This window comes from Dermacentor andersoni, chromosome 3, assembly GCF_023375885.2.
Source record: "Dermacentor andersoni chromosome 3, qqDerAnde1_hic_scaffold, whole genome shotgun sequence".
Taxonomy (NCBI): domain Eukaryota; kingdom Metazoa; phylum Arthropoda; class Arachnida; order Ixodida; family Ixodidae; genus Dermacentor; species Dermacentor andersoni.
The window spans coordinates 152681272-152825450 of NC_092816.1; the positions used below are offsets into that span (position 1 = coordinate 152681272).

Here is a 144179-nt window from a genome sequence, read left to right on the forward strand (position 1 = left end):
TTTGTTGTCACGTGGTGATTAGTTTTTTACAATTCATTTCGGTGCGTTTTTATGCTTTGTATTTTAGATGATATGTTTGCAATCGACATCGGTCTATACACGTGTCAGCTATCCTTTGAACGATTCGGATGCATTTTGTTCGCCCGTTTTATTTGTTTTTCATGTAAGCGTATCTTCATTTGGTTGATAGGCACATGTATATTAACTGTACTGACACCATCCAATGTATTCTGATGAAGGCCGGACCCCGGCCGAAACGGCAATAAACCGCTGCATACGCGCGTGAATATTTACCCGGATCCAGAACTGCTTTTTTTCTGGTATTTATATATATATATATATATATATATATATATATATATATATATATATAGGTGGAGTTAGGGTACAAGATATGCTGGAAAAGGTGGTCAAAAGATTTCAGAAGGAGTACGCAGTAGGACACATTTTCTGACTTTGCGGCTTATCGTGTCGCGCAATATTTTTAACACGAAATTGTATTTATTAAGGCGGGTTACGCCGAAAAGCTGTATCACGTACGTAAGTCATGCAATCATCATCACGCTAATTTCCACGCATCCTCGGGATATGACGCTACCTTGCCGTTTTGTGAAATGCTAGGAGCATAAATGGCGAAGGTCACAAAATTCCACCAGCTGGCGCAGCCGCCCACGCACCATATCACGGACGGGCGTTCCGGATAGCGGTCGGCGCGCGCCTTCTGGTTTGGACTTACGCCCACCATGCGATGATGCGACTACGTGTGACTCCCTCATTAACAGCAGTGTTTGCGTAGCGCACGGAAGTAGGAAAGGAAGGACAGAAAGGACTAAAGAGCGCTAACGTCCAACTGAACTTTATGATAGTTATGAACGTTAGGAACCTCGACCAACTCGCCCAAGCCTTTAGCCAAATTCCTTTATTAACTCTCGCAATGTTATATCGACACATTACACAACACTATATCACAAACAGCACGGTATACTCATCACTCCCACCATATTTCTAAGAACAGAGGCCACACTCCTTCGACAATTCCAAACACGTTTCACAACCTCCGTTTCCCCCACGTCCTATACCCCACACATTACACGGAAACCTTTGCAGGGTGCAGTGCCTCGCCGACGACATTTTACGTCACAGTGGAGTGTTCCGCCCCCATCTTTTCTTACTTCCCACCAGCACCATAGAGCAGTGGGAGGTGACCCTTCGCGGTGCTCGTAACTCCTCAGGCACGGCGCAAAATCATCCACCGGGCCAAGGCCATTGGCAATGTCGTCATAGACGCTCTAGAGTAAGGGTTCCGCTCTATATGCACTTCTCCAATGTTTCATGAAAGTTTAATGTCATTTTCATCAAAGTTTTTGTGATCTTCGTGAGGGTGCTGTGGGGCGACCGACGGCGCGGACGTTTGGCGCGCGTCACCTCCACGCCCCCCCCCCCCCCCCCCCCCGCCATTTTTCACTATATATCAGATGTCACACAGCCCCGACAGCCCCACACAAGCACGTTTCCCCACCTCAGTTTCCCCCACCTCCTCTACGCTACGCGGTACACGGACACTTTTCCGGATGCGGAGCCTCGCCGACGATGTTTCACGTCGCAGTGGAGCGTTCCATGCCGTCTTCCCTTCCTACCCACCCTCCTCATAGAGCAGTGGTAAACCTATTGGCAACAACATCATGGAGCTCACCATATATGTGAAGCTGCTTGATGATTCTGAGCCACAAAAATTTGTGACTTGACCTAAAGAAGTAGCCCTCGACTACGTGTAGTCATGTGAGTGACGCTAAAGGGAAACACTACACCAGTTTCCACCGATGAATTAGTACTCCAAATTTTACTTATAGTGACGCCGGTTCGGCAGTGGGTCTTCCGTGACGGTGAAGGCCGACGTGCGAAGGCCTGGACGATATCAAGTGTAAATGCAGCGCAAGATCTGCGGGAGTCGGGAATGTGCTCTGAAAGATAGTGATCAGTGGTTATAATAAAAGGTTGGTTTGCGTAAATTTCTTTCGAATAGACCAACCGATATACAGAGTGTTTCAGCGAACACTTTCAGAAATCTTAAAAGTTGCTTGTGGTAGATATCCCAATTCTAGCTCATCAGCTGGTCTATTCAAAGCGGCGGACAATGCTTGCACAAAACATTGAGATGCAAATAGAATAATTATTAAAAATTCACTAATTAGATTTTTTAACTAATTAGATTATGGGCCATATTGCAATTCACAAATTCTAGCCGTGGAGCTCGCACGGCGGATTCACCGGGAGCGAATTTTTGAGATGACATCAGTTTCGATATATAAATTCCCGAACTGTGCGGAGAAATGCATTGGCGTTCCAGTGTATTTGTTAACAAAACGGTGTTTCATGCACTGAAGCACACAAGTAACTGGAACGCCAATGCAGTTCTCCGCAAAGTTCGCGAATTTAGATCTCGAAACTGGTGTCATCCTGAGAATTCGCTCCACTGCTAGAAATTGTAAATTGCAATATGGGTCATAAGATAATTAGCTATGAAGTTAATTAGTGCATCCCTGTTAATTAGTCGATGTCGAATTTCAATGTTTTGTGCAACTAGTGTCCGCCGGTTCGAGTAAACCAGCTTATAAACCAGAGTTGAGCTATCTGCCACAGGCAACCTTTAAAAAAATTTCAAAGTGTTCGCTGAAACACCCTGTATATTACACACTAATTCGCGTTTATTTTGTTTTTCTTGCGTCAAGGTGTAGCGGCTGCAATTTGGAATTCAGCTACTAGTTAGTATTTAGAAAGCCGACACTGTGATGCTGCGTGGGCGTCGTGTCTAGGATGTTTATATTGAATTTAATTACTATTTATTGATTGCAAATTAAGATTCACCTGGCGTATACCCAACTAAAATGTGCAACATATTCCAGGGCAGTAATCCGTAATTGTTTCTCATTTCGCATTGTACCGCCCACGTTGGAGGCCTACAAGAGGTTCGTACGGCTGCGGCAGCGAAAGCTGATGGCGTTCTCTGGCAAAGTGACCGGCGGGAAAGCCCCTAAGCAGCCACCGAGCACAACGTCAGTGATGAATCATCATAAGAACCGCGTACATACACAAGCTCAGTACTCCCGAATAGTTGGGACAAGTCGCGTAAAAAACTAGATGCCTTCGATGCATCACGTAATGAGATTGGCATATATATGCGAAGAATTTCTGAACACAAAACCTTCTTAGCTGCCTTTACGTTTATTTGACGTATCTTGAATTTGGGTATTGTGTAACCACTTCCAGAAAGAAAAACAGTCGGTTGGGTAACTTCTATTTGTAGTCTGAACATGCAAATTGCAATAAATACTTCGTCATGCCGAGAACATGTCGCAATAATCAGCAACTGAGGCTATAATCAGCAATTAGTATAACTATCCTAAACCGGGGTGAGATTCCAGAGCCTGTGTCACTCTCACCCCAACACGACCACTTTGGTTTAAACCCTTAGGGGGCATGCACTGCATGATACATGAGCGTTTTGGCATTTCGACCATATCAAAATGCGGCCACCGTGGTTGTGATTAGTCGCGCGCCCTCGAGCTTAGCAGCGCATGGCCCCAGCCACTACGCCACTATGGCGGGTCTAGGCAGAGTTGCACTATTTCTATATGCTCAACATATACGCTTGCTAAATGGCACTGTGGACGAGCAGCTTTTCCTACAAAACATTACTACAAGGTATTATTTGCTAGGCTATGTAAAGTGGCGCTGATGTCATCGCAGGTAGGCAAAATTAACGAAACCACTGAATGCGAAACCCGTGATCGCAGATAAAGACGTTTTATTTTTTCACTCCTCTTGATATCTTGACCTGAGCAATAAGACGACCGTAAATAGTACTTCCACGAGAAAAAGAAGGAATAAAGACAAAATATTTGCTCGAAGTGTGTGGAGTAAAGTTTGTGCGTGAGGTGGCAGAAAGCTGTGAGGCCTTCTATTGATTACAAAGCCTTGAATCCTTCTTCTTCCTGGTGCTTTCTTTCACAACATTGCTTGCCTTCTGTTTGCAGGACTGAGACATTCGCACCATGATGCAGTACCGAAGAATTATGGCTACAGCGTCATGTTTGTGCTCATCACAAGAAAATGTGATTTGCTGGTCAACAACGTGGTCAACTGTGTTCCAGAAGACGTCAGGGTCAGCAGCATTCTTAGAGAAGCAATCATCGGCTTCCTTTAGGAGGCTCAACAATTTTTAATTCAGGTGGTGAACCCTCCTCTTGGCTTGGTATTTGTGAATGCCGCTTCTGGCGTATCGCTTGGTGATACCGCTAGGCAGCCTTAGGGCATAGGGCACGAGAACATTTTCTGCAGTTTGCGACTATAAGGTACCCCGTCACGTAGTAAAACACAAAGTCCGCTTCTTCTGTCGTCTCACTTTCAGCGGGTAGCACATCTTCGCATTCCTACGCCCCTGTATCGATCATCCCGCCCAGTTATGCATGAATGACTTCAAGTGGTTTTTGAGGGACATCCTTCTGTCGGCTACCGGTCTGTCGGCTAAAAATATTCTTGAAAGAACCAAAATCCAGGATTAGAGCTTCTTCTTTTGCCTCATAGTTTCCGTACCTTTATGGCTTCAGGAGCGCTTATATGCTTAACGTTCTGTACGGCTGCAGGTACGTGGCATGTCAGGATCATCATTCTCTCGCCCAACCTTTCGGAATTGGCCGCAAAAGCTTTCCAACTGGTCTTGTTTAAATTTGGCTGTTAGGATGTATCAGAAGTTGCATTCACTTAGTAAGTTGTAGTCAAGTGCAAAAGACAGTGTGACTTCAGTGACAGTCCTTCCAGCCGTCTGCGGCGTTAGAAACATGTAGGGACTTATAAGGCCGTCTAAAAGCTCTTGCCCCCATTGATTCAGCCACTTCAATCCTTATTGCAGAATTTTAATATCTCTGCCGCCATCTTTTACCCCTTTTGCTGGGTTCCGGTGACTTAGGCAATCAAACAGGTCCTTAGCTCTTACTGTGAACTCAATGGTGCCGGCACAGTTACGTTCGCTTTTGACAACTCGCTCCCTGTAGTATATAATCCCAGCTGCCATAGAAGCACTAAAAATTTGCGTTGAATACTTCACCCGCATCTTGTCCATGTTTGAAGGGTGTAAATTGTGGGGCGTTATCCGAGGCCAGGTTTTGAGTTCTCCTTGATTTAATTCATCTACTTTGAACACTGAAACATAGTCTGGCCATTTACCTTCCTTTCCATTCACATTCAGACATTTCTGACGGAGTAGCCTGTCCCTTATAAATTTAAACAGATGGGGCACATCCGAAGACATGTGCACCTTCCTCTACGCGATGACTGGGTGCTCAAATAAGTTTTTTCTGCTGTCCACGTCACCACTAACGCCTAGCAGCCTCCACATTGCGCGATACGTACTGACTCCGTCACACAGTACGCCGTCAAAAGTAGCTCCGGCGCCTTCAATCAGCTCAATAGCCTGCAAAAGGTGTTGACATAACACCGGGCCTCGGGCGGAATTCTTAGAAGCAAATACTACGACAGGCTGCACATAACTCTCCGTGAAAGGGCAAGACATGAAGACCAGTGCATTATCTGCCAAATCGGAAAAGGGTTTTTTTGGAGTTCCGTCATAAACTAAGCCGTCATAGCTTAATGTCTGGGAGTTCCTGCGCTTGCACTGGTGGACTTGCATTTCGTCGAGCAACAGCATTCCATGCTTTCAAAGGGTGGAGTTTTCCTTTAATTTTTGCTTCAAGGCTGCAAACAACTTCTTATCGAAACCGCAGTTCATGCCAACCGAAGGTATTATTACAGGCATGTTGGGAATATAGAAAGGCTGTATTTACAATATATACACAAGCAGAGTCAGTGTAGTTAAAAATGGCTGACGAGCAACAACACGCAGCAGCCAGCGTTTCGCGATGCTCTTCGTTCCTCTTCTTTTATGCTTCCGTAACAATATGTGTCGTCGAATGGTCTTGACGGATGGGAGAGGAAGCCCGTCACTCTCTCTGAGGAACCTGTACCCAAATGGTGTCGTAGTGTGGAGAAGCAAACGAAAAAGCGAATTGTCAGTGTACTTCGTTTCTTCAATTTCGGTCCTGATGCTAACAAGCATTCTAGAATTAGCATTAACAGCTAACACATAGGCGAATTATCGACGGTCGAGCTCGCTTGCGTTTCCACTCCTGCAGAGTTTTTGCATGGCGTTGTGTCGAGATGCCTGGTGGGGCAGCCTTCACTAACGTTGCAATTAGAGCATTCTGTACACTTGTGCTCAACGAAAGAAAAGCCTTTTTCTGCAGAAGCAACAGTTGGGTCTTCGTATAGAGGAGTAGATGATGGTCGCCTCATCTCATCATGTTGGGGCGCTCTATAAGCCTCATCATTCGTGCTGACTTCTCCTGCTGTACGTAGTTTCTTTCTTGGCCTTGTCGGTGAAGGTGATTTCCTGGTCATGGGTGGCTTCCGCTTCTTTGCGTATGCTGGTGGGAAAATGCAAGCTATGGCGTCATCTGCCAACACGGTTCGCTGTGGAACGTCAAGCAAAATGTTGCCACCAAACTCGGCGAAATATTTTTTCTCAATCATGATTTCCTTCGTAAAGTGCTTGCTTCAAGCGGCATCTTTTTGGCTCAGCATACGGTCTTTGCGAGGAATGGCTTCTGCGTAGTCGAGAATTGCTTCGGATCGGAAGGAGCATTAAATAATATTATCTTTTCTTTGCAGCTTGCGTAGCCACCTGTTGCAGTGTTCACTAAAGCAAATGCGGCCCATCGCTGCAGTTTACCGATCACGCCTGCGCTGCCCCAGCGCAGGCGTAAAATCGCAACCAGCTTGCTTAAAGAGCTACCACGATGCCGCTGGAGACGACGCAAGAAACAGTACATGCCATGCGAACGCCGTGTGTGACACAAACGAGACGTGCGATTTCATCTGATTGCTACCACCTCAAAATGAGATGTTTCGTGTATGTTTTTGTTTCTTCCGGCGAAATTTCACCGCTAGGCCGGGCTGACGCCGCGATCAGCGGCCCGGTACGCAGGAGCGTAGCTGGTACTTTATCTGTGGTCGCTCGTGCCGTGTGCATCGCCCATGCTGTGTCCCCGCCAATGTATCTTCCACCGTGCCTCCGTCCTGAATAACGATTTACATAAAAATGGAATTAAAAATAACTGTAAGAATATCGCAGATTTTGAGGTCATCTTTATGGCCACACTGCGGTCTTGTTAACTACGTTGGCGATTGGACGTTGTTCTACTCAACGATGAAAAAAAGTGACTGTTTTAAGCAAGTTCTTTTCTTAAAACTTGTTACACTGACCACGACGCCACCTCACCTTGACGCGATACTCGCTAAACGAACGAAAATAAAGATGACGCACGCAAGATTATCTGAATCAAATATATTCGAATAGTAACTTGTTGAACCACATCGAATAAAAAGAATGTGAGCATAAGTCTTTTGGCAAACTGCTGCGAATAAATAGTTTTTCTAAAGCTGTACATAGTAAATAAATATGTCCAGCTCACTTAGAAAGGGCAATTCCTTGAGCGTTCAAGTCTGTCCAACTATGTTGTTCGAATTCCACAACATATGCATTGCTATGTCATAAAGAAATGAAGTTGTGTGCATCACAGAAGAAAACGTTAGAACCTATTGATAACATCCCCACTGTGTGTTTTTCATTATCACAAAAATATATTAACATTATAAATATAAAATGTATATTTCATGATATTTGCGCATTGTTAATAACCTGCTCGATAACAACTAGGTTCTTGTCTATTTCCCCGTAGTGACTAAGCGCAATTATTTCAAGAGAGAACAGGCAAAGGAAAAAATATATGCTGGTCCGCAACTATAAAAGAATGCTGCTGTAGAGGTAAGCGTTTTACGAGCCAAAGAAATCACTAAAGCTCGCTATGCTTCAGCGCCAAGGGAGTCACTGAAACATTGAATAATGTCGCGCGTTTAGCTGTATGGCGTCTATTAAGGTGTTTCACTAAATCGACGTTTCACAATGGTTCTAGAATAGGGGTTGCATCTGCACATTTATTTAATAATATATCTATGTAAGTGCAAGATCAGAGTTTACGGGTGCATCACCCTAAAAAAGCAGTAAGCAACCGAAACAATCTATGTTAGTTTGTTTCCGGAAGGCATGGAGGAAACGGCCATGGCTACTTCAGTTCAAATAACTTTTCCAGAATAAATGCTCGCCTGCCATATTTTTGAACTTCCGAGACTTCAGAGTCCTACCTCGCATTTGTGTTGATTAGGTTACTCTATGTCCAGATTTCGACGTTCTGTTTTTTAAGGCTTTTGAACCAAAGTAATGAAGCTTAAATCAACGAGAAAAGCTTACCTAATCTGCAGATGACGAATATGGTTTGTTGTTTACTAAGTTTCACGGATGGCTTAGCAACAGAAGCTTGATTTGGGCGAGTTGGTTTTGCATACTTGAAGAAAAGAGCGCTACGAAGACACGGACTAAAAGAGGGACATGTACGACGGACAAGACGCTTAGCAAGGGCTTAGCAACGTCAATGTAGAATATTGCAGCGTGAGTGGACAATCGACGAAACCGTGCTGTGAATAATGAAATGCCACATCCCCATAACATAAAAATGTTAAAGGTTCAATTGTTTCAGGCTTTAATTTGTTATAACAACATCCCACTGAACTTTATTGCCTAATATTGTGTACTAAAGGAAACTGTTAAAAAAAAAGTCAGAATTGCCGTCTAGCTTCTCTATTAGCAGGTCAGAAGCTGAGAATGAAAATATGGAAGTCCATGTTGAATAGAAGCTTTTCGTTGCTTATGCGAGTGCCACTTCTGAAACACTAGATTGTATTATTAATGTTATTATTTGGTGTCGTTACGACAGTTTACATATCATGCTGCGAAAGCGTACCCTAGTTTCAGGTCAAAGGTATGATGAGTTACACGTTTACAATTACGTCGTTAAAGTTATGATGAGTGTTTTGGAATCGGCTTGCTTATTTCAAAAGCAGCTATATTTTCACACAGGTATAGACAGCATGTTCAACAGTCATGGCTGCAGAATTTCGCAGCCTCTCATAGCAGGAAAAATAAACTTTCATTCTGCGTGAAGGCAAAGGGATACGAAACGCCGCAGCTCGTGAAAATAGGTCATGCCCTTGGGTTCTTCATATTTTTTCTGTTGCATAAATGGGACTGCCTGAACGCATGCAGGTTCCTAAACAACTGTAAAACCATACGAGCGCATAAGAGAGCCGCAAATGTTAGTCGTCCTTGTATTTTTTATTTTATGCAGCATCAGGGTACATCACAAATGTGACTAACTGATTGTATTTATTCTTTATATAAATTTTAGCTATTCGCGTGCCATGCAAGTAACGTGAATTTACGCCCCAGTGAATTTTACGGCAGGTAGAATTCGCACAAAGGAATAAGCTTCGAATAACGAACACCTTTTTCAGGAAGCGTAGCAACAGAAAGTGGACCTGGAAAGCCCTAACGGTGAAACAAGAAATGAAATTGACTTCATACTTTCTGCTGATCCCAGCATAGTACAGGATATAGAAGTGATAGGTAGGGTAAAGTGCAGTGATCATAGGTTAGTGAGGGCTAGGATTCGCTTCAATTTGAAGAGAGAAAGAGCTAAATTGGTCAAGAAGAAACAGAACAACCTAGAAGCAGGCAAATTCAGGCTGGTAGTTGCAAACAAATATGCAGCCTTACAACAGAGAGATGATGATGACATAAAGCTAATGAATGAAATCGTAACTAGGTTCGCTTCAGAGGCAGCAATTGAAGTGTGAGGCAAGGCGCCAAGGTAAACAATAGGGAATCTCTCCCAGGTAACAATGCAGCTAATAAAGAAACGACAAAAAATTAGTGTCCAACTCAAGAGATAGGCTAGACTTCGCGGATCTGGCAAAACTGATCAACAAGGCGAAAATAAGGGATATTTGAAACTATAACGTGAGAAAGACTGAAGAAGCCCTAAAAATGGACGTAGCCTGAAATCAATAAGAAAGAAACTTGGCATAGGACAAACCAAGATGTATGCACTGAAAGATAAGCAGGGTTTTTTCAAGATATAGTAAAAGCAGCCGAAGAATTCTGTACAGACCTGTACAGTACCCAGATGAGTCAGGATACCTCAATTAGAAACATTAATGAACAGGATACAGGAACTGCTCCTATAACTAGCGATGAGGTCAGAAGGGCGTTGCAAGACATGAAACGCGGAAGAGCGGCAGGAGGAGATGGAATAACAGTCGATTTAATCAAAAATGCAGCAGAGATAATGATTGAAAAACCGGCGGCTGTTTATACGAAGTGTCTAGCGACTGCAAGGGTCCCGGAAAACTGGGAGAATGTAAATATTATACTAATTCACAAAAAGGGAGACGGTAAATAATTGGAGGACGCATAAGCTTCGCCTTCAAGAGTGGAACGCGATAGCGTTATCGCACACCGTTCGCACCGCCCACTCATTCGCTCGGCTTGCTCTTGAGTCACACAAAGACGAAACCTGCACCTGAGCAAGCGGAACGAACTAAAGAAGTCTGTGTCTCGGAGGGAGAAACGATCTACGCGCGTCAAACGTCGTGACCGGCACGAACAGCCGGGCCGTGACGCGCCATGAAGGCGGACGCGATCATGGGGCTGACGCCTCGATGGGATCGTCCTCTATCTCGCTTGGGAGCATCACGCAGATGCATGACTCCTCGCCAGCAGCACGGCACACATCGCAGGGCAGGCTTTCCCACCAGATGCGCTACGGCGCCGCGATCACGTTAGAGGCGACCGCATCGGACGCTGCACCTAGGAATCGCGCTGTGAGCAGAAAGAGAAGCCGCGTCGCGCGGGCGAGTGATGCGCCACCTGTCGGGGCAGCGCCGTACTTTGTGAGGAGGGGGTCTTCTGTATTTGCCGCAAGAGGGCTCTGCGTGCACGCCAAGCGCAGAAGAAATCTAGCGGACGTGTACTTCGGTACGCGTTTAACTGCGTCTTCTGCAATTTACATGCTCATAATTACCGATATACACCACGGTAGAACTTTCTACGGCACGTTTCTAAGGAAACACCAAATTCACTAGAGGCGCTGTTGTCCCGCTTTGAAGCATCGAACTCGTGACTGAGTCATTCTGCTTTTGGACGCCGTACAGTACGGACGCAGAATTGAGGGCTCCTCGAGAGCTGCGAAAGCGGCCGACGTTGGCCGTGGTACCCCGTGCTCTGCGTTGCCCAAAGATTACCGTGTCATCTTGACTTCGTTACCAACAGGTGAAGGACAAAGGCGCGCAGTTGTATTGCACTGCGACGTCACTGGAAGGCCTTATAGAATCGACGACTTCCGGAAGCCCTTGAAGGATGCTGGAGTAATTAAGCAAGTAGGTGAAATTGGTGCATACCAAATGTCGCACGTGTAGCTGCTGAACATGAAGAGAGATGAGGCAAAGCAGACGCTGCTAGACGCCGGACCGCTACTGGTGAAGAAGCGGCCATGCCTCGTCATTGATCCAGCGCGGCAAAAACTCAGGATTAAGCTACATTGGGTCGCGTTCGACGTCACCTCTGAGACCGTTCGACGAGCCTTCCGAGAGTATGGCGAGATAAAGTAAGTCATCAGTGATCGGTGGAAGGCCGAAGACTTTGAGGGCGCCGAGTCAACGACTCGTCTAGTGCGTCTTTTGCTGGTCGATGGTGTCACACCAGACCGCATCCCGCATCAGATGCGTCTTGGTAGCGGCACTGCGCTAGTGGGTGTGCCTGGACGTGCCCCGTTATGCCTTCGTTCTCACAATACTGGACACATCCTACGTGAATGCCGAGTGCCCAGGTGCGCTGCTTGGCGAGCGTTCGGACACGAGCAGGCTAATTGTACTCGCTCGTACGCCAGAGTTGCAAGCGTAGGCGGTGAAGCAGACCGGAGCGAGATGCTCATGGACGAAGAGGAAGCGGAAAGCGTGGCTGGGATGGTGGCGTCTATCAGCGACACGGCCGCAGTGGAGGCGCCCACCAGCTCTGCAGGTTCGCATAAGAACAAGGCGGCAGACGCTCGGGCAGGAGACGCCACTGTGAAAGACGCTTCAACAGGAAAGTGCGAAGAAGGTTCAGCAGAGCGCCCTTCTGAGACCCACTTTTATTGCGAAAGCAATACTGCTCGCACTTTCGGCCCATCGGTGGTCGTGGCGCCTCCTTACACAGCTGCGCGTCACGTGACCATGTGACGTCACGCCAGACCGAGAGACGGGGCCCCAGCTCGCGGCATCGATGGTGGAGGCGAAGCCTTGCGCGCCGCTGCTGCGGCGCTACCGAGATAGGGCGCTCGCTAGGAGGATAAATGGGCCTACAGCTCGGCTCCTCGCAGTGGTCGGCGCGCTGCCTTGCGCTATGTCGGATGATGTATAGCCATAAGTTTAACAAAGGGAAACCATGTCCACACCATCAGCCGAACCAAGGCGAAGCCAAGGGTATTGCTTTCGCAATCTTCCAGGCTTAACCAAGCTAAGCCTTCAGCCAATTTTTTAGGAAAGCAGCTGCCACTAAGTGCGTCCGGAAGTGGTGAGAAAACAGCTGAACTCAAGACCGCAGTAAACGAGGCCGTTGCGACGCTCGAAGAGAGTGATTCGACGGACGAGGCTGCAATGGACGCCAAGTCAACACCTACGAAGCGCCGACTCAACAAAGCAAGCACGGCTTCTCAAGAGACCCGGCTACGAGCAACGGAGAGGCGTGGGACCGAGCCTGGAACCAAAAATTGGAGGCTTATCAAGGTTAAGCCCAGTGAATGCGAAGCATGTTGCGTTGTCGTCAAGCCGCATATTGAGCGCGCCGCTTGGCTAGGCGTTCTTCGCGTTCTTCATCGGTTTCCGTAGCACGCTGCAGCCTTCGTTTTGCATTCCTATTATTAACGTCCTTAGCGTTTGGAGGCATGTTGACCGTATACACGCCCGGCGCAGTGACGCTGGCGCGGTTGCGGGCACAGAGACTGACGCGACGGCGGGCGCGCGCCGCTTCATCCGTCGCGTGACGTCACATATCACGTGATGCAGCGATGGTGGCACCGCCACCGCGTCGCGCGCGACGGCGCGAACCGAAGCGTGGAGGCCTCCGCCGGGCGACGTCCGACGGCACGATATGAGGCCCCATCTGCAGCCGGTGTGACGTCATCACGTGACGTCATGTCACGTGACCTACTTGAAGGTCACTTGAAGGTCAATGGTGGCCACCGCCGGGAGGCGACTGACGGCGCGATATGAGGTCCCATCTGCAGCCTGTGTGACGTCATCACGTGACGTCATGTCACGTGACCCCTCTTCAGGGTCAATGGTGGCCACCGCCGGGCGTCGCGCGAAGGCCCGAAACCTACGTTAATATGCTTCGCATAAAAAGCCTCGTGTGGCCACCAGCCATCAGCGGTCAGCGTCGCTTACACGCGGCGGCGGCAAGTCGACGCCCTGAGCGTCGACTGGACTGTGTGATGCTACAAGGCAAGGTCTATGAGGGGAGCGCCGTAGGCTCTGTCTGGTGTCACTTGCCAAAATGGAGTCCTTAGAGAGGTCGATAAATATTGCAACACTTAACGTCCGAGGGCTTAGTGCCAAGAGGCGGCAAAACCAACTTTACCGCCTCGTTACGGAGCACGATTTCGATATTGCAGCCATTCAGGAGAACAAACCAGAGAGAGAGGATCAGACAGAGCGTATGGTGCGTCCTTTCGCGAGACGCTATAACGTGTGTGTTGCGCATGCGGTGGGAAGGTCTTCGGGGTGAATTTTTTTAATTCGGCAGTCTTCGTGCTGTAGTGCAGTCGGTGACTACCTGTGAGTTAGGCCGTTTCATTGTATGTGACTTTTCCCTGTTAACAGAAAATTGGCGAGTAATGTGTCTTTATGCACCTACTCAGGCTCAAGAGCGAAAGCTTTTTTTGAAGAAATTCAGACGTACTTGAAATGCGAGCGTAGACTAATCCTGGCGGGAGATTTCAATTGTGTCTGTGCGGAACCTGACAAAACCAGTGGGAAACACAATGATGCAAGTACTGCTGTTTTTAAAGATTTCATTGCAGAATTTCATCTAGAAGGCGTGGGTGAATGTCTTTGCGGCGGAAAAGCGGTCACCTTTACCCACTTTCAGGGTGCGAGCCATGCTAGACTTGACAGAGTGTACGTGTCGGCTGAACTAATTCAGTCGTGTCGAGATTATCGAGTCGCACCTGTTGCGTTTAGTGATCATTGTTTGGTTTCTTTCCCTGTTCGAAAGGAAAAATCAAATAAAGAAATTTCCTGGGATCTCTGGAAATTTAATGCAAGCTTGCTGAAAGACGACGAGTTTTGTGAGCAGTTTCTCAAGGCTATAGATAAAACAACAACTCAAAACTTAGATAGTTGGGGACATAAATGGGAAGTTTGTAAGCAAACAAATAAATTGAAAGCACTTGAAAGGGCCAATGTTTTAAGTCACGTGAAAAAAGAACTAGAGTCCCGTCTTAGATGGAATCTGAAGCAAGTATTGGAAGCGGAAAGTATACAACCCAGCTATTTTTTAGAAGACATAAAAAGCATAAAGCAAAAACTTGAGCTGATAGACCAAGAGCGTTACAATGGAGCATTGATTCGAGCCAGAGCTGAAAAATGGTGCACAGGAGAAATGCACAGAATGTAACGTTGAGTGTAGTGACAACACTACAGTCGTCACATCATGTCTCAAATGGGTAGACGTAAATTAAAATAAAAGCGCAAAATGTAGGTAGGTCAAGTTTATCTCACGCCACGATGACAAGTACGTCACAAACCTTGTAGTACAACACGGTACAGGTAGCAAACCATGTGAGAACATCGAAACATCAGCAGCACACAAGTTGTTTTCACCACGGCACATAAAACTTGCAGTTACATTTACGTGACCATGCAAGAAAGTATGACTTTGACAGGTATGTCCGTTCCCTTGTCAGTGTTATGAGTCACTGACTAGAAGCATTTATTTATCGACAGCAATTGTAGTGCGATGCGAAACAGCAGGTGAACCATAATTGTAGAAAGGTGAGTGCGCTTGCCAGCTGTGATGAAACGTAAGTTACATACAACATGAATAATTGGCTCTACAATCTCACAGCACCCAGAACGTGTCACACCTGAAACTTATTCTTGCAACGACTCATTTGGAACGAAGACTAGAGGAAACCAATCACCGGCGTGGTGTAATGATGATGGCCGTTTTCATTTGTGAAACTATGCAACTTAAAGAGTGACTAGATTGGTGCTCTGAAAAAAGACCAAAATGTACTTGTTGCACCTTAGCCCCACTCTGCCGAAATGAAAATATCAAAGTGCAAGAACTATACGGTAACGCTTAATAATGAGGGCAGTAAGCTACAACACATATTGAAGCAACATAAATATCATAGTACAAAAACCATACACAGAAATCGACAACTATCTGTAATGATTCCAGTGTGAATGACTAGGCGCCTTTGAAGTTTGTAAAGAAAGAAAGCACGCTAACGTTGCAGCTGCATAAGCATAAATAGAAAGAGGCAAATACTACAAAACAAATATGAGTGCGCGCATTATGCCTTCGTCCAAAAAATCCTCATTTATTACTCATGCAAATAAGCTTGAACACTAGAGCTTAAACAATAAATAAATAACATAAACGGAACTCATGAAACACAATAAATGAATAAAATGATATTGAAAAAGAAAAAAGAAACGAAAAATTAATTTCTTTCTTGTTGCAGGTGCGCAGCGATGTCTTGGGCTATGGCGCGCACCTGCTCCAGGATCCCCTCCTGATCTGCTGCTGTCCTCTCTGCCGCGACAACGAGGCGGGTGGTAGATGCTTCGATCCTCCGCAGAACCTGGAATGAATAATCGTGGTGGAACTGTTCGCATGAGTTGCCGATTACTCGCCAGCAGCTCATGACTGGAAGTTGCTGTTGTCAAGAATTGCAACGTGCAGAACGATTCCCTCTATGTTGAAGAGCCAGTGGCCTGATGACATCCTTTGGCAGTGTCAAGCGTCATGTACAAGCTATGCCGTCTTCGTTTGGACAGACAAAGACCTGCTGGAACTACTCTTCCGTCATCTACTCGAATGCATGTCTCATCATCAAACAGCCCTTTACAGGGCTAACCAACCTTTTGCCCGTCGGCTGGTCGTTGGCAAGATACGATACCGAGCCCCCAATACAACGCATATTTCTTGTTTACATCGCAAGTTGGTTTGTTTTTCAGATTCATGATTTACTTATGATAACAGAGCGTAAAGAACATTTATGTCCTTCATGTAAAATTACAACAAAGGATCCACCAACCTGCAGCATCTCGTCGCCCTGTGCCACGCTGCGGGCGCCCTGCGACGACATGGTTTTGAGGGTATCCACCCGTCGCGGTCGCTGTCGACGTGGTGGCCTAACAGGGCGTTGCAACACGAAAAGCATACAGCATTTTCTACAATTGTACTGCATTTTGTGGTATGCATAAAAGTGGCTATGTCCATGTTATGGCTTATTGGGCTAGTACAATAAAATACGAGAGAGCGAGAAAGAAACGTTTATTATACGAAACAGTGTCCCGAGCGAGGACAGGTATCACCCTAAGGTGGGAAGGCTCCTTAGTCCAGGAACCCTCTGGCTTCGACTGCCCTCTTGGCCCTGGCGACGAGTTGTCGTTGGTCGTCCAGGTCCCAGAGGGTTAGCTTGGCCTCCCACGTTTCGAATAGGTCGTTTGCTTCTATTGCTCGTTTTGCGTGCGTCTCTGGTTGCATTTCGCTGCCTTCCTGCTACGGGCATTCCAGGAGTAAGTGTGCCAGAGTGTCGGGTACGTTGCAGAGTGGGCAGAGGTAGCCGTAGAGCGTCGGGTAGAGGCGATGCATTATCACTCTGTGTGTACGTATTACTTTGCAGGCGTCTGAGGATCCGGCTTTCTTCTCTGTCGAGTTAGGGTGCGGTGGAGGGTGCACTCGACGCTCGAGCCTGTAATTTTGCAATATGGCCGAATAGTTGGTGGGCACGGCCTCCGCCTCTTCTGTCGCGGGTCCGAGAGCGCGTGGGGAGAGGAGAGCCAGGCTGACATGCTCGCGGGTAGCGGCGTGGGCCGCTGCCCGCGCCGTCGGTGGTCCTGGTAATACGAGGCCGCTTGGACCGGCTGTAGCATGGCGGGGCACGCGGTGCGAAGCGGGGTGGGAGGTGGGGCAGGTTGCCTCAAAGCTTGCGCATACGACATACGGGAGCTGTCAGTTCTTAGCGGTCGAGCTTCTGTGTTGAAGGGTGGCTCTCTTAGCGCTTGCTGGACTTCGTCACGGAGAACGCTGGACAAGGAGTTGAGCGTCGGCTGTGAGGGTACCGACAGCTTCTGGAGTTCTTCGCGGATTACGGAACGAATGAGCTCTCGAAAGAAATCGACGTGGCCCCCGAGAGCTCCGAAGAAGTCCGTAGGTGAGGCAGCGTTCACTTGGCGTTCGTATGATGGTGCCCGCTGCCGAAGCGTCTGTTACATGGTGACGGCCTCAGAAAGAAATTCTGACACAGTCTTGGGAGGACTGCGCACGAGACCGCCGAACAGCTGCTCTTTCACTCCGCGCATCAGGTACCGCACCTTTTCTTCCGACATGCTGCGGTTGGCTCGTCGAAAGAGACGCGTCATGTCCTCGACATACATTGCGACACCTTCGTTCGGCATTTGTATACGGGACTGGCACGAGAGCTTATTTTTTTTACAGCTTGAGGATCAATAACTTACCAGGTGCAGCGGCCACCCTTTCTGTAAGTGACGCACCACGCGGTGGATTCTCTGCCGCTGTAAACACATTAAAAGTTTACGAACTGCACACACGTTTGGCGATAATTAAAACACTCATTCTTCTTCACGCCCGCAGCCTCGTCCGTCCCTTCCACGATTACTTCCGATTCCACTTCCATTGCGGTAGTGGGGACGTCAACCTGCTGGAAAGTGTCATAGGCGTGTCCCTTCACTACGTGGCTGAATTCGTTACAATGCCTATGTTACAAGTTTTCCTACTACACATTTGCGGAAATATTCTGTACTTATTGAGTGCTTAATGATCCCATGTATTACCATCCTCGCGCACTTCCCTGAAGGCATTTTCTGTCTGTGATGATCAATTAATCCGCCTTCTCGCGAAAGCGCAGGCAACTGAGATTCTATTTCATTAACCTACCTGTTTTTCCATTCTCTCCTACGCTATTTTCCTGTTCACCAACAGTGTCGCGTTCCGCTAAAAGTACCACTTACAGATAATGGCAGACTCTAAGCCGGCACCGTTCAGGAACTCATGATATTACGGCGGCACTGCGCTTACCTCTTGGTAGGGGAGGTCGGTGACGCCGTGTAAACGGAGCGTCCCGATAAACTGGAGGACTGGGCCACGGAAGCCGGGTAGCCCCCCCCCCCCCCCCCCCCTCCCTGCTGTGCTTCTGAAAATGCACGCCAATGTAAAAGGAGAAATGGCACTGACCATTCGACGGTCACTCACCTTTGCTCTTGGGCGATTGCGGCAGCGTCGTGGCGGGCCTCACACAGTTGTTTTCTCCACTACTCCTGCCATGCTTCTGTCGATTTCACGACAGGACCTTCTCTCTTGAGTGTGTCGGTCAGCTGCTGCCACAGCCGTCGGCGGTTGCCAACAGTGAAGCGCGGCCCCCGCTCGCTGGACCTTAAAGCCAGCTGGGGATGCTGCTCTATGAAAGCGACCTCCGTCTCCCCCTGTCTCACCGAAACACGCGGTCCCTTAACGTGTGCTACCACGTTTTGTGCCATGCTTCCCGCACGCAAGTGCTCGACTGAAGTAAGCGCTTGAAAATTCGCGCCGTTTGCTTGAAACGAGGTGGTGGCTAGCGAAACCACTAAACGTTTAACAATACTGTGACACCACCTAGCACCATTTGAAGACATTAACCGCAATATTTTGTTTCAGTCGTGCCGCATTCCAAATTGAATCTTTGAAAGGCAACACCAGCACATTTTCCTACTCAGTCATAATAGTAAAATAATTCTCAAAATGTTGGAAACGCGTCTCAATTTATTATATGGTCCCCAAGCAGACGTCAAAAGCGTGACGCAGGCTTCCACTTCGCTCATTGGCTGTTAGCTTCCTCTCATTCTCGCGAACACTGCGGACCGCCTATTTCGTGGCGTACAGAACGGACCACCTCCGTCCTATTTGGAACGCGTACAAGATCGCACCCTAAATTGAACAGGCCTCAGGCGTTGACACTAAGACTTGCAAGTCGGGACACACACTAGCCTCGCACTCTTTCACCCGGTCTATCCCGTAATTCAAAACGTCGAACACTTGCGCGCTTTGCTGAGACTTTGTCAATTTAAAATACATGCTCTAGCGGAGCCCCGCGTTACAGGACGACGAAGAGGTTACGTGGTCTAAGTGGGAGGCAGTTTATTTTTCATCTTGGATTACATATTTATATTACTTCTTGTGTTGGTTATTTATTAACAATTTCTTTTATTTATTCAATCATATTACCACCCGATTCGTGGCCTATCCCCCTTAGTGGGTTTGTGCCATTGATTGAGGCTTCATCATCATCATCACCACGCAGTCCCGATTTTGAAGCCCGACTGTGGCCAGTCGAACGGGACCGCTCCATGGCGGATAGGCTAGGCTTTTCTGTCCTGACGTGGCCGCCACCCGCTACACGCATGTGCACGTTCCTATGGACCTCAATAAATGTTTCCGTTCCATTCCATTCTTTTAAGCGGAAGCTTTACCTCGGGCCCAACTCTGATGCGGCGTATTCAAATAAAAGTAAAATGCAAAAACGCATTTCTTTGATGACCCCTGGACAGATTTTGATAAAATTTGTTGGATTTGAGAGAAAACGTTATATTCTAGTGACTGTTCGAAGCGAAATTGAGATTTAGGGCCCGAAGTTTGTAAAAAATTTAAACCCACGAAGTTTATAAATTAACAGCTATTCATCAAGAACCGATATCTCGGTTTTGTAAACGGCATCCATTAGATCATTCAAAGTGGACAAATTCGATTTGTCATTTCATATCTTACGTAAATTTGCTACGTTGTGTACAATGGTTCTGCGAAAGCTGCATTTCCGTATTACTGAAGTTTTTCAGGCTAATGTGCAACATATCAATTTTGTCCGCGTTGAATGTACTATCAAATGCGATTCACAGAATTGTGATACAATTTTTTCTTCCTGAGCTATAGAGTAGTAAACTTCGTAGTTTGCTTTCTGAAGATGTTTGATTTTTGCCATTTTTTTAATAATTGACGAAATAAGTAAAAAATTCGAAACTAACAGTCACTAGATCTTAACTTTTTATTTGAAATGCAGAAAACCTCGTCCAATTTCGTGCTGTGATTACCGAGAAACAAGAATTATACTTTTACAAGTATTTAGATAGGAGTACCCAAGCTAAAGCTTCCTCTTAATGTATTCTTCCTGTTCCCTTCCTCATTGCTACTTACCTAACAGAACTTAGTTCTGGTTTGACATTCCTGCCTTTGATTTTTGCGCTTTTCTCTTTGTCTTCGCCACTGTGCTACACTTACAAAAACTAAACACTACATACGACATAGGGTTTTCTTTGTGTACCAATCATTGCAGGGAGACACGGCTATCTTCATTCCTGCTTTGAACCGAATGACTTTGCCCAACAAAACGAACTTGAGCAGCGAAATGAATTATTTATTTCTACTTCAATTTCATCAGCGTGTATTTCAATATTTTCTTTACTCAGTTCCAACCTGAAGAATGCCTACAAGCTTCGGCACGGAAGTCCTTCCACAGGTCCATGAAGGAAGACGTCTTCTCCAGCTCAATAATTCTCGCTTCCATTCGTCGAAGTAATTCGGGTGTGAAGTACTCTTTCCAGCCACCAACCTTCGCGCTTCTGACGTAGGCGAACTGACTTTTGTTGCCAGCGTAGCCCTCCTTGCAAGTGACCTTCCCTCGCAACGGATTCAGTCTCAGCTCAGGGTGCCAATCGCTGCCGAGGTCAACCACCACTACGTTCCTCATATGGGCCGGCGTCGAGCTCTGAAGCAGCTTCTTCAGCAGCCCTTCGTCTTGTTCTAGGGCCCGTCCATAGCATTCACCCATGAAATACGCCAGCCTGAGTACGACGTCTCGAGTGTTTTTCTTGAGTGCCTCGTAGGTAAGGAATAGTAAGTTCGGCTGATTGCGCATCGCGTATCCCGCCGCAACATGCTCGAAGTAGTCGCCGTACCCAAAGTTTCCGCTGAGAAAAGCGTCTACAAATTCTTCGAAGGTGCCGTCCTGAAAATCATAGTAGCTTATTCTGGTCGCCATATTGTAGAACGACACGCACACGTCCCAAGGGTTGCGAGCCAAGTAAACGTACTTGCCTTCATCGTTGACACGTTCCATGGACAAGGGCAAATGCGTTGAAAATGATCTTAGTGGGTAGGGCGACTCCCAGTTTTTGATGTTCATATAGTCGATGAAACGCCAGCCGTCGCAGAATTCCCGGTAGTCATTCATTGGCTCGCCTCGCCTTAAAATCAGCTGGGTGATGTACTGAATCCAGTTGGTTCCACTCTTGGGGAACGTGCATTGCACGATATCTCCTTCTTTAGCGCGGAACTTCAAGTTTTCTCTGAAGGTATCGGGGTCTACATCGATGCACCTTGGCACACCGTCTATCATCTGAAAAGCTGGTGTTCGACGTTGCGTTGTCCTGATAGACATCTGGAAAACAGAGCATAATATATTTGCAGATGACAGGATGCAGCTTTTGATTCGCTGAAGTTATAGAGATAGTTAGTTGTAGAGGTTGAGAATTGCGTTATACTATGAGAATAATTTGCACCTTTTGGGGCCTACGTTGCCCTAGAACTATAGTCTTGATCATTATGCGTGCATTCATGTTTATTTAACTTTGCGGTCTGACTACTTTAGGATCAGCAACGGTATGTCAGTATCGGCGTAACATAGAGCGTCCCTGACAGAAAAATATGAAATAAAGGCAGTGCACGCACGATTGATAACAATATTTTTTGGAACTAGACAATCCCCAATGTCCACATAGAAAACGTAGTGTCGTGCGAACATTCAGTACATTCGTATACCTCTGATACCAGAAAAAAAAATTTCGTCATAATCGACCTCACGATGACTGTCAGCTTTATTATGATTAACATTTAAGCACTGCAGCGACACACTGCGTTGATTAAAATACCAGTATTTCGAATATGTGGAGGGCGGAGATAGTATGCTAGGAATGCTTATCTCATAACGCGCACGTACCTCAGAGACCCTCACAGACCGAATAATGTACAGCGGCAGACACTAAATACAAAGCATCAGTAAACGTGGCATCCCAACCGCAACCAGTTCTGTCTCACTGACACTGTAAATTTGCGGTTCAGCCTATGTGATTTCGATCAAACTACTACGCCACTGTATAAGTGTCTATTAGGCCGCCGCTCTTAGGCGCCATTTCCGGCGGCGAGCGTCGGCGTCGGCGTAACCGAGCGAACGAGTACAGCGAAAGATGAAAACGAACGCGGAGCGCAGCGGGGGGACGAAAGATGCGAGGATAAAATCCGAAAGGAGAGTGCAGCACAATCAGGAGGCGGAAAGCCGAGGGAGGGGGGGGGGGTTATGGCAAAAAGGGCGATGAGGAAAGTGTACTACCCGCACGATCAGGCATGCAGCAAGCGACGAAACGAAGCCACGGGGTTGCTTCTGACCCCGCGCGCATGCGCAACGTCGCTTGCGGTGCTGCTACCGCCGTAGCTGCCGCTTTGAGAGAATGCGCTCCACACGAGCGATGCGTTCCTCTGTACACGCGTTCTTTATGAACAATGAGCGATGCAACCGGTAGAAATGCTTCGTCTCCCACTGATGCTGAACGAGCTGCCCGAGCAGAGGCTCAGCACCACTGCGGAGAGCGCCTTGTCATTCAGGATCAAATTCTTTGCTATAATTTTTCGCGAATTCAAAGCACCTAAACAGCAAAAAATTTGAGTTAGGGAGTAGCGTAATCGTAGGTCAATTTTTTTTCAGTCCCAAAAGTTGTTCTTCAACCGAAGCGTCTGGCGAAGGCGCTGCAGCAAGGGACACGAGTAGGGGAGAAGGAAAGAGTGTGGCGACCGTGCTGTAGCAATGGAGACGGATAGGGAGATTGTGAAAGAGTGTGCCCACGGTGCGTGTACCATGACCTGCGTTTCTGTTGTAATAACGTCACGCGTACCTGAGGAGGCGCTGCGGCTGCAGCAGTGGTTGCGGCAGCTACACGGGTGATACTGCGATCGCGGCGGCACTTGTGTCGCCGTTATGTGAAGCCATATAAAAAAATGAATATCATAACGTATGCAGCCCATGTATGCACGCCAAATAGCTTCGCTGGTAATCCGTCCCCATATGAATGTTGTCTTCCCACGACTCTTATTTCCCTTGTCAGCTGGAAGAGCACGCGTTCCCACTTTCAGTAGTCGTCAACACAGAACATCGGAGCAGCATTTCACTCACACGAAACAATCCCCTCCAAGCCGAGGAAGCGGCCATAGCCCTCGCGCTCTCCCAAACAGAGGTTGAAGTCATAGTGACCGACTCCCAACAGGCGTGCCGCAACTTTGTTAGAGGCAGAATTCATACCACTACGCTCCGGATCATCAATCAAAAGCCGCCAACGAGATCAGTGATGATCATCTGGGCGCCAGCTCATCAAGGCATTCCTGGCAACGAGGTCGCCAACCACGTGGCTCGAGATCTGACCCACCGAGCCGACGCCGAGGAATCTGAACCCGAGCGCATGCACCCTCTAGTCTCTTACCAAGACATCACACAACACTACAAGCTCACCCGCAGAACATATGCACCCCCACACAAGTCACTACCTAGAGAGCAGGAGCGATGCCTCCGAGCTCTACAGGTTAATACATTCCCCCATCCAACCAGAAATTACCTCATAGACCCAACAAAATTCTCTCCGCAATGCCGCTTCTGCGCAGAGCCCGGGTCCCTCAGGCACATAGTAGGGGGTTGCAGAGCGGCTCCATTAAATCCTCCGGACCCTTACCCCACTAACGAGCTTTGGGAGAGAGCCTTGGCCAGCTCCGACCTCGAGGATCAGCAACGGCTGATTGCGAGGGCCCAGGACGCGGCCCGAGCTCAAGGCATCCTGGAATGAGGACGCCTCTCCAAAGCTTCATTCACCGAATAAAAAAGTTTATTCTCTCTCTCTCTTCCCACTTTCATCACTCGAATATGCATACGCTCGCCGCAAGTCGCTAGAGCTTAGGAAGGAAGAAAGACAGCAATAGAAAATTGGGGGGGCCATGAGGCTAATAATAATAACGCATTGAAATCTTGCTGAATTAATTTTATGTTTAGAGCGGCGTTGCTGCCATTGTGGCGGCATGTGAAAGCAAGTACTCTCAGACTGTGAGGAAATGTTAACGCCTTGTGCGGATTATTTTGTCCCTGAACAAAAAGCGACAATTTGCGTGCATTACAGTTCAGACTTTGCGCATGGAAAGCTTTGTCAGCGGTTCGCGCCGTGTAATCATCGCGACCGCATCATTAAAGAAAGGAAACGCACGAAATACACACACACGCACACACATACATACATTATATATATATATATATATATACAGAGGTGGTTTTAGTTAGGCCAAAAGACACGCTCCAAAAGGTGAATACATTTCTAAGGGTGTACGCAAGGAAAACATTTTCTGAGTTTGCGTCTTACCTTGTCCCGCAATACTTTTTAACACGAAACTATATTTATTATTGCGGGCTACTCTAGAAAATAATATCATCTACGTGAGTAACGTCTTCCTCATCATGCTAATTTCCAACCATCCTCCGCATATTGCGCTACTTTGCTGTTTTGTGAAGGGCTTGGAGCATCAAGGGCGATGGTCAGAAAGTCCCACCAGCTGGTGATGTCACCCGCGCTCCATATCACGGGCGCGCGCCCTGGACAGCGGCCAGCGCGCACTTACTGGTTCGGACTCACGCGCACCGTTCGATGAAGCAACTACACCTGACTCTCTAGTTCACTCCCACAATGATATATCGACAAATTGACAAATTACACAACAATCTACCGCAAACAGCAAGCTATAGTCATCACCCCCCCCCCCCCCTTCTACCCGCCTGTATTTCACAAGATCAGAGATCAGACGCCTTTGACGACTGCAGGCAAACACCTTTCCCCACCTCATCTACACCACTCGGTTCACGGACACCACCAGGGTTTACAACCTCACCGACGACGTTTCACGCCGCAATGAAGTGTTCTGCTGCCATCTTCTCTCACTACCCACCCTCACCTTAGAGCAGTGGTAAACTCATCATCATAATCATCATCATCATCAGCCTCGTTACGCCCACTGCAGGGCAAAGACCTCTCCCATACTTCTCCAACTACCCCGGTCATGTACTAATTGTGGCCATGTTGTCCCTGCAAACTTCTTAATCTCATCCGCCCACCTAACTTTCTGCGGCCCCCTGCTATGCTTCCCTTCCCTTGGAATCCAGTCCGTAACCCTTAATGACCATGGGTTATCTTCCCTCCTCATTACATGTCCGGCCCATGCCCATTTCTTTTTCTTGATTTCAACTAAGATGTCATTTACCCGCGTTTGTTCCCTCACCCAATCTGCTCTTTTCTGATCCCTTAAAGTTACACCCATCATTCTTCTTTGCATAGCTCGTTGCGTCGTCCTCAATTTCAGCAGAACCCTTTTCGTAAGCCTCCAGGTTTCTGCCCCATACGTGAGTACTGGTAAGACACAGCTGTTATACACTTTTCTCTTCAGGGATAGTGGCAACCTGCTGTTCATGATTTGAGAATGCCTGCCAAATGTCCCCCAGCCCATTCTTATTCTTCTGGTTATTTCACTCTCATGATCCGGTTCCGTGGTCACTACCTGTCCTAAGTAGATGTATTCCCTTACCACTTCAAGTGCCTCACTACCTATTGTAAACTGCTGTTCTCTTCCGAGACTGTTAAACATTACTTTAGTTTTCTGCAGATTAATTTTTAGACCCATCCTTCGGCTTTGCCTCTCCAAGTCAGTGAGCATGCATTGCAGTTAGTCCCCTGAGTTACTAAGCAAGGCAATATCATCAGCGAATCTCAGGTTACTAAGGTATTCTCTATTACTTCTTATACCCAATTCCTCCCAATCTAGGTCTCTGAATACCTCCTGTAAACATGCTGTGAATAGCATTGGAGAGATCGTATCTCCCTGTCTGACGCCTTTCTTTATTGGGATTTTGTTGCTTTCTTTATGGAGGATTACGGTGGCTGTGGAGCCGCTATAGATATGTTCCAGTATATTTGCATATGGGTCATCTACACCCTGATTCCGTAATGCCTCCATGATTGCTGAGATTTCGACTGAATCAAACGCTTTTTCGTAATCAATGAAGGCTATATATAAGGGTTGGTTATATTCTGCACATTTCTCTATCATCTGATTGATAGTGTGAATATGGTCTATTGTTGAGTAGCCTTTACGGAATCCTGCCTGGTCCTTTGGTTGACAGAAGTCTAAGGTGTTCCTGATTCTATTTGCGATTACCTTAGTAAATACTTTGTAGGCAATGGACAGTAAGCTGATCGGTCTACAATTTTTCAAGTCTTTGGCGTCCCCTTTCTTATGGACTCACATAGTGGCAAATATATCGAGGGTAGAGCATACGGCATATATGAAGCTGCTTGATGATTCTGAGCCACAATGATTTGTAAGTTGACCTAGAGAAGTAGCCTTAGACCACGTATCGCCATGTGAGTGACCGCTAAAGGCAAACACTAGATTAGTTTCGACTGACAAAATAGTAATCCAAACTTTACTTACAATGGCGCTGGTTCAGCAGTTGTTCTTCTGCGGCAGTAAAGGATGACGTGTGACGGCCTGATCGATTTCAAATATAAATGCAACGCAAGTTCTCTCGGAGCCGAGAATTGGATCTAAAACATGGTGATCAATGCTTATAATCAGAAGTTGGTTTGCATAAATGCTTTCGAATAGAACAGCCGACATATATTACACACTAATTCGTGTTTATGTTGCAGTTTTTTTTTACGTCGTTGCATAGCGGCTCGATTTCAGAATTCAGCTACTAGTTAGTGCGGCTGTAGCGGTGAAAGCTGACACGGTGATGCTGCAATGCCTCTGCGTGGGCGTCATCACTGATATGTTTATTTAGAACCTAATTATTATTTATTGATCCTAAAATAAAATTTACCTGGTGTATACCCAACTGAAATGTGCAACTTATTACCCCGAATATTTAGCCAATAATCATTCATTGTTGTTTCTCATTTCGCACTGTACCGCCCACGTTGGAGGCCTGCCAGAGGTTCGTATGGCTGAGGTAGTGATAGCTGATGGCATTGTCTGGCAATGATACTAGCGTGAAAGTCCCGAAGTAGCCTAAGAGCAGAACATCATTGATGAATCATCATAAGAACCGCATACATACACATGTCGAATACTTCCAGATTGCCTCAGAAATCGCTTATAAAGCTTGGTCCCTTTGATACATCAGTTAATCAGTCTTCTTGACTGTCTTCACACATATTTGACGAATCTGGGAGCTTTATATATTGTAACTACTTCCAGAAAGAATAGCCGTTGGTTAGGTTCCTTTTGTATCTAGTCTGAACACGAAAATAGTATTAAATAATACTTGATCATGCCGAGAACTTGTCGCAATAAGCAGCAGCTGAGGGTATAATCAAAATTTTTGTATAATTAGCATTAAAGCTGGTCAGATTCGAGGGCCTGTGTCCATCTCGCCCTCTGTCGTGCTACCGCCAATTGCTACCGTGGTCTCCACTTAAATCGGCACTCTCTCCAGCAAGACCAGTTTGGGTTCCTGAGTGTGAGCCCATTGCATGATACCTAGACGTTTTAGCATGTAGACGATATCGAAATGTGGCTACCGCGGCCGGGAGTTGATCGTGAGTCCTCGAGCTTAGCAGCGCTACGCCCCAGCAACCACACCGGGTCTAGGCAGACTTGTAATCTTTCTATGCCAAACGCGATAACGCTTGTCCCAACATAGACGCTTGGTAAAGGGCATCGTGAACCCGGAACTTTTCCTACAAGATATAATGCACCCTTCGCTAGGCTATGTAAAGTGCCGCTGATGTCATCGTAGATAGGCAAAATGAATGAAAGCCACTCAGAAACAGTCACAAATAAATATTGCGTAGCATTCATTGGCTACGTACGCGGGTTCATTTACTGCTGCGTTGCGTTCGTCATTTCCTCTCGTATCCCAAAAGCCCGCAATGCCCTCTAGGTTTGAATACGTAAATATTCTGGGAAGACACAAACTTCTGCCACAAAGACACAAAGCCTAGCCACCGATGTCCAGGTTGAACAAGGCTACACGCCAGAGCTGCGTTCCTGAGCTCGGGCCAAGTCCTGACTATTGGTGCGTAGTAAGTCGACAACCCGACAGCGTTCACCGCCGTCGGAAGCCAAGTACGCCTAGCCATCGCCACGACGCCTGAATTCCTAAGCAGGAACTATGAATGCCTCAGTGCGACTGGCGCTGCGCAGAGCCCACGTTTGTTACATATCTTCCGTGTTAGGCCGCTCATCTCTCGAACATGCAGAATGGACGGTGTAGGGCTGCATTGTTGTTTTGCATATACTTTCGCAGTGCCGCGAGTTGCCCATGTGTTTCATGAATAGGGAGGCGTCCACTCCACAGCGCGTCCGGGCAGCAACCGTTTCTGTTTTTTAGGGGTCGGACGGCCCGCGTGGTGTCGTGTGAAGAGCCGCGGCGCGCCGGGGGCGCGCCGTGCGGATGCGGAGAACGGATTCGGGGAACGCGGTCTTACGCGCACTGGGTTGGCGTTCCGCCGGTGGTCATTATAGGTCCACGCAGAGAAGCCTCGAGTGGGACGGCTGTACCCGTTGTTGCGGCGCCTGCTCCCGAGTCCCCTGCTGGTTAGAGACGCCGTCGAGATTTAGAGCGACCTAGCAATGTTGACCAAGTGTTGCGCGTACGGAGCGGGGGTCAACTCACAGCAAAACGAACACGTTCAGGGCCTCACTTTCCGCGCCCCAAACGTAACACATGCCGAGGAAGTCGCCATAGCACTCGCCACAGCAGATCCTCACTGCAGAGTCATCATCACCGATTCCCGGGGTCCCTGCCGAAAGTTCGAAAAAAGGCGCATAGCCAGCCGCGCCGCAAAAGTCTGACGAGAAGGCGAGTACCGGGAGCATCCCGAGACGCCTATCGTCATCTGCACACCAGCACATACGGGTTTAGAAGGAAAGGAGGCCGCTGACGCCTCAGCCCGCGCGCTCAACCACAGGGCATCGCTTCAACACCCGCCGTCTGAGGATCTAGAACCAAATCCGTCCATTACATTCCGCGAAATCACTCAGCTCTACATATCCGCTCACGGTCGCTTTAAACCCCCCGCTAAAGGTTTGACCAAGGCAGAGGAGCGCTGGCTCCTCCGTCTCTATACTAACACGGTACTGTGCCCGGCAGAACTACAGTACTTTAACCCTGCTTTCACTGGGGAGTGCCCACTCCCCGGGTTACGCGTTCTCGGACGTTTTTCACATGGTGTTCGCTTGCCCCTCTAACCCGGCTTACCCTTCCCTCCCCCCACCCACCCACCTGAGAGAGCTGGGAGGCTGCCCTGCTAGGCTACTCTACCTTAGAGAGCCAAACAGCTCTCGTGCAAAGGGCCCGAGCCGCCGCGGAGGCCACAGGAGACCCGGACTAGGGACCCCTCCTGTATTTTGTAAGGGGCAGGCCTTTAAGGTCGTCCTCCACTCTTTCTGTAAATAAGTGAAATAAATGTTTACCACCACCACCGGCGCAACCACGTTTTGAGCGCTCAGGAGAGCCCGCGTGGTGTCGAGTTACAACTTGCAGTGCGCGGCGTAGATAGAGGCGTGGTGCGCATGCGGAGATCGCGTTCGGAGGACGTCGTCTTAAGAACACCGAGACTGCATGCCGCCAACGGTCATTATTTTTCCACGAGGAAAAAATTTGAAGGGGACTGCAGTACGCGGTGTTGGGACACCAGCGCCCGAGCACCCGGCTGGCTAGAAACGCCGCTGAGGTTCGAGATAGCCTCAATAAATCGTGCGTGCCTGGCGTGTTTGCTGAGGCCGTCACTGACCACGTGGAAATAGGATGGGCAGACGAAGCTGTGGGAAAAGGGAAAACAGGGTTGTTTTCCGATGCATTTACTTTTGAGAGTAAGGCCAGCCCTTTGGGTTGTGGCTTAAGCGGACTTTCAACTCTCGTTGACAACTGCTTCTGCGGGATGGGCTAACGGTCCTACCGCCCTTTTTCTTTGTCTCTTTCATTTATAGCAATCGAGACGAGGTGCTTGTTCCTCAGTCTAGGCTGTAGGGCGCTATAATGTAAAACTATTTCAATTCTTTAATCAGCCCTCTGCAATTGTCCAAAAACTTTTTTGAACCACCCCTACTTCACCTGCCTGTCATGCGACGTCGCGAAAACCGCAATAGCTCCCCATCTGATATGACGTGTACACAATGATTATGCAGGATTTGACCGAAATAAGAAAAATAGTTATTTCTCAGTCGACGGCATTATGCCATTAGCCCCCGGCTATTCGTCAAAAGTTTTCGGGCTGCAGCCATTTCACCTGCCTGTCACGCGACGTCACAAAACCGCAAAAGCTCACCGCGTCAGTGACGTGTACGCATTAAAGATGCATCACTATGCCGAACAAAACTGAATTTTCTTCTCAACAGCCGCAGGCTGCCCCGTTCCGGAAGGAATAAAAGATGGCTGCCGCCGGTCGCTCAGGCGCTGGCTACTCGCACCTACCGGAGAGCATGGATTTATTTGCTTATAATAAAACTTCTTGCGTGGCCGCGTAACATTTTCGAGAACTATCGGCAGGTTTACGACTTCATTTTGTCAACACGTCTTTCATGAGGGTCCGTTTTAGCGTTATTCTTAGGCTTCCGTTGCATGCCGTTGCGATTTTCGCCCAGCCACCGCAAGCAAAGTAAGGGAAAACAGGCCAATAGCCGGCGCCGGCGCCACCTTCTTCATCCGGTTATCGACTTTTAGTGCAGTGGCTCGGCCCTATTGAATTCCTCTGCACTTCCGCGTGCTCCTCGCCTCTTTTCAGCCAATTAGATAAGACAAGCCGCTCAGTGTAGGCAATGTTATTCATTTTTCAAGCAAACAAAAGTGACCTCCTATGAACGAGGGGAGCATTTCTTTGGTCTGTTAAGACAACCCTGGGGATGAGCGCCTGGTGCTTGCGTTGGCGGTTACGCGAGTTTGACGTCAGGAGATTGAAATAAAAACATATTGGAATAGATTTACGTTATAGGGCCCGTAATCACTAAACCTGATAGACCAGTAAGAGTCCGTACGATTCAATGCTAGTCTGAGCCGTAACCACTTAGTGGTAGAACAGTAAGACTCGGTTGGTCGTATGTAGTGACAGCTGTCCTAGCCTCTAACTTAAGAAAAAAGTAGAAGAGTAAGGCGCTGTTTACTTGCGTGTTTTGCATCAGTGTTCTTTTGCTAACTCTGCATTTGACTGTGTAAATATTTTCGTTGCAATATATCTTCAAGTTTTGTTAGCTCCAACCTTCCTCATGCTTCTTCAACGCCGATAATCACCTTGAAGAGGCTTTACTCGACTTTAAGGAGAAAAGAACAAACTTAACTTTCCGTGGTAGTCCCATGTGCCGTGTTATTAGCATACAAGTATCCCTGGGTGCTTCCTTCGTGCGTCTGGCTAACCTGCTCCACATTTCAGCCATACAATGCACACTGCTCGTTCTATGCCCAATAGATAAATTGAGTGTTGTGCAATACTGGTGAATCCTCAGCCCTATTGCGAAACATCAAACGATATACACACAGAACAAGTGCGAACTTTAGGCCCTTTCGACCTTTGTTTGCATGCGGAACCTTTCGTAGAACTGAAACTGAAGTTGGCAAATCAGAAACGAAAGCGCTAGGTGACAGAAGCAGCCTAGCGTTGTCATTTTCAGCGCTCGAAACTCAGACACGTCCATCTTCGCGGTCAACGTCCCGCCTTTCTATGCCAAGCATTTTCAGGTCTACCCACTTCTTAGCGCGTATCTCGGCCTATCCTTGTGACCTGTGACGCAGCTCGTGGATGCTGTGCGTTCCTCAGTCCGAAGTCGGGAGACTGAAGTCGTACGTGGGACGTTTGTGGTAAGCACAAAGAAATGCACGCCTCCCAGATGGCGACGAAAATGTAGGATGGCGGCCTAAATGGCAAGCAGCTCTCGGTCGGAAGTGCTGTAGTGCTCTTCTGAATGGGTCAGCTTTCACGAGAACTAAGATGCCGGGAACCAGACTCCATTGCTAGTAGCTGTAGAACTGCGTCGATGGGCGCGTTTCAGGTATCGGCCATGATGCACAGGTGTACACTTGACTGCGAATGCACAAACGAAACAACGTTTGCCAAAGCCTCCTTGACTTGATAGAAAGCGTTGCATTCTTCGTCAGTCCAAGTAAGGGCTCCCGCTATTCTCTCCGCAGTTGCCTATAGCCTGTGTAGAGGGTGCAAAATAGCCGCGCACTGAGGTACAGAACCGGGTAGAAGTTCACAGGTCCAAGGAACTCGCGGAGCTATCGCGTAGTGTTAGGTCGCGGGATTCCCGCACAGCTTTCAGCTTTCCCGGGTGTGGTGCGAATTCGGGCACTCGATATGGTATGGCCTAGGAAGGTCAGCTCGCGCAGTCAAAGCTTGGACTTTGCTGCATTAACTACAATGTCATATACAGAGAGACGTCAAAAAACGGTTCGCATGTGTTCCTCGATATCAGATGGAGTGGCGCTACAAATACGATCATCCAGGTTAAAGTGGCAAAAATCTAGACCGCGTAGGACACCGTCTATAAACCACTCAGAGGTCTTTCCAGAGTTGTGAAGTTCGAATGGCATTCGTGGAAATGGAAATGTGCCGAATAGTGATGGCATCGTGGTCTACGGGATGTATTTTGTTGCCACTGGTATCTGGTGCTATGCCTTCCAAAGGTCCACCTTAGAGACATTTGTAGCACCGTGCAAATTTGTTGTAATATCAAGAATGTATGGCACCGGGTAGCGATCTGATACAGTTGCTCAATTGAGTGCCGAGTAATCTCCACAACGTCGCCCGTCATCTGATGGCGGTTTTGTGTCATGTGAAGTGGAGACGTGCAAGGGCTTGCCAACGGCCAGATGATGCCAAACTGGAGCATGTGATTGAAAGTTTGGCGAGCCAAACGGAGCTTCTCAGGTGATATGCGACCCAGTCTTTCATGGATGGGAGAACCAGTCATATTGACACGTGGACTTGTTTATCTTTTGAGTGTGAGCGCTTTTCACCTTGTAACAAATGTTACCGCTCAGCGAGGGAAGCGCCTGCATGTATCGGAAGTTTCTGGAATGCTATCGATGGTTCTATCCGCAGTGTGTTGTCACAGAACCTTGTGTAGTCATATTGCATGTATGCGCGCCACGAATTGTGTAAAAGTTTCTGCAAGACACGCGGGCACCACCGATTTCTCTGGAATAGTCAATGGCTCGTGTATAACAGCCGGCGCGCTTTACCGGCAGATCAGGGCCCCAATCTTATAACGGTTCGAAAGGAAACACGGAGGGAAAGCGGAAGTTATGCGAAGCAACTTCAGCCAGAATTTCAAGTACATCAACAAGGGCACCATGATTGCATAAATCGGGGAAATTGTAGAAACCAGCAATGCATTCTTCCTCTCTGATTCTGCTGCTTTTATTCCGATGACCATAGTGCCCGAACCAGACGTCAACATAAATGCAAGCCTCCCCTTGAGTAAGCAGCAACAGCTTAGAAATATCCGACGATACAAAGTCTGCTTTTCGACGTCGTCGAGGATTGGACAAACACCACTCGCAAAGCACCACACAATAACAGAAGGGCACCTTCGACCACTCCGCCAGACCTCCTACCGAGTTTCGAAGCGAGAACACAAAGCTATGACAAGTCGACGAAATGCTGCGCCACAACATTATGCAGCCATCAAAAAGGGCGTGGGCATCTAGTCTTGCATTGATGAAGAAAAAGGACGGAAGCCTAGGTTTCTGCGTCGATTATTGTCGACTGAACAACATCACTAAGGACGTTATAGCCCCCTAACCCCCCCCCCCCCCCCCGCCCAACGTATAGACGACACATTGTATATGCTCTGCAAGACTAAATGCCTCTCGTTGATGGCCCTCAAGTCTGGCTACTGCCGAATAGAAGTCGACTAGAGAGAGCGCGAGAAGACCGCCTTCATCACGCCGGCCTCTGCGAGTTGAAGGTGATACATTCGCACTGTCCTCGGCGCCTGCAGCATTCCATCGCGTCATGGAAATTGTGTGAGCAGGATTGGAATGTCAGACCTGTCTTGCTTACTTGCATGACGTCGTTGTTTCGCCGAAAATTTCGACTATCACCTAAGGCGGCTTTGAACAGTACTAGAGGCCATGAAGCCATCAGGGCTCACTCTGAAGCCGGAAAAGGCCCGCTGCCCTTGCGATGAGCTTCTGTTCCTGGGCCACGTCATCAGCAAATCTGGAGTCCACCGCGACACGCAGAAGACAGCTGCCATGTTAAAGTTACAGCAGCCCATAAAGAAGAAGGCAGTGCATAGATTCTTCGGCATGTTTTCTATTACAGGCGCAGGACTTTTCAGGCATCGCTGAGGAATGTCGATTTCAAGTGGGAAACGCTGCCGGCCGACGCATTTGAAGAACTCAAACGACGCATGCAGGCGGTATCTGTACTTGCGCCCTTCGGCGATGACGCCGACATAGAAGTCCAAATTGGCGCCAGTAGCCCTAGGCCTTGGGGTCGTCCTAGTCCAGAAGAAAGACGGACATGAATGGAGGATAACTTACGCTATCCCGTCCCTGTCAAAAGCGGAAGGCAATTATTCTACGATAGAAAAGGAATGCTTCGCAATCATTTGGACTGCGATGAAATTACACCCTTACGTATATGGCAGGCCGTTCAAAGTCGTGAATGACCATGAGGCGTTGTGTTGTCTAGCGCATTTAAAGGAACTTTCAGGACGCCTGGTGTGGTGGAGCCGCAGACTGCAGGAGAAACACATCACCGGTGTCTGCAAGTCCAGACGAAAACACTTTGATGCCGATTGCCTATCACGCGCCCCCATTGACCCGCCACCGCAAGATGACGAGGATGACGACGTCTTCCCTGGAATAATAACCACGGAACACTTCGCACAACTGCAATAAGCAGAGCCGGAGCTTCAAAGGCTCGTCGAGTATTTGCAAGAAAATACCACCGTTTTCCCTTGGGCATTTAGGCGATGATTCTCTTTATTCTGCCTTCAAATTAACCTACCCTTAAAGCAGAACTTCTCACCAGTCCGAGCCAACTACCTTCTTGTTGTTTCGTCAGCGCTGGGTCCAGAAGCTCTTGTAATCCTACATGACGATCCCACGGCTGGACACCTCGGATTCTCCCGGGCGCTATTGAGGATACAGGAAAGGTATTACTGGCCACGCCTGACCGCCGATGTCGCGCGTTACGTCAAGACGTGCCGAGAGTGTCAGCGACGCAAGACACCACCGACAAGGCTAGCAGGGCTACTAGAGCAGATCACGCCTCCTTGCCGACCATTCCAGTAGACCGAAATGGATTTGTTGGGGCTCATTCCGACGTCAATACCTGGAAATACATGGATCGTAGGCGACGGGCTACCTCACCCGCTTCACTGAAACAAAAGCTCTGCTGAAAGGTAGCGCAGCCGAAGTGGCGAAATTCTTCTTCGACAACATCCTGTTGCGCCATGCCGCAACAGAAGTCCTCATCACCAACAGAGGAACGGCCTTTACAGCGGAGCGCACCCAATCCAATGTGTAGTACCGTCACACAAGCCACAGAAGGACAACTGCCTACCACTCGGAGACGAATGGTCTTACGGAGTGCCTGGATAAGACCCTCGCAGATATGCTAGCAGTGTACGTCGAACATAAGAGCTGGGATTCTGTCCTGCCGTACGTAACGTTCGCTTACAACACGGCGGTGGAAGAACCAACACAGATCAGGTCGTTCAAGCTGCTTTACGGCAGGAGCCCGACAACGACTCTCGACGCCATGCTGCCGCACGTTTTTGATGAAGAGAATTGTTGACGTTGCCACCTATCTTCAGTGCGCCGACGAAGCCTGACAGCCCGCCCGCCTGCGGATTAAGAATCAGAAAAGAGCCGACAGCCGAGACTACAACCGTCGACGAAGCTATGTCGAGTACCAGCCCGACAACTGTTTTTTGGTTGGGACCCCAATGCACCGACGAGGACTTAACGAGATTCCTTTAGGCCTCTATTTCGGACCCTACAAGATCATCCGACATACTGGCGCAGTCGACTTTAAGGTCGGACGAGACGGCATTTCGCTATCGCAGCGGCGCCGTTCATGACCTGAAATAGTTCATCTTGTGCGACTTAAGCCGTTCTACCCGCGCTAATGAATTTTGGGACTTTGCGTTGCTGACCTTTGAACTGTCTTTTTTTTTACTGTGTTACTTTGAAATTTATTGCTTTGATTAGCGTCATTTTTGTTTCGCTCTCCTGCTGTGTTTGTAGCATCGGGACGATGATTTTTGAGAGGGGCATTGACAAGTTGAATTGTTTATCTTTTTCGGGTTAGCACTTTTCATCGTCTAACAAATGTTACCGCTGAGCACCGGACGCGCCTGCATGTATCGGAAGTTTCTGGATGTTATAGATGGTTCTATCCCTTGTGTGTTGTCACCGAACCTTGTTTAGTTTGATTGCAAGTATGCGCGCCGCGAATGGTGTGGAACTTTCTGGCACAGACACGGGCGCTAGCGCTTACTCTGGAACGTTCGTTGGCTCGTGTATAAAAGCCGACACCCATGACCGGCAGATAAGATTTCGACGATCAGCGACTGTGTTCGCCTATCACTATCGTATAAGTGTAGCCTGTTTTTGTGCTCACAGGTTCGCTCAAAAAATGTTAGTTTCGTCATTCACAGTATTGCTACTACGTTGTTTACCGTCACTACTACCTGACAATATGATGGAGCACGTTATGCTCAGCCGCGGTGTCAGCCTCAGCTTACGTTCTGGAAACTCGTTCAGTATAACCACAAAGTGTGATGTTTGAGCTGCTCCAACCAAGGCAGCGCTCAACGGAGGGTGTCTGGAGGGCTTACGTACAACTGTAGCTTGCGACAGAGGATCATACAGCTGCCGTTGCGCACGCCTACCAAAATACCAATATGATGGCGGAAACCGCACCCGAGTATCGCAAATTTGACATCGGCGAGTACAAAAATCCACCAAAATGTTGACACACGGGTGCGATGACAATAAGTAGCGAAAATTGTGTCCATTGCTTGCAATAGGGACGATCTGAGGCGCTTATGGTGAGCTGGATATCTACGGATAACGCTAACATTTGCACCTGTGTCCACAAGAAAAGCACTCCTCGACCACGTACGGTGATGAACACTGAGGGCGACCTTCCAACAATACTGCAGTATTTGTCGACAATAATGCCGGCCTCTTACGTCTCCTGGATAGTCACAGGGTGCAACGCATTTGCACGCAGAGTCACCATGTTTCCTGTGGCAGCAGGACTAATGCATTCATGGCTGCTGTGACAGTGCGGTGCGCTGCTTCAAAGGACGCAACCCGTACAAAAATGACTGTTGATTAACCATTGATGTATTGTTGGGGAATCGTTGAAACAACGGACTTCAACAAATTTTCAAAAGCAATTGAGTTCGCTGAACACTTGCAGAACAATATTACCGTTGAGTGTTCTCAATAAACAATTTATTGGGTAATTTGTGTTGATTTTTGTAGTTGTTTTTTGTTGTGTAGCAGTTGAGTCCAGTATACAATAATTAGTACTCGCATATGAAGACATCCCAAAAATTTAATGCGAAGCGTTGCAACCTCATTCCTGTCACTTTGCGGCACGTAGGTTCTTCTTTCACCTCGTTTTCAGAAAAATAAAATAATGTGTGACCGATGGGGTGGCATTGAACGTCGGCCGTCGAGCCCGGTGCTCTAACCATTAGGCCACGAACGCGCGCATGCTCCTCTCGTTCGAAAGCCAGTAAGTTCAGAAATGCTTGGCGCGTGCGCAGCGTGCCACTTCCTCGTGCTGTCGCTATAGCTGGCGCTTTCAAGCGCCTGTCTCCGGGACCGCCCCACTTTCGTAGCCGTTTTCGCTCTGTAAAAACTGCAGCGTTAGACTAGCTTCATGACCGCCCAAGTTCATAACGAGTTATTTCTTCGCCGGTGTACAAATGCCATCGTCGTTTTAACATACACTACATGACATATCAATTGGTACGATCCAAAATGAGCACGTTTCGGGGAGCAGAAGAATGCGAAGTTCACTCGCAAACACGGTGACTACGCGCATGCGGAGTTCCCCAAAAGTAGACACGGCGGCAGCGCGGCCGGCGAAAAGACAGACGCCGCCACGCGACAACGCTACTTCGAGCATCCGACGCGCTGTGGGAACCGTAGGATGCAAGCGGCGCACACGCTGCAAACATACACGTGAGAGATCTTCGAATTTACTGCGTCGCACCCTCTGTCCGGAAAGTAAATATAGCTTTTGTTTATCCAGCGGCCTTGGTACTAGATCAAACAACGAACACACTTTGAGATCGCAGTGCGCAGCCGCTGAGATTGCAGCGCGCAGCCGCTATAACCATTGACTTCAAAGAGCTTCTGATTTAAAAACAGCCGCAACAGTGTCGCAGCTAATTGATGTATCTACGGCTGCTCCTGACCCTCGCCTTGCAAGAAGCATGCGATTTATTTGAGCCTCGCCGAACTGTCGTCCTCCCGTCTCCCAAGCCTGCAGCACAGGTCCCGTATGTTCAGTTGAGTAGAAGAACACCAAAGGCGAATGAAAGAAATACAGGTCACGGACTCTTATCATGCCACTTGTCACCTCGTCATCTGCAAAGGTGCTTTAAACTATTCTAGTAGCCTTACTTTTGTAAAATCAATAAAATTAGTAGGAATTTTTATTTCTAGGTAGCGCTACGAACGTCAAGGTAGCGTTCGGGTGTCTGTGGGTGTGCGCACGCGGTTGCAACCGTTGTAGCTTCGTTTTGAGCCCACTTTTGCAACAGCACACATCGTTACCGCTAGTTTCGTAGTCGCATATTTTGGTCGTAGTATTTATTGTATTTATTGCTACAAATTAGGTTGTTCTTAAAACTTTATAAAGGTTAGAGGATGAAAAATTATTACCAATTAATTAGTGGTTTTCCGTGCGGTTACTTTGTGTTTGAAATGTTTTTATAACTCCATACTATCGTGAAGCTGTGAACGGCTTTCGGACTCAGTTAGTTGGCTGCCGTTGTGCAGTGAATCACGCCTCGTGCTTTTTGATGAAAGTATTTTTTCTTTTCGGACGTCATGACGCACATTTTAGTGAAATGCTTGAACGACGATAAGTGGGACGTTTATCCGTTGAAGTCGTTGGCTGACCCAGCTACTAGTCTTCGACTGATGTGCGAGCCTGGCTGTTTTGGTGAGCTGCGCGGCAGAGGTCATGATGCCTGTTGGAGAGAAGGCACCCCGAAACAGTTGCAGCCGAACTTCTGCAGATAGGTAAGTAATCTCGTTTTCTTGTGCACGTAGCCTTTTTTCTATTTTGACATTGACAAGCGTGAGATGTTAAGCACACTGTTCACTTTCTTCAAGCAAACCGTATGCCCCGGAGCTAAAGCGCGCGATACTAACGCTCGCTGCCGCCGTCACTTCGTTTGAAACAATAGTAGGCGAAGAGGCAGGCACCTTTCCTTAATTTGTATGAGAGAACACAATTGGAACATAAGGATCAGCTTCTCTGAGCAGTGATAATTTTGTACAGTGGTCACGCCATCTTTCATAGGGGGTCACGTGGGTCGGTTAAGCGCTTGTTCTCGCGTTCCGATACGTGAGAGGCGCGCTGCCTTTCAAGGTATTTAGGCAGACACTACAAGCTTAGGAGAACCGCGACAAATAATTGTGCAGCAGGTGTGCAGCAGGTGTGCAGCTGTGCAGCTGTGCTACTTTTGGTCCACGCTCGTACCGGAAAGCGGTGTTGCACGTCACGCTTACGCATTTCGTAACTATGGCGGCCGCCGTTGCAGTTTGGGGCTCGATGTCGTGGATATGATTCCTGCAGCGGCCGAATTCCACAGGAGCGGAATGCAAAAACGCTCGTGCATTGTGCATTGTAGGCAAAATTAATACGGAGTCCCCAACTACAACCTGCCTCATAATCAGATCATTGGTTTCCCACGTAGGACATCATAATTAATTTTTTTTTAATCCGCAGTGGCTCATCGTATACCATACGGTTAGTGTGATCACCTTTTGTGCCGTAGCGGTTAAGCGCGCCTAGATTTAGGTTGCGCCTAATGATGGGGCGCACCGCAAAATATATTTCGCCTCTTTGGGATTTGCGGAGAACGGGCAACCGATAAGTCGCAGCTTCCGCGCGGTGACTGTACACGGATACACAGCGCAAATGAACAGAGGTGTGGTGACGACGTCGCCAAAGAACACAGACGCCGACGGGCTCGCCTTATCGCCTATCACCGCCAAAACTACCGCAGTAAGCATCTTTATCTACGTTTCCGTTGAAGGCATACTGTACAATTTTAATTGGCGATAGCCGAAACATGCCGCCGCTCTCTGCTGCCTCTTTGAGCTGGACCGATCCGAATGTGCGTCGCTTGCAGAAGCGAAAGGAGCGCCACTCGGCGCGTTGTCGCCTCGAGCACCGTTTGCGCGGTGAAGAATGACGCGCTGCATGAAGCTAGCTCACTCTGCAGGTGCTACCGCGCAAAACGCGCAAGGGCGTGTACGCGACGTTCTGCACACAAATCGCGTGGGATGATCGGAGACACGCCGGAGCGCCTAGCTTCAAAGAAGCGCTGCATCTTCTCACTCGTACAGGCGCGCTCACGCTCGCATCGCTCTCGCCGTATCTTTAGGTCATTCCTACTGCTGGACTTCTACCCAAATATTCGATATCTGCTTGGTATCGGCTATGCACTGTCGCGTGGTCTTTGCTTCTGTGAGAGCCGGGAATATTTCTCCCCGCTGTGAAACATCGCTGTGCGTGTCTTAGCTAACATTTACCGTAGCAACCCATTTCTTCCTTTTCTAAACAGCACTCGTAGCCGCAAATTTTTACTTGCCAGTAAAGTGTGTACTTCTATTTTGTGCGTAGTTATGTGCAGTGTGTGGCAGATTCATAATCCGCGCAATCTCATTTTCTGTCGGCATTCCCTTCTCGCAGGTTACGAATGCAGCAAATACCCAGATGCTAAATTGTTCTACGTCAAGAGCAGCTTAGCGTCGTGCAAGAGACACCCGTTGATATGTGGCTGATTCACTAGCAAGCTCGCATCTCTGTTGCCACTCTCCATCAAGTGGGATTTTTAACTATTTTTTGTGCTGCTGTGTGTTGCACTAGCTGCCGCATGGATGCAGTGAAGGCTCACTTTCGATTTGCTCTGGCTTGGGAGGTATTTCCTTTTGCTTGCGAGAATGTTTAACAGCCTAACCAAGTGATACGTGCGTACTGGAAACAGCAGCGCGAACAGAGGCGGACGACGGACGACGAAATAGGTAGGAGCACAAGATTATTTTTGAAGACAGAAGAGGTATTAAAGAGGATGGTCAACTTGACAAAGGTAAAGAGCCGTGCATGCGTGGTAGAAACAGCCACGAGCGACAAGAAAAAAATATGAAAAAGCCATGTCGTAGAATAAACGTGCGTGAAAAACGAGAACTATCGGACAAATCTTTCGAAAAAGCGAAATATTTATCCGATGAGTGATACTACCCAACGAGAAATACTCTTGAGAACTGCAAGTCTTCCCCACTAAGGGAAACAGATATTTGGTTGTGCATTTGTTTCGTTTGTCATCAATAAATATTGCTTCTGGAACTCGTCTGGTGTTGAGGTATAGAGCAGAAAGAACGGTTGTTTCATCACAAAGACCAAAACATAAGAGGACTTATGGAAGAATTATTTATTGATCACGAAGAAAAATTCATAAGCAAGATTTCTGTGACCCTGAGTAGGAAAGAGATGCTGCAGTATTTCTCGTTAATATCACTTACAGGACCAACCTTTCAGTTGTCATGTTTTTTTTTTTTGGCCCACATGTTTGTTCTACAGGACATATCTGTCGGTCCTTTTTTGTTGTGCCGGGCCGTTTCTGCTGCACATCCATGGCTTTTTCGTTGTGAAGTTGGCCAATGTGTTTAAAATCTTTGTCTTCACGAATGAACTTCTAGTTGAGTCAGCGTTCATGTGTGTTCCTACCTTAATTCATCCTTCTCGTCTCTGGGTGGTTGTCAAATATAAATGCACACTGAATTGGCGAAGTGTCCATAGAATTGATACATGAAATATTTTCGCTGTTTATTTCGGAAAGAACGCGATAGGGTCTTATCTCCTCTGTTTTTAACACTGATGTACATTTTTCTAGTTCAACTTCAAGGAGTCCTCTGAGGAAGCCTATAAGAGTGATGGTAACTTCATTTGTGTAAGATTTACGAATTTCATGCATTCAAGGCATGACATGTCACATGCCTGTAGGTATGCAAGTATTCGTACTTTTAAACATACTAAGCTCTAGTTTTCTGTTCTCATGACGCTGCTTTGTACTGTGCTGCGTTCTCCAGGCGCAGGAACCTTCTTTTATGCAGTCAGTGCATGTGTTCTTTTTGCATATATTGGAGAAAAAATCGTCTTGAGCTTAAATATGCATGTATATCACTTGTCATTTTTTTTCAACACGGGTGCTGTATCTCACTTCGTCTTTGTTACTGCTCTGTCGCAATTTTTATGCAATTTTTATGTATTTTATGCAATAATCTGGTAGCATTTTAATAACATTTTACCTGCGCAAATGAGGTCATTCGTTCTTCGTATACGCATTTGCTTTTTTCACTGTCTCACCAATCTGGCTATGCAGTCATTGAAACCTTTTCTAATTCTTTATGAGTATTTCTGGGGTAATTGATACTGCAAGTGCAGGTGACCATCTATTTGACACTTTAGAATTGTGTTAGCCGTGTGTTGCTACCAATTTTCTGGGCCAAATAATTATTTCTTCTCTTATCGTTCAAGGTTTTAGCCTTGCCTTATCTCTTTATTGACTGAGGTACCACTTGGTTGATGTGTATAGTGAAAAAGGCCCCAAAAAGTGCTCTAATTAGCTTTGTGCAAGTCCAGAAAAATTAACTGAAAGTGAGCTCACTAAATTGAGGAAATACCACCAACAAACTCTTTTGTACCTCAATTTAACATATACAAATGGTGTACTGTTCTTGCAAACCTGGCTCGTCAGAAACGTGATTCAGTTGTTCACCATGCCCGACAACTTTCTAAATCATGTCTCATCAATTAATAGCTAAGTTGAGCGATGTTATTTTATAAAATAATTGGGCAACCTGAAAATATATGCATTTCGAAGACAAAACGTTCAGACAAGTCTACTTTGATACTTCAATAAAGTTTAGTCGCGGTGAAAGACGTGTGCTAAAGCTTGTATATATTTACGTGAAGTCATTTGTTTCAAGTCTTATTTTGCCTTCTCACAGTCAGCCGTAACTGCTCCTGTCACGGATTAGTGTGCGAAACATTTTAATGTAACGTATTCGGATGTCTTGTGTGTATTCACACGCAAGCAGCTTCAAGTGTTCATGTGTGCAAAGTTGGTTGTTAAAAGGGTATGCTTAAGCCCTGCCTTTTGAGTCGCTTTGCCTTCTAGTCACAACCTTAAGTCGCAAGTGAAGACCACAATGATAGTTTTGATTGAATTCATATGTGTAGTTTTTTCAGATGTATTTACACTGTTAAGTGTGCTGCAGGTACTAGCCTATGTCTTCAGGTTCGATTTACTGGTGCCTTATGTACTGTAATAATGTTTCATGGGCACGCATCTTTAGTGTAAATAAAGGTACTTCAAATTGATCACTCTCTCCTTTGCTTTTCTTTGTTTGTGAAAGTTATGAGCAGGCACCGGGGCATGCAAGTGTGAATAGCAAAGCAATTTCAATATATGAATAAAAATCCACTAGCCCAACGAAATGTCAATCATATTTCAATGGAGACTTCTGAAATCTCAATGCCATCTCAACTGGGCTACAACGTACTTTTCAGTGCTGTGACAACAATACCTCAACAACAGGTCAACAGAACTACCACAACGTCAATTCAACGCAGCATCAATGGTAACCCAACAACCATTCAACAAAATGAACACAACGAGCCGTCTAAGCGCAATGAAATTTCAGTGGTAACTTAACAATAATTCAACATTGAGACACCCAATGGTGTTTCAATTAAATTTCAGTGGCCAGTATTCAAGACCACTCAACAGTCAGCCCAACAATTCTCCAACAAAATTTCCACAATTCCTCAATGAAAAACTCCACATTGACCAATAATAATTCAATGCCTTCTCAATAATTTTTTTTTTGTAAGGGAAAGCTGCCAGAAAAGCTGTCACTGTGACGGTCAGGCACGCGTTCTCTTCGCGAATCTCCCGGATTTCTTTGGGGGAAGAGGGGGAAGCGGTTACTACTTACACGTTTGCTACGGAGACGGAGGGGCTTGCCGCTGCCATGTTCGTGTCAGCGATGGCAGCCGTCTTGCTGAGATCCTTTTTTAGCCACTGTAGCAAGCGCCAGCCGGATATTGAGGAGACGCTGAAGAAATATCTCGCGCACCAGAGTGTTGTCCAGACCTGTAACGCTTCGCACATGTCACTGCATGTGGCGCAGTATTTCAGATGGTGTGTGGTCTCCAAGGTCTGTATCATTCAAAACTTATCGTGAGCGTTCGGGTTCAGATGGTATGCGGCGTCGAATGAGGGTCTCCTTCAAAGTTTGGTAGGCGTTTTCTGCAGGTGAGTCGAGAAGCAAACCGCGGACCTCGCAGGCACTAGCTGTCGGCAAGCGGCTGACGATGGGATAGTAGCGCGTGGCTCCACTTGTGGATCGCCATGAATGATCCACAGCTCTGGGTCTGTGCTGTTGTTGGGTCACCACTGTTGGTTGCTAGCGCGGCCGAAGATGAATGAGACCGTGACGGATGAGTCCCAGTCGAAGACTAACTTGTTATTGAGAAAAAAGGGGAAGGGTTGTCCACCAACAGTTTAGCCTGTCAGGTGCAGTGATGGTGCTGGAGAGTAGCGCTTTAAACGTGCCATACAAATGCACGTCAGATACAGTGCAGCGCGGATGGCGTTCGCTAAAACGTGTTCGAAGTTTTGCGCGATAAGCAAAGGAATGCGTCCTCATAATTACAGCACGCGCATACGCAAAACTACCAAGGTGCTTATCTAGCCATAAGGCAACAAATGCCAAACGATCGCTAAAAAATGATGTGTTGGGTTGAATTTCAATGAGAAAATGTGCTCATTTACTACGTTACGTTGAAGTCTCATAGAGGGTAAGCTGAAGCCCAATGTGCTACAGCAATATACTCATTGAATAGCTGACAACAATTCTAACTCATTGTGGCAGCGTGTCTAACGCAGGGCTTGGTGTGTTTATATTATGGCCCTTTTCTTAATTTTTACTACGCATGCCCTGTGGCAAATACTACGAAAAATATTACTTATATATCATGTCCTCTTTCCACTTCCTACTGTCTCCTTAGTGGATTAGCCGACGTACAATAAAAAAAATCACATGCTATGCCCAAGGTATTAAAAATGGTACCGTAGGTATGACGTATTTTTCTTTGATTAAGGATCACTTTGTCTGCTGACAATTTAAGAAAAAGTCGCGGTTTCTTCCCAAAGTCGAAGCATCGGTGGCGACAACAATTTAGCAGACAGCTATACGAAGTAAAGATAGTAGTCTCATCGGCAGCGTGAACTTTGAAACATTCGTTTACTAACTCAATTAACAGCCACGGTGTCAGCGCGCACAAGCAAACATGAACGCATCACAATCGATGAGCCCGGCCATTCGCGGTCAAGAGGCTGGTGTTAGCAAGCGCGGCAGCTGCAGCGAGCGAAGTGACCTTTGTGTGGTCTATCGCTTCAAAGCAAGATCAGCGAGAACACAGCTCGCACAAAAATATGGTCGTCTGCAAATGCGATTCGAGAAAAGGCGCACGCGACCTGCAGAAACAGTCCGAAGTATGCACTTGTTGGTGAAGTCGAAGCCAACCCCGTGTCTCGCGTACTGCCACGCCGCTTTCCCCCATATGTGGCACGCGAGATTGGGCCGCGTGCTGCCGGAGCACAACGCCGCCTGGCACCCCTCCTCCCTCCCTCCCTTCCTTCCTTCCTTCCTTCCTTCCTTCCTTCCTTCCTTCCTTCCTTCCTTCCTTCCTTCCTCCCCACACGGCCGTTCGCGCGACAGAAGACGGGGCGTTTGCTCTCCGCTTTGTTCCTTCGCGCACGCGAGATCAAACCCCGATCACGGATTTTTCTCGCCTGCTTTCACTCGCGCATACCGCATACGACAGGCGGCGAAGGTGATAGCGCCTTTGTTCTTTATATGAAATATCAGAGTGACACCGACGGCGACGGCAAATATGCGTCTGGAGAGTCCATATAATTGCTATCGCAGTGAAAGTGGCCGTTTTGCGCGGAAGGCGAAGAATAGATTGCGATTGCAAATAATTTGACGGATATGCGAAATAAGGATAATAGTTTTGTTGCCCCTATAAACGTGTAAACGTCCGCCTACTAACTACGGCGGTGATGGCAGGAATGCGCTGGGTGTCCACATATTTGCTATCTCAATAAAAAGTATCGAAATCACAGTTGGTGCATTGGTTTAGAAACGGCATCCTGGGAAATAACGCAGTGGTGCGACTTGGAAAGGCTGGGCACCAGGCGCCATATGTGAAAAGAGTAGTAAGATATGTAGGTGTCCAAAAAGTCAAGGAAGGCGTGGCAAATAAGCACACTCGTGCGACACTGGCTTCCGAATAGTTCTACATGACGGTTGCGACTGAACAGTGATCCGAAGAGCAAACGAGTTTTCCGCTCCTCTTTCCCGGTGAAGATTATTTTACTCCACAATCTCCGCCTACGTCTTTCTTTGCGTTTTTGTTAGCGTGCGATGATAAACATGAACACATCTCACTGACATCCTACTGATGGACCGTGCAGACTCGCTGTCGAAACGCTGGCGGGAGGAAGCATGGAAGCAGCAGCGAGCGAATTTACCTTAGCGCTGCGTCTCGCAACTAAGCCTCGAAAGCACAGCGCATACATAGCTACCAGCACTCGGGCCACTTTGTCCACACGACACCACCTAGGTAATACAAGGCCTGTTCTCGCCGAAACATGACGTCATGCTACCTGCCCCGAAAATTCCTTTGGCAAGGTGGGGGTGATGAAACCAGTGAAGTCAACTTACGACGGCTTACTTGGGAACATTCCCATTAGACTCCATGGGATTCGGGCCAAGTAGCATGACGTCATGGATCGGAGTGAGCAGGCTTCTCCTGTACGGGTGGTGTTGATCCGAATAGCACATAGTTTTGAAAAAGACGCCCGCGTGACCACGCACTTTGTCCACAGCGCAGATAGCTTTCATGCACGTCCGCGCCGTTCACAGCAGCCGCCGGACGGGGACGTGCGCGTTCAGCAACACCGCCTCTTTCTCCTGCCCCCGAAGTACCGCGCGCGCCAAGACGGCGTGTTTCGTCCCCGCTTTCCTCATTTGCGCGAGTGAGATTGAGCCACAATCGTCGGCTCACCCTCGCAAGCTTTCACTGCCACATACAGCACACGGCACGCCGTGACGTTATAAAGAATGTCACTGCGATGGCAACGGAAGGAATGTGTTGGAGTGTCCATATATCTGCTATCGCAATAAAAAGTTTCGAGATGCAGAGTTGGTGCATTCTTATAGGAACGGCATGCTGGGAAGTCAAGCATCGTTGCGACATGGAAAGGCTTGGCACCAGGCACCATACGAGAAAAGAATAATAAAATATGCAGTGCTGCAAGAAGACGACGAAGGTGTCGCAAGAAAACATACTGGAGCGATGGCGGCTTTTGGAACATTCTACATGATTGGCGCGACATAACAGCGCTCTGAAGAGCAAACTAGTTTTCCCCTCCGCCCTCGCGGCGAAGATTCGTTTGTTCCAGAACGTCCGCCTAGGCTTTCCTTGTATTTTTGTTAGCGCGCAACAAGTGGCATTTATTCAGCCCACTTGCACAAGTAATTACGCAATGCACTTACGCTTAACGTACGTAACTGCATTTATACTACTGTTCAAGCTTCCTTAACCTGTTTCATGCCAATAACGGGCATAACCAGAAGTTCAGCGAGACCGCGTCGTCTAAGCATAGTGAAACTTCCTTTAATGCAGAAATACTCAATGATAAGATTATTTGCGCTTATTATAGCGTTCACACTATAAGGGTCATAACAAACTGCACTGCTTTTATCAGTGAAAACCACGGGCACAAGTAACAAGTGTGCTTGAAACATTGTCAACTCGGTGGACATTCGACAACCATGCAACCGCCTTATACACAATGATATTTATCCCTTGCTCAGCTCGTCCGTAGGCACTGGGTGCCTCGAAGATGTCAGTATATTATAAGGAACATAAGAATAGGCACTACAAGCCGATGCTGCTAAGTTTTTAATGGTGAGCCCCCTTACCTCGTCAGTGGAAGAACGTTGCGAAGACATGTAGAGAAAAGAACAGTGTGGACCAGACTAGGGACGGTATTGCAGCTGTTTGGCACATGTAATCTCTTTTTTAATGATCGTTTACATTGCGACATATGTGGTTGCTCTACGCCGATAAGCCTACGGTCTTCATGGCAACTGACATGTTTGGGAATTTTCACCGAGCCCTTGCACATTTATAACAGCTGGTGGTGTATGATGTAATGACCGACTGGTGCCATGGCTACAGCCGTTCGCAGCATGCCTTACGCCTTCGGGTGTGCAGAAAAAGAAGTCTGCCAGCTATGTGACCACTGATGTGCAGAAGTTCAGCTCCAAGCTGTAATGTCAGACACTGCGAGTAACACAATTTCAGGCTACACAACATGCTCCAGCGTGCTAGCTGGGCGGGCTGTTTGTGTTTATGACTTGATTACAAAGAAGGTGGTAGGAGAACTAAGCAGTGAACGAAGTTACTTTGGCCTACGATTGTTCACAACGAAGATTATGGCTAGACGTCTATATAATACGACGCCGCGCACAAATCTTTATTAACGTCCTTTCTAACAAAAATACGTTGTGAATTAGAACCGTCGAAGATACTGTGATAAATAAGGATGAGCCAAGCGTGTCAACCAGGAGGGCTGAAATCTTGACGAAAATGTTGAAATAAGCGGGTTAGCTAAGGTAAATATTATTTAGGTATAAGATAGAGAGATTAAAGGAACCACTTCTTATCGAAGTGGAGAAAGACATTTGAAGTGAAAATATTTCATAAATACTTTGCCGCAAAGAGTATCTAGATGCGTTCAGTGGAAGCGCAGTTATTGACAATGAAACACGCCCTCCGCGGTGCTTTCAATCCTTCTTAAATAGAGAACTTTAGCTTGTCCGGTACTCCGGTTAACGCAGGCAAGCTTTATCGGAGAGGCGTAGGCGTAAACCTGAGCGGTCGGAGCAGTCAGCGCCGTGTTTGTCTCCTCCTTTTTCTGGTCCTGTCGTCTTGCGCTGTTTGAATTTTATTGTTACCATGGAACACCAACTCCCCAAATCCGCTGCGCTTCTGCAGCGCAGCCACCTGGCGACGCAGAGCTCCACCAGACAAACAGAGCTAATATTGCAGTAACCAAGTGTATTCTTCTTCGCCGCTGGTCTAAATTTTCGAAGAGCCGTAATTGTGTCACAGTTTGCTGCTGCGGAAAATTTACATTAGCAACGAAGTATAATATACTTGTTTGATGCATTGTTAGCTCTGTGTTGTTATGGTTCAGCTCTGCCCAAAGAAGTGACAGCGCCTGTGAAGCCGCACGCAATTACGCCTTCCGCCGATGCGCCCAGTCCGCCTGCGTTTACCAGAATGCCGGACAAGCTAAAGCTCTTTCATACCTTGCACTGCGTGGGCAACGGCGGAGTGGGGGGTGCACACAACGCTCCGCCTTCTAAGTGTCGCCGTGGCTCGTAGATGAAATTTTGTTTTCTATGTTCACGACGACACCACTACCGATTTTGTCGCCTACGATGCGCCGAACATAAACCAAACGCGGTGGTCCTCAGCGAGCGGCAGTGCGTTTAGGAAGTCGACTCCTCGAGGCATACCCCGAGGCAGCCGCGGTATCTACGCTACGCAGCACTCCGCAGCTGCATGTAACCGCAGCATTTGCTTTGTGCGCAAGGTTCTAGTGCGTGCTCGCCCTCATATGCAGCAGTCCGACCATGCCACGTGACGCGGATCGTTTGTCTTTCACCAGATGAACCAACAGATAGCTGCGACATCCGATTTTCGCATGTTTGAAGCGGAAGCCATCACGCGCAGCGAAAAAAAAGCGTCCTGGGTGTTGCGCGACGCGTCGCAGTCCGAGATTGAGCGAGAGCTTCAAGCCGTACCTAGCAGCCATAGCGCGCGCAGCGAGAAAAGCTAGCCGAGAGTTGTGCGGCTCGTCTCAGGGTCAGATCCAGCGAAAGCTTCAACCCGTAAGTACAAGGCATAGGGCGTGCAGCGAAAACAAATAATGCAGATCCCACGCACTGTGGGGATCGATGTAAGCGAAGCTTTCTGTGCTGATTGCTTTGATTGACGATAATTAGCGGTGATGTTCACTGCGAAAGCCTAATTTATTCAACGTTTAGTCTAACACGAGAGTGGTGAGTTGATGTTAAATGTTACCTAGGGTGCACCACTGATGCTAGTCTGCACACAGAACACACAGGCAGATATTTGTTAGCTTGAGGCATTGTTGTGCACCATATTTCATAACCTCTCGGAGGGTTGAGCATTTCACTGCCTCACATGGCACATAGCATCATAGCAGAAGTAGTAAACCTCACTTGCATTTTGGGTCTGTACGTGACAAATCTACAGTCGGATTATGAGGCACGCTGTAGCGGCAGACTCCGGAATAATTCTGACACCGTGATCTTCTTTAAGGTATCCCAAAATCTGAGTCCACCTGAGTTTTCCATTTCGCCCCTGTCGAAATGTGGCTGCCGCGGTATGCATCAAATCCGCGACCTCCAGTAATGCCATAGCCGCAAGGTTACCGGGGCGGGCACAGAAGTGTTGATTTGACGGTCGACCGCATCCGTAGTGTCGCCACGCCCGTGCGGTGTGCTTTCATTAATGCGGCTATGCTTCTACACACCTTGTGTAATTTGACCACTTGATATTTGCATGGTGTTTATTTTGCAGAAATAGCCCGTGCCTACTGTACCATACCTTGAACTTAACCTTATCCAGCTTTCCCGCAACCGCTGTTGTATTGTAGTAGAGATTCCTTGTCTTCTCACGTCGGCTCCCCCCCCTACTTTGTATAGTAGGGTTTCCTGGACTTGTCACGTCGCCTACCCCTGCCCCTCTCCCCCCCCCCCCCCCCCGCCGTTTTGTATTGGAACTGCCTCTGCTTCTCCCTCCTCCCTACAGTTCTACAGTTCTCTAGACTCGCAAGTTAGTTGAAAGCGAAGCTCGGCAGTTTCTGCAATGCTTTTGAGTGGGGTTAAGGATAATTGCAGCTATTAAGAGGCTAATGTGGCGATGGCAAGTGTGCTCCAAACGAGTTTCTCGCATCGCCTTTCCTCTCTGACTCGCTCCTGTTATGTATACACACGTTCGGAAGCACATCCGACGCCGTGTGCCAGAGAGCAGCAGCCACAGCAGCAGCAGCAGTAGCAGCAGCAGCAGCAGCAGCAGCAGAAGCAGCAGCACCATTGGGAAAGTCGAAGGAACAGCCAAAAAAAGCTTCGCTTTACAAAGCTATCCGAAAGTTGTGCGACGCGTCTCAGTTTCCAAAAGCCAGTAATGCGAGCAGCGGAAGCCCCAGGAGATCCCCTATGCGTATGATGGCAAAGCAACCGCTTCTTATTCTTGCAGCCGTTGCGTTCCGTGAAAAAGGCTAGCCGACAGTTTTTCCCGTTATGCGCCGCGTCACAGCTTTAGATCTAGTGAAAGCTGGGCTTCCCAGGCCTCTCTACAATTTATGTTTGCTTTAGCACCTGGTGAGCTAGCGCATTCCCAGATTATGTGATCGAGGGTCCCTCTCGCCCCACAGTGCTGCAGACCGAGGACCCTACTGCACAGCAACACGCCATCCACCCGGCGGAAGAAGCCGCGAAGAGTCAAGACCTCTTTGTTTGCTTCTAATCGCGGAGGTTCCGGCCCCCCGTCCCCAAGGCCTGTGTACCGGGGACGGGGAGTAGGGGCCTCCTTATCCGGCGGTACAATAAAGTTGCTATCATCATCATCATCATCCATTGAAAGCTTCAATCCGTATGTATACTCGCGGAAAACTTTTTATGGCAATGAAGGGAAAGCTACGGGAGCGTGGCTGCTTCACATTTGTTACGGCACCAGCTAGTCCGCCAGCATTTGACAGCGCTTTTGGTTGCTCGGAGCAGACGCTGAATTGTAGCTTCACGTTTGACGGTTTCGCCTTTCCCCAGAGGAGAAAGGCAAAAGCCGCAAAATAATGGAACTGTTATTTTCAGTGGTTTGCTTTATTTAACTGTTGCTCATAGACTGTTTATCCCTTCTCTTCCCTAGCTTAAACTAGCCTGGATGAAAACACGGGACTCTTTTTCAAAAGCGCTCTTACTTGTGCGAGTTTTGCCTCCATAGCATTCCCTTTATTGCCCCAGGCAGTTGTCCGTCAGTATAGCAGGTATAGCGCGCGCAGGGACAAACTAGCCGAGAGTTGTGCGACGCGTCTCAGTTTTGAAAAACCAGTATTACGAGCAGTGGAAGCCCCAGAGAATTCCCTATGCAGAGCACGGCAACGTCACCGCTTCGTCTCCTCGCAACCACTGTGCTCAACAAAAAAGAAAGCCATCTGAGAGCTGTGCGACACGTTGTAGTTACGAAAAGCCAATATTGCGAGTAGCGGAAGCTCAGGATGTTCTCTATGCAGAGTATGGCAAAGCAACTGCTTCGTTTCGTTGCAGCTATCGCGTTTCGCAAAAAAAAGCTAGCCGAGAGTTATGCGACGCGTCTCAGTTTCGCGAAGCCAGTGATGCGAGCAGCGGAAGCTCCAGAAGATTCCTTATGTGCAGAACGGCAAAGCAGCCGTTTCGTCTCCTTGCAGCCACCGCGCACAGCAAAAAAGGCCATCTGAGATCTGGGCGACCGGTCTCTGTCTCGAAAAGCCTGTATCGCGAGCAGCGGAAGCCCCAGCAGATTCCCGATGCAAAGCATGGCAAGGTAAACGCTTGTGTCTCATTGCAGCCATCGCGTTCAGCGAAAAAAGCTAGCCCAGAGTTGTGTGACGCGTCTCAGTTTCGAAAACCAAGTATTGCGAGCAGCGGATGCCCCAAGAAATTCCCTATTGTTGCTACGGAGACGTCTCAACGCTAACGCCACTACATTGGTGGCAGCGGTGGGATTCGAACCCATGCCCCCGAAGAGACTTGTGAAAGAATACGGCGCGTTTTCGAGCCCAAAACTCAACATGACTGGGCGGAACGTTCCGCTCCGGGAAACGAACGCAGCGAAGCGACTGGCACGCTCTGTGAGCGGGGCTTGCCAATAGCCTCGCACAACGCCTGGAGTGGATATGTAATTCGAATTCGATACTGTCTCCGCCCTTCCCTCGACGTTCGGTATCGGATAGGTCTGATCTCTGGTTATCGCATTGAGGCGTCGCTAACCGATGCACGGCCTGGGATCCTTTCCCGGTACTTGGACTAGTATTGGCGAGGTGTAGTCGCTCTCACTCAGTACAATGGATCCTAGGTCATACATGCGCTGAATCTCATCCGCTATAATCCGTTTGTGTACGGGAGAACAACGATATGGCTCACTACGTATCGGCTCCTCGCACGTTAGTTCAGTGTCGTGCTCAATTAGCGTCGTCTTCCCGGGCCGATCGGAAAGACCTCTTCAAACTCAGAAATAATTATTTTCAAGTCCTCCTTTTGGGCTTCGCTTAGACGTGGTGATAACTTCACTTGCTTCAGCAGGACATTGGGACCGCCTTCCTTCATGTGCGCAGTGGTCAGGATTTCCGTACTTTCCACGCCCCGAACACTCAAAACTACGTTGCACACTGCGTGACGCTGAATATATGGTTTCATCAAATTGCTGTGGTTGATTTTGTTCGGTCGTTTCCCTAGTTTCACTTCGTAGTTTGTATCAGAAAGCATCAATACAACCTTCACTGGCGCTTCCAAATGATCCTCGAGCTTATTTTTCTTAGAAGGCCGTAGCAAAATCACTTGGCTATCCGCTTCGAAAGTACGCTTCCTTGCTGACCGGTCGTAGTAAACCTTTGAGAATACATGTGCAGCCTTCAGGTGGCTCTCGAAAGGTCTTTAGTTCTTCTGAGCCTCTGACGTATGTTAAGAACGTACGCAACTACATTTGGGTCCTCATCGTAGCCTTCCCAAGCCTCTCGTAGCATGCGCAGAGGGGCTCCTAGACTCCGGCCGTATACAAGCTCCGCTGGGCTGAATTCCCGTACTCTCGTGGGGAGCAGATCTCAAAGGGAACATTGTGTCAGGAACGCATGCTTCCCAATCAGGGTTCCGCTCAAAGCAAAGAGTTCTCAATATTCGTTGCAAGACTGAATGCATTCATTCTACTGGATTGGATTGCGGGTGATGGATCCAACTGTGGAACACTTCGATTCCGCACATTCCAAAAAAGTAGGGGTTAGGCAGCCAGTGAAGATGCTACCATTATCACACTGAATTCCCGAAGGAAATCCGACTCGAGCGAATATAGAAAGGAGCGCATCAACGACCTGAGGAGAATTGAGCTCCTTGAGTGGCACCGCTTCCGGAAACTTAGTTGCGATGCAGGGCAGTTAAAGTGTATCGACATCAGTTCTCGGACTCCAGCAGTGGCCCTGCTATGTCGATTACCAGCCGACGGAAAGGCTCAGTTATGACTGGTACCAACTTCACTGGCGCCTTCCATTTGTCAGTACTCTTGCCGACCCTTTGGTATGTATCGCAAGAGCGCACAAACTCTCCAATGTCCTTCCAACAACGAGGCCAGTAGTACTCTTGGGCAAGTCGCGCTTTCATCTTCTTCAAGCCGAGATGCCCTGCTCACGCGTTCTCGTGCACGAGGTCCTGTAGTTGTCGGCGATACTTTACAGGGATTAAAAGCTGCTCGTACTTACGACCCTGGACATTCGCATAACTGCGATACCACACGCCAGATTTCTCATGAAATGAAACATTCTTTCGCGTTGCTCTCAGTTTCACATTATCAAGGAAGTTCTTTGTCGAGCTCTCCCCTCGCTGTTCTCGAATGAACGTCGCTCGGTCAACGTTCAGTAGCCCATGCCAGCTGTCAGAGACTGGGGTCAGCGTTGAGCTCACCTCACACAACGGCGTCGATTCGGTATCTCCGCTCTTGGCCATGATGCAACCCTCTTCCACAGCAGACGGCCTGCCTAAACTACTGCGAGAGTTTTCCTGCTCGGTCGACTGACTGTTCGGGTAACGTTGCCTGGCTGCTGTTTTTGTCTCACTCTCAGGTGCAGTCTCGAGTTTCTGCGTGAGCTTCCACGCTTGCGATCGCGTGAGGGCCATGCACGCCAATCTGGCAAAGAACGATTTTCCTTGTTCTTTTAGGAGCAGTTGCTTGCCGAAGAGGATAAGAATAGTGCAGGGCGGTGGCTCCCAAACACAGTTAATGCGCGAATACCTAGACCATCAGCGTGAACGATACCATAAACTTATCAGCTGGTACTCTCGCACTTCTACAAAGGCATGGATGACGAATAGGCGAATTCCTTATCCTGAGGTACTGCGGTTGGCTCAGGGTAATTTCTCAGACAAAGCCAAGTTCCTGGTTAAACAGCAACTGCTGCGAATAATCCGCAGTGGTCAATAACGGCCAAAGCATTGAAGAATAAGATTCGCCTGGCGAAGCTGTTTGTATTTTTGCACAGCTCCCATGGTGCATCAGATTACCCTTTTTGCCCCATATGACAGCTGTCAAAAGGGGTAGTAATAATATTAGGATATTGTCGGTAGATACCCGAGAGACGAACCGCCGCGCGAACGACGACGAAGTGGGTCTGTGCCCTTGGCGCGAGAAGTTAAATACCTCGGAATTATTTATAACGGACGGACGGAAAAAACTTTAATGGAAAAAGGACCTGCGAGGTTGCCAGCCCGGGCTCAGGCCACCCGGGCATTGTGTGCGGTGAGGCATAGCCTTTCCACCGCTGCCCGGGCCCGCTGGATAGACCATAATTGGTCGTGTAGTTCTGAGCTAGTCAGAGCGCTTAGCCATCGCTCCTCGAGAAGGTCCGGTTCTATGTTGTCCTCTACGTATACTGAACTGATCTGTGTGCACTTCCACAAGATTTGTGCCATGTCTGCGTGTTCGTGTTTGCAGAGCTTGCAGCTTGCGTCTGGATATTGTGTTGAATTTATTCTGTTTAAGTGTACTGGGTTTCGGAACGTTCTGGTTTGCAACCTTCTCCAATCTGTTTCTTGAGACCTGTCGAGTTGTTTGTGGGGTTATGGGTATGCTTCTCTTTGTTTCGTGTAGTGTGTCAGTATGTCGTGTTACCTGACCAGTCTGTCCCTGTCGTCTTTTATCGCTTCTTCGTCGTCGTCGCCTCCTCCGTCTTCTCCATCGCCTCCGCCGCAGTCCTTCCCCCTTCCCCGGGGGTTGCGGGCTGTTGGGCCGTCACTGGCCGTGCCGCGGTGGGTTAGTTTTCGCGCGACTCGGTGGGCCTTCTCGTTGAGGTTGGGAGGGGCACTCATGGTAACTTCTCCCATATGTGCCGGGATCCATTTGAGGTATTTGGGTGTAATTGTGCCGTTCCTAAAGTCTTCTGCTCTGTGGTTCAGAATTTTGGCAGCCTCGGTGGAGACCCAGCCCTTTGTGAAATTCCTAATAGCCGTCTTGGAGTTGCTGATTATTGTTCTGTATTGTTGCCGACCGCTGATTATAGCCAATGCGATTGCCGTTTCTTCCGCTGCCTCCGACGATCTAGTCCTTACGGAGCCCGCAGTCACGGTCTTTCCTTTCGTGCATACGACCGCCATTGCGAAGAGGGAGTCACCTTTGTCAGCGCCAACACCACCATTGTCGTCCCTGTTTCGGGGGTACCGCGCGGCGTCTACGAAGAGCACCCCCTCCCGCGCGCATTGGCTTTTGAGAATCGTTTTCGTGCGGCATTTCCTTCTCTCGACATTGTGCACGGGGTGCATGTTCTTCGGGATATTTTCCGTGTTAATTGCGGCTCGGACGTCTGGGTGAATCTGCATCTTGGGGCCGTTCATTCCGTGGTAGTTTATGCCGATCTTTTCCATGATTTCTCTGCCCGCCTTGGTTCCGGAGAGTCTTTCGAGTTGCGCTATTCTCTGTGCCTCTGCGATCTCCTATTTATAACGCCTCTCTCAACTGGCGCTCACACATAGATCTGTTCACTGGGAAAGGTACCCGTGCAATTGGCATATTGCGTAGGCTGAGCAGTCGTCGAATAAGATTTAGAAGAGATACACTCCTAATGATATATCGTATGTACGTTCGCGCTGTATTAGAATTTGGGTGCGTGCTCTTCTCTGGAGCTCTAGCCTACATGTCCCGTCCTGTAATCCTCTTAGAAAGAGAAGCATTACGTCTGTGTTTAGGTCTTCCTAAATTTGTTGCAAATTCTATTCTTTATCTAGAATCCCGTGTTCCGCCACTTTCGTGCAGGTTCCGGCTTTTGACGGTGCAGACGTTCTTAAGGATTTACGAATCACCCCTGCGTCATCCCCAAATAATCTTTATTTCACAAGCTGCATTGTTTTTCGGTGTCGTCTGGCCGCGCCTACATAATCCGCAAACTATATTCCTGCAACAATTACTTGACTCTTTGGGCGTGCGCATATGCGATGTACTTCCTGTTACCGACAGAGCTGTTGCCACGGATATTCAATTTGATGACATCTTTCCTAACAATGCAAAATTACTTCCACACTGTATTCTAGACGGTATATTACAAGATCACCTGAAAAACCTTCAAACAAACGTTGTAATTGCTACAGATGCTTCACAATGTGAAGAAAAGTCAGGTGTAGGAATATTTTCCCCGATTCTCGACTGGACATTTTCTCTTCGGCTGCCAGATTTCATACCGATTTTTTTAGCCGAATTCATGGCAGTGGTGCTGGCATTACGCAAACTAGGACCATCAATTACGTCAGCCGTGATAGTCACTGATTCTTTATCATTGTGCTCATCCCTTACTGCTTCTAGTGATTCTCGCGTGATGAGGACATTTCAATCATTGGTACCTGGTTACTTGAGAAGCGTGCGTTTGATTTGGGTGCCTGGCCATAAAGGACTAATCATTAATGAAATTGCAGACTCTCTAGCCGAGGCATCGATAAGTGGCCCGGTTCTCCCTTGCTGCCCTTTGACTGCTTATGTTACTGCAGCTAGATTTCGCAGGAGTATCATTATACAGTCGGTATCAGGCTCCGCAATTACTAACTCTGTGGATTACGGACATCTCCTGCACCCTTGGAACAGAGATTTTTGCCGAACACGGAAAATTGAAGTGTCCATCACGAAGCTGCGCTGCCGTATACCTGCATTGAACTTCTACCTCCACATGTCTGGTCTGGTCCCCTCACCATTATGCTCATTCTGTGGCAAAGCGGAGACAATCGACCATTTCTTGTTGTCTTGCAGACGTTTTCCTATTATAAGAAAATGACTACTCGAAATCCCGCTTCGCTCTATTGGTCTAAGTTTATCAGTGCCTGTGATCCTATCTTTTGGAGCCTCCATAGTTGGGTTCAGCCACAGAAATGTTTGCTTGGCGATCCAAATTACCTAATTGAAACCAATCGATTTCCATGTTAGATTGATCGTTCTCCCTCCCAACCATAGCTTTCTTTTATTTCTTATCTATTACTAATTATTATTGTTATTATTTTCTTATACCCGGTTTTCATCTGATTATTTATTTTTTCTCCAAACACAAAACGTTTACTTTTAAACTCACACGCCCAAATTGTCAACTCCCCTGTTATCATTATTATTTTTAGGCACCTAATTAAACGGCCCGATTCTTGGCCAATCCCCCACTGTGGGTATGTGCCACGGCCACTCAGGACAACAACAACAAGAAAAAAAAAAATTCGTCCCGGCGCTCTGCCTCCAGTCCAGTGTAAGTAGCTTGTAAATAGCATCTTCCGTCTGTGTCTTTCTACACGTAACATTCTGGTGGAGGTGAGCAATCCCCGTCCTCGCCACGGAACTCCGCAGTGGACGGTACATCGAGCTTGTCACCATGCCTCCCGGTGATGAGATCACCTCAGCAACGGCTTCGGCTTATCCGACTGCTCCCGTCGTCACGGTTGCCCAACATCGCGACCCTGGTGTGTTCTCTGGCCTGGAGAGACAGGACGTTGACGAATGGATCAAGCTATATGAACATGCCAGCGCTAATACCAGGTGGGACCCAACCATTATGCCCGCCAATGTCATCCTTTATCTCGGCGGCACCCCACGCGTGTGGCACCAGACGCATGACGACGAGATAACCAGTTGGGACAATTTCAAAGAAAAGCTCAGCGAACTGTTCGGCGACCCCACTGGTCGCAAGGTTGCCGCGAGAAAGGCTCCTGAGTCTCGTGTTCAGACATCTACAGTGCCGTACGTTTTATACATACTCGACGTCTTGGCTCTATGCCGAAAAGCTGACGACGCTATGTCTGAAGCTGATAAAGTGTCACATGTTCTAAAAGGCATAGCCGACGACGCTTTCAGTTTGCTTGTTTTCGGCAGCGTCTCGACAATCGACGCCATCATTAAAGAATGCCGTCGCCTTGAACAGGCTAAGAGCCGCCGTATCACACACCACATCACGCGGCTACTCAACACTGCTGCTACGTCGACATGTGAGGGTCGACCACGTCAGGCCACCACCTGTGACGACGTCACCCGTATTGTTCGCCGCGAGCTCGAGGCCGCCTGTTCGCCAGCTTTCGCCGCGACGCCTCCCGATCCGCCAGCAACCACGATTGCGATGATTCAGGCCGTAGTCCGACAGGAATTTGAGAACATGGGTCTGAACTCCGTGTGTACAACGTCTCAACCCAACGTTCCCCAGTTCTCTACCGGCCCTCCTCGACCCCGGCAGTCCTTTTCTGCCATACCTCGCCGCAACCCGTCCGAATGGCGTACCCCTGATGACAGGCCGATCTGCTTCCACTGCTGTCGCATCGGCCACGTCGCTCGTCACTGCCGCAATCGATGGCCACCACCTCATCGAACATACGCCGCCACTTATTCCCGCACTTTTGGACCTGTTCCCTATGCCACCCGCCATGAACCCACTGTTGCTGATGCCCCTCCTCCGAACCTTCGCTACAGCGGCTCGCCCTCACCTCGACGCCATCAGTCTCGTTCGCCCCAACCCCGTCGCTTCTCTTCGCCGCCTATCGCCTCCCGGACCCAGCCGGAAAACTAGGCACTGCAGCTACTGGAGGTGAAGCTGCGCTGCTGACCCTGCCCTCAAATGCTCTGCTCACGTTACCAACGAACCAAAACCTTCTTGACGTTGACATTGACGGCTATCCTGTCACTGCACTCATCGATACAGGCGCATATCTTTCTATTATGAGTGCTGCCTTCAGATGACGATTCAAAAAGCTCCTCACCCCAGCGTCGGCACGCGTCGTCCGCATTGCGGATGGCGGCACTGTGCCTATCATGTGTACGGAACGAGTCAGCATTGCCGGCCGCCACACCCCTGTCCTCTTCACCGTGATTGCCCATTGCCCCGCCACCTAATTCTCGGCATCGACTTTCTCTCCGCGCATTCTGCCCTTATTGACTGCTCTGCCAGTACCCTTCGCCTTCAGTTGCCGATTCTCGCAGAACAAGCTTCTGACGCACCCCAGTGCCGCTTACGCCCCACCGGCTTTCTTCGCCTGCCGCCAAAATCAATAGCCTTTATTGAACTGTCGTCTTCCCCACCAGTTCCTGATGGCGAGTACCTCGTCACTCCTCTGCCCGACATTCCACTACATTATGACGTTACCGTGCCTCACACTATACTTAATATTACTGCGAACCGCACTCGCATACCTATCTTTAACTTTGGATTGGCAAAGCAAATTCTACCACAAGGTATTTGCCTTGCCAACGTTGATTTTCTCGGCGACCATCATGTGGCAGCGTTATCAAACGATGGTTCTTGCGAGCTTCGGAGGCCCCTCGCGCCAGCCTAGGGCCCCGGTACCAACATAAAGAAAATGGTTGCGACGGACCTGTCCTCTGCGCAGGCTGAAGACCTTTGCCAAATATTATCGTCCTACCGAGATATTTTCGACTACGACGATCGCCCTTTAGGCCGCATGCTCGCGGTCAAGCACCGGATTCTTACTGGCGATGCTCCGCCTATTCACCGATGACCGTGTCGAGTTTCTGCGTCGGAACGCCGAGTAATTCAAAGTGAAGTGAACAAAATGCTAGAGAAAAACATCATTGAGCCTTCTTCAAGTCTCTGGGCGTCACCTGTGGTGTTGGTTAAGAAGAAGGACGGCACATGGCGCTTCTGTGTAGACTACCATCATCTGAACAACATTACTAAGGAGGATGTCTACCCGCTCCCACGTGTAGACGATGCGCTCGACTGCCTCCACGGTTCCAGCTAGTTCTCTTCTATTCATCTGCGTTCCGGATACTGGCAGATTGCTGTTGACGATATCGACAGAGAAAAAACCGCATTCATCACACCTGATGGCCTATATCAATTTAAAGTAACGCCGTTTGGATTATCCAACGCCCCTGCCACCTTTGAGCGCATGATGGACTCCTTGCTCCAAGGTTTCAAATTGTCCACATGCCTCTGCTACCTCCACGACCGCATCGTCTTCTCGCCAACGTTCGACACTCACCTTGGGTGTCTAACAACTATACTTGATGTATTTCGCAAGGCGAAGCTGCAACTTAACTCATCCATATGTCGTTTTGGCCACCGTCAACTTACTCCTCTGGGCCATCCCGTTTACGCTTCCGGAGTGCAGCCTGATCCCGACAAAACTCGCGCTGTCCGAGATTTTCTGGTTCCGAAGACAGCCGCAGACGTCCGTAGTTTTGTAGCACTATGCTCGTACTTTCGTCGTTTTGTTCCAGATTTTGCGACAATTGCTAGACCCCTCACTAATCTTTTGAAGAAAGGCGTACAATTCTCGTGGGGTACTGCAGAAGCCGCCGCCTTTTCTCGTCACATCACTCTTCTCTCCTCACCACCCATTCTCGCCCACTTCGACCCTGACCCCCCTACAGAATTGCGTACAGATGTCAGTGGTCATGGCGTAGCCCAGCCCAGCCCAGCCCAGCCCAGCGTCAGCGTGGCCAGGATCGCGTTATTGCTTATGCAAGCCGCCTCCTCACACCCTTGGAGCGCAACTATTCCATTACGGAACGAGAGCGCCTTGCTGTTGTCTGGGCGGTTGCGAAGTTCCGTCCTTACCTTTACGGTCACCCTTTTTCCGTAGTCACTGACCACCACGCTCTCTGCTGGCTCTCATCGCTAAAAGATCCTACAGGCCGGCTTGGTCGATGGGCTTTGAGGCTACAAGAATTTTCATATTGCGTGGTCTACAAGTCTGGCCGTCTGCACCAAGACGCTGACAGTTTGTCGCGTTACCCTGTTGACGATCCTGACTCCTCCGATATTACCAGTGCTGCTGGCGTGTTCTCTGTATCACAGCTGCTTCATTTCGCCGACGAGCAACGTCGTGACGCCTACATCAGAGCACTCATCGACCGTTTTGAACACTCTCCGGCCGATGCCACTTTACGCCTTTTCTTCCTCCGCGACGGTACTCTGTACCGTCGTAACCTTCATCCGGACGGCTCTGAGTTCCTACTTGTCATACCTAAACACCTCAGCTCAACCGTTCTAGAAGAGCCTCACGACGCACCAACGGCGGGACACCTCGGCGTATCTCGAACCCTTGACCGTGTACGTCGCCGTCTTTTCTGGCCGGGCCTTGCCCGTTACGTACGACGTTACGTCGCCGCTTGTGAACTTTGCCAACGACGCAAGAAGCCGTCCCAGCTCCCCTCTAGTGACCTGCAGCCGCTCGACATCCATGCCGAGCCCTTCCATCGTGTTGGCTTAGACTTTCTCGGCCCATTTCCGGAATATACATCAGGAAACAAGTGGGTTCCAGTCGCGGCTGACTACGGGACCCGCTACGCCGTAACCCGCGCTCTTCCGACCAGTTGTGCAACTGACGTTGCGGACTTCCTTCTACATGATATCATTTTGATGCATGGTGCTCCGCGTCAATTGCTCACAGACCGTGGCCGTACGTTTTTGGCGAAAGTCATTGACGACATCATGCGGGCCTGCTCCATCCAGCATAAATTTACTACCTCCTACCACCCCCAAACGAACGGCCTCACTGAGCGTTTGAACCGCGCCCTTACAGACATGCTATCGAAATACGTTTCAGACGACCACCGTGACTGCAACCTGGCTCTACCCTATATTACCTTTGCATACAGCTCTTCCCGTCTCGAAACTGCCGGCTTTTCCCTGTTTTACCTCTTGTATGGCCGCGAACCGAAGCTACAACACTCTAAAAACTAGGAAGGGTATCGCAGGAGTGAAGCGGCCGGTTCACTCTTCAAAGCGTCGTTTTACTCTCGCAAAATGTCGAGGAGAGTGAAATGCGTTGTTCACTCTCTCACCGAGGAGAGAGTGAAATGTGCTTTTTACTCTCCCCTTCAGAGAGAGAGTAGAATGCCCGTTCTACTCTTGCGGCAATAGAGAACAAAACGTAGCGTAATCTTCTGCTTCAACTGTAGATGGCTGGCCCCGAACATGGCAATGTATCACTCATGCACGCTGAGCAAAGAACACATCGTTTTGCTTCTAAGAGAACAGGCCGCCGCAGTTCAAAGGAACGCGTAGCGAGCGCTCTACTTTTTCACTCGGAGTTGCTCCACCGCGCGCGCGCGCGCGCTCAAGATCGCGGAATAACACAGCACCGGAGAAAGGTGATCCGTCCGCCGAGCAGCACAGCAGCAGCAGCAGCAGCAGCAAAGGCCAGCTAAGGGAGATCGTATGTCAGCCATCTCGCGTCGCCACGAAAACACGACAGTCGTTCGTCAAGCCTTGGATATAACAGCAAATCCTCCACGGTAAGTGAATTCTAACTTAGGTGCACATTGTCCGTATATGTCATGCTATCGCCAGGAAGTCGTCACTGCGCTTACCCGACGCGATTGACAAAGGACTAGGCATACGCGCTGTGTCTCTCGATGTCAATCGAAAAAGCCAGTCGTCGCGATAACTGCATGTGATTTTATCACTTTGCCGTTGTCCGTAAGAGCTTTAAAGATCGCAAACGCTGCCAGAACTATGGTTTGTTCAATAAGACGCCAGGTGAGAGGACGCTTAAAATGGTTCGCTCACCAGCCTGTGATTCCGAGCCTATGCGGAGCGTGATTAGCGTGCGTTTTGTGTGTTTGAATTTATTCAGTTTGGCAGTATACTGTGTGCGGAACGCTGTTGAACTAAGGACTCACATAACAGAAGGCGTCATTTTGCTGGCAGCATGCTTTTTTTATAAATAAACCGCGCGCTTGACGGTGTCGCGCGCAGGGGGAATCTGCGACCACTGAAGTTACGTCTGACCTCTTGCAGCTGCATGCTGCAAGAGGTCAGTTGGGCGCGTTATGTTGAACTTACTGAAAACGCATGAGCAATCCATGTTTTATGCTGAAAAAAGTATAAACCCCATATAAGCGATCTTGCGCGCGGCAGCCACAAGCGACGCGATGGAGAAGGCTGTCGCGTTCGCTCGTCGCCTACAAGTCGTACTCCGTGCGAGCGACGATTTTGAGCGACGCCACCCCGGTGTTGCCGGCATGAGGGCTGCAATCACGCGTGACGCGTGCTTTAGTAATTTACGTTGATGTATTTTACTATAAAAAGTAGCATAAAATATTTCCGGAGGTCTTGCCGTAGGTTCTTATCCTTGCACGCATAAAAATTCAATCATTTGCTCGTTCCGCGCGACAATCGGTAGTATTCGAGCGATGTACATCCAGTTCCGGCTTCGCGCTATTGGCTAGTCGCTCATAGCACTTTCGGGCGACGAGCGATGATTTATCGATTTCGAGAACCGAGCCATCTGTTCAAGCGACGGCCCGTTTTGTCGCTCGAAACCGTCGCTCCTCGCCGTCGCGCACTAAATCGCTCTCACAGTGTTTCTCCCTAAGACTGACCTGTTTTTGCTCATGTATTGAAATGGTGTGATTATAGGTAGGTCTGGTTTTGTCTCCTGTTGCGGTTTTCGTGCACGGTGCGAAACTGGAAGGATGCTTATGTCTACGAACTCGGTGAATTATCGAGCAGCTAGTTATGCATCGGCATCGAATATAACGGCTGCTGTGTGAAATTACAATTGCAAGGGCGCTTTGCATACGCTTATTGTTTTGGACATGCCTTTGCATTTGCTAATATGAGTTGGCGTGTCAGAGTTATGTCATATGAATAGCTAAATCAGCCTTCCTCTGGGGGTTACAAGCGTAATGTGTGCATTTTGTTATAGCATGGCAGATCAAAATGTGTTTATCGCTTGAATATTTTTAGTAGAGAAATAAAATATCAAAATAAAATGTTGCTTTTTTTCCGTGTTACCAGTCTGTCGTACACAGAACAACAGGCTGGTGTAATAAACTAATAACTGCGGTTTAACTGCAACTTCTACATGCCTTCAAGAATCTAAAATGCTAGATTTCAAACTGCAGCAGTAAGTCGGGTCTGTAAAAAATGAACTCCATTGCGCACCTCATACATGAAAATAAGTTCATGCCTTTTAGTAAGCTTAGATGCAGGTCGCAGTGAACTTTCTTGTTAGTATTGAAATGTGGGTAAGCTTGCCATAACAAGCCTTGTTGCCCTTTTTTATAGGCACATCCATATATCCATTGAACTGAAGGACAATATTTTCATCCCTACTGAGCATCATGTTTGCAGCTATAATCCTCAAATTATGGCTTCAGCAGTGGCACAACCAGGGATGGTGCGGAGGGCACACTGGGCACGTGCTTAGGATGTGTCACAAGTGGTGTTTGCGATACACCAGACTCATGACAGACCTATGATGCCTGAAAATGACCAATATTCTATTCATTAGCAGGAGTATTCGAACATTCGTGCCGAACGAGGATGAACTGTCCGTTATTTCTTTTTTGTGTAAATCTAAAATTGAAGTTAATTTAGCAGTTGACTGTTGCAGTCATTTGGATGTTTTGCATGCATTTCACTAAGAAGACTAAGAGCTAAGACTTTCTTTTATTGACATGGCCTTGACTGTCTTGATGTTGTTTTGCACCATGCCCTTGTGTTGACTTTTGCATACGATATTTTTCAGGCACCTGCTTTATATAACGCAAGAAGGCAGCTGCAAGGACACGAGGATGTGAAAGAGCCAGTGAGCCAGTGCAGCGCGACTTCACGTAGTGTAGAGGAGCCAATGTCAAAAAATCAAAATACATTGGCATGCAATTTGGACAAGAAAACTAGTATGTGGGTATATTGGGTGTACCATTTGATCAAATGTAAACAAAATCAAGATACAGTATGTTACACCAAGATGAAAATTCTCACGTGCTCCAGGCAGTCATCTTAACATGGTATATTTATGTAATGTCTCCGATTGGAAAGTCAAATCAAGTATGCTCTCTGGAGACAAACACATAGCAGCAAGTGTCATTGAAAAGTTAGAAATGTGTTTTAAAAAAGCTGATTAGTTCTGAGAAGTGACTGCTTTTTGTCTTGCCTCTCAACAGATACATCCATGTGATAAAAAATAGTGGTACAATGAAATTGCATATTTGCTTAGTGACATGATACATACTTGCAATGAGCACGGTGCCTGTGTTTACTACAAAAAGCAACAGCCCATGCTTGGTTAGGTTAGGCCCCCTACAACATTCAGGCATGGGTGATCGGCGCTTTCTTTTTATTTGTGTCGTGAGGTTTATTGACTTGCGTATAGGTGCAATGGCACGCAGTATGGCTAGTACAAAAAGGGGGGTGGGGGCAGATATATGTAGCTCACTGTACACAACACAGGGCAAAGGAAATCCGTGTTCAGCATCTATGTTAAATGCCATGTGTGTAAATTTTACAATGCTACTCATTCGAAGCGCGCACAGGTGCATATTGAAGAAAAGTTTTCCAGGGTACATAATTTAGTGCGTAATTTACACTAATTTTGCTCTAACCACAAGACATAATAAATTGAATATACTGCACGGAAAAACCTAGAGCGAATTAAATTGTGTGTCAGCTTCGTGTGTATAAATATAGTCTTTCCTATGCAATAGGTTTTTCGTGTAATGCATTACCAGTTGACAGCCTATCTTTTGTGTACTCTGTTTACATTACAGTTGTTTATTAGTTTACTCATTTGTTTTGCAACTTATGAAATGCCGGTGTATATATATTTTCAACATTTGACATAACCCTGTATGTTTTGTAGGGACAACCCAGGACGTGCATTTCTCAGCACCCAGTCAACTGCCAGAAGCAACTTGAACACAGGCCACCAGTAAGTGGACATCAGTTGCAATTTCACATTATGCAGTTGGCTGCTGCCTTGTACTGAGGCTTTTTTTTAATGAGATGGTGGTGTCGTTCTAATGTACATTTTGACCACAAAGGTGCGATCATGTCTCACAGAGGCATATATGGTTGCTATTCTCTGCGAGGGACGTGTTCTCGTGTTCGTGAAGCATTTGTGTTTGGCAGTATTGTCGCCCAATGAGTCAGATATAAACACTGTAACTCGCCACTGCCGGCAAGTAGTTGCGAGAAACACAATATATTATGACGCTGTAAAGTTATTTCATTAATTCGAAGGAAAATTTTGCAGCGGGAAAAAAGGTTGCTATCCCAGGTAAACATGTCTTCTTCTGACAAGTTATTTCACCAAACTGTGGATGCGTGAAATTCGTGACTTATGAATAGATTTTAATTCATCCTTTAGTAATGCTTCTAAAAGAGACTACAAATAGCATGTGACTACCTCTCCAATCAGCAGATCATACACTTACAGTCATAAGTGGTAGTTCCATGCAGTCTCGCACTCTATATAACGTTTCCTTTCAGCAGCATTGGAACTGGCGGCTGCGTTTTCAGAAGGAGGAGTGCACTTGGCACTGTATATGTATGTGTGAATTCGGTTTTCTTTGTATGTGTCGGCTCACTGACACAAGCAGTGCAAAAATCAGTTGTACCATGAGGCTGACGACGCCTTCTGCTGCTATAAATGCGGCACTTCATATTTTATAGTACTGCATGACATTGAAATCAAAGCTAGCACATAAAATGATCAAGAAAACTAACCGCTGTTATAACTGTTTTCCTCAAAGAAAGCTTGTCCTTTATGGGCTGTGTTAATCTGAGCTCTCCACCGATGTTTCAGTAGTATTATCCCTTAGTGAGTGAAAGATTGGGGGCAATTAATCGGGTTAGTCTTTAAATGGTGTCCTAATTATGTGTATTTGTTCCAACAAAGTTGTCTAGATTTCTTTATTGTGTAGTGTAAAGCTTATGAAACCATCAGCAACTAGCGAGTTGCTAACATGCATCTGCATTTGTCACTCTACAGGTGGCACTCGGCTGTACCACTGCAGTGCTGCAGAAATTGCCGGCACCAGCGGCTTTGCAACAGCTGTTTCACAGCATGTCGGTATGTGCTCATCTATAGTTATGTTGGGATGGGTTAGTATTATGGACCACTGCTACTCTGTATTGTGACAGATCCATATGATAAGTGATGTAATGGGCACAGCGAAAACCTGTGAATGTTTTACTATGGTACATAAAAAGGCTCTCCTTTTCGTCACTGGAGCAAGGTGGAAGAGCATGCAGGCACTCCTGAATGTACATGTATTTGAAAACATGAGAGAGACACACACACACATTATATATACATATATATATATATATATATATATATATATATATATATATATATATATATATATATATATGTACAATTAAACTAAAGGCAGGGACATTCCAACTTTCATTTTGAATTGACTTGTACAGCGCAAAAATACAACACAGACCATAGAGAAGCCCGCATGCTAACAGGTTTGATACACACAATAATTCAACAGATTTGATACTTCAGGTGTGCTATTTTACGCAAGGGGAAGGGAAAGGGGAGAAAACCAGAAAAAAGAGTGGAGTGGAAAAGAATCGTGCCAAAAAGCATGAGAAACATCGTGCAGCCAGAATCGCCAGCTGCACATCTAAAAAGCACTCTGATAAAATTGCATACAGGGAAACCTTACGTATTGTTTGTTTCAATCAAATCAGATCACATGCAGCCATTACTGCAATCAAGTTGTTTCCTTATGTCATGAGGACAAATTGGGGGGTGCAGGATAGGTCCAGAGAGGCGCACGGGGTCATTTTCTTCATATTGTGGTGCTCCCACAGTGCTAGGCACTGTGGCGTTTGGCATCGTCACTTGTGACGGCATTCTGATTTTGATGCGCGTGTTTACTTGAAATATTCAAAAAATGTCGAGAAGTGGTTTAGGGGCCCTTTAAGCCACGCTGATCAATTATTCGTTCAGATATATCTAAACATACTTTAGTGATGATGCATAATAATGTGATCTAGTCTGGCTCCTCAGTGTTTTAAAATTTTTGGTTTCGAGAGACATGTTTCCCGTGCCTCTTGAGTATCTCTTCTAATGAGGCTTAACTGTAATGTACACACACAATTGTGTAACTCCTCCTGCAAGTGTTATTCATTAAGCCTGGTCACTGATGTGCAAAGCTTGTGGTTAAGTTTTGATGTCCGTACTTTTTAGAGCTATGTTTATTAATTCAGGCTGTTCTTATTGGTTCTTCGATGCAGGAGACAATGTGTACGAAATTATTGGCCGTGATGACGAGAGCCCTCAAGGGGCAAACGACATCTCTGTTGCAGAAGTGAGCCCGATACCACCTGAAGTTACCATGACAGGTGGCACGGCAGCAATAGATACAGAGACGGCCATGTCTACTGCAGCTGCAACAGTGCACGAGGAAAGCAGCAGTGTCAGAAGGAACCGCACCAGGCCTGGTAGAGCAACATGTGTGCTATCACTGTGACTTTTTTTGTAGTGCATACAACTCATTTGCTCAACATACAAAAGCTTTTCACCACGACTGTGAGCCAGTGTTCTTGTGCAGCAAGTGCAAGACTAAGTTAAGGGTTATAACACAGTACAAGCATCACTTTAAAATATGAAAACATATTACAGTTGTTGCCTCCCCAGCCAGCCCACATAGCGACAACAATGTGGAACACATGGTGGGACACACATCTCCATTAGAAGATAGTAGAGACTGTCAGTGTTGTTGTTAGATTAACTGGTCTTTGTAGGCAACTAGAAGGACAACACAGGTGTCATAAGATTGTTGTTTATGTTGTTGTTGAAGAGGTAAAAAAGAAGTTTGATGCAGTTGAAGTGCCAACTGATATTGAGCAAATGAAAAACAACCACCTGAGAAAGCAACACTATCGAAATTTGGGTATCTATGTGCCGCCAACTCTGGTAAGGATGGCATAGGACAAAAGTGTGTTGAAAATCACACAGACACTGCTGTTCCATCGCCGGTCACAGTGAGCAGTGACTTGTAGGGCAAGAGAGTCAACTGAAACGAACATTATGGCATAGTGTCATGCTCCCATGTGACCACTTTCCATGTTATTTTGCATGATACAGCTCAACCTCTAGAAACGAGACTGCAACTTGTCTGTAAAAAGCTTTCACAAAAAATTATTCATAACACTATTAACACAGCAGTATCTTCTTTTTTTGTGGGTTCGAGGTTCCCGGGTGTCCATTTATGCAAAAATTGTGGAAAAAAAGAACATGTGCCGTACTTGCACCTTTTTAACACGTACGAGGGGGACAGAACTTTTCACTATCAAGTTTTTAAATGCCTTTTATAATTACTATTACCAGTTATATCTGAGTGCATTGTATGCATTTAGCAGGTGTAAAATCAGGTCAGTTGGATCAGATGCCTTATCTGCAAGAGAGCCCTATATTGAAGAAATTTGAATTAAAATAGGTACATTAGAGACGCAGTCTTTCTGCACTTTATTGCGTGTGGTTTAAGCATTGCTCAATACTTTTGTGGATGGCAGTTTCAACCGACACAGCACTGCGCTTTGTCACGGTCAAGTGTCTTCAAAGCGGTGTTTGCCATTTGTGTTGATCTGTTTGTGTATTCATAGAGCAAGTTCTTTATTTTTTTTCCGCATTCTTGTGCTTGCACCAAGCTTGTATAAGGCAGTTACAAAATGGGCGTCACTATAAGGAACTGTTCTGTTGAGCTTACACTTGCAAATAATAGTGTTCAGATGGCCGCACTTCTATGTAGGTGCACCGATTGCTTTGTGTATGTTCTCATGTTTGTATAAAGCTTATATAAGCTAGTTACAAAATGTATGTCACTAAGCATTGTTATATTCTTTAAAGAACTCCTTGGTTGGTTTTACACTTGTGAATTAGTATTGAGGCGGTGGTATTTCCATGTAGGCCCACTGCTAGCTTTCTGTGTGCTCACGTGTTTGTATTAAGCCTTTACAAGGGAGTTACAGCATGTACGTCACTAAGCGCTGTGATATTTTTAAAGAACTGCTTTGTTGGTTTTACAACTGTGAGTAATAGTAGTCGGGTGGCACAAGTCATGTGTAGGTACACAGGGACCATTTGTATACATTATGCTCTTGTAAACCAGTTACAAAGTGTATGTCACTAATCACTGTGATATTAGTTGAAGAATTGCTGTGATGGTTTTACACATGTGAGTAATAGTGGTCAGGACACAGTACTTGCGATGTATAGTTGAACTTATACAGTGTCAAGATATGGGCTGTATACGTACCAAAAGAAATGCATGTCATTATATTGTTGTGATTATTACTGTTTGGATTTTATTAAACTCTAATAACATTTTTTCTTGTATCTATTGAGGTATGGCAATTTGTCATGTAACCAAACTGAGAACTTGAACTTGTGCATACAAATAAACAGCTAATTTAAGAGTATACTGCTCATATTCTGCGAAACCAGTTTAACAAATCTTGTACTACAATGTTAGAAAAATGACAGAGCTAACAGGGATGTACAGAAAAAAGTTTGCACTGGCTGAAAGACTGCCCCACACTGGAGTTGGTAATGTTGCGTTTATTGAAGTAGAACAGTACGTGCACTTCTATTAAAAATGTGACAGTCAATGCAGAAACATAAGGCAGACGAGCAGATGTGGCACGTTTTTTTTCAGGGCCCTCCATGCCTACTACTGCATTTCTAGTCTTCCTGTGCTCTTCGTATAAGCCCCTGTTCAGCCAAGGTTTTTACTCCATGACAGTTGTTATACTGGGTTCGTAGCAATATTGAAGAAAAAAATGCAATGGTTTTCAAGAACTTTCGAGGCCCCGACACAGTAACTTCAAGGACCTCGTGCGATTTTTTAAGTAGTTTGGACAGGCAATAACTTGTTCAACAACATCGTTAACTTTAATGCAAACAAAATAATACAAAACAAATCACATTTCACTGATTTCAAACATTTGAAAGACTGCTAATTTGCCTTTCACCGCCCATCACTAAACGCACACAAGGAAGCATTTCAAGAAAGCGCTCAGTTTTTCTGCAATAGCACAATTAACTACTTGCACCTGCAACATTTGCAGTTTTTGAGTACTGTTTGGTTTGACAGTGTATGGGATGTCATCTGTTGCCTCAGCGTTTCACCACCAAATAAGCAATAGTCATTTGTAATTTCCTTTTATTGTGTCTGTAGCTCTCAATTTACTCATCACGGCTTTTCTTGGAATGCCTCAACTGTTGAGCTTCCTGCTTCTGCTCCCCCAAGTACATTTGTCGCCGGTTCCATGTGCCTAAAACTGGTATCTGCAGCTCCTTTGTAATTTCAACTTTAAGGATGTCGCTTTCCTTCTATTACCTCCACAGACAATTCTCTGTGACATGCGAAGAGTGTCACAGAAGGAAAAGAAAACGCTTGGCAGTGTCTGCTAAGTCTAGCCAAGTGTACAAATTTAAGGACTTTCCAGTACTTCTAAAAATTCCAGGGTTTTCAATGCCTTGAAAATGGCATTTTAGAAATAAAGGGTTTTCAAGGATCGCTACAAACCCTGGATTCTAGCACGTAAATAATTTTAATAGCTTATTTTGGCATGGAGTTCGGAAATTCATGCTTTTTAGCTAACGCTGCACTATCTGTGTACATTGAAGCCGCGAGAGCGCAACCATTTTGGAGTAAAGAAAAATACTGAAAGCTTTTATTACCACTCTTTCTATGGAGCTTCGTATCGCCTAGTTAAGTTTACGAATGTGCCTGGTTTTGGTGGGCGTGTCTTTGACATTTTCTGTGAGAAGTAGATGACTAACCCCCGTATTCAGAAATGTATATTAATACGAAGCTCATGCTTGACTTTATATAAACGACGCCTGGTGCGAACGTCCCCCAGACGCTCACTGCCTTTTTTTTGGTGCGTTCACGACTTGCGTCATTTAGATCAAGCCAAGCATGGGCTTCAAGTTATGATTCGTTTCTGAATGTGGGGGTAAGCGTGCGCAATTCCGGGCAACGCATTGTGCCATTGACACTGAGAGGAAACGGGGACAACAAAGTTAACGCCCTATGCTCCTAAACTTTCGCGTACCTGTGGTGTGCGTGTATCGTGGAAGAAGAAACAGCGCAAACACCAGGACGAAAAAAAGCATCAACCACACCAGCGCTTCGTGGTGTGGTCCATGTTTTTGCGTCGTCCTTGTGTTGCGTTGTTTCTTCTAAAATGCTCAACCAACTAGCCGGCAAGTCCAACCTGTGCATATATATTGAACACACGTATGAGTGGAGATGGTCTTCGAAGCTTTTAGAACGAGCACTGCCACAGGATACGAGCAGTGCACGCGTAACAAGTGGACACATTAGTCATTTAAACATGCGTGCCAATGCATGTGACGCGGCTATCGGCATAAGCAGTCTCCAAATGCTGGAATGCATGCTCTTCAAAACGCTAACGATCCGCTGCTAATGCAGGACAACAGCTGACAGCGGACTGAACCAAACTAAACTAATGCACTTGAAAAGAACGCCTACACGGCAGCGTGAGGCACGTCGAAATGCCTGGTACTGGCATCGCAGTTGACCACATACGAATGGAACTGGCGGAAAAAATAAACAGAAATGCTCACCAGTATACGCGCGACTTAAATTCACATACGTGGATGGTTGGCACGATACTTTGTATCAGCGTATTTTCGGAGAACATAAAATGCATGGACTGGAAAAGCACTCGATCGTGAGCTCAACGGCACATTTGTTATTTTCCTGGGGTGACGACAAGCCGTGAATAGTTCTCACGTCGTCGTCTACGTTGTATTCCTTCGTTAGTCGTAGCAACGAATGGAAATGATGCAAACGCAAACGTACTCCAGTACACAACAGCACAGCACACTGCAGAGAAACTCCACCCACCGCAGCCGATTCCTCAAATACATTTGTTAGGTATATAACCTCTAAAGGAACACGACTGAGCGTGGTGACTCTGTGGTGTAATGGTTAGGATGTGTGCGTTGAATCGTATAGATGCGAGTGTACGCGGCTTCGAATCCACGTGATGTATAGAGCAATGTGGTTCTCCATAAGTATGTGATTCCCTCGACTATTGTGTGCTAATTAGATTATGTGTCTTCTGATTGTGAAATGTGCGAAGATAATTGCGGATTGAATGTTAATTAGCTTTTTTTTTTCTCCGCAGTGGCGTTCGGGACACATACGCATAGGCCGACGCATAGGCAGTCACGCCTCATGGTAGGCAGCAAATAGCCAGGAAAAATGACTTCAAAATCCTGCATAACATTGCTCACGCCTATTCTGAAGGCCGCTTGGAATTGGGCCACTGACTCTGAGGAGCCGCCTAGGGAACGGTGTAACAGCGACCCTAATTTGATCTGATTTCCTGTCTGCATGCGTGGCCAGGACTTCGCTAAGAGGGTATTGGGAAGAGTACTAGCACTCTGTTTGGGGGAGTAGAAGTACTCGGTCTGGTGGAGTGCCATTACCCCTGCGGTGAGAGTATTAGCACTCTGCGGAAGAGTACTAGCACTCCCTGTGGGAAGAGTATTATCACTCTGCAGAAGAGTAATAGCAATCCCTTGCGGTGGAGTAACAAAACTCTCAACAGGAGTTGACCTACTCTCTCTCAAAGAGGGTCGATCTACTCTCGAAAAGAGAGTGAAATATGGGACAAGCCGCTACTCCCTCAAAGAGAGTGCCCGGCACTCTCTTTGTTTTTAGAGTGTACTAGACACCATGCTTCCGTCCACCACAGCTTCAACTAGCGCTTATGCCCGTGATGCAATCGCCCGTGCTGACCATGCTCGTCAACTTGCGCGCGTTCGTCTACAAGTCTCCCAAGACAAACAGAAGCGACCCTACGACCTCCGTCACCGTGATGTCCATTTTGCTCCAGGCACCCTCGTGTTGCTTTGGTCACCATCATGTAAAGTTGGCCTTTGTGAGAGACTGCTTTCCTGTTATACCGGCCCATATCGCGTGCTCCGCCAAGTGACCGATGTCACCTATGAAATTGTTCTAGCCACGGCCACTACGTGCTCCGGTGTGACAACCAGTGACATTGTCCACGTCACCCGACTCAAGCCCTACAACTCTCCACGTGCCTTGGATATTTAACAGCACCGTGACGGTGCTTTTGCCGCCGGGGGGTAGTATTACGATATTATCGGTAGATACCCGAGAGAAGAACCGCCGCGAGAACGACGACGAAGTGGGTCTGTGCCCTTGGCGCGAGAAAAATGTCGGCCTGGTGCTCTGGCTCCAGTCCAGTGTAAATAGCTTGTAAATAGACTCTTCCGTCTGTGTCTTTCTACACGTAACAATATATTGCTATTCATTTAAATGCATCATAACTATCACCAACAACATAGGCAACGGTAACAGTAACACGAACTACGTATACCACACATAATGGCCGACGATGAACAATCGTCATAAAACGAACGCCCCAGAAGCACACATTTTTCTACAGATAGCTATGCGAATCCTGTTCGGAAACGTGGCGGTGTTTTTGTGGTTAGAGTGCTTCGTTGTCACGCCATTTACCCGGTTTCGATTGCCGCTGTTTGCATGTTTGTGTGATGTGTGTTATAAATTTCCCCAAAGGTTACGCCTACAATGCCCCTACCCTATTTGCTGCGAATGGAATTTTTAAACTAATTGCTCTAATGCTTTATCCCTGCACAACGGGCACACACCTTTTGTGTTATGCCTCCTCATTAGATAAAAAAAAAATATGTCGTCGATTTCCTCGAACCCTAACCCGCACACGTTAAATCTTGATCGCCGCGAGTAGTGCTTCTTTTCTGTGTATTGTCTTTGTACCTGACTTTGTATGCTGCTGCCAAAAGGGCGGCCGTTGCTCTGTCAAGCTGTCGAAAGATAGTTTTACTACGGTCCCCCTGAGTCATGATGTATGTTCCGATGGCCAAAAAAAAATTATTATTATTATTATTATTATTTGGTCTTACAAGCCAACTAAGGCTTAGACCGGCCGGCTTGTGTTGTCTTGGATATTGTGTGGCAATAATAATAACATTATTATTATTATAATTTTATTATTATTATTATTATTAATAAAGATTCGCTGATCATCACCGCCAACATCTTCATCCTGCCCAAGCTTACTCACGATGGAACATTTTGTTTTGCATGAACACTGGGAAGAAGCGCCTCTGAATATCTTCACATGAAAAGCTTCGCACAAAGAGCTTCATGTAGAAAGAGTGCATACCCGCCACTGCTCTCCTGCCAGAAGAATCAAGTGATTTCACTCGGAAGTTATGGGCAGTGCGGTGGGAACGATCTTGCTGTTTTTTGCTCTCTTGTTGTTGATGCTAGCTCCAATTTCCATGTAAGCAACACTATAGTCTTTCAGAAACTAGTTTCTCGCTTCATTGCTATAAAGTTATTGTCCATTTTCATTGCCTCGCAATAAACCATCATACCCTTAATTGGGTCCTTTGCATGACTGGTGAAAATATTTGAATAAAATGCAGCCTAAAGAAGGATCACATAGGCGCGATCCTCGATTTCCAGCAGTGTAAGGTTTTGTAGCTCTCTTGAAGCGTGTATGTGCAGATAATGTTTGTAACTTAAGAAACATTCCTAGCAAAATCTGGCGTGAATTCGTCTCTAAAGCTTCAAATCTGTATAAAAAATTTGCAAGACGCTTAAGCTTCGCCTTCAAAAGTGGAAAGCCATAGATTTCAAAGATTTTTGACTGCTTGCCACTCTTCTCGGCAACCGCAGCTTTCTTGTGGTCGCAACAAATGACACAGCACTCATAGCATCTGTTTATGAAAGCGAAACTGACGCCAAAATGTAGCGCTTGTGACACCAAAATGTCCCGTCATAGTTGACACGGCCCCGTGAGAAGCTGCAGAACGGTGCACCTTCGTATTCTTCCTTCCGTCGGCGGCCTCACAATGTCTTGAGGGCCGTGACATGCTGAATCTGCACTGCCATTGTTTCGTAGATCCTTTCTATGACCAAGCAAGATTTCGGCAGCACATGCTCGTCGCTAATATTGACATAAAACTTCACACCAATTCCTTTCAAAAAAAAAATTCCCGCTGAAGCTCCCTAGGGCAGTTATCATATATGCATAAGCACTGTGCCACTTGCTCATCTCCACACAGTTTGCTGTCCTTATCAACGGTATGAAACTTTATCCGGCCAGTATAAGCTTATCAACCCTTATCGGTCGTCATCAACCTAATTGGGATAGATCCAAGCCTTATAAACCTTGATCATTGTTATCAACCACAGCGGACTCGATCCGAGCCTTATAAACTCCTATCGGTCGGTATCAAGCTTATCGAAATCGATCTGATCCTTATCAATCCTTATCTGCCCTTAAAGACTTATCGCGCATGACCCGGTGATTATCAACTCGTCTCTTTCTTTATCAAGCTTATTCGACTTCGTCCGCCCCTTCTCAGCCTTTATCGGTGCTTATCGGATGTTATGAAAACTCCAGCAAGAATTATAAGCCCTCAGCGCTCTTTTGCCCCTTATCATCTGATTCGGACCATTATCACCGTGATGACACCTACATAACCACTCATCACTCTTTATGGTCTTTATCAACTCATTGATTGGTTATCTGCCTTTGTTGCGCGACGTGAAGCGCATGACCCCTACCGATTGGTGCCGTTTCGGTCCATGATGGAACGCCCGAATGAGAGGTGCATCGCGTGACCACCGAAACGCATCGGAGATGTGGCATGGTTGATATTGCCACCTGGTGTTTTGAGCCAGCGTTGCGTGCCCAGCAAAAACGGTGATTGAAGACGACGAAGTCAAGGATCTTGCGCCAGCTGGTGAACCGTCCTCCTTGTGTCTGACATTTTCGTGTCTGGCTGCTGATACTGCTGCTTATTCTTGCCTTAGCGCGTGACAAACTGGTGGAGGTGCGGGGTAATCTAATCTATGCACCAAACCCCTCCGGGCAGCAGGAGCTCCAGCCCCATACCGGTGGTTACGCCTGTACACCGCGCCAGCAGAAGGATCCGTGGACAAGCCCCTGAGTTTGGACTCCTCCCAGAGAAAATGGCAGCTCCGACCACCCCAACCGGTATGGAAGGCACAACGCCGATTCATTGTACGCTATTCAATCCGCGAACGCCGAATCCCTTCCACGGCGCCATACATGAGGACGTTGAAGATTGGCTGGTGCACTATGAACGTGTCGCCGCGTTCAACAAGTGGGATGACGCAGACAAGCTGAAAAATGTCTATTTCAGCCTTAAGGATGGCGCACGTGTTTGGTACGAGAACCGTGCAGATGCCTGAATTTCATGGGCAGAATTCAAACGGCGGATTCTTGAGACGTATGCGAGCCCTGATCGCCGAGAGCGGGCTGAGCGTGATCTCCAGTCCCGCATACAAATGCCGAACGAGGGTGTCGCAATGTACGTCGAGGACATGACGCGTCTCTTTCGACGACCCGACCCCAGCATGTCGGAAGGAAAGAAGGTGCGGTACCTGATGCGCGGAGTAAAAGAGCAGCTGTTCGGCGGTCTCGTGCGCAGTCCTCCCAAGACTGTGTCAGAATTTCTTTCCGAGGCCATCACCATGGAGCAGACTCTTCGCCAGCGGACACCATCATACGAACGTCAAGTGAACACTGCCTCACCTACGGACTTCTTCGGAGCTCTCGGGGGTCACGTCGATTTCTTTCGAGAGCTCATTCGTTCCGTGATCCGCGAAGAACTCCAGAAACTGTCGGTACCTTCACAGCCGACGCTCAGCTCCTTGTCCAGCGTTCTCCGTGACGAAGTCCAGCATGCACTAAAAGAACCACCCTTCAATACAGAAGCTCGACCGCTAAGAAATGACAGCCCACATATGTCATATTCGCAAGCCTTGAGGCAACCTGCCCCACCTCCCTCCCCGCTTCGCGCCGCGCACCCGGCCATGCTAGAGCCCGTCCAAGCTGCCTCGTATTACCAGGACCACCGACAGGCCCCGAGGAAATCAGACGTGTGGCGGGCACCTGATCGCCGTCCCCTTTGCTTTCACTGTGGCGAAGCTGGGCATGTCTACCGACAGTGCTCCTATCGAGAGCTCGGACTACGCGGATTCTCAGCGAACTCGCCGCGACCTAGGTTCGGCCAGCGTCCTCCTGAAATTGAAGAATACGTTGCCCAGCAGCGCGGATCTCCATCAGCTCGACACCAGTCACGCTCCCCTTCGCCGCGGCGGTTTTCTCCGATTCGCCGTACGTATTCAAGCGTGGTGCAGGGTCGGTCGCCCAGCCCACGACGGGAAAACTAACCACAGCGACCTTTGGGGGCGAGGCTGCTCAGTCTGGACGTGCTCAAGGACCCCTACTGACGCGTACGCGGACCGACGATACATCGACGACGACAGTACCTGCTGATTACAGAAAAAGAATTTCCTTGGACATTCCTGTACTGCTTGACGGTCGTGAATTGACTGCTTTAGTGGACACTGGAGCGGATTATTCTATAATCAGCGAAAAACTGGCCACCCTTCTGAAGAAAGTGACCACGCCTTGGAATCAAACGCCAGTTCGTACAGCTGGCGGGCACATCGTCACACCACTCGGCATGTGCACGGCACGAATACAGATTCGCGGCTCTACGTTTGTTGCCAGTTTGAGCATTCTCCCCCAGTGTTCTCGAGACCTAATCATCGGCACGGACTTTCTCAGGGAGCACGGCGCTATCATCAACATTCGACAACGCCTCGTCACTTTCTCGACAAAAAGCGCCACAGCGACGACCAGCACCATCCACCCTCGAGCACCTCTTCGTGTTATCGACGACGCTGTCACGTTACCACCGCGTGCAAGTGTCGTGGTTCAAGTGGCATGTGACAAGCTCATACACGGTGAAGCAGTCGTAGAAAGCAATCGCTCTCTCCTGCATTCTCATGGTGTTTGCGTAGCAAGAAGCCTTGTCGATCTCTACGATGGCCACTGTGAGGTTCTTGTCACCAACTTCAGCTACGAACACCGGCACCTTTTCCCCGGTACTGTCATCGCCTACGCCGACCCGATCGCCGATGTCACTGAGTGTTTTGTTTCCGAGGCAATCGGCACTGCTGAAGCACCTCTACGCAACGTCGACATTAGTCCAACGCTTCCTGAAGAGAACAGACAACCCCTGCGCGAGCTGTTGCTTGAGTTCCACTCTTGCTTTGCACGGTCGTCGAAGGTGCGTCAAACATCGATTACGAAACACCGTATCATCACCTATGACGACGTGCCCCCCATACGGCAACAGCCTTACCGTGTTTCCCCGACCGAATGACATGCTATTCAAACGCAGGTGAAGGAAATGCTTCAAGAAGGCGTAATCCAGCCCTCATGCAGTCCCTGGTCATCGCCAGTCGTTCTTGTTAAAAAGAAAGATGGCACGCTTCGATTTTGTGTAGACTACCGGAAGCTAAACAACGTCACAAAGAAAGACGTGTACCCGTTGCCTCGTGTCGACGATTCTCTGGACAGGCTGAGGCACGCGAAGTATTTCTGCTCTATCGATCTGAAAAATGGCTACTGGCAAATTGAAGTAGATGAGCGTGACCGCGAGAAAACTGCTTTCGTGACTCCGGACGGCCTTTACGAATTTAGAGTACTTCCTTTCGGCCTCTGTTCCGCTCCAGCCACATTCCTGCGAATGATGGATACCGTTCTCGCTGACTTCAAATGGAAAAGCTGCCTCGTCTATCTCGATGACGTCGTTGTCTTTTCGGAAACTTTTGACGAGCACCTTCGACGCCTTCGGAATGTACTCGAAGCCATTCGATCGGCTGACCTTACACTCAAGCCAGAGAAATGCCATTTCGGTTACGAGGAACTGAAGTTCCTTGGTCACGTCGTAAGCGCGGCAGGTGTTCGGCCTGATCCTGAGAAGACTGCTGCCGTAGCAGCTTTTCCCGCTCCAACCGATAAGAAAAGTGTGAGACGATTTTTGGGCTTGTGTGCATATTATCGACGCTTCATTGAAATTTTTTCAAAGATTGCAGATCCGCTATTTCGCCTTACGCGTGACGACACGCCATTCCTCTGGACAGATGCACAACAGACCGCCTTTACGGAGCTACAACGTCGCTTGTCTTCTTCTCCCGTGCTCGGTCATTTTGATGAGGATGCCGACACAGAAGTACGCACTGACGCCAGCAATATCGGTCTCGGAGCTATCCTGGTGCAACGACAAGACGGGACTGAACGAGTTATCGCCTACGCGAGCCGCACTCTGTCACGCGCAGAGTCCAATTATTCCACCACAGAGAAGGAGTGCCTCGAGGTTATTTGGGCTACCACAAAGTTTAGGCCGTATCTCTACGGGCGGCCATTTAAAGTTGTGACCGACCATCACGCTTTGTGCTGGTTGACCAACCTCCGAGACCCTTCTGGACGATTGGCACGTTGGAGTCTGCGACTCCAGGAATTTAACATCACCATCGTGTACAAGTCAGGCAGGAAACATGAAGATGCTGACACGTTATCACGGGCACCTGTTAAATCTCAGAATCCTGATGAGGAAGACGACAGCGCCTTTCTGGGAGCACTCAGCGGGCTGGATCTGCTCGCTAAACAGCGATCGGACGCTGTGTTAAGACCCGTCATCGATCACTTAGAAGGCGGCATCGCGTTCATTCCTCGCCCACTTTCTCGACAGTTGTCGTCATTTTGCCTACGAGGGGGCATCTTATACAAAAGAAACACAGGTTCCGGCGACAAACCACATCTGCTAGTAGTACCTCAAGCCCTTCGCGACGACATCCTATTAGCCTGCCACGACGAGCCAACATCTGGTCACTTGGGCAACTCAAGGACTCTGGACAGGGTACGGCAACTGTACTACTGGCCTAGACTGACTGCTTGCGTCAAACGCTACGTGAAAGGATGCCGTGAATGCCAGCGCCGCAAGTCACCACCCTTCAAGCCTGCAGGCCTTCTACGACCCATCGACCCTCCACGTACGCCGTTTGATCAAGTTGGAATGGACCTTCTTGGACCATTTCCCTTGTCTTCCTCCGGCAATAAGTGGATCATTGTCGCAACTGACTACTTGACGCGTTACGCTGAGACGAAGGCACTACCACGCGGGACAGCATCTGAAGTTGCCCAGTTTTTTATGCATCACATTGTGCTTCGGCATGGCGCACCGTCATTCATCATCACTGACCGAGGGACGGCATTTACGGCAAAGCTTCTGAATGACATCTTCAAGCTGAGCTACACGAGTCATCGAAAGGCCACTGCATACCACCCTCAGACTAACGGCTTGACAGAAAGACTAAACAAAACACTGGCAGACATGCTCGCTATGTACGTGGATGTGCAGCACAAAACGTGGGACGAAATCCTGCCGTACGTAACGTTTGCGTACAACACTGCCACGCAGGAAACTACACGCTTCCCGCCATTCCGCCTCGTTTATGGTCGAGATGTCCAAACTATGCTACACGCCATGATGCCATATGAAGATACCGACCAGCTCGACCAGTTAGCTCCTGACGTCGAGGAGTACATTCAGCGCGCCGAGGAAGCGCGTCAACTGGCCCGCGTGCACATAAGACAGCAGCAGTGTACCGATGCAATAAGGTACAATCTCCACCATCGACAAGTGACCTATGAGCCTGGTGACCAAGTTTGGGTTTGGACACCCATTAGACGGCGAGGCCTCAGCGAGAAACTCCTCAGCAAGTACTTCGGCCCATACACAGTACTAAGGCGTGTAAGCGACGTGAACTATGAAGTGATTCCAGACGGAGACCTGCCATCGCCCAAGCGCTGTTTACCACGCGCAGAGACTGTACATGTGGTCCGCCTCAAGCCATATTTTACAAGGTGAAGTGTACTAGTGAAACAACCTTCTTCTCTTTTTTTTTTTTTTTTTTTTGCTGTCGTCGCGTCTTCCTCCAAAGAACTTTGAAGCGCTCTTCTTTTTTTTTGTTCCCGACCACAGAACACATTTTTCCGTGTGCATTTCCGTATGTGTGCTAGCGCGTCCCCCCCCCCTTTTTTTGTTTTACCTAATTTGTCTAGTTCCATGTACGTTTTGTGTTTGAGCATCGAGTCGATGCTCCATTGGGAGGGGGACTAATGCCACCTGGTGTTTTGAGCCAGCGTTGCGTGCCCAGCAAAAACGGTGATTGAAGACGACGAAGTCAAGGAGCTTGCGCCAGCTGGTGAACCGTCCTCCTTGTGTCTGACATTTTCGTGTCTGGCTGCTGATACTGCTGCTTATTCTTGCCTTAGCGCGTGACAATATTAAACTTTCGGAAAATCTAAATTTCCCTGACGTCTATAATGCTCCAAGTCGGTTCTATAGGTGGTCCCACATGCGGCTTGTATTCCATCATAACCAAATCTTCATCCATCCATCATCACCAATAATAAGGTGTTCTCCTTTGACTTGTTTTGTTGTTGAGTTGAGTTGAGTGGTTGTAGGCTACTGGTGGGATTAGCCTTGCAGTTCCTGCCGGCAATTGCTCCACCGTAGAGACACTTAAAATATATAAATCATATAAATCAGATGCAGACCTCACAACTACACATAGTCACTCCTAAGGTCACCTAGTGGAGGCCAAATCCGTGTCCTGCAGGTAATTTAAAAGACGGCGAGAAACCTCCTTCCTATCTAACTGGTTCCTGCGCGGGGAAAACAATGTCCTGAAGAGAACTGTGAGGAATTCCTGTCTTCTTGAGGGACCCGAATAACACACTCCTTTCCCCGTTATACAGAGTACAGCACATAAGGTAATGTTCTACGTCACCACACACACCACACGTTGAACATAATGCAGACAACGCCAGGCCAGTCTTGTACATCCACGTAGGGGTACCAGCAGGGCCCGTGCGAATGTGGCGCAGTAAAGTGGCTTGGTTTCTTTCGAGACCCTTGGTCACACATGGCTTGCGAGGTGAGCTCTATGAAGAATTGAAGTGGCACGACACCGCTTCTCTGAAGAGTCTCTTGTCGTATTGAGGCACATTTCTCAATGGCTTCCCAGACAGCGCTCTATGGACGAGGCTGTCCTACATCTAGTTGCCTATGGTACCTATGTGCGAGGGCACCCATTGGAATCATATGGAGAAGCCTTTGATATGGAGATTGTGCACCGAGCGTAGGGAGCTTAGACATAAGGCATCAGTAGGGAACCCTTGTCCTAACCTTTGAAGGGCGGCTTTCGAATCTGTAAGAATGACAACAGGTTGAGGCGTACAAAACCGCAGCTTCTTTAGAGCTGCCTAAATGGCAACGCGTTCGGCCGTTGTGGAGGACACGACTGCAGTGAAGCGAACCGACCAATCATACTTCAAAGAGGAAATGCGAAAAGCAGCTGCACTAGATCCTCCGACCTTGCCCACAGAACCATCAGTAAAAGTTTGAAGATGACGTGCATATTCCGTTTCAAGATGTTCCAGTACGAGCGAACGTGTTGCCGCCAAAGGAGAACTCCGCTTAGCACGAACGTGAGGAATTGTCAACGAACAAACGAGGCTCGCGAAAGACCAACCTGGTTTCTACCTCTTAGTTCAACCTCTAGCGTCAAGACCCAGGTAACCGAGAGTCATCATCATCATCATCAGCCTAGTTACGCCCACTACAGGGCAAAGGCCTCTCCCATACTTCTCCAACTACCCCGGTCATGTACTAATTGTGGCCATGTTGTCCCTGCAAACGTCTTAATGTCATCCGCCCACCTAACTTTCTGCCGCCCCCTACTACGCTTTCCTTCCCTTGGAATCCAGTCCGTAACCCTTAATGACCATCGGTTATCTTCCCTCCTCAATACATGTCCGGCCCATGCCCATTTCTTTTTCTCGATTTCAACTAAGATGTCATTTACCCGCGTTTGTTCCCTCACCCAATCTGCTCTTTTCTTATCCCTTAACGTTACACCTATCATTCTTCTTTCCATGGCTCGTTGCGTCGTCCTCAATTTCAGCAGAACCCTTTTCGTACGCCTCCAGGTTTCTGCCCCGTAGGTGAGTACTGGTAAGACACAGCTGTTATACACTTTCCTCTTGAGGGATAGTGGCAACCTGCTGTTCATGATTTCAGAATGCCTGCCAAACGCACCCCAGCCCATTCTTATTCTTCTGGTTATTTCAGTCTCATGATCCGGATCCGTGGTCACTACCTGCCCTAAGTAGATGTATTCCCTTACCACTTCCAGTGCCTCGCTACCTATCGTAAACTGCTGTTCTCTTCCGAGACTGTTAAACATTACTTTAGTTTTCTGTAGATTAATTTTCAGACCCACCCTTCTGCTTTGCCTCTCCAGGTCAGTGAGCATGCATCGCAATTGGTCTCCTGAGTTACTAAGCAAGGCAATATCATCAGCGAATCGCAAGTTGCTAAGGTATTCTCCATCAACTTTTATCCCCAATTCTTCCCACTCCAGGTCTCTGAATACCTCCTGTAAACACGCTGTGAATAGCATTGGAGATATCGTATCTCCCTGTCTGACGCCTTTCTTTATTGGGATTTTGTTGCTTTCTTTGTGGAGGATCACGGTGGCTGTGGAACCGCTATAGATAGCTTCCAGTATCTTTACATATGGCTCATCTACACCCTGATTCCGTAGTGCCTCTATGACTGCTGAGGTTTCGACTGAATCAAATGCTTTTTCGTAATCAATGAAGGCTATATATAAGGGTTGGTTATATTCCGCACATTTCTCTATCACCTGATTGATAGTGTGAATATGGTCTATTGTTGAGTAGCCTTTACGGAATCCTGCCTGGTCCTTTGGTTGACAGAAGTCTAAGGTATTCCTGATTCTATTTGCGATTACCTTAGTAAATACTTTGTAGGCAACGGACAGTAAGCTGATCGGTCTATAATTTTTCAAGTCTTTGGCGTCCCCTTTCTTATGGATTAGGATTATGTTAGCGTTCTTCCAAGATTCCGGTACGTTCGAGGTCATGAGGCATTGTGTATATAGGGCGGCCAACCTTTCTAGGACTGTGTTCCCACCATCCTTCAACAAATCTGTTGTTACCTGATCCTCCCCAGCTGCCTTCCCCCTTTGCATAGCTCCCAAGGCGTTCTTTACCTCTTCCGGTGTTACTTGTGGGATTTCAAGTTCCTCTAGACTATTCTCTCTCACCTTATCGTCGTGGGTGTTACAGGTACTGTATAAATCTCTATAAAACTCTTCAGCCACTTGAACTATCTCATCCATATTAGTAGCGATATTGCCGGCTTTGTCTCTTAACGCACACATCTGATTCTTGCCTATTCCTAGTTTCTTCTTTACTGCGTTTAGGCTTCCTCCGTTCCTGAGAGCCTGTTCAATTCTATCCATATTATAGTTCCTTATGTCCGCTGTCTTACGCTTGTTGATTAACTTAGAAAGTTCTGCCAGTTCTATTCTAGCTGTAGGGTTAGAGACTTTCATACATTGGCGTTTCTTGATCAGATCTTTCGTCTCCTGCGATAGCTTACTGGTTTCCTGTTTAACGGCGTTACCACCGACTTCTATTGCGCACTCCTTAATGATGCCCATAAGATTGTCGTTCATTGCTTCAACACTATGGTCCTCTTCCTGGGTTAAAGCCGAATACATGTTCTGTAGCTTGATCCGGAATTCCTCTAGTTTCCCTCTTACCGCTAACTCATTGATTGGTTTCTTATGTACCAGTTTCTTTCGTTCCCTCCTCAAGTCAAGGCTAATTCGAGTTCTTACCATCCTATGGTCACTGCAGCGCACCTTGCCGAGCACGTCTACATCTTGTATGATGCCAGGGTTCGCGCAGAGTATAAAGTCGATCTCATTTCTAGTCTCACCATTCGGGCTCCTCCACGTCCACTTTCGGCTAACCCGCTTGCGGAAAAAGGTATTCATTATCCGCATATTATTCTGTTCTGCAAACTCTACTAATAACTCTCCTCTGCTATTCCTAGAGCCTCTGCCATATTTCCCCACTGACTTGTCTCCGGCCTGCTTCTTGCCTACCCTGGCATTGAAATCGCCCATCAATATACTGTATTTTGTTTTGACTTTACCCATCGCTGATTCCACGTCTTCATAGAAGCTTTCGACTTCCTGGTCATCATGACTAGATGTAGGGGCGTAGACCTGTACAACCTTCATTTTGTACCTCTTATTAAGTTTCACAACAAGACATGCCACCCTCTCGTTAATGCTATAGAATTCCTGTATGTTACCAGCTATGTTCTTATTAATCAGGAATCCGACTCCTAGTTCTCGTCTCTCTGCTAAGCCCCGGTAGCACAAGACGTGCCCGCTTTTTAGCACTGTATATGCTTCTTTTGGCCTCCTAACTTCACTGAGCCCTATTATATCTCATTTACTGCCATCTGATTCCTCCAATAGCACTGCTAGACTCGCCTCACTAGATAACGTTCTAGCGTTAAACGTTGCCAGGTTCATATTCCAATGGCGGCCTGTATTAAGAGTATTAAGGGCCAAGTGCGCTCGGGACTCAGATCTATTTCGAAGGCACTGTAGAAGAGCTCGCCCGGCTATCAACTGTTTGAGGCGGCCAATTTCCATCAATAACCTTTGTGAAGCGACTAGGCTAAGAGGTCTCGATAGAAACTCATAAAATACTGCATTGTTTGGAGCAGTCTGCGGAACGCCAAGAGCCCTCCTTAGGCCCTTCCTGTGCAAAACCTCAAGCCGTTCCAGCTGTGATAGTGAAGGGAAAATAAATGGGAGCCGGTACATTATTCGACTCTTCACTGGTGCGTCGTGTAGCCTGATGATTGAAGAAGGGTGATTTCCCCATTGCTCACTTGCAATTCTAGGGATCACATTGAGACGCGGAGATAGCGATGTCACAATAGAGTCCACAGCTCGTCGCCACTGTAGACAGTGGTCAATTATGACGGCCAAAAAGCACTTTTGCTTCAATTGACGAAGGCAAGATTGAGCAAGGTCTATCTTCAGCCGCGCATACCGTCTTCCTCTACCTGGAAACATGATGAAGCCAGATTTTTCCACCGAGAGAGTCAACCCAACACATTGAAGGTAATTTTGAACTGAAAGTAATGCCTGTCGAGCTATCAGAACTAAACGCTTGTGTTCATATCCGGTTAACCTAATACAAATGTCGTCCGCATATATCGACATATGGATATGCCTGCAATGTTTTTGCACTTCAGCGGAAAGATCAGCCATTACAACATTAAACAGCATCGGGGAAAGAACACTTCCTTGAGGTACACCTCGCGATACCGCCCTTTCGGTGCTTATGGTACTTCCTAACCGCACTTGAATTTTACGATCACTGATAAGTGAGCGAATGCATCGCAGAAGATAGCCCTGTACGCCTATGGCCTGCAATCTGTTTAGTATTGAGCTCTGAAGGACGCTATAATAAGCCTTTGATACGTCTCGGAAAATAGCTAGTGTTGAGAGGTCAAAAGCTCTTTGATGTTCAATGTGGCTTATCAAGTCCAAGACGCTATCTTGCGCGCTTAAACCTGTGCTGAATCCAGCCAAGCATGTTGGCAGAGCCCTTCTATCTTCGAGCCACCATGATAAACGCTTACTTGCCAGCTTCTCCATGAGCTTAGCCACACATGACGTCAGTGATACAGGGCCATACGAGGCCAAGTCTGTCATTTCTTTGCCGGGCTTTAGCACTGGGACAACACAAGCCCCCTTCCATGAAGGAGCAACGTCGCCAGTCTTCCATACTCGATTGAGATAGCTTAGGAGCATGTTCCGGTCTTCTAGAGGTAGGTTCTGTATCATCTGGTTGGTAATGCCATCAGGACCTGGTGCACATCGACGCCGCAGGCTGCTGAGTGCTGCCTGTAGCTCTCGAAGTGTGAACGGGGCGTCCATAACAGACGCAGATGTTGCAGGCAGAGCACATGGATGAATTCCTGGACTTGCACGTACAAATGCATCTGCAAATTCCTCTGCCAAACACGTGAGAGCTTGCACGCTTGCACAGTGCAAGCGCCTCGAAAGGCTTACTAGGACGAGAATCACCAGCAAGGCTACCAATGACTCGCCAAATTCTCGTCATCGGTGAAAAAACAGTCAAGCTAACGCAGAAGGACGCCCACTGCGACCTGCAGAGTTTGTTCGTAGGGCGTAGAATGGCAGAGTTAAGCCTGTTGAAGGTCGTCTTCAAGGATTTGTCGTCCTTCTTCCGCATCAGTTGTAGCTCCGCCCTTCTGCGTGCTGCGCAAAGGTTCCCGATTTTTAAATCCGGAGTCGCAAAATGATTAGGCAACTTGATCGCCGTGGTAGCAGCCATCTTACCATAAATCATTTTGACTATCACGTCACCAGGAACACTTGTAAATTGCTCCCTGTATTTGTCCCAATTAACAACATGGCTCATTTTAGCACCGCGGATATGGAAGTCGGCAGTAAACACTAAAATTGGATAGTGATCACTTCCCATGTGGTCAGGTGCAGTTGACCACTTCACACGAACGTCAGGTGAATGCAAGGTTAGGTCTATAGATGTGGCTGAGGCTGGAGGCCGGAAGAAAGTGGGACTTCCGTCATTGGCCACGCACCGGTCCAAACTGTCGATAACTTCTACAAGTTTCCGTCCGCGGGAGTCTGTGTCACCCCAGACTGAGTGATGCGCGTTGAACTCACCGCAGATAACTCGGGGCGCTGGGCAACGGTCACAAAGCTGCTGGAGAAACAAATCCATTGCTAATTTCTTCCGCGGAGACACGTATACGGATGCAACAGAAAGAGTTCGGAAGCCGAGCCGTATCCTCACAGCCGCTACCTCAATACTATCGGTGCAAAGATCGGTGACGTTCAAAGCCACATGAGGAATCTCTCTTCGTATGTAAAGGGCGGCACTTCCTGCGGGAAATGACTTTATGCTGCAATTCTTGTGTGTGACATATCCAGTCAAAGATCTCCCCCTTGGTAGGCCAGCTTCCGAGAGAGCCAATACTGGAACACAAGTTTGTTTCAAAAATAATTTCAGTTCTGCTAATCGACTTATAATCCCAGCGCAGTTCCATTGCATAATAAACGGCACTTTTTGGTGATTTTTAGTAGCACAAGGTTGAAGAAAACTAGCCATGTTATAAGGTAAAGTTCGCTGCGAAGGCGGTAATCATGAACTCAGAGGAAAGAACGAGCTGTAGAAAGTTCTTCAGGGTGCCAGTCTGCATCGCTTGAACATATAAACGGAGGACTTCAAACAAAATTGGCAGAAGGTCGGAGAGATACCGATTTTTGAGCTCCTTATTTCGCTCGACGCACTGCCTCACAACTTCAACAAAAGATGCGGACTGGGACCCACTCTTGGCCGCTGCAGCTGGTTTCTTTGTCTCTTTTGAGGCAAGGGAATGTCCTCCATGTCTTCGAGTCTGGCTGTGATCTGGTTGCTGAGGAACATGGACACTTATGGCTGAAGCATATTGAACAACCGACTCACCCACAAAGGACTTTGCCGTCTTGCTAGGGTCAGGTCGCTCACTGACATTGCTTGTTACCACGCCACGAACTTCCGACTCTAACGCAGGGAACTTCTCACTTCCAGGTATCGGCTTCTCAGTAGGTTGTGGTTTGGGACCACTAATGAAGGACACTCGACGGTGTAAGGCGCTTACACGGAAGGTGCAGCCACTGAAACTCGCTGGATGGTTACCCTCGCAATTTGCGCAAGCAAAATCCGCCTTGCAGGCTTTGTAATCGCGGCCGCCACCACATCGTTTGCAACGTTGATCTTTGATGCAAACTTTGACTAACTGCATGCCCAAAGCGTTGGCACTTAAAGCATCGGCGAGGAGTTTCAACGAATTCTTTGACTGCATGCTTGGTAAAACCGAGGTCAATTTTTTCTGGCCGCTTCGTGTTGGGAGCAAACGTTAGCACAACAGAGTTAGTAGGCTTCGCTGCCCATTCTTTTTCTTGGGTCTCCACCCGGCGCATCATACGTTTCACGTGCAAAACACCTTGCGGTTTCAATTAGTCAAGAAGGTCGCTTTCCCAATACCACAGTGGTACTCCCCTAATAACCCATGTGTTAGTGATGTAGGAGTGGGCAACCGGGCTTTAACTCTTATGTCACCAATCTGAGAGCATCGGAGAAGAATGTCAACTTGCTCTTCCGTTGCGATATCTAGATAAAGAGCACCTTGCGTTGTAAAGCGACTGCGAATCGGAGCAGATCCCAGCAGTACATTAATAGCTTCGAAGAGCCTGATAGGGTTCCGCTCTCTCAAATCAACACCTTTCTGTGTTGGTAAAACTACCACTGAGATTCCGACCGTTCTTTCCTTCAGATCACTCACCACCTTGAAGCCGTCGCTGTCCACTTCCGCCATATCAGCCACTTCCTCGTCAGGGTCGGCGATAGTTGAGTCCTCCCCACTAAGCGATGATGATGCACTGGACTGCTGATCGTCTCTGATGACTGGCAGCTCCACGCCTTGCGAGGCCATGACCGCCTCCGCCCAGCTGGCTTCCTTCGGATGGCGCTGTCCCTTTAAAGATGCCGGCGCCGGAGCAGCCGTACCCTTTCCATACGGACAGTATACCGCCTTAAAGATGCGGCCGTCTTCCAAGGATTTAAATAATTCACTCAATGAATAGCAAAACTTATGGAAAAATCACAGAGCTGAGGAGACAACAGATCGAACAGCGTCGTCTTCCTCTTCCTTGTTTTGTACTACCGGTACAACACATTAAATTAAATTATGGGGTTTTTACTTGCCAAAACCACTTTCTGATTATTAGGCACGCCGCAGTGTAGGACTCCAGAAATGGCGACCACCTGGGGTTTTGCAATGTGCACCTAAATATAAGTACACGAGTGTTTTCGCCCCCATCGCAATGCAGCCGCCGTGGCCGAGATTCAATCCCGCGACCTAGTGCTCAGCAGCCCAATAACATAGCCACTGAGCAACACACGGCGGGTTACAACACATTCATATGATTAAAATATGTTGACATTCTGCAAGCGTGGGTGTCTAGCCCAGCTTTTTTTCTTTATTGTCTGAGTTGCAGGTTCGCTGATTATTAACATCCGAATTCCCAAAATAAGCACATGAAAGGCATATGTAACATCTACCAACCTTAAAACTTATTGTGCGCAACAAACAGGGACGAAGAATAGAAGAAACCTAAGGACGACCGCTTGTCCTTGTGCGCTCGTCCTTGTGTTTCTTCTATTCCTTGTCCCTGTTCGTTGCGCACAATAAGTGTTAAGATGAATTTGTTCCAACTAGGCCGACTCGCAGTCTTGCTTCAGTTCATCTACCAACCAGCATAATTGCAAGCACTGTAAAATTTTCTTGCGTAAAACACTCGGCTTCAGAGCGTCAGGTAGTAGGTTCAAGCCCCACCACCACCAACGTTGTTTCTTTCGAATTTCTTTTGTTTTATACATATTTTCCTCTTCTAAAACATCAATTTTTATAGCGATTCTTGCGTAACGGACGGAAGGACGGATAGTTTTCTCCATAGGGTAAACATAAATGTTTACGCATTTAGAACGTGACTAAATATCGAGAGCGGACTGGCCGCAAGGAACATGCTTATGAAGCCACACCAATGACGACAATACCATAAAAGGCAGGGCGCGGTCAGTTCGACGTAATCAACGATCTTTTTTTCTGCTTGAGTTACACTTTCAGAAAGCGTTTAATTGCAAAATATTTGTTCTAAGCTCTTACAGGGGCACGTTTATTAAGCATTTTTTTCGCTCTACTACATAATGACGAGGCCGCGCTCCAAATGGCTCATTCATTTAGGCCACCTAAGATCAATTATTTAAAAATTAATCAACGAAGCTTCGTTAAGTACGCACACAACTGGTCAACTTACTCTGTATCCAATGGTTACCATATGAACACTCGAATGGTAACAATAAAGTCAGCAAGATACATATTGCTTTATTCATTAAAATTTGGTGCTGTTAAAGAAACACCGCCAGAATATTTATGGTGCAGTACGCTTTTGAAGAAGCAGGTGCCATTGCTAGGACACATATTTTTGAGGCAAATGAGGTTCATGAACTCAAACGCATGGGGCCAACCGCGCGCCTTTCCCTTTACAATGGACCCTCCTACGTTATACAAGACGCACCTCAGCACTATGGTAGATCACAAAAGGTTTGCGAGGACTTTGTGTGCACTGCCAATTCGATTTGTGAGCTCAGGTTTCGTTTCCTGGTGTCATCAGGAATAAAAGAATCACATACCTTGTGGCCCAAGCAGGTAGACTACTTAGGCCGCATAGATAGTTGAGTCTTATCGTATCTTATCGTATAGCCTTCTGCTCCAAATCCCACCGTCAGTTGCACTTCGCCCCTCGAAGCGGTAGGTGTGTCGAGTGAGACGCTGTACAACACTGTGCAGTGTGGCGAACCTAGTTTAAATCATGGATCCGGGAGCTCACAGAGGAGCGACATAATGCTACAGCATTTTCTGTCATTTATCCTGGATTTGGCACTAAATTATTCCCTTCACTTCGCGTAGGGTAGCAAAGCGGATACTTCCATGGTTAGCGTCCCTGAATTTGCCTCGTTCGTTCTATCTTCACATCTTTATTATGTTGTGCTTCCTTCTCTGGGTGGCCTTTCTCATCTAACCTAAGGCGAAGTACGAAATGAAAGAAACCTAGCTGGGCTGGACCTGGCCAGCACTTTTCGGACTTGTGATGCGTCCATTTAAAATTGACATTTAGTATCTAACCCTAGATGACAGCGATAAAGGCGAGGTGAGTTACGGTACCTCCTGATTTTAGACAGACGGCGCTCTTCACGCAAGACTTTAGTCTTCTTGAGTGCTCGTGAACCGGAGTTAAAGGCATGGAGGCAACACCTCTTACCGAAATTAAACATTTCGAATATTATCCATTTGTTCTAAGGCTGGACATACGTCAAGGGCTCACGACACGAACCACTTTCGAACCAAGTCGGTATCAGCGGACAAAAGAGAAACTCAAATGAAACGTACTCTAGCGGATAGGTTCGCCTTTATTCAATTTTGCTTCACTGCCATGAAGCGAAATCTGATTAATGAGCATTTAAATCTTTTTTTCTTGAGACCTCCTGTTAATACGCAGGTTGTTCTCTTTTACAACGACTTAGATTAGTAAGTCAGTTGTGAATAATAAATGATTTCGTTGAAAGTATAAACGCGAACGCAACAAAAGTCCTAGTTCATCTCCCAGTATTCACTCAATGAAAATGTAGCACTGCTATACTGTCACGTTGACATGCCGTGGTTGCTTAGTGGTTATTGTGTTGGGCTGCTGAGCAAGAGGTCCCGGAATTGAATGTCGACCACGGCGGCCGCGTTTCGATGAAGGTGAAATGCGAAAACACCCTTGTATATAGATTTAGATCCACGGTAAAAAACCCCAGGCGGTCCAAATTTCCAGAGTCCCCCACTACAGTGTGATTCATAATGATTTCGGGGTTTTGGCAGCTAAAACCCCGCAATTTGAAGTGTCATGTTGTAGCGATGTGAGGAACAAGGAATTTCCAAACGACGGGGTCACGAATCTTACTCATTATCAGGCGAGCTTGCATTGGAAAAAAACAACACTCAAACCACAATGCTGCTTGCAAGCAAAGTCGTCCTTCGTGGGAATCTGATCTTCGGATCAAGGCTTCAGTTCATCAGACTTGAGTTCACTTATGTTGAAATGCAATCGCTGGAACTCGTGTGTGATCAAGAGTGTGACGACGCGCGGCAGCCCTCCCCCCCCCCCCCCCCCACGCACTTTCGCGCTGTAGCTCATGATAAGCGTCCGTAAGCCAGTGTCCGCTTCACGCGCACAATCTGATTAGATAACACTCTTTCGCTATTGAATCGGTAACAATGTTCTCGAAGCTGAAATGGATGCAGGCGCATCTTGAACCAAGCGATAATTTTGTAGCAGTGGTTACACGCTAAAAACGTTCACCCAAGAACGAAACAAGAGGTAGTACAATCGCCTTCAATAGTCAGTCAGTCAGTCAGTCAGTGTTTTTATTTTCACCATATTAGCTGAAACATGGAGCGTGCGGTAAAAGGGGCCCCCTAGAGTGGACAGCGGTACGGACATATCAAAAGTACAAGCGCTAACACTTTCCGAATACTGGTATTTATCAAACCAATATTTCGTGCGCTGAGTTATCCGTGCGGTCTAGGGGCGACATCTACCAGGAACAGTGTGCCGGAGCTGATATCTCACCTGGCTGTACATATGCCAGCATTAATTGTCGTGAAATTGTGGTATTTTCATCTTTCGGTTGTAACAATAGACAGCGAAAATATGTACCGCAAGTCACTCATCCTAAAATGAGCACTTCAGTTTTGTTGTCAGACACTTTCATTCAAGAACAAAACACACCTAATGGCATACACCCACTGACGGAAGTTGGCATCAAAGAGATTTATTGGAGACTAGCACATATCTAGTGGCACATACCCTGTATCGCTAGTTGGCATCAAAGAGTTTCTACGAACAGCAGTTCCTATGCAGTCTCAGAACTTATATTGATTCATGTCGGCTTGAAAGAGGTTCGTTGGAAAGCGGTACGTACGTAAACGTAATGGCCCCACCGCCAGGGGCTAACTAACGAAGCTGACGAAGCTAACTTTGGAACCCTGCTGCCGGAACCGGGGCACCGTCTTTTATTTCTGATAGGACGCCATACTTTGCCACGGAACCCTTCAATAATCTAGAGACAGTCTGACCGAACGCGCTGCCTCCGCAATGATGACCACGGACGTCGGCAGCATGGAGCACCTGCCTGAATACACACCTGTGAGCGGCACCCTCGAGTCACCGCTGTACCTAGAGTTCTGGCCAGCAGGGCCGACCATCTTGCTACTGAAGATGAAGGTGGGATTTTACCTCCGTCACTTCACATCGCACTTGGACAAGTGCGACATCCAGATAGCTATCCTCCCTTCTCTGTACCATGATGTCCTCGCCTCCAGGGCGACAGGCTTATACCCACTGCGGGCCTTCATGCTGGTCTTTCCAGAAGCGGCAGGGCCACATCACATTCTCATTGTCGTAAAGGCAGGAGTCCAGACAGTTTCGTGCGCCACAACGCCAGCCGCATGGAATCCTTCCCCTACTGTAATAAATTCCTGGTGGTCCGTTACGTCACCCACATTAGGCTCCCAATCATTATTCTTCGTTGGGGTTCCTGACGGCTGCGGCTATTTACCTCGCCGCGCCTTACGCGGCGTCAGTGAGGCAACACCACGCCCAAGTCCCCTGCTCACCTCATTACCCGTCTCTCGAGTCTCCACTGGCCTTGTCCCATCCGACTTGCTTAGGCAAAACTATATCCGCTCTCACCATCGAGGTCACATATCTCATCATCATCATCGTCATCATCATCATCATCATCAGCCTGGTTACGCCCACTGCAGGGCAAAGGCCTCTCCCATACTCCTCCAACTGCCCCGGTCATGTACTGATTGTGGCCATGTTGACCCTCCAAACTTCCTGATCTCATCTGCCCACCTAACTTTCTGTCGCCCTCTGCTACGCTTCCCTTCCCTCGGAATCCAGTCCGTAACCCTTAATGACCATCTGTTATCTTCCCTCCTCACTACATGTCCTGCCCATGCCCATTTCTTTTTCTTGATTTCAACTAAGATGTCATTAACGCGCGTTTGTTCCCTCACCCAATCTGCTCTTTTCTTACCCCTTAACGTTACACCTATCATTCTTCTTTGTATAGCTCGTTGCGTCGTCCTCAATTTAAGTAGAACCCTTTTCGTAAGCCTCCAGGTTTCTGCCCCGTACGTGAGTACTGGTAAGACACAGCTGTTATACACTTTTCTCTTGAGGGATAATGGCAACCTGCTGTTCATGATCTGTGTATGCCTGCCAAACGCACCCCAGCCCATTCTTATTCTTCTGATTATTTCACTCTCATGGTCCGTATCAGCAGTCACTACCTGTCCTAAGTAGATGTATTCCCTTACCACTTCCAGTGCCTCGCTACCTATCGTAAACTGCTGTTCCCTTCCGAGACTGTTAAACATTACTTTAGTTTTCCGCAGATTAATTTTTAGTCCCACCCTTCTGCTCGGCCTCTCCAGGTCAGTGAGCATGCATTGCAGTTGGTCCCCTGAGTTACTAAGCAAGGCAATATCACCAGCGAAGCGCAAGTTACTAAGGTATTCTCCATTTACTTTTATCCCCAATTCTTCCCAATCCAGGTCTCTGAATACTTCCTGTACACACGCTGTGAATAGCATTGGAGAGATTGTATCTCCCTGCCTGACGCCTTTCTTTATTGAGATTTTGTTGCTTTCTTTATGGAGGACTACAGTGGCTGCGGAGCCGCTATAGATATCTTTCAGTATTTTTACATACGGCTCGTCTACACCCTGATTCCGCAATGCCTCCATGACTGCTAGAGGTTTCGACTGAATCAAGCGCTTTCTCGTAATCAATGAAAGCTATATATAATGGTTGGTTATATTCCGCACATTTCTCTATCCCCTGATTGATGTCTGAATCTAGCCATCTGCTCGCACGGCACGACTATAAAACCACTGCAAACTAATCCGAGAATTGCGAAACGGCAGACGCTACAGCAGACACGAGACGACATAGGCGCGGCAACAGCAACCACCCCGTCTTCATTCTACATTGCCTCATCATATGTCTCATTAAGTATAAAACGCATCACTGGCCCTTCGACTGGCTACACCTGCTCTCGTCAGAACGTCAGAAATGTGCCATATGTAAGCTCTCGGGGTCAGAATACGACACCCTTTGTATCTTCAATTGATGCATCCTCTGATGCCTCCTTCACGCTGGATGACGCTAGCAGTGATGCAATCTGGGGCCTCTCGCAAGCGGCAGCTTTCACGAAGCCAACTGCATCACTATTCTGCCACAGTTCCACGTGGTTCAACACCTTACTGTGTCTTTGCCAACCGAAGTTTCTAAAAAGGCACTTACATCGACAGGCGTACAATTTCTTTCGGTGTAAAGTGGGTCGGATAGGTGCTACGAAGATGCAGAAAGACCACCTCTGAGTGGTCCTCTGCTGCCATGCATGTCCCCCGCAGAACGCCCCCTGGCGACGCACCCGCACCAGCAATATCAGTTGCCTCGACGCTCCACTAGCCATTCAATTGGCCTTCGCAAAGCTGCATGCCCTTCAGCATAGTATGTGCACGGTGTCGACACATTCGGGCCCCTTTGCCTTTACCGACAATGCAGCCGAATTTCAACCAAGGGCCCACAGCTCCGTCATCCTGTTGATCCTACCTTACCAGGTTTGTTCACTCAACGAAGTGGGAGTGGATAAACCAGAATGCAATAGTCAGTCCCGACCCCCAACAAAGGCTCATTACCTTTTGCCGCTTTTAAAGAAACGACTTCCTGATCTCCACTCCCGGGGACGATTTCCTGAACTGTGACCTTGTGCCGCTCTTGGCTGTTTGTTCGCGACTTGGACTTCTCCTTGGATACAACTTCGTTAGACATTGTGCGCAGCCTTTAACTATACAGTATACTGCAAATAGTAACGGCGTTCAACCGGTACCCATGTCACAAACTCTGTGCATGGGGCTCTGGTTAGCTTGGAATTTATCCCGTATTTGTTTTCTGCATTTATTTCCTCGTGTTTCTGCCGCCTTCTGTTAATTTCCTTCAACTCGCACATTCTTGGGGCCCTGGAACAAGAGGGTCCGGACATTCCACCAAAATCCTGGTTAACAATAAACGTTTTTCTGTCTTTTCGGCGTCGCGCTAACTGCACTTTCGTGCAGAACGGCGGAGGTGTGTGCCAGGCCCACTACCTCCAGATACATGGGGCACGCGAAGCATGCGCGCAGAACGAAGCCCACTCCCGAACGCTGCGGCAGCACCCAAGGCAACGTCTTCTATTTCTCCTCGGATGCCATGCCATACCATGAAATCCGTCAATAAACTGGAGACAGTCCGAGCTCACCGTCTCCAAATATACACCGCCACATACTCAGGAACCAAGTTGGTCCGATGGTTGGTTTTCATCCCTGTTAGCTTAGCACCACAGCCGATTGCACTAGACGTCGGACCACGGAATACTCTGCGACCAAGACTAAGGCCTAGGTAGGCGGGGAAACCGTTACATAGGAAAACAAATAAATCTCCATAGAAACATATATATATATATATATATAGATAGAAACATATATATATAGATAGAAACATACATATATATATATAGCTATATACATAGCTACATAGGCCCCCGAAAGTGGATGAAGTACCCGAAGAATACTACCGCATTAAAATTATGGCAGTACCCAACCCCCGATTACTGTCGACGGTAATGCGTTTCGCATTGAAACGCTATAGAAACAGAGTATATTGCTACCGTCGAAACGAGTTAAACAATGCCGGTACGTACTCACGAATGAAAATGTCGCGGGGCACTGTGAGACAGATCGCTTTGGCCGCACCAGTGTGATTACAGATTTCTGTGAAACCTGGCAGATGGGAAAAACTGTGGGCTGTGGACAGAGAGATTTGCGGGTCGATCACTTCGTGTTAACTAATGAAAGGAAGTGGCTCCACGTGAACTTCCTTTCCGCTCGAAGCGGCGCGTGTTCTACAGTGTTGTTAAAGCTGGAGTACTGCGTGCAGCTGCACACTGATCTTTACTGACGCCGCATCCCGCGCTCAGAGCTTGGCTGAGACTTAAGATACACAAATACTCCAGATATCATATGGCGGAGCTGGGTAATTTCGTACACATAAGGAAATACTAATGCCGATACACCGATTCGTAAGATTTATAACATCGTAAACTTAAGCATTACCTCTATTCGCTGAAAAGTAACAAAGATAATTAGTGTGCTATTGTTCAGATGAACAGAGAAGTCTTGCTATTGCGTGCCTGTTCTTGATGACCGAGGCATTGGAAATTTAGTAACGAAATCGATGGCTTGATTTTCATAATTTTGCCGAAGAACTGCTTAATGTTAAACCTTGTCAAACGTATCTTTCACATCTAATTCTCGTTCACATCTAATCACCTAATAAACTGCAAAAAGAATTAATGAAAAGTGGATGTCCAGCGAAGCTCTTGAAAACCGCCACTGTAACTGTTGAGACGAGTGTTCTGTGTAAATTACAAAGAACTTTGTAGACCATGAAGCGTAAATGCGGCGTTTACATCCGATGGTACCAAAATCATAGTGACCATGTGGTAATGTCACGTTTGGCGTGATAACGTAAAACGAAAACACCCGTGTACGTAGATTTAGGTGCACGTTAAAGAACCCCAGGTGGTCGAAATTTCCGGAGACCTCCACTACGGCGTGCCTCATAATCAGAAAGTGGTTTTGGCAAGTAAAACCCCATATATTATTATTTAGTGATAACGTAACGTGATGTCACATGTCAAACGTTACGCTACGTGATAATGGAATCGATACGTTACGAGATCGGCTAATGGCGTCATGTCAAAAGTTCTGCATTAATAGCCGATAAACACAAGTTACCCAGTCGTGATGTGACGTTTCACATGGTGACGTAACGACATTACGTCTTAACGTCAAATTTCACGTGAACACGTCATCACACCATAGGTCGCGTAATAACATCATCACGTCGAACGTACATTACGTGGTAGGGTCATCGTCACGTGACGAGACGGCCTGATGACGTCATGTGTTGACGTCATTGCGTCACACGTGAAGTCATGCGATGACCTCATCGTCAAGTTATGGTGTCACCTGGTGACGTATTGTGATGCGTCTTGGAGAAGCGGGACAACGTGTGCTTCCTGCTTCTTTGTCTTGTCTCTGGGATCGGTCCACATTTTTGTGTGAACAGGCCACGAAAAATCGAGTCCAACTATAAGCTAACAGCTTCGCTGTAAAATATATTGCGGCAGAACCCATCTCAGGATGGCTGCGGATGGTAATGCGTTTGCATTTAATCATTATAGCGACACAACATAATGCCACTGACAAAGCGAATCGTCTATGGGTTGCGTACTGCAATGAGATTCCTGCTTCTGGCTTTCCTAAGAACACTCGAAGCTATCTTGCCATAAGGCCATAATAGAAGACGGCAAAGAGGGTGGTGCCAGGCGAGATATTGAAATAACTTTTTGGACCTGGTTCTCAGACGCATTATCATCGGAATATATTTAGAATGCACAAGTCCTGGGTGAAGAAATTTTGAATTTTTAGGATAATCCACCTCAAGTGGAAGATACAGAAGACAAGAATTTATTGTCTCCAACAAAACTGCAGGAAGCGTTTGATGTTATTAAGATCTATGAACAGCGGATCAATACCCGGTCCAGATGGCTTGCCAGTCGAATCTTACTGGGAGGAAGTAAGCACTGCCTTAGTATCACTCTACCCGCCGTGGTTGGTCAGTGTTAGGTTGGTGTTAGGTGTTGGTGTTAGGCTGCTGAGCACGAGGTCGCGGGATCGAATCGCGGCCATGGCGGCCGCATTTCGATGGGGGCGAAATGCGAAAACACCCGTGTGCTTAGATTTAGGTGCACGGTAAAGAACCCCAGGTGGTCGAAATTTCCGGAGTCCCCCACTACGGCGTGCCTCATAATCAGAAAGTGGTTTTGGCACGTAAAACCCCATAATTTAATTTCATTTAGTATCACTCCTTAAGGGCATTCTTCCATGGCAAGATATTCCTAAGCCGTTTAATTGGGGCCGCGTAATGCTCTTGCCAAAGTCAGACGCCAGTCTTGTAGAACCCTCATCCTGAAGGCCTATAACGCTGCTCAACACAGACTATAACATACTGACAACCCTTCTTGTAAATCGCATGAAGATAGTATTAACAAAAATAGTCAGTGTACATCCAGCATATGCCGTGCCTGATCGGAGTATATTTTCGTCTCGACTTTATATGTGATATCATACAATACTCAACAGCGCCTGAAGCATCAGGAGTATTAGTAAGCTTGGACCAAGCCGAAGCGTTCGACCGCTTAGAACACCAGCACTTATTTGATGTTTTAGCATGCTATAACGTCGCTGAAGAGTTTGCAGATATCCTGAGGATGGTGTATTCGGGAACAACAGCTGTGCTACTAATTAACAGCATTTTGACACCTTGGTTTGATGTGACAACGCGGGTGTGGTAGGGCTATCCTTCGCCACCCATACTGTTTGTGCTTGCGACTGACCCCTTGTTCAGGCGTTTTATCGAGAGCGCGCTCATAAGAGGTCTTCCTATGCCGGTAACAGGGTGCATAAAATTATCAGCGTAAGCGGATGACAACACTTTGCTTACGGGATGAGGGCAGTCTTGTAGAGGTATTTCGTATTTATCATCAATATGCCTCAATGTTAGGGGACAAAATAAATTTGACAAAATCTGAAGCATTAAATTTAGGTCTCGCTGCGATAACACTACCAGGGGACATTAAACGGAGCGAGCACATGCAAATACAACCCATCAAATTTTGTTCAAGTAGCGTTTCACCTCACACGTGGTGAGACACTGTCAGTGCAATTCAAGAACAGTCGGAAGCAGTGACTGCGTCGCCACTCCCGCTGGCAGAAAGGGCTCTCTTCATTAAGAACGTATTGTGTAGTAATCTGTGGTTTGCTGCAATGGTAATTGTACCACCACCACCAACTCACTTATTTTCTCATGGTTATGGCTTAACAAGCCGCAATACGTAGTGCAGCAGCTTTTGCGTCTGCCGAAATCTAGCGGAGGATGAAGCTTGCCGAGCATAGTTACATTTAGTAGGCTGCTGTGCACTAAGAATACATGTGATCTACTTGATGATGATGAGTATACGGGTAGGCCACTGCTCCTTTATTGGCTGGGCCATTACCGTAGAACGCTTTTGCCGCAGAGTACAGGCAACTTGCTTCCGAAGCCGTAACGCCAGCACCACAGTATGCGGTGGCTACGCGCTTGCGAAGCCAGCTTGTACAACTAAGAATTACAAAGTAGCGTGCGACACCAGTTTCTACGCTTTGTGAAATTTTGTGTGAGACAGCTGTACCTCCATGGACAGATACTACACAAACATGGACAGCCGAGCTTTCATCTGATTTACCCTCTCAAGTGAAGGATTTTCATTGGAAATATGAGTGGGGCATTCTATTAAATTTTAAACAGAACCGTGCGTATTTGGCAGGGACAAGGAGGGAGACATGACACGGCGCCGTGTCGTTCGACTCTATGTGTAATGCATGCATTGATCATTCGCTACCATATGCCAGCGTTGACGCCTGTCTCTTGTAGGTAGATCATTAAAACGGACATCTGGGCGAGTTGTTAATCAATTTTAAACAGAACAGCGCGTATATTGACAGGGACAAGGAGGGAGACACGACACGACACGGTATGTGTCCGTGTTGTGTCTCCCCGCTTGTCCCTGTAAAATACGCGCTGTTCTGTTTAAAATGGATTACCAACTCGTCTAAACGTCCGTTTTAACGATCTACCCACAGGAGACAGGCGTCAACGCTGGCATATGGTAGCGAATGATAAATGCATGCATTGCACGCAGAGACCAGCGCTCATGTTTAAAGGAGTGCGCTGTAGCACGCACCTTCTGGAAGCTTGTTGTAAGGATTTTCGGACTATCCATCGTGCTGCCACCACAGAACCGAGATCGGTTAGCGAGTCTCGTCTACTACAGCACTAGCTACGTTTCGTGGTGCTTCCGCAACATTGCAGAATGATCTCGGCAGTGGAATAAAGCAATGTACTTATAGCTTGCGCAAACTACGGGTGATAGTATGGGGTCATCTTGAAGAACAGTTCTTCAAACTCGGTGAAGCCGAGTTTCTTCGCCACTGGTCTACGCAGTTCCTAACCGTCTCCCGAGGCAAAATCTTTCTATAGCCAAAACAATGCTCAAATTCTGTTTGCCTGAGTTCAGACTTTGTATTTGTATGTGCCCCCGGTGTCTTTCATAAACTCGAGGCTGACAATGACGCTTTTGCGTGCACGCTGTCATGATGTTTTGTTGTTGTGTGTGTCGAAGCCAGTGTCAAGCGTACACCACTCGTTATTTCATGTGCTGGTATGTATTGTTTATATCAAGTGTGATGTATTACATGTGCTATACCTTTTATTGTGCTTTACCTTCATAGCACAGTGGTAAGCGTGCCACCAGTTGAACAAGTTTCATTGTCAACTTATCTCGGTGTTTTTGCTTGAGTGCCGGATGTGCTCATTTGAGTGTCCAGAGAACGGCTCTGGCTTTTGGCTCAAGATCACTTCAAGGTTGCCAACAACGGGTTATAAAAGCATTTCATCCTGGAAACGCTGGTGAATGGTGTCAGCACGCTTTCTGCTGTGCCATCAGAGAAGGATGTCTGCTTTCATTGGAATCTGCTATGCAGGCGCATTAGGCTTTCATTTGCAAATTTTTTTTGCGTAGTTTGCGTATGTTTAACTCATTCTAGCACATCGAGTGTTTATTCTGCCTGATCAAGAAATAACACTTCAATTGATAGTCCGCCTTATTATTGTTCCCGTCTATTGTTTTCCCCTTTTCTTGTCTGGCATAGTTCGCTTCTATGAAAAATAAAACAATACTTTGAACGCATTTTTGCAGTGTGTAGACACGACATTTGACGTAATGTTAGCTTGTGTTTGTATAAGAGAAATTCTATTAAAGTACGGTCCCTATACATCCAATTGCTTTGTCTTCATTTCTTGTCCAGTTAGAATGCTGGGAAGATCGACGTCGGCAGTGATCACCTTAGATGGTCTGCAAGTGCCGTTCTACGTTAAAGTTGGATATACACTCACCCACTGCAGACCCTACAGAAAGTCAGTCCAGTACTGCAGTTCTAGCGGGGAGATAGGACACAGACAAGACGTCGGCCATAATCCAAACGACGACATATGTGACACCTGCAGAGAACAAAAAGCTGATCCAAATAACCACCAATGCGAGCCAAAATGTAAGCTCTGCGGAATTACCCATAAAACGGCGAGTAGAGACTGTTGAAGGAAGCTGAAAGGGGACCCGCCACCGTTGAAAGTTAGGGAGCGGTCGAGATTGAGACAGAGAAGCTTCTGGTACTAGGTCAGCGTAGTAGCTACCAGCGACAACGAGCACATGATCACCATGTCACCATTGCCACAATCACCGAATGAGACCGAACAGACAAAAAGGTCCAGTTCTAAGTCGGGATCGAGATCAAGGGAAAGAGAACAGAGTGTCCCCCGAATAACGGTAACGGACATGGAACACAACACTCAGCGCAAGCTAAGCTGGCCCAACGCCATCACAGGACACAATCATACGTCGAGGGAAAATAATGGCGTTCAAACCACCAGACATTCGAGGTAAGAAGACACGATAATGATTCTCCGAAGACAGAACGAAGAATTTAAGCGAGAGCTAGAACAGCAAAAGAAGAAGATCCAAGAGAAGGAAGCTGGCACAGAAAAACAGCTCGAATGCCTCATGCGAGAAATATAACAACTACGCAGAGAACAGACCCAGCAATTGCAAACACCAGTACCGCGTCCTTCATCCCCAGCACCACCAGTATCACCAACACTACCAGAGCCAAGTGTTCACAACGCAGAAGGACCTCAAGTCACTTGAAGACCGCATCAAAACCAACGTGACCATCATGACCATCATGATGGAAACCACAATGTCCACTGTAACGCAGGTTATGCAAACCACGGTAGCACAAATGATACAGACTGGGTTACAATCTCTCAAGAGTGAAATGGAGAACCAGATTCAGGCACTACAAACCAAAACGGCGCAATCGGGAAGAAGTTTAGGTCAACGCATCCACATGCTAGAAGAAAGAGATAATGCTCGCAAGAAACCTAAGTACCCTGCGAGAGAACCCAAGATCCTGCAGACCCTAGGCCAACATGATGGCGAGGCTAACTAAAGAGAAAGATGAATACAAGGAACACCCACGGGTTAAAATTTGGCAATGGCACTGCCATTTTATACAATGTAAGAGAAGCAACCTTGTACAATTCTGCACGCAGTTTGACCCAGATAATAGTCTTACAGGAAACCGAAGCTGAAGACTTGAAGGTCAGTGGTTACCTCACTCACGTCACCGACGGTAAGACGATCACAGCAGTCCTGACCCAGAAGGCCATCAACGCTCAACAACACATCTAACACCGCATCGAACACACGCTCATCGAAATAGTACCCGAGAAAAAAGAGCGGCAAACCTCTTTATGTTAAACGTGTGCAGCCCGCCGAAGGACCACTTAAAGGATCTAGACAAGTTAATGCGAGAAGTGAAGGAGCTGAGCAATGGTAATGGGCTGATAGTCATTGGAGATTTTAATGCTTCCCATGTGGCCTGAGGTTATGCGGCATCAAAAGATGTGCACAACGTAGCCCAAGAACACCGCTTCACACTACTCAACGACCCGCAGGCACTCACGCGCATCGGCAACAGCGTATCTAGAAACAACAGACCGACCTCACATTAATTACGGACTCAAGCAGTATGAGTGGAGCTGCATGGACGAGAATCTGGGTAGCGACCATTGCACCGCATCCGAGATGACGAATTCACACAAGCTGCTCTAGCAGGCTGCCTGTTCCTCAGCGCTTTGCTGTGGCATGCTGAGTTCATGTCCACCGGATTCTGGATTTCTCTTTCTGCCATGGCCAGACGCCGCGCCACCGGCACCGATTCCAAACGGATTCAGCTACCGCGTCTGGCAACAGGGCACTGCTACGTTCTGCACTACCGGCGGCGGATATTAAAGACATCGAGACATCGGCGGCTTCGGGCATGGCACCGCATCTGAGATGACGAATTTTCACAAGCGGCTCTTGCAGGTTAGTTACCTCTCTGGTGCTTCATGTGTGAAGACGAGCGATTAATGCTTGTTAAAGGTGTGGCGCCCTGTAGAACTGCCAGATGTGCTGAAACGAGCGCTGGCTACTTCATCTGATTTATGTTCTGTATTGCTGGAATTGTTGTTCATGCTTTCTGGTGATGTTGAGCCCAATCCTGGTCCAATGACCAAGGCTGAGGCCGAGGCTTTTGCTGGCGTCGTAGATAGAATTACTAAACTAGAGGAAAGGCATGCACCGCCCGTTGCTGAACTCAACAGTGCTAGATAGGGGGAGCCTGCTGCGCAAGCAAAAGTAAGCAAGCTTCAGCAAGGCAATGCTCTACTACATACTGAACTTAAAAGTACTAAAGACGAGCTAGCAGCCGCTAAGAGCAAAATCAAACTTCTTAACGCAAGGGTAACGCCACTAGAAGTAAGCGCTCCGTCGTAGCGCTCGGCCGATTCAGCCACGAGAGCCGGTCTTCTGCATGGTGTTTCTAATCAGCTCGTAATAATCACTTCTAGGTACGATGATACGGAGAACAGGCTGCGACGATCTAACTTGCTTTTTTTTTTGGTATTCAAGATGACTCAGCAGAGGATTGGGCAGAATCGGAGATGAAAATAATAATGTTTTGCGCAGAAAAGTTGGATATAACACAGCTGGTGCACAGTTTGAACGTGTACATCGACTAGGCAAATACAATGCAGACAAGCACCGGCCCTTCATAGCTAAGTTCACATTGCTTAAAGACAAATAACAGGTTCTTGCACTGCACGTAAGCTTAAAGACTCATCATTTTTCATACGCGAAGATTTCTCGTTTACCACTCGCCAAGCCAGAAGAAAACTGACAGAATTTGCTAAGACGCAAAATTGATACGCTGCGTATGAGTACAACGATATATGTCTATGATATTGCTGCACAAACTGTTGTGCGGTTGAATAGATAGCATGAGAGGCACACATGCACTCACGACCGTCAAGAATCACGAGTTTTTCTCATTACAACACCAATATCGCTATCGTTTACTAACATGCAAAGCCTAATATCAACGCATGAAATGGTTGCTTCCTTCCTTGAAGATCCCGATTCTGACATAGTCATTCTCACCGAAACCTCGCTGCATACAGATATTTCTGATAATGAATTTTTTCCCTCGTCAGCACTTACAATATCTACCGGCATGACCGCCTTGACAGGCGAGGTGGTGGCGTCATTCTTGCGATTAAAAAAATAATTATATCCTATTACGTTAACGCAGACTCGAATTTCAGGTCTTTTGGGCCGCCTGTCTAACCCGTTCTAAGAAAGTGCTCATTGGGGCCTGCTACCGTCCTTCTGATTCTCACCAAACCTTTGTCACCCAAGTTCGCAACAGTATTGCTACTGCAATTAAGGCCTGCCCAGTGGATATAACTTATCTATTAGGGGATTTTAATTTTCCGCACATCGACTGGGCGAAGCTAACCTCTACCTTTCGAGTGTAATTAAAATTAATTAAGTTAACCCTAGACTTCAACGTCACCCAGACTGTCAACCAACCCACTCGCGGTCACAACACCTTAGATTTTAGATTTAGTACTGACAACCAACCCTGAAACAGTTCAGCAAATAACATACCTGGATGGTTTTAGCGACCATAATCTACTTCAATTAACCCTTAATATTCCGTTACCACTTTAAGGGTATAGTAAAAAAACAATTCGAAACTATAACAAGGGTGACTATACTACCATTAATGCTGACCTAGATTTTTTTTCAACAATGCATTTCTCCCTTCTTTTTACAGTAGAACGATCGAGGAAAAGTGGGTACTATTTCGAGACAAATTACGTTCATTAGTAAAGCAGTACATCCCAGTAATCACAATATCCAATGATAAATCGAACACATGGTTCACCTGTTTCCTTCGGCGTCTGCGAAACAAAAAGAAACGCTTATACAGTAGTGCTAAACGACCGGACACCCCATCGGCTTGGGGAAAATACAATCAGTGTTTAAAAAACTACAGCTGCGCTTTATCTGCTGCTAAAAATAAAGATTTTTCACATGACATTACATATCATCATCATCATTTATTATCCCTTAAGGGCCCTATTGGGCATTACATAAGGGGGGGGTTAACAAGAGAAGTATTCACGTGGTCATATAATTATAAAGCGAAATAAAAAGACAGACAGGCAAAGTAACGTTATACATTGTTATGGAACCTTGGTTGAAGGCAAAGACGCAAAGAACACGCAAGCAGTTGAGCTCCGCATATGTTTGCAATTGAATAAAAATGTGGCAATACAATTCAATATAAAATTCAATTCAATACAATATTCAATTCAATACAAAAATGCAATTCAATACACATATATATACACACAAGTCAAAGCAGAAAACGTGACATATATGTTATGTCCCATCTTAAGGAAGAGCCACAAAGTGAAATACGCGTTGGATATATGAAAAAAGCTGGAAATGTTTACCAATTATGAGATTATTTGGCAAAGTGAGCCGATATTAGCTGCCTGAATTTTGAGTTGTCACGTTCATTGACTAATGGTTCTGGAATCGAGTTCCATTCTTCATTCGCCAATGGTAAGAAAGACTTATTAAATGTGTTTGTCGAACCAGTTATGCGTTGTATACTCATAGAATTGAAAAGACGTCGTGATGACCGTATGGGTGGCACTAAAAGGGTGGTTCTCAGGTCAGGGCGATTATAGTATAGATTTTGAAACAGGCATAGCCGTGAAATCTTCCTTCGATGAGATAACGATTCAAGATTAATGGATGATTTAATGGCACTAATGCTAACCCGTCTATTATATTCGGAAACGATGAAACGAGCAGCCCGATTCTGAATGCTTTCAAGTGATTCAATTAGATATTGCTGGTGAGGACTCCATATTGAGCTGGCATATTCAAGTTTCGGCCTAACGTACGCCTCATAGGCGAGTTTTCTGATATAACTGGGGGATAAAGAAAGGGCACGCTTAATGAAACCAAGTGTTTTGGATGTCTCTGCCACTAATTTCGTGATGTGTTCAGACCAGTTGAGTTTGTCAGTGATAACAACACCTAAGTATCGGTACGATTCAACACGTGATATGGCAGTGGAGTTTAACGAGTATGAAAAGTTAAAGGTGGAAAGCTTTCGAGATATTTGCATGCTCTTGCATTTGGATATGTTTAGATTCATCAGCCAGGTGGTGCACCAAGTTTCTATTATATCAAGGTCTTTCTGGAGGAGTCTCTGGTCAGAGGTGGTAGTTATGCGACGATAAAGAACGCAATCGTCAGCAAAAAGGCGAATTGTGGAGGAGATATTTGTAGGAAGGTCGTTGATAAAGACTAAAAATAAGAGTGGTCCAAGGACAGAGCCTTGCGGTACGCCTGAAATGACTTTGGAGGTTTTGGAGCGGTGGTTGCCGATAACAGTAAACTGGGTGCGGTCTGAGAGGAAGCAAGAAATCCATGACAATATTAAGGGATCCAGAGAGAGAGAGGAGAGTTTAGCCATAAGACGTTGATGTGGAACCCGGTCAAAGGCCTTAGAGAAATCCAGGTAGATGATATCAGTTTGAAAAGATGAATCTAAGTTAAGGTGAAGGTCGGTAGTAAACTCGAAAAGCTGGGTGTCGCACGAAAATCCAGAGCGGAATCCATGTTGTTTGGTAAAAAGGAAGGAGTTCCTGTCCAGGTGAGAGGAGACTTGCGAGTATACGATATGTTCGAGCAACCAATCCTAAAAAGTTCTGGCAGATTATCTCTCCGAACCGCGGCACTAATCACATTTCTTTACATGATAGCGACCACGTGCCCCTTCCAGACAGTGAGTGTCCTTCATGCTTCAACACATATTTTTCATCTATATTTGCTACTGAAGATCACTCCACCCTACCTGATGTTCCCGATTTAGACTATCAGTACATGACGCCCATGGACATTACTATCGACGGCATTGTATCTCTTATAAACAACATTAAGTTGCCTAATTCTTGTGGTGACAATGAGATTAATTCCAAAATACTAAAGAACACCATTATGAATTCTAGCAAAATATTATATCACATTCTCAGACAGTCACTAACTTCAGGAGCGCTCCCACCAGATTGGAACACCGCAAAAGTAGTTTATTCAGAAATGGTGACAGATACTCACCAGTTAACTACCGGCCAAGTTAACACATGTGTATTTGTTGTAAAATGATGGAGCATATAATTGCGTATCACGTATACAACCATGTGGAATCAAACAACTTTTTTCCACTTATCAGTACGGGTTCAGGAAGGGTTTGTCATGTGAAACACAGCTCTTAGAATTCACGACTGACCTGCATTTAGACATGGACCATAATGTACAGATTGATAGCATAGTATTTGACTTTTCCAAGGCGTCTGATCGCGTAGCCCATTGCCGCCTGATTTCAAAGTCAAACGCACTAAGATTGGATTCACTGACACTGACTTGGCTCCGCAACTTTCTCTCTAATCGCCGACAATTTACAATCGTTAACAATCATTCTTCGCCCCTTTCCTATGTCACTTCCGGCGTGCCACAAGGTAGCGTCCTTGGGCCGCTACTATTATTAATATACATTAACGATCTTCCTAATAACTCAGCATGCCGAGTGCGAATATTCGCAGACGACCGCATTATTTAGCGCCCTATAACCAGTGCCGATGACCACCTCATTCTTCAAAACGACCTTCAGCTTATTGTAGATTGGTGTAACACTTGGTTATTGAAGCTTAATTCGTCTAAATGCAAAGTAATGTCCTTCACTAGTAAACACTCAATCTCTTATTTCCGATATAACTTATATATTAAGCAAATATCTACAGCTACTTCAAGTTTCAAGTTTATTGCTTCATTTGTTAGTGGCACCTATATGCAGTAGAAGTTATACGGAAAGAGGTCCTACAGTTAGAAACTGCAGCGGGACCTCTTGTATTTAGTTACATAATGATATATAAATAAAAAGGCGTGAATTGCGGTTAAAACAAAGAACGAATTACACAATTTCTACAGTGTTAAAGCAATAAAACCTATGGCAACACATCACAACATAAAAGATGTACATAATAAGCAACATAAAAAGTACTTCAAAGAAGAGATACAGTTTACAGGGTATTAATGTAAGCTCTCAGCGAACGTTGGTATGACGATAATGTAGGTGAGGATTTCACGTGAGCAGGTAAATTATTCCGCATTTTCACACTAGCAAAACGAACAGTTAGTTTGCCATTTTGCTGGGTGATTTTGGAAGTAAGATGTTATTTTCTGAAGAGAACCTGGTAGTCTTAGGATTGGCAAGACTATTCCTGCCAATGATATAATGCAATTGTGGGTTTTTAAGAAAGCGGTAAATACGAGGCTGTGGTCGTACCAGATAATTTTATTTATTGTGAGGTTACTCAACTCAGTGAAGATGGGGGCAACATGAGCGTTATAAGGAGCCGCAGCGATGATACGGACAGCGGTATTTTCGATGTGCTGCAAGGGAGCTATATGATAGCAATATGTAAGACCCCAAGAACTGATAAAGCAATTTATATGGCTATAAATAAAGGCACAATACATTGTCAGGAGAGTGTGCTTTTGAAGATAGTGTCTGGCCTTTAAAAGCACCCTCATACCATAAGCTGCTTTCTTTTTTTAAGAAGTTGACATGCAAATTAAACTTTAGAAAGGAGTCTAATTGAACACCCAAAAATGCGCACTCATTAGATGGCAATATTGGGTGAGAAGCTAAGTATAGTGGTGGCAGATTAGGTCGAAGATTATTGTGTGAACTAAAAACCATGAACGTTGATTTCTGAGGGTTAATTAGCAATTTATTTTTTTCGCACTAGCTACTGACATTATTTAGTTCATCATTTAAACGCTCAGTTAGCGTACAGTTCAGTTCAGTTCAGTTTATTACCTTAAAGGTCCCCCGTAGGGGCATTACATAAGGGGTGGGTTTTTATAAGTAAGCAAAACATCGTCAGAAATAATTATTTAAAAAAATGGTCGGTTACAAGTTCGGTGAACGAAGATGGACAAGTCGTATTAGCAATGTTGGCGGGAAGGCCATTCCAGTCTGTGGCGGTACGGAAGAAAAAGGAGGCTGCGAAGGTGGTTGTCCGTGCACGTGGGCGTGCCACTTGAAGTGGATGGCTGGTGCGATGAGATATGCGTGCTGCTGCTGTGATGTAAGGCTCTTGATTAAGGGAGGAAAAGAAGAACTTGTGGTACAGGGAAAGACTGGAAATGCGACGTCGACATGAAAGTATTGACAAGCCGGATTCTGATTTCAGTGATGAAACGCTGACGTCATATGAATATGAGGTATGAATGAATCTAACAGCACGATTTTGAACTGATTCTAATGCGTCGGTGAGATATGCTTGATGCGGGTTCCAGATAGCTGACGCGTATTCCAGTTTCGGCCTGACAAGTGACTTATATGCTAGTAATTTTAAATCTGATGGGACCAGCCGTAGGTTACGTTTTAGAAAACCTAAGGTTTTGTTAGCTGCAGAGATAATGCTAGTGACATGTGCGCGCCAAGACAAATCGTGAGACAGTGTTACACCTAGATATTTATAGGATTGTACTGATTCTAATGGTGTGGTATTAATTTCATATGGGAAGAAGGAAGGGTTGCGACGGCGGGAGAAGGACACGAATTTACATTTCTTGGCGTTAAGGGTCATCAGCGAATTGCTGCACCATTCTAAAACACTGTTAAGATCATTTTGGAGGGCAGTATAGTCAGATGAGTTATTGATTATTACAGTTGTCGTTATGGGAAGCGTAAACAGTGGTGTCGTCCGCGTACAAAAGACATTCCGTAGAAGTTAGGCAGTTTGGTAGATCATCAATGAAGATTAGAAATAAGACGGGACCGAGTATGTATCCCTGTCGAACGCCAATGTTAACTGTTCTTGTGTCAGACCGCACTCCTGAAATACAGACATGTTGCTGTCTGTCGTGTAAATTGCTTCGCAGTAGCTATAAAGGTGGACCTGTTATGTCATATGCGCCGAGTTTAGTAAAGAGAATGTTGTGATTAAGAGTATCGAATGCTTTCGAGTAATCGATAAAGACAGATACTACGAATCTGCCCCCCATCAATTTTCGCTTTGATCTTTTCAGTGAGGGTGATTAAAGCCAGGTTAGTAGAGTATCCAGCACGAAAACCAAACTGTCTTGGTGTTAACAGTTGGAACTTAACCAAGTAGCTAGATAGGCGCTGTGCTATTAGTTTTTGTATTGCTTTACTGAAACACGGCAAGATGGATATAGGCCTATAGTTTGCCAGCAAGGTGACGTCTTCTTTTTTGTACACAGGAATTATTTTTTATCTTTTCAAGTCACTAGGAAAACGGCCGTTTTAAAGATTAAATTGACAACGTGACTGAAAGCTTCGCTGTCAACAATTTCTTTGATATGATACGAGCATACGTAATCTAACCCAGGACCACAATTTTTAAGATTCATAATTGTTGCGCGAGCTTCACTGGGTGTAGTTGGGAAAAGATAAAAGGATTGTTGTGACAAGCGCGACATGTGATTGTCATTACCGCCAGCAGGGATATCAGGCACAGTAGCAAAAAAGTTGGTAAATGCGCATTCAATACCTTCAGGATTGTAAGTATGCAGTCTTTTTCTTGAATTTTCGTTATACTATTCCTAGTAGAATACTTATTCAGAAACGCGTTAAGTATCTGCCATTGCTTTCTAGGATCGTTCCCAGTTTGATTTTTTTACATTTTCATGGTAAGTTTTATTCGCTTGTTTAAGCAGGTATGTCAGTAAGGTGCAAAACGTCTTGTACCGAAGCTTACGAGATTGGTTAAACCGTCTGTTTTTGCATTTACGGTATAGATTTTATTTCGTGCGCGTGCTCTTCAACAATATTGGTGTAAGCCAAGGGTTTGAAGAGGAGGCAAAATGTTTACGGCACTTAACTATTGTCACGTCGTGGTGACGTTGAAGAACACAGTAGCAATACTGTGAAAGACAAAACTAACTTTTATTGGGCGAACCTGTGCCCACAAAACAGGCTACACTTATAGCACAACGATAGCGGTGAACAAGGTCGGCAATCGTCGCAAATCTGATGAGCGCGTCAAGCGCGTCGGCTTTTATACATCAGCCGTCGAATGTTCCACAGTAATCGCAGGGACCCGCGTGCCTTCCGCAAAGTTCTACATCATTCGCGTCGCGCACACATGCGATCAGATTACACAAGGTTCGGTCACAGACAGCGGATGGAAGCATCGATAACATTCCAGAAACTTCTGATACATGCAGGCGCGTCCTGCGCTGTACGATAACATTTGTTAGGCGATGAAACGTGTCGCCCGATAAAGACAAACAAGTACACGTCTAACTATTGTTGTTGCTGAGGATATACAAGCTTTAATTATGCCAGATAACTCATTATAAGAGGCTTCAGCCTCATTTAATGGTGTTACTCGTGACAAATCCGAAGTGTTAACTAGCTCTATGAAATGTTCTTTGTCAAACCTGAATTTTGAGTACCGAGTTTCCAAGGCGTGATTAAGACGTGGAAAACGGACCACAATTGGAAAGTGGTCGGTTATGTTGCTTCGTACGATAAAAGCCTCAGGGGGATAAAGCAGGATTGTTAGTGCATGATCGATGAGAGTACTCGAGTTAGAGACGCACCTAGTGGGTAGTTGTAACAAAGACAGGATACCGTATCCATGACAGATGCTAGTGTATTCTCTGCTGTATGCGCAATCCTCATCCAGAAGATTGATATTTATGTCTCCCATGATAACGGTGTTCTTGTTTTCATTTGAAACAGTGTGCAAAATTTCATCTAGAGCGCAGCAAAACGTGTTTACACTAAAGCTCGCTGATCGGCAGTCGCAGCCAAATACAGTGCTTCTTTCCCCGGTATTGAAACATGAATTATTAATTTCAATCCATAGTGCTTCGCAATCGGGCATACTGAGGTTTAAATCTAGCCTGCGTTTATACTATATATCTTGTGAAATAAAGATTGCGGAACCGCCGTGGCTGGATGACACGCGATGACAGTATTCCGGAGTATACCATGTAAATGAAAACAAATTCTTATCGCTATCGCTTAACCATGTCTGTGCTACACAAACCTGTGTAAAGGAAGTATTGATTGATGATAACAGCAGATGAAATTCTTTATATTGTTTGTTCAGACTTCTTGCATTGAAATGGATATCTGAGCAGCTGGAATTTGACAACAACGATGCCAGTTCGTCTGATTCAACGTAAGCCATGTTGGAAGAAGCGAAGTGTTATTACGCATGTTTACTCAAAATCCTCAGATCTGCCTCGTTTTGAATTCGAAAAACCCTGCTGTCAGTGTTCTTCCTTGCCTTGATTAGGCAGTCGCCAGTGCACAGGAGCTGCCAGTGATCTTCTTTATTCAGAGACAGAGCTTTAGAAAACATCTCTTTGTTTTCCTGTAGCAGATGGTCGTTGACGTAAATCGGTTTTTACTCAGTTCCTTGAAAGCCTACGTCACGAGTCTGTAGACGCGCCTTAAGCCTGTTTCACATGCAAGCGAAAATGCTCGCGAATCCTGCCGCCGCGCCGCAGAAATTTGTTTCGAGAGGCGGCGGCGGCACTAGCGGCGGGAGCGGCGAGGTTCGGGCAAGTTGGAATTTCGTCGCAGCGGCAGAGCGGCAGCACCGCTTCTGAACGGCCCGCCTCGACACGTGACCAGTGATGGACTAGTGTGGGAAAGCCTGCGTATAGGAGGATGTTTATTTACTTGCGACACGTGGTACGGGCAACATGCCAAGAGAGTTTTTCAACGAATTTATAATTGCTAAACGCAGGATATGTATTTATAAAATAATGATTCGACCGGCAGGGACAAAGCCATGCTTACATTGGTAGTCGCAAACTACCGAAACTGGCTGAAAGTCCCGTCTTTTTTGCCAGCAACATTGATATTCGCAGCGACAGAAAACGCGCGGCGGCAATGGATGTGAAACGAAACCTCGCAAAAAGCTTCGCAGCGCCGCGTTGCTGTTCGCTCCATTCGCTCAATCGCTTGAATGTGAAACAAGCTTTACGCGCCTTGCTTACGAACTCTGCTTTCTTCGCCCTCAAGACGAACCTTGTGACTACGTTTTTTGTGCTTGAGACCGATGGCACTCGATGGGCAATGTCGATGTCGTCCCTCGATACCGGGCAGTAAATTTTACTTCCAACAGCCTGAAGAATTGCCACACAGTCCTCGCCTTGAGTGCAGGGTACACCCTTTAATTCAACATTATTTTTGCGTGAGTATTGCTCTATCTCACTTACTTTTTGTTCCAAGGATGCGTTTCTAGTTATAAGTGCCAAGGTCGTAATTTTCAGTTTCTCGTTCTCAGACTTCAGTTCGTCAACAGCTTCATTTAAGTACGCCAGGCTCCCCTAGAATTCTTCTAAGTCTCTTTTGAAGTTACCAACAGTCGTTTCTGGTTCAGTGGCTATCTTCGATTTACTGCTCGTCAGAACTTGTTGAGCCACCGTAGCCAGTTTTCCCTGTAGAACACATTCAAGCGCATCAAGACGCTTCGCGAGTTTAGCATTTGAGGGCATGATGCGTACAAAGCCCCGACAAAAACTGTAATAGTGGCAGCAGTTGCGACATGCAACAGTTAGGAATGAATGACAACCAAAGCCCACCTGTGCAGGGAATAGCAGATGCTTATTAGCAGGACTGTCAGAGGCTCCCTCTTGCACGGTCGCAACCGGTGGCACTAGTGCCGATGATCTGCGCGTGTTGGGTATATACAGGCTCGAAAGTACACGGTGCGACCGCTTCGCTGCGCAGCGGTCGGCGATCAGGCCTCCGTCCGCCTGGACCATGCGCAGAAGCAAACTTCAGGACGCATTGTCACCGGATCCGCGCGCCTTGCGATATCTGTGCAGGGAATAGTAGATGCTTATTAGCAGGATTGCCAGAGGCTCCCTCGCGCACGCTCGCAACCGCTGGCACTAGTCCTACAAATACTTAGGCATTAGCTCGCACCAAGCCTTTCCTGGACCCATCACGGTACTGCTATATGGGCTAATGCTTCAATATCACTGGGGTACTTACGCCGAAACCTACATAATTCGCCTACTAACATTCGCAAGCTAGCTTATCAGACGTTTGTTCACACCCAGCTTGAATTTGCCTCTCCAATCTGGTCACCCCATCCTAACAACCCAATCAGCTTGTTAGAATCAGTTCAAAATAGGGCCTTCAGGTTTATCTCACTGACTACACCTAGAATTCAAGCATCTCACAAATAAAACTTGATATTTTACTTCAGCCACTAAGTACGCGACGTAATTTTTCGCTCATATCATTATTTCACAAGTACGTTTATGCGGATAGGACATCTTCTTTACGGCTTCAAGTCGCACCGCTCACATCTCGCAGATTATATAATCACCTCAGCTTCAGCACACCTACGGGAACACTCATGCATTCAATTGGTGGGCGCTTCCTCGTGCCATTCGATTGTGGAACGCTCTTCCTGATTTCGTCGTCTCCGAATCTAATCCCGGTAAATTCCGCCAGCTCATCAGTCCATATTCCACCAGCTAACTTCAATAAAGTGCATGATGCCTTTTTCTTCTTTTTCCAGTTATGTGCTCTCTTGTTTATGAGCTCAATATTTGGCTTATTATTCTTGAAAGGTTTAGTATTGTTTAGTATTTGCACTAGAGTGGCTACATTTTCTTGTTCGTTGTTTATTGAACGAACTGTATCATTTGTCTATTTTCTGATATGTACATTACCGACCCTGTTATTTTTGTACAATGCTTTAATGCTTGTATAAGATGTGTATATATTTTTCATTGTCCTACTAATCTATGTGTATTATGTTTTCTTGTGTGTCCTATATACACTTTTAATCCTTCGGTAACCCCCCCTTACCCAATGCTTCATGCGAAGCCTGTAAGGACATGTTAAGTAAATAAATAAATTTAGTGCGAACGATCATCCTGCACCACAAAGCAAGGATGAATTTTGGAAAAGCCAAGATGCCGGACTGGCAGGCCTTTCGCTAAGACGAGAGCGCCATTAATGCGACGATAGACGAGATAGAAATATGGATCAGTGGAGTCGTAGAAAGAGCCGAGAAGCATACTAGGACAATGCAACTGTCGAAAGACACCACTGTTGTCGACCCCCACTTACTCCACCTGTGGGAGGCGCGGAGGGGACTCGCGAAATGCTGGCAGCATAACAAGTGCAACTGGAAACTCAAAATTTGAATCTCCAATCTGATCAAGGAAACGCAAGAGTAGTCTGAACAACTTGAAACAAAGAACTGGCGCGATACATGTAACAAGCTTTAATGAAACTTAAGTAGCAAGGGCACTTTGGCGGTACTCAAGACTCTCCTATTAAAGAAAGAGAACAAGAACGCTGCAAAACAGAAGTTGCAGAGACTTACACACAACCACCCAGGGAAACAGGGAGACATTATCAACGAAGTGAAGGAGAATTTCCTCGGTACGGAGCGGAAAATAACTGTAGATTTGCACTTTGACGAGTATCGAGGCAATCCAACTATAGAACTGGATTGGCCCTTCAATGAAGCAGAAATCGAGAGGGCCTTGAGCAATATCACCCGCAACACGGCGTTGGGGTACAACAGGATAAACAACAAGACACTCCGGAACCTTCACGGATACTGTGTTGACTCACTCTTAAAATACATCCACAAGTTCTGGGAACACGGTAAAGAACCACCGGAATGGAAACATGTCGAGGTAACCATGTCGAGGTACCCAAACCCAACCAGCCCATCAGTGCGCAGAAACTTCGACCTATATCCCTCAACTCGTGTGCTCGAAAACTCTGCGAGCACATGGTACACAACCGCACCATCGAGCATCTCGAAGACAACGGACACGTCCCAAACTCATGTTCGGATTTAGAGCTCACCTGTCTCCGAAAGACGTGTTACTGCTGATCAAGGGAAAGTTATCGACAAACTGGGCACGCACAACAAAAGAGCCATCCTCGCACTTGACGTGAAAGGGGCTTTCGACAACGTGTCACACGAAGCCATACTGGAACACCTCAGCGTATATAACTGCGCGGCAAAAATATATTTACGTCAAAGCTTTTCTGAAAGAACGGACAGACACTGTGGGGATAGGCAACGTACCCTCTGAGAAATTTGACATACCGAGAAAGGGAAGGCCACAAGGCTCCGTCATTTTGCCGATGCTATTGAATCTGATAATGAGCTCGCTACCCAAACAACTGAAGCACATAGAAGGGATTGGTCACGCAATATACACTGACGACCTTACCATCTGGACTACGGGAGGGTCGACAGTTAAACAGCAAGACGCTCTGCAAGAAGCGGTTGACACAAAGGAAAAGTACCTGGAAGCATGTGGACTGACGTGCGCAAATTAAAATTCGCAGCTCTTGGTGCTAAGCCAGCGCACAAGAGGCCGGCAACCACAGCAGATACCAGACCCGGAAGTAAATGTGGGAGGCATCGTGCTTCCGCAGGTTGCGATGCTCCGCATCCTTGGACTCTTGAGTTAAAGGATGAGGCTCAGGGAGCAGAGTTCGAAAAAATTCAGAGAGCAGTGCAAAAAATAACCAACCTTATCAAAAGAGTCACGAGCAATAGTCACGGACTCAAGGAAGAAGACTGCACGAGAATGATACAAGCGCTGCTCACGAGCATCGTCACGTACGGGACCCCATACGTTGACACGAACAGTCAACGAGACAAAGTAAACGCCCTCACCGGAAAATCCTACAAAATTGCCTTGGGCTTGTCCTCCTCCACGTCCACAGCGAAACTACTCAAAATGGGAGTCCACAACACATAAAAAGTGCTCGTGGAAGTACACAACATCAAACAGCTGGAGAGCGTAATGCTGACAACGACGGGAAGAGCGCTGCTCCAAGATCTGGGCTACCAAGTTGAGGATGAGAGGCACCTACCTAAGCGTATCCCACCCGAGATCAGAGAAAAGCTACACATAAGTACCATTCCCAGAAACATGCATCCAGAGTAGGCTCAGGAAAGGAGACAGGCGAGAATACAAGAGCTGAAGTGCATGCTCGAATGCACCAACAGCAAGCAAGGAAATGTGAGATACACGGACCCAGCTGGCGTACAGCACACACGACCGATTTGCAATCAGCGTGTTCGACGAGAAGGGCGAACAACTTACAGCCACATCCATACGTGCTAAGGACGCGAGCACAGCGCAAAAGCTGGGCATAGCCCTGGCCATCATAGCCTGCAAGAAGACCCTACTTACCGTGGTGACGGACTCGCAAGAAGTATGCAGAAGGTATATGAACGGAAGGACCAGATAGGCAGTACTTTAGGTCCTGACTAACACCGGGATAGAAGCATCACAAATCCTCTGAATGCTGGGACATGAGTCTCTCGTGCGGAACCAGGCGGTGCGCACCGCGGCTCGAGATCATGCACGCCAAGCCATCTCCGACACGCAGAGAACACGGACCAATGTCTGTGATGAGGATGATGAACGGATATCGAAGAAGTACTCGGATATCTTGGCGCACTACAGGAAGCAGAGGCGTCGCTACCCGCCCGCGTAAAAGACGATGAGTAAGGAACAAGCGGTAACTTGGAGAATGCTCCAGGCTGGAACCTAACCGCATGGAACACTGGTACACGCCATGTATCCGGGCACTTACGGGTGAGACTGCACGTTCTGCCTGGCGGACACGCCCAACACCATGCGCCATATGGTGCTGGGGTGCAGGAATAATCAAGAAGTACCACCGTCATCATTACCACCAGGCAATAGCATGCAGGAAAAAGCGGATTCAGAGGAAGAATCAAAAGACCAGTGGGAGGCTCTGCTGGTGATGCAGAGCCTGACAACCAGCTATGGTTGGTGAACAGGGCTCCGAGCCATGGCTACCTGGACTGAGGAGGCCACCCACGTTTGGGCTCAAGAAGTTTGGTCTAGCAATAAAGTTTATTTCTCTCTCTGTCCAGCGTTCTTTAGCTTGCTTCAGTTTGCGAATAGGTAACTCATCTCGAATACTAATGCACAGCGTTCGGCACCAGACAACGTATAGTACCGTTTTATGGCTAACTGCTCGACGTCGTGCAGTGCAGCCCAAATTCAAATACGGAAGAGGTAGGTATTTTACTTTAGCACAGACAGTCACCAACTCGGTGTCATAGGCATCGAAGTGTCTACAAATTTGCAGATTCCAGCAACAAGATCTCACAAAGCCTACTCACAAAAGTGATCCCGCGGTAAACACGTAGAAAAACCAGTGTCAACGCGTGTCTAAAAAAAAGTTATGCCGTTGTGTAATAGTGCCGGATACAGAGAATGGATAAATAATAACACAAATGTTCATTGTGACAGGTTCTACGTATCCATGCCGGATATGTAATGAAATGCTTGCTATAATGGATTGATTCCAACTCTGTGTGGGATCTGCATAACTTCTTTGCTTTACTCGTGGAGCCCCTCGCTGAATTTGCTTGCTTTTTTCTGATGGACGATTTACTTTTTCAGAATGTGCTATACGTATGGATCTTAAAGCTATCCCTGTGTTTTTCTCCCACTTTTCAGGGGCTCAAAGTTGCTGTCTTGCCGAGTAGACAATTTAGGCATATGTGTCGCTGGTCACACGAATAGATAAGATGGTGCTGCCAGCTTTTGTGTCGAATAGAGATCAACTTGCAACAATGGGGATTTCCCACTGGGTGTATACCCATTGCCTGCATATCTGCCAGTATGGTGATGTGCTACTATAACACAGGAACTATAGAAAGATAAACCTAAATTATATATGTGCTGCACTACTTTATGCCTACCCTCTATTCGCCATTGTTAGCTCGACAACCATCACACATTGCCTTGATCCTCAGGAAACAGACACAGCTACAGGAGACGTGTGATCCAATACTGCAGCTACCTCTCTAACTAAAGCTACAGCTCAATTTAATTCGAACATTCAAGAGCAGAAAATTACAATTGGTGCGACAACATATGATATTGCACTATACGGAATTTCGCACGATAACTCTGAAAAGTGGTGATATACAACATCAGTCACGACGCCACGTCCGAAATGTTACTTAAACGCATTGAATCTTCCGGATACGAGGCGCTAACATGTAGAAGACTGGGGAATACAACAATCATGGTGATCACATTCCTGGTAAATACAGTACCATATTACATTGAATTTTCTGGCCTTCTTCTGCGGTACTACCTCTACGAGAGGACCATGCCATATTACCGAACCTGCAACGAGACAGGCCACAGAGAGGACGTCTGCCCGCGGCTCTCCGCCACACCCAAGTGCAGGGAGTGCAGCAATTCGCCAGCAATAGAAAGCACGAGTGCCACCCTCGGTGCTCTTCGTGCGGCGGGAATCACCAGATGGCAGCCAAAACCTGCCATAACAGATTCCTGCCGCCCGTCAACCGCAGGAAACCGCAACAGGCCCTGAGAGCAGGCTCCTCGTCTCCGACTCCACGTGGCGAGAGCTCAGCATCCCGCAAGTCGCAGTCCTCGAAACGACGCGGAGCTGTCCTGGAGAGGAGCAGTACCAGGTCGCGTTGCGGTTCCGGTTCCAGGCGCAGAACCTCATCGCGATGATGGACGCCATCCCATGGCAGGACCTCGAGCCGTGGTCGTTCGGCAAGCGGCAGAAGAGGAAGGAAAGGAGCATACGCAGGTCACACAGCAGGTCAGCTGGGCACAGGTTGTCTCTGCCAAAGCTCGTCCTCGCCCCCATGTTAACACAGAGCTGAGACAGGCACACGCCCACATTAGGCGTCGCACTGAAAACAAGGGGTGAACATAGACACAGCTACGAACACCTAAACTTGTTTCCTCTGAGGGTGCACGCGAATCAGTTTTAGCGACTAACGATGCAACGCAGCACGCAGTCTCGATCACAGTTAATTGCTTTTAGTCTTCAGCGCAAGACAGTTCGGCTGTCCACCAGCATGAGAGACAGCTAAGAACTATGCCTGCGTATTTTTTTGTGTAATTACGTATAGCTTTAGGCTATTAGGCTTACAGATTCGCTACGTGTGTCTCTACGAATGCTTCCGCGTCTTCAATTAGTAATCGCTTATAGCTAACAAGTATATATTTTCGATTGAAGTCGTGTAGGGGAGCAGCAATACATAGAAGGCACGGCCACTTCTTTATTTAGTGCGACGAGGAAGAGCAGGGAGGAGGAAAAGCACAGCAGATGGACCAGATGCGATGGAATAAAACGAAAAGCTCTCCTGCGAAGAATGTAATTTGATTTAGTGAAAAAGCAAAAGCAGATTTAGCGAAAACGCCCAGGAGTTTGCGAGCCCATGCAGCTGTAACAATATGCGGCGCCGCTATGGCAAATAGGGCATTAAGATGCGGCTTGCAAAAGCTGAAATAATAGTAGTGCATAAAGTTGTAGAGCTGGAACTCGTTGAGCAGCGCTTTGAGCACGACGTTTCTTTTAGTGCAACATCAGTTACGTGCTCGATATTGCGTCAGCCTGCTCCATCCGCCTCAAATTCATTACACTCGCTCAGCACGCGACGGCGACGTTGGCCGTCGTTAGGGCACCTCGTCATCCCCATCTTCGCCATTTCTACACCGTGAACAACTGAAATACCACCACACCAAGGCCCCCACCGGGAATTGAATACATGTCAATTGAGCACTGCATTTGGGAGTCGATTGTGCTAAGTACTGAGTTACCAGGCAACAACAGTGCTTGGACGTTAGTGCAAGGCTTTGTGCTCCACACAGACACTGAGAGTAAGGGCGTTTGGGCATGTATTTCGATGGCCAAAGCAAACAGTACGGCAGAGCACGGGGATCACTTTAGGGGGCGTTACGTATAAATTATTGTTGACATGATGGTGGTCTGTTGGCGTGCAATGAACCGTTGTCATGCTCGTGAAAACAGCGTCTGCAGCAGCAAAAAGAAGCACATGACAATGTTGATGATTAGCCTAAAACATGAAAAAAAGCCGCAAGTGAGGATGCTTTGGGAATATGGTGGTTGGGGGAAAACAACGGTGAAAGCAGACAACGTTATTTCCTACAGCAACGAAACCGCAGAGTTTACTTTGTAGCTCACAGGATTCACTGTCGCCATAAGCCCTATACAGCATCACTGCGAATGTACAAAGACGATGAAAACTTTCAAGCCTCGTAGCTGGCGCTGTGTCGTTTCGCTGGTGTTCAATTGTAGCAAAAGCCTGGGCCTTGGAATTGATTAGTCCCCAGGAGAAACCTTCAAACAGAGTCATAAATCCTGAACAGCGAGAAGCCATTCAACAGTAACCGCATCCTAACCTGTGTCCAAAATACCTATTTACTTAAACACTGAATTAAAAAAAAACATCCAGTAAGAAAACCGCAGATTTAGAGGTAATCTTAATGGTCACGCTGCATTCTTGTTAAACAGGTTGGCGATAGGACGTTGTTCTACTCAACGATGGAAGAAAGTGACTGTTTTAAGAAAGTTCTTGAAACTTGTCACAGTGACCACAACGCCAGCTCACCTATACGCCAAAAAATAAACGAAAATAAAGATGACGAGCGCAAGATTATCTGAATCAAATATATTCAAACAGTAACTTGTTGAACCTTATCGAACAAAAGAAATATTAGCTCATGCCATTTCTGTTGTCAAACAGCTGCGAATAAATTGTTTTTCCAGAAATACATCACAAATATTCGAAACGGATGCAAATGTAAAGAATACCTACACGAATGCAATAAAAAATTTGATAAAAATTAGAATTGCGGCGCATGCAACACGTGAACTTCTACTTAGCTTTTGCTCATGCACTACAGCAGCACCGTCATTTGATAAATCTTGCTGTAGCCTATAAAATTTCTGTTTAGTGCAAGATTGGCATTCACTGACCACTGGGAATCGCTAGGGAGCAGCAGGACCTGCTGGTTACTGAAAGAAAATAGTAGTAGATGTCAAATAACCAATAACAGTAAGCATAGTGCCGTTTGCAGAAACACATTTGGGTGAAAGATATCAGGCTATAATTACAGTTACCGCTGCGATATTTATTATTTCTATGTGGCTTCGAAACCCATATACAATAGAAAGTGACGGAATTAGAAGACCCAAGCTGGCAGCTGCCATGGAAGGTGCAAAGCACGTGCCTGGATTTTAACAAGTACTGTTTCTGGCTAGTATCAGGAGCCGTATTCAAAAAATAAAAAATAAGAATGATATGCCGTAAGGCACAATTGCCTGTAGTGTACTTCTAATATGTTGGTTCGAGGAAAACGTCCAGTGGGCCTCTCTGATTGCAAGTCCTGATTTGTTCCAGACTTTCCAAGAAGCTGCTTATGTACAAGCCCTTCATGAGATGTTGGACCTACCAACAGGAGTACTGCAAATACCTATGGTGCAGCAGGTGACAGCTGCAGTAGCTGATTGGCTACCGCAATCTGCTGTTCAGCGAAAGACCTTCTTCTCGACTCATGGCTGCGGTGATCACCTTGAGCTGCGTAAAATATTTGCTACCTAGATTTACGCCGCAGGGTAGAGAGTGTGAGACGGTCAAAATTCTTACAGAGTTCAAATATGCATTTCTCAGAGCCCAAATGGATAGAGCAAACTTTACCAAGGCTCTTGAATCATATCTCACTAGGCCACTATTGAGCGAGTAAATCAACTTCTTTAAACACCACGGATATATATGACTAAAGGTCTGAATTCGTGTCTCATCAAAAAAATAAATAAGAAAAATATTGAACTGTCTGACTGTGGGCTACACGTCTCCTCCTGACAGCGTTTTTCTCCTTAGAGTAAAAAAATAAGGGCGCTGCTACAGAAGCAATCTACAAGCACGCTACGATGTTTCAGCACGCTTTATCTCAAATGCCAGGCAAGCAGGCCTTTGCCTCATATGTTTGCTCCTTATACCAGTTGAATTGTTCAGTGCTCGGCACGTGAAGTTGATAAACAAATGATAAGAGTTATCACACTGTTGGACAAGAGCCTTCGAGATAAGGTTGAAGAGAGGGGACAAACATTAACGAAAGCAGCGTGGTTGGCTAGCAAGAGCAATCAAGAGCATTCGAAAGGACATAGCGTTAAGAGTGAGCTTTAGCTCGTGTGCTCCTGTCTATAACATGTAAAAGAAGAATTCGTTTTTGCCGGCAGGCACTTCACCAAATTTGATGACGTTTATTGCATCTCAAAGAAAACTAAAAATCTAGTGACTACTTGTTCCTAACTTTTGATTTAGGTCGTAAATTTTTTTAAAATAAAAATTGGCAAAAATCGAAAATTTAAGGAAAGGAAAGCATCAAGTTAAGAACTCCGTAACTCAGTAATAAAAATTATATCACAATTCTGTCAATTGCATTAATAGTACGTCTAAAGCGTACAAAATTGATATGTTATACATGGACGTTGAAAAATTCGTTAATATGAAAATACAGCTTTTGGGCAGAACCCATGTACACAAAGTAACGAATTCACATAAGATATGAAATGACATACACAATGTGTCCTCTTTGAATGGTCTAATCGATGCCGCTTACAGAACCGATATGTCTGTTCTTAAAGCAGACCTATTAATTTGCAAACTTCGTGCTTCTATATATCTCAAACTTTAAAGTCTTTAAAATTCTTTTCAGAAAATTCAGGCCCTAAATCTAAATCCCGCTTCCTGCAGTCACTAGAACGTAAGTTTCTCTCTGAAATGCAACAAATTTAATTAAAATCAGTCCCAGGATTATCTAAGAAAAGCGTTTATGCATTTTACGTGTACCTAAGTTATGTTATGGGGTTTTACGTGCCAAAACCACTTTCTGATTATGAGGCACGCCGTAGTGGAGAACTCCGGAAATTTCGACCACATGGGGTTCTTTAAACGTGCACCTAAATATAAGTATACGGGTGTTTTCGCATTTTGCCCCCATCGAAATGCGGCCTCCGTGGCCGGGATTCGATCCCGCGACCTCGTGCTCAGCAGCCTAACACCATAGCCACTGAGCAACCACGGCGGGTTTACGTGTATTTGAATCGACCGCGTCGTCGTCGGGCCCGAGCTAAACCTTTCGCTTAAGACAGGAGGTGTATTGCTCAAACTTTTCCATTGATTGTTCGCGAGATACTTGCATATCGCGGTGCAGGATGGAGGCATCGTTAGAAACTAAAGAAGTGCTTCTTCATAGGGTGCGTTAGTTTCTCAGTGTGCGCATTCTGTTTCAGTCAGTCAGCGCGTTTAGAGCAGAGCAGGAGGACTCGACGAGAAAATGGCTGTTCTTCGTGCACATAAATGAACTTGATTATTTTGGTCTTTTCTTTAATACCTTGGAAGAAAACAGGTTAGCGTTTATCTTTTTGTTAGGGAACACACTGCAGGGAAAAGTTTAATGGCATCGAGGATCGGGAAATAATTTACAATGAACAACTTTTCTCTTAAAAGTTGGCGCAGTAACGAATATTATGCAGATTCAACGGATATGTTTCAATCGGTGTTCAGCAAATGTTTAGTTAAACGTTTGATTGAATGCTATACAACTAATCGCAATACATGCAATGGTGCTTATATCAAACCCGTGCGTCTATTTACGATTGCTAGTAGATACAGCGTGGCGTGGCACTTGTGGGGACGCCGGACGTTTGCGCGCATGCGCGAGTACGAGCGGATCCGAGAGAAGAAGTGTGGGAATTTCGCTCCTTCAGTGTATGACTCTGCCTAGGCACAACGAAGGAGGTTCTTAGCGCGTGACGTATGCGTTTATCCCTTGGCGTTCCGGTAGAAGTCACGGGGCGCGGTAGTGCTGAACTTAGCGTCGCGTGTTGGCGGCTGGACGTAATTATATTTATTAAACCATGTTCTTTTTTTACCAATAGGAACAACGTACCATTATTTCGCAATACTAGCGGCACCTCCAGGACACCAAAGCTAGAACCCTGACTTACCCGTGGGTTGGGACTCGCCGAGGACTGCGCGTGCGGGGATGTATAAGATCGGCTGTCAGCTATCGTGGACAGCCAGTTTTTTATGCGAACACCCCTGGCACGCTTCGGCCTTCGCGGCCCCAACACACGGGCCACCCTGCTTCCAACGTTGACCCCCCCCCCCCCCCCCCCCCCCCACTCCCCCTTGGGTGTCCTGGCGATCCTGCGCCGCTTGCTTTATTATTACCTCAGGCGCTCTACTGATGCCTCCGTTTGACATTTACATGTGCCCTCATGGAGCAATGCTCCTAAAAAATGCAATCTATCGTCGCGACGAAAAAATCGACCCGCGACTTGTACAAGGCCAATCAGACCTTGACCCTTCAGACAGCGATCACCAAATGGAGCGTCTTTGCCCGCTGTCTCACCGCGCGAGCAGCCAGCGGCAGAACATAAACCAACTCGACCGCACTCTGCAATGCCGGCATGTCACGGTTACAAAGGCATACAATACGCGCTAAGAAACCTCCTCCGTAGTGCCTAGGCAGAGTCACATATTCAAAGAGAAACGGCCCTCAGATTTTCTCTCGCGCGCCCGCCCTTACTCGCACTTGCGCAGAAACGCCGAGCTCCGCGAGAAATGCCACGCGCCGCTGTACCTACTAGAAATTGGAAAAATGCATCGCGTGCAGCGCGTAGTATCGTCCAATGTTTATATTTATCCACCACTAAAAACAATCTGAAGCATATGTATGCTGATACACACACCGCTCCCAAATTGTGCGAAAAATCGAATCAACCAAGCAGGCTGATCCAGAGCGTGAGGTTTCGACAGATAAATGTCACGAGTACGAATGCGATGCATGATACCTCTCGAGGGAATAATGGTTAGGATATTGGAATGCACATACATCATATGTATGTGCATACAACTACAACGCATATCTACTTTCATTTATGGAAGCTTTACCTTTTGTGTCACTGTGGTGCATAGCTATTACGGACGATTGGCCAAATGTGGGCACACATTCAGTGGCACGCCCCCAGTGACTATATAGTAAAATGATTCTATATAATGTGATATTTTTGTGATAGTCCGAGGGGATATATAACTGCTTATGAATCACTCTATATGTATGTTTTTTGGTTGCAATTTGTTTCTTTATTCGGCTGTAGAGCGGTGCTCTTTCGGGAACTGGTTTGTCGGGCAGCATGTAGAGTTGAATCAGTTTGCTTGTTGGCTTTTCCAGTCGCCACACATTGAACCTTCGTGCATATTGTCACCTAGAGCGACTTCAAGACGTACAAAAGATTCAGTTTTTACGAGCTCCAATAGCACTGGCGAGAGAGCACGAAACACACGCAGATAGCAGGCACATCATCTTCAGCCCTCCAGTTTTTACATCAGGACTGCTCCTCCAGGTTGAATTAGTCATAACCTGGAAGAAGCAGGGACTCGATGCTTAGAATATGTACACCATCTCACGTTCAGTAAACGAGGGGGAAGTGCTCAGAGTCCTCATAGGGTAACTCGAGGGAATGAAGAACTGCAGAAAGACGCCGATATATACATGCACAAACCATGACAGCAATAAAGTAAAAAAAAATTGAGGAGCCATTCCACTCTGTGGAGGTGTATGCCGAGCGAAGTTGGGGTACATCACAAAGAGTTAGGCTAGGGTACATCTATTTCTTTTCATCATTTAACAATGGTAGCTGACGATAGCTTTGTGTTTACTGTTACATACGCTGATTGATTCCGTTAGAACCATAGACCAAATATTTTCCAAATTTAGCTCTATACACCACCGTGTTTGAATAGTTGAGTACCTTGGATTTGTGACACCTGAAACCAAACTTGTCTTGCACAAAGTGAGTGGACCAGTCCTTGCCTGACTGTGAAATGTCCACATTGAAGTCTCCAACGACGATCACAGAGGTAGTGTCATCAGGACTAATCCATGCAAAGTGCGTGTTCGTGGATATCTCGATATCACACCTGGATGGGCCCGGAGATACATGCACAGCGGAAATCACGATTCCATCTTTCGTTTGTACGGCACAGTCATCCATCCGCATAGTCCCTGGCGTTGTTGTCTCGCCAGCAAAGAGGCCAAATGTGCATGCGTTTTACCCTTTATATAAATGGCAACGCCTCCTTCTCCTGAGTGCAGTGCTGCTCACAAACGCGTTGTAACCTATGAGGCTATGAGCCGTTGAATTTATTGCTTCCTTCAGGGGGCATGAGTCTTTGCTTCAGGAGGTATGACCCATTCATGATGCCAGCTTTCGACATGCTCGTCTCTATGCTGTATGTGTGATTAGAACGAATTTAACAAATATCAGCATCAGCCTGTTTGATGTCCACTGCAGGACGAAGACATCTCCCTGTGATTTCCAATTACCCCTGTCCTGCGCCAACCGAATCCAACTAGCGCCCGCGAATTTTCTAATTTCATCGCTCCACCTAGTCTTCTGTCGTCCTCGATTGCGTTTCCCTTCTCTTCATACCCATTCTGTAACCCTAATGGTCCAACGGTTATCTAACACGCGCATTACATGACCTACCCAGCTCCATTTCTTTTCTCTTGATGTCAATTAGAATTTCGTCTATACCCATTTGCTCCCTGATCCAAACCGCTCTCCTTCTGTCTCATAAAATTATGCCTAGCAATCTTCGTTTATTCGCTCTTTGCGCGGACCTTAACTTGTTCTCAAGCTTCTTTGTCAGACTCCAAGTCTCTGCCCCATATGTCAGCACTGGTAAAATGCACTGTTTGTACACCTTCCTTCTGGATGATAATGGTAAGCTTCCAGTGAAGAGATGGTGATGTCGGCCGCACGCGATCCAACCCATTTTTATTCTTCTGTGAATTTCCTTCTTATTATCAGGGTTCTCTTTGATTAATTCAAATAGGTAAACGTACTCCTCCACAGACTCTAGAGGCTGACTGGCAATCCTGAACTCTTGTTCCTTTGCCCGGCTATCTGTTATCTTTGTCTTCTGCATATTAACCCCTTAACCCCACTCTTACACTTTCTCTGTTAAGGTCCTCAATCATTTGTTGTAACTCATCTGCATTGTTGGTGAATAGAACAATGTCATCGGCAAACCGAAGGTTGTTGAGATATTCGCCGTCCATCTTTAGTGCTAAACCTTCCCTGTTTAATAGCTTGAATACTTCTGAGCACGCAGTGAATAGCAATGGAGAGATTGTGTCTCCCTGTCTGGCCCCTTTCTTTATAGGTATCTTTCTGCTTTTCCTGTGTAGAATTAAGGCAGTTGTAGAACTTCTGCAGATATTTTCCAAGGTATTTACGTAAGCGTTCTGTACTCCTTGATTACATAATGCCGCTATGACTGTTGGTATCTCTGCCGAATGAAATGAATTTTAGTAATCTATGAAAGCCACATGGAGAGGCCTATTGGTGGATTTCTAGATAACCTGAATAACAACATAGGTGTGACCTATTGTAGAGCATCCCTTTCAGAAGCCAGCCTGTTCCCTTCGTTGGCTGAAGTCCAGTGTTGGCCTTATTATATTGGATATTGTTTTGGTAAATATTTTATTTAATAGTCGTAGTAAGCTAATGGACCTCTATTTTTCAATTCTTTACCGTCTCCCTTTTTGTGAATTTGTAGAAGGTTTGCATTCTTCCAATTTTCTGCGACCCTTGCAGTCGATAGACACTTCGTGTAAAGAGCCGCCAGTTTTCCAAGCATTATGTCTCCTCCATCATTGAATAAATCGACTGTTATTCCATCTTCTCCTGCCTCTCTTTGTTGTTTCATGTCTTGCAAGGCCCTTCTGACCTCATTGCTAGTTATAAGAGGAGTTTATGCATCGTGTTCATTGCTGTTTCTGATTGCGGTATCCTGACTCCTCTGCGTACTGTACAGGTCTGTATAGAATTCTTCTGCTGCTTATGCTGCATCTTCGAGATAGGTGATGATATTACCCTGCTTCTCTTTTAGTGCATACAACTTGGTTTGTCCTATGCCAGGTTACTTTCTCACTAATTTCAGGCTGCATCCAATTTTTACGGCGTCTTCAGTCGTTGTCACGGTACAGTTTTGAATATCCCTTATTTTCACCTTATTGATCAGGTATGACAGTTCCTCGAATTTTTTCTTGTCTCTTGAGTTAGAAAGACTCATTTTTGTCGGTTTTTACTAATTCTTTTGGTACTTAGGAAAACTTGCGTAGTGGTTGCCTTGGTGTCTTGCCTAACATTTCAATTGCGGCCTCTGAAGCCAACCTAGTTACGGTTTTATTCATTAGCTCTAAGTCATCATCATCTCACTATTCTAAGGTTGCCTGTTTGTTTGCAAGTGTCAGCTTGAATTTGCCAACTTTTACCCTTACTGCCTGTAGTACCTGTTTCTTCTGCACTAATTTTGCTCTTTCTCTCTTCAAATTGAGGTGAATTCTAGCCCTCACTAACCTATGATCACTGCGCTTTGCCCTATCTATCACTTCTACATCCTGCACTATGCTGGGATCTGGAGAAAGGATGAAGGCAATTTAATTTCTTGTTTCACCATTTGGTCTTTTCCAGGTCCACGTTCTGTTGCTACGCTTCCTGAAAAAGGTGTTCTTTATTTGGAGTTTATTCCTTTCTGCGAATCCTACGAACATCTCTCCTCTGGCATTCCTAGATTAGACGCCCTAGTTGCAAATTTCTTGTTCACCAGCCTGCTTGTCCCACAATTTTGCATTGAAGTCGCCCATAACTACGATATAGTGAGTTTGCACTTTTCTCATCGGTAATTTAACATCTTCATAAAACTGTTCTACTTCCTCATCATTGTGACTGGATGATGGAGCGTAGTCTTGTACTACCTTTAATCTACACCTCTTATTAAGTCTGATTACTACAGCTCATCATCATCATCATCATCAGCCTAGTTACGCCCACTGCAGGGCAAAGGCCTCTCCCATACTTCTCCAACTACCCCGGTCATGTACTAATTGTGGCCATGTTGTCCCTGCAAACGTCTTAATGTCATCTGCCCACCTAACTTTCTGCCGCCCCCTGCTACGCTTCCCTTCTCTTGGAATCCAGTCCGTAGCTCTTAATGACCATCGGTTATCTTCCCTCCTCATTACATGTCCGGCCCATGCCCATTTCTTTTTCTTGATTTCAACTAAGATGTCGTTTACCCGCGTATGTTGCCTCACCCAATCTGCTCTTTTCTTATCCCTTAACGTTACACCCATCATTCTTCTTTCCATAGCTCGTTGCGTCGTTCTCAATTTCAGCAGAACCCTTTTCGTAAGCCTCCAGGTTTCTGCCCCATATGTGAGTACTGGTAACACACAGCTGTTGTACACTTTCCTTTTGAGGGATAGTGGCAACCTACTGTTCATGATTTGGGAATGCCTGCCAAACGCACCCCAACCCATTCTTATTCTTCTGGTTATTTCAGTCTCATGATCCGGATCCGTGGTCACTACCTGCCCTAAGTAGATGTATTCCCTTACCACTTCCAGTGTTTCGCTACCTATCGTAAACTGCTGTTCTCTTCCGAGACTGTTAAACAGTACTTTAGTTTTCTGCAGATTAATTTTCAGACCCACCCTTCTGCTTTGCCTCTCCAGGTCAGTGAGCATGCATTGCAATTGGTCTCCCGAGTTACTAAGCAAGGCAATATCATCAGCGAATCGCAAGTTGCTAAGGTATTCTCCATCAACTTTTGTCCCCAATTCTTCCCACTCCAGGCCTCTGAATACCTCCTGTAAACATGCTGTGAATAGCATTGGAGATATCGTATCTCCCTGTCTGACGCCTTTCTTTATAGGGATTTTGTTGCTTTCTTTGTGGAGGACTACGGTGGCTGTGGAGCCGCTATAGATATCTTGCAGTATATTTACATATGGCTCATCTACACCCTGATTCCGTAATGCCTCCATGACTGCTGAGGTTTCGACTGAATCAAACGCTTTCTCGTAATCAATGAAAGCTATATATAAGGGTTGGTTATATTCTGCACATTTCTCTATCACTTGATTGATAGTGTGAATATGGTCTATTGTTGAGTAGCCTTTACGGAATCCTGCCTGGTCCTTTGGTTGACAGAAGTCTAAGGTGTTCCTGATTCTATTTGCGATTACCTTAGTAAATACTTTGTAGGCAACGGACAGTAACCTGATCGGTCTATAATTTTTCAAGTCTTTGGCGTCCCCTTTCTTATGGATTAGGATTATGTTAGCGTTCTTCCAAGATTCCGGTACGCTCGAGGTTATGAGGCATTGCGTATACAGGGTGGCCAGTTTCTCTAGAACAATCTGACCACCATCCTTCATCAAATCTGCTGTTACCTGATCCTCCCCAGCTGCCTTCCCCCTTTGCATAGCTCCTAAGGCTTTCGTTACTTCTTCTGGCGTTACCTGTGGGATTTCGAATTTCTCTAGGCTATTCTCTCTTCCACTATCGTCGTGGGTGCCACTGGTACTGTATAAATCTCTATAGAACTCCTCAGCCACTTGAACTATCTCGTCCATATTAGTAACGATGTTGCCGGCTTTGTCTCTTAACGCACACATCTGATTCTTGCCTATTCCTAGTTTCTTCTTCACTGTTTTTAGGCTTCCTCCGTTCCTGAGAGCCTGTTCAATTCTATCCATATTATAGTTCCTGATGTCCGCTGTCTTACGCTTGTTGATTAACTTAGAAAGTTCTGCCAGTTCTATTCTAGCTGTAGGATTAGAGGCTTTCATACATTGGCGTTTCTTGATCAGATCTTTCGTCTCCTGCGATAGCTTACTGGTTTCCTGTCTAACGGCGTTACCACCAACTTCTATTGCGCACTCCTTAATGATGCCCATGAGATTGTCGTTCATTGCTTCAACACTAAGGTCCTCTTCCTGAGTTAAAGCCGAATACCTGTTCTGTAGTTTGATCCGGAATTCCTCTAGTTTCCCTCTTACCGCTAACTCGTTGATTGGCTTCTTGTGTACCAGTTTCTTTCGTTCCCTCCTCAAGTCTAGGCTAATTCGAGTTCTTACCATCCTGTGGTCACTGCAGCGTACCTTGCCGAGCACGTCTACATCTTGAATGATGCCAGGGTTCGCGCAGAGTATGAAGTCGATTTCATTTCTAGTCTCACCATTCGGGCTCCTCCACGTCCACTTTCGGCTAACCCGCTTGCGGAAAAAGGTATTCATTATACGCATATTATTCTGTTCTGCAAACTCTACTAATAATTCTCCTCTGCTATTCCTAGAGCCTATGCCATATTCCCCCACTGACTTGTCTCCAGCCTGCTTCTTGCCTACCCTGGCATTGAAGTCGCCCATCAGTATAGTGTATTTTGTTTTGACTTTACCCATCGCCGATTCTACGTCTTCATAAAAGCTTTCGACTTCCTGGTCATCATGACTAGATGTAGGAGCGTAGACCTGTACAACCTTCATTTTGTACCTCTTATTAAGTTTCACAACAAGACATGCCACCCTCTCGTTAATGCTATAGAATTCCTGTATGTTACCAGCTATTTCCTTATTAATCAGGAATCCGACTCCTAGTTCTCGTCTCTCCGCTAAGCCCCGGTAACACAGTACATGCCCGCTTTTTAGCACTGTATATGCTTCTTTTGTCCTCCTAACCTCACTGAGCCCTATTATATCCCATTTACTACCCTCTAATTCCTCCAATAACACTGCTAGACTCGCCTCACTAGATAGCGTTCTAACGTTAAACGTTGCCAGGTTCAGATTCCAATGGCGGCCTGTCCGGAGCCAGGTATTCTTAGCACCCTCTGCAGCGTCACAGATCTGACCGCCGCCGTGGTCAGTTGTTTCGCGGCTGCTGGGGACTGAGGGCCGGGGTTCGATTGTTGTATTCATATAGGAGGTTGTGGCCAAGTACTGCACCAGGGTGGCCAATCCTGCTCTGGTGAGAGAGTGCGTTACCGGTTCTGGTCACCGGGATCAGGCCGCACTCCAGGCCTGTTTGTGCAATTTTCTCAACACACGGTTTTTTTTTTGTTGTTGTATTTTCCGGTGGAGAATAGCGCGGCACCGGGATTTGAATCACGGTCCTCTTGCACTGGAGACGGATACTCTACCGTCCCCGTAGGAGTTAAATTAAAAATTAATTTATGGGGTTTTACGTGACAAAACCACTTTCTGATTATGCACGCCGTAGTGGAGGACTCCGAAAATTTCGACCACCTGGGGTTCTTTAAAGTGCACCTAATTCTAAGTACACGGGTGTTTTCGCATTTCGCCCCCATCGAAATGCGGCCGCCGTGGTCGGGGTCCGATCCCGCGACCTCGTGCTCAGCAGTCTAACACCATAACCACTGAGCAACCACGGCGGGTCCCGCAGGAGTTGTACGCCTCATTTAACCTACAGTGGTGCCCTACTTGGTCAGTCAAGGTGGACCAATCTGAGCTCGGTTATACCGCATGGATGGCACTCGGCTAGAGAACCTGGTATTTATGACCTGCACATGTGGGTGTGAGGCCATACATATTTGAAGATATATATCTTTCTTCTTTTTTTGTTTTTTTTTAGAAGGGTTCCCGTACAGTGATAAAATAAAGGAAAAGACATTAAAAGAAAGAAAAAAAAAAGAAAGAAAAAGAGGCGGAAAAAAAAAAGAACATAACAGGTGATTTGAACTCGTGACCCTTCGATGTTGCCCGGAAAGATAGCTCAGTCGGTTGGTTCGTCAGGCCCCAGGCTACTTTCAAGCGCCACAGCTCCTGCTCCGAGCCTCGCACTTACGTGGAAAGAGACTCATGTTGTCCGCGGTAGTCGGTTTTTCGAGTAGTTGGAAGGCATACTTTATAGGAAAAAATGGCCGCTCAAGGAGAAGAGCGAACTCGAGCGGCTTTAGAGGCTAGGAAGACTGCCTTAAAATATTTAGACTTGAGGGAAAGCTTCGTTAACAAACTATAACACGGCAATCAGCACTCGAATACGACGAGAGAAATTACTGAGACGTGGAAAATTGCCTTGAAAAAAAAAATCTGGTTTGCTAGACAAATGCTTGTATGTATTGAACCTCTTAAAAGATGAGGGGTGAAATATGCGCTCACCGAGAGGGCATCTTCGGCACGAGACATCCCCAAGGCACCTTACAGAGATGTGGAGAGCTTCGCGGCCGGAACGAAGCTCCCTCTCCGCCGGCCAAGAGGGGGAAACGCGCTTTCCGATCGCTCAAGGTTGCGCGGACAAAGCATAATTCTAGCGTCTAGGAAAAGCTTAACCAGGTGCGATGGCGGCACGCATTGCGTGGGAAGCTAGCCGCCAGAATAACTATACCAAGGACTGCTGCTGATGAGGGCGAAATACCTTCGTGTGATTATAATAACCCTAATAGGACTACTTTCGAAAAAAAAAAAAAAAAAAGGAAACGGCCCAGAGGGCTATACTACGAGAGCTATGACTGATAGTTTTCTATATATATATATATATATATATATATTCATCTCATCTATGGAATCGCATGCGCTTACTACAGCTACCCTCTCATTATTGCTGTAGAATTCATCAATGTTGCCCACCTTGTCCTGATGGATTAAGAATCCTACTCCGTATTGCTTGTTATCTTGGAGGCCTCTATAGCAGAGGACATGTCCGTTATTCAGCAGTGTATAAGCCTCACCAGTTCTTCTGATCTCACTAAGGCCGATGATATCCCAAGCAATGTCTGATAGTTTCTCAAAGAGTCCGCGAAGAATATGCTTAATCTTAGCCATATACAGAATCATCGTGAAAACTATCGGGCTAAAACAAGGTGCGGGGCTCGCACTAAAAGAGAAATTTCATTTTATAATCAGTGAGCCAGTAGAGAAGATTTCAGCAGGGCAAATAGGCTTAATTGCACGCAACCGCACACTGGGCAGTGAGGGAGGCCGAAGTGGAGGAAACAGACTGATTTTGGCTACCTGGAGTTCTTTTACCATACACCCAAAGCATGATACGTCAAGACATCTGTCCACCTACATCACTAAGATGCGGACCACACCAGTCGAACACACGACCTTACGCTTACCAGTCTTCATCAGGGCCTTGGTCTCCCAATGCTCTGCCCAAGCCCCACTTCTGGGCTGAGGTTTGCCTTACGCACATATTTTGTTCTGTATTATGGAATTAGAATGCATTTAGAGATGTAATTTGGAATTAAACGAGCGCACAAGGACCCAGGTTTTGTAGCAGGATTTTGGTGGAATACAAAACGCCGTACTTGTAGTGACAAAATTGAGCCCACCTTGCGAGGTTTGAAAGAAGAAATTACAGGTACAATCTCCTCATGGAGTTATCTGAATATTGACTAAGCATTTAATAGCAACGATGTGGTTTTGAGTGATCGTACGCTGGTGCGTTTCGTATAATTGCGAGACGACACTGAAAGAATCGTGAAACGGAGAAGCGCGGTTAAGTGCGACTTTCACGAGACGACATAGAAGGAGCGATTAGAAGGAATGTTCACTTGTGTTATACAGAGCCCGCAGCGGATGTGTACGCGGACTAAAATAACGATGGAAATATTGGAAATGAATAAATTTTGTGCAGCTTTCCCTGGAACGTCGATACTGGGCGGCGCCGACACGGCATAGTTCCTCTTGTTTGTTGTATTGGACAGCGTGTTGCTGCAGTGTTGTTCATTTTTTGCTAGCGTAATCTGTACTCACGCTGATACTCTGTATTCATGCGTTTCAATTCTTCTTCACTAAGCGGCTGCGGTCGTGTTGGCGCTCTTACGGTAAGCACGACAGCGCCGTGGCGACCCGCACCGCTGCGGAAGACGGCGCGACGTGACCTGATGAGGCAGGCCAAGGTGGCGGTGCTAGGTGCGCTGCTGGCGTTCCGAGACGAAACTAGAGCCGCTGCACCAGTCAGGTGCATGCCTGATTCTAACCGTCGAGTCGTCACAGAAACGCACTCGTGCCACTGCTCGTGCGATCGTCGTCGTCTTCTTCCATAGCTGGCTGGCTCTGTCATGAAAGCGGCAGCCTTACGCGAAGGAGTGGCGGACGGACAGTTTTCTCGTTGCATAACCATAAAAATGCTTAAGCATTGAAAACAGGGATTGGCATAGAATGTCGTGAGAAACGGTACGCCGCGACGTTCCATGGGGAAAGTTCCCTATATTCGCGTTGTAGGCTCGCGACGTGTCCGCGCGCTAATTTGCACAAGTCGGCTAATACAAGTACCCCGCACTTCTGGTTTAAATTCGTAACCTTTAAATATAAAGGTGGATGCGTTGGTGCTTTATTGTATGAGTATATGGGTATCTAAGGGAAGTTAACGTTTATATGCAGTGCTCCCGTTCTGGGAACGAGTAAAACGGCATAATCTTGGCGGCCGCTTTTCCTTAGTCGCGCGCGGGAGCCTTTTTCGCAAGCTATTTTGTGTGGGCCTAAGTTCTGATGCCACATGCAAGTTGCAACTTTTCCTTCCAGTGCGCTGACATCTTGAAAAGACCTATTTACTAAATCAAAAGCGCGAGCCATGCTATTCTAGTGGCTATGATGGTGCGCTACTGGTGTCAATGTTGCGAATTGGATCTCGGCCATGGTGGTAGCACTGCGGGGGTAGGGGGGGGGGCGAATTTAAAAAATCTTCGCGTACACAGATTTTGGTGCATAGTAAACTGACCCATGGAGTCACAATTAATCCGGAGTCCCCCACTACGCCGTTTTTCACCATGAGATCATTGTTGCGACAAGTAAAACTGCAGATAATAAATAAAAACCGCACGCGTGTTTGTACCCACATTCTTCAATTACCGTCACGTCAAAAACCTCCCTTTCTCTATTGAATGAATAAATGGCACTTGCCTTCTACAACAATAAAGCAGTTCGACAAGAAATCATTAAATCACTCGGCTATTATTGCTGAAATAATTCAAACCTCAAGTATTTTGAACAGCTAAATATCAGCTTTAGAAAAATATAGATTCATTCTTACTGGTAGGGCCGCACTAGACTACTTCTCACGAAAGCCGGCGTGCAATCGCTATCAAGTTCGCATATTAGTGCTTCCGGTGCAGCTTTACATGAGTGCGATCGCTACTAAAGGTGAGTAAATTATGTTGAAAAACGTTTCAAGCAATTTATCACGTCAACACTGTAGAAAATGAACGGTAAAGTTTTTCTAGCCCTACAAGAATTGTCACACCAGAAATCGGTTGTCAGCTTTAGCACATGCTGAAAATTCTAGAATAAACGTGTCGAATTATTACATTTCTCAATTTATTTTGGTGGTAGGTTGACACGGGCGTTTTTCACATCGCTTGATTAAAGCATGCATGAATTATGAAAGTGCCGAGAAAGGAAGGGCAGGACCGAACATATTTTGAAACCAGAAGGGCGTGGTTTCTTCAGTTGTGGGAGGCGATGGCGGTTAGTCGGCGTGGAGCCCCTGCTTCCTGGCGGCTGCCTCTGCCCGCCCCATTACCCAGACCGGCTCATTTGGGTCGGAGCTGGGCAGTGTGGCCTCCCACTGCTGCGGTATGCTAATGCAAGCCCTGTGGACTACCGCGGATACGTATATTCGGACAGCCTCACAGTATATGGAAGAGGTCGGCTCGGGGGGTTTTGCATAGCTTGCACTGCGGCGTAAAGGTCGCCGGATCAATGTGTGAAAACAGAATTGGGGTTGCGAAGGAGCTCGTCTGGAGGTACCTCCAGACGAGCTCCTGCCGTTTAATTAGCGATTCGTGAGCTGGGGATATTTAAGCCTGCCTTGTCTATAATACTCCGTAATTTAATTGAACCTCACCATACATTCTCGCGTCGACCACTCAAATTACTCTATGTCCTCATTCTCCGTTCCGGCCTGGGTTGGGCCGTTGGCTTGGGGCGCGAAAGCTCCAGCCTGTTAGTGGGTGGCCTCATTGCCGGGGAGCGAGGAGTGGGCTGGAGCGCAATGAATTTGGACAGTGCGATAGTTAGTGTCTTGGTCAATAATTTCATTAGCTAGTTGGCAATGCGCCCTTTAATCTAGTTGCGAATAGCGGACTTATAGTTGCTGATAATCAAAGCGTTGGGAGTGTTGGCTATTTCCAAGGAGATGGCCGCCTCTTCCGCCTCCTCCGGGTTAGTAGTTTTGAGAGAAACTCCCGATATTGTTTGCTGTGCATAGTTGACCACCGCAACTGAAAAGCCATGGTGTCCCTGAACCTTGGTCGTCTAAGCGTACGATGCTTTTCGATTAGTTGCAGGAAAATTTGCAGCTTAGCTGAGCTCAATACATGAGTAATATCGCATATCAATAAAAAGGTCAATGGTAACGCATGCAGGGACCCCCTACAGTACATGGAGTCCGGCAAATGAATATTGATATAAAGGCGGGTCTAATATCGTTGACAAAAAAGTAACAAAATTGTCATAGCGGCTGTGTCTGCAAGTTACCAACTGCTGACACATATAGCCCTGCTGGTTACCACCAACCAACAAGAGCGAAGAGTGAACGTGCGTGCTGCAGCAGGATGTCAGGTGCCAATCTTCACGAGCCATTTCGTATGAAGTGGTCTCTTGCGAGAATGCACTTTGAATAGAGGAAGCAAAATTTGGATACAGCAGTATGATGCATACCGTGATTTTTTACAAGGGGGGTAATAGTGTATAGCGGTTTACGACGAAATACCAAAACTCGTGTGGTTCATTAAGTATCTGCGAAAAGGCCCCACGCTAGATACCCAGACACGATAAACACGTAGTTAAGAGCATTGCCCGCTTTCCGTGTCGGTCACTGCTCACTGTTTCGTGTAATGAAGTATGTTTAACTTAGATATTTACTTCTTTGTGACATGCATAATTTTATCATCTTAGTTTCTTAGTGATTCTTCTGCCTACTTTGATAGGGCAAGCTGTTCCCTTACAGTATCATTGCCATGAAAGCAAAAAACTACCAACAAACTGCGCATTCGGATTTCGTAAATAAAAGGGTTCTTGTATAATCTTGATTGACTAAACGCGAGTATTCGCAACGCGTAAAAAAATTGCACGTCGAATTTCCTAAGGTAGTTATCTGACTGATGCGTAAGCATTTCTTGTATCTACGTGGTGCTGAGTGGTCGTGCGTTGGCGTGTTTGGTATAATTGCGAGAGCAGCTGTGAAAGAATAGTGAAAAGGAGAACCGCGGTTTCAAAGCCGAACGGTCAAGTGCGACCTGCACGAGAGAATATAGAAAAGGCGAGTAGAAACAATGTTCACTGGTGTTATAGAGAGCACACAGCAGATGTGTACGGGGGGTGAAATGACGAGGGAAATATAGGAAACTAAGCAAACGCATGCAGCTTTCTCTGTAACGTCGATATTGGGAGGCGTCGGCACGGCCTCGTTCCTCTTGTTTGTGTCCTTGTGAAGCATGTTGCTGCAGTTCCCCGCTCTGTCAAGCTTGGTTTATTTGTTTTTAGAGTAATTTGTATTCCCGCTGATACTCGTCATTCATGTGTTTCCGTTCTTCTCTAAGCGACTGCTGTGGTTTTGGCGCCATTATGGTAAACGCGACAGCGCTGCGGCTGCACAAACTGCTGCGGAAGGCGGCCCAACGTGACCTGCTGAGTCAAGCTAACTACTGCAGGTCATCGCGCCAGGTGCGCTGATGACGTACCGATGCGAAACCACAGCTGCTTCACAGATCTGGGGCCTGCCTGATTGTGCACGTTAGGTGCTCACAAAGACGCGCTCATGCCAGTGCTCGCGCGATCGTCGTCGTCTTCTTCCACGGCTGGCTGGCTCTATCTTGAAAGCTATCATCTTACGTGCAGGAGGGACGGACGGACACTT

The 144179-nt window shown here is 46.8% G+C and overlaps 1 protein-coding gene across 2 annotated transcripts; it reads right to left on the reverse strand.

Moving 5' to 3' along the window:
• Positions 1 to 20663: 20663 nt before the first annotated feature.
• On the reverse strand, positions 20664 to 118418 carry LOC126524254 (3-alpha-hydroxysteroid sulfotransferase-like). Of its 2 annotated transcripts, XM_055067392.2 has the most exons (3): positions 118184 to 118274; positions 26837 to 26949; positions 20664 to 21707 (listed from the first exon to the last, which is right to left on the reverse strand). In XM_055067392.2, exon 3 carries the CDS (start codon positions 21705 to 21707, stop codon positions 20733 to 20735), a length of 975 nt encoding a protein of 324 aa, XP_054923367.1. In that variant the 5' UTR covers positions 26837 to 26949; positions 118184 to 118274; the 3' UTR covers positions 20664 to 20732. The 2 variants fall into 2 exon arrangements, with proteins under 2 accessions (XP_054923367.1, XP_050028540.2); XM_050172583.2 differs by lacking the exon at positions 26837 to 26949 and having other exon boundaries at positions 118184 to 118418.
• Between the last annotated feature and the right edge of the window lie 25761 nt (positions 118419 to 144179).

Bases quoted from the DNA above. Each gene is read 5' to 3' on its own strand.
- LOC126524254 (XM_050172583.2), bottom strand. From the start codon at position 118,366: ATGGTCCAGGCGGACGGAGGCCTGATCGCCGACCGCTGCGCAGCGAAG. The intron at 21,708-118,183 runs GTGGGCTTTGGT...TCTGTTTTCCAG, and splicing joins ATCTGCTATTCCCTGCACAG to ATGTCTATCAGGACAACGCA.